The sequence below is a fragment of the Nelumbo nucifera genome, chromosome 3, assembly GCF_055504915.1.
Source record: "Nelumbo nucifera cultivar China Antique chromosome 3, China Antique-T2T, whole genome shotgun sequence".
NCBI classification, from domain to species: Eukaryota; Viridiplantae; Streptophyta; class Magnoliopsida; order Proteales; family Nelumbonaceae; genus Nelumbo; species Nelumbo nucifera.
The window spans coordinates 31,519,254-31,641,221 of NC_142651.1; the positions used below are offsets into that span (position 1 = coordinate 31,519,254).

At 38.4% G+C, this 121,968-nt stretch overlaps 5 protein-coding genes and 1 long non-coding RNA gene across 18 annotated transcripts; 3 read left to right on the plus strand and 3 right to left on the minus strand.

Moving 5' to 3' along the window:
- Positions 1 to 1,275: 1,275 nt before the first annotated feature.
- LOC104590231 (U11/U12 small nuclear ribonucleoprotein 25 kDa protein) lies at positions 1,276 to 6,931 on the minus strand. Of its 4 annotated transcripts, none has more exons than XM_010249055.3 (8): positions 6,670 to 6,931; positions 6,508 to 6,590; positions 4,251 to 4,537; positions 4,102 to 4,177; positions 3,125 to 3,403; positions 2,741 to 2,846; positions 1,803 to 1,902; positions 1,276 to 1,710 (listed from the first exon to the last, which is right to left on the minus strand). In XM_010249055.3, the coding sequence occupies exons 5-8, from the start codon at positions 3,342 to 3,344 to the stop codon at positions 1,615 to 1,617; spliced, it is 522 nt and encodes a 173-aa protein (XP_010247357.1). In that variant the 5' UTR covers positions 3,345 to 3,403; positions 4,102 to 4,177; positions 4,251 to 4,537; positions 6,508 to 6,590; positions 6,670 to 6,931; the 3' UTR covers positions 1,276 to 1,614. The 4 variants fall into 4 exon arrangements, with proteins under 4 accessions (XP_010247357.1, XP_088756017.1, XP_088756018.1 ...); XM_088899891.1 differs by having other exon boundaries at positions 4,251 to 4,561; XM_088899892.1 differs by lacking the exon at positions 4,102 to 4,177.
- A 2,909-nt stretch (positions 6,932 to 9,840) lies between these two features.
- Positions 9,841 to 18,049, minus strand: LOC104590451 (UTP--glucose-1-phosphate uridylyltransferase-like). Its single transcript, XM_010249155.3, has 21 exons — positions 17,654 to 18,049; positions 17,415 to 17,462; positions 17,160 to 17,251; positions 16,675 to 16,765; positions 16,396 to 16,456; positions 16,193 to 16,270; positions 16,062 to 16,112; positions 15,588 to 15,661; positions 15,236 to 15,308; positions 14,810 to 14,867; positions 14,615 to 14,661; positions 14,473 to 14,538; positions 13,604 to 13,636; positions 13,382 to 13,434; positions 13,182 to 13,257; positions 13,037 to 13,093; positions 12,861 to 12,944; positions 12,681 to 12,779; positions 12,497 to 12,601; positions 10,171 to 10,242; positions 9,841 to 10,062 (listed from the first exon to the last, which is right to left on the minus strand). Exons 1-21 carry the CDS (start codon positions 17,734 to 17,736, stop codon positions 10,036 to 10,038), a joined length of 1,428 nt encoding a protein of 475 aa, XP_010247457.1. The 5' UTR covers positions 17,737 to 18,049; the 3' UTR covers positions 9,841 to 10,035.
- Positions 18,050 to 18,979: 930 nt separating this feature from the next.
- Positions 18,980 to 24,104, plus strand: LOC104590522 (expansin-A13-like). Its single transcript, XM_010249257.3, has 2 exons — positions 18,980 to 19,708; positions 23,612 to 24,104. Exons 1-2 carry the CDS (start codon positions 19,212 to 19,214, stop codon positions 23,916 to 23,918), a joined length of 804 nt encoding a protein of 267 aa, XP_010247559.1. The 5' UTR covers positions 18,980 to 19,211; the 3' UTR covers positions 23,919 to 24,104.
- A 9,159-nt stretch (positions 24,105 to 33,263) lies between these two features.
- LOC148801093 (uncharacterized) lies at positions 33,264 to 55,019 on the minus strand. The gene is made up of 2 exons (XR_016083775.1): positions 53,882 to 55,019; positions 33,264 to 33,833 (listed from the first exon to the last, which is right to left on the minus strand). It is a non-coding gene; the product is annotated as an uncharacterized LOC148801093 (long non-coding RNA).
- LOC104590602 (DHHA1 domain protein) lies at positions 34,184 to 57,384 on the plus strand. Of its 4 annotated transcripts, XM_010249343.3 has the most exons (7): positions 34,191 to 34,636; positions 34,969 to 35,067; positions 35,226 to 35,592; positions 36,446 to 36,580; positions 37,821 to 37,903; positions 55,026 to 55,131; positions 55,265 to 55,937. In XM_010249343.3, exons 1-7 carry the CDS (start codon positions 34,392 to 34,394, stop codon positions 55,382 to 55,384), a joined length of 1,155 nt encoding a protein of 384 aa, XP_010247645.1. In that variant the 5' UTR covers positions 34,191 to 34,391; the 3' UTR covers positions 55,385 to 55,937. The 4 variants fall into 4 exon arrangements, with proteins under 4 accessions (XP_010247710.1, XP_010247831.1, XP_088756287.1 ...); XM_010249408.3 differs by lacking the exons at positions 55,026 to 55,131; positions 55,265 to 55,937 and adding an exon at positions 45,555 to 53,887 and having other exon boundaries at positions 34,184 to 34,636; XM_010249529.3 differs by lacking the exons at positions 55,026 to 55,131; positions 55,265 to 55,937 and adding an exon at positions 57,138 to 57,384 and having other exon boundaries at positions 34,187 to 34,636.
- A 2,458-nt stretch (positions 57,385 to 59,842) lies between these two features.
- Positions 59,843 to 120,284, plus strand: LOC104590836 (uncharacterized). 7 transcript variants are annotated; one of them, XM_088900166.1, is made up of 16 exons: positions 59,843 to 60,649; positions 60,867 to 60,946; positions 64,484 to 64,591; positions 75,223 to 75,282; positions 75,449 to 75,550; positions 95,243 to 95,326; positions 95,412 to 95,530; positions 95,654 to 95,755; positions 97,399 to 97,515; positions 108,579 to 108,647; positions 108,784 to 108,850; positions 109,171 to 109,224; positions 109,317 to 109,406; positions 112,725 to 112,763; positions 113,044 to 113,119; positions 119,873 to 120,284. In XM_088900166.1, exons 2-15 carry the CDS (start codon positions 60,929 to 60,931, stop codon positions 113,113 to 113,115), a joined length of 1,101 nt encoding a protein of 366 aa, XP_088756292.1. In that variant the 5' UTR covers positions 59,843 to 60,649; positions 60,867 to 60,928; the 3' UTR covers positions 113,116 to 113,119; positions 119,873 to 120,284. The 7 variants fall into 7 exon arrangements, with proteins under 7 accessions (XP_088756292.1, XP_088756290.1, XP_088756291.1 ...); XM_010249899.2 differs by lacking the exon at positions 113,044 to 113,119 and having other exon boundaries at positions 59,886 to 60,649; positions 75,164 to 75,282; XM_088900162.1 differs by lacking the exon at positions 113,044 to 113,119 and having other exon boundaries at positions 59,887 to 60,695.
- The last annotated feature ends 1,684 nt before the right edge of the window (positions 120,285 to 121,968 follow it).

The following is a 121,968-nucleotide window of genomic DNA, read 5'->3' on the forward strand; positions in this document are numbered from 1 at the left end:
ATATTTAGTGTTATTGATGTATTTGAGAGATTTGTAAGAATTTCCCTAATACATCTAAACATATTTATATCTTTCAACTGTATCCATGCACATCCAAAGTATACATGACAGGGCCATACCCGCATCCATTTATGGGTGAAGCCCAACTTTGGGCCCTGAAGAATGCAATTCAGCTTTGTTCATTTTGTATTTTCCTTCTGTAGGCTTTAGTATCTTAAAATAATATTTCCATTTGAATGGACCTTTTCATTAGTATCTTATTTTGTAAATTTTATAAATGTGAAGTTAACCTCTTAAACTAATACATATGCACAAAAAAGTTTTTAAGGGCTCATATTAGATCCGTTGGCCATCACGTGATGCAAAGTTTCTTAATACAGGATAAGAAATGAAAAGCTATTTAACAAAAAACCAATTCACCCTCTTATTCTCATGGATAAGGCTCTTCATTATTTTCTGGAGACTAAATCTAGTTTTCAGAGTGAGAAAACTGCTAATGCTTTTAAAGCTTGGAATCCAATCGTCTGGGTCCATCAAGTTAACTTTGATGCCTCCCATAACCTAGAGGTTTGGTGTTCCACTGCCTGTATTATTGCCATGGGTCATCTTGGTACGGCTCTTACCTCAAAGACGACTGTATTGATCTCTTATCAATTTAACTGAAACTTGGGTCATTTGGGAAATTCTCTACAGCGCCATCAACTTCAAAGACTACCATGTAATCATCGAAGGAGACTCGCAACTTGTATCAATTGCTTGAAGAAGATCGGAATAGACTGAAGAATATTATTGAGAAATGCCCTTGTGTTTATTCTTGTTTGAATGCAGGTATCATCTTTTGCCATGCATTTCGTTAATCTAATCAAGCTGCTGATTGGCTGACTTGTAATGCTCTTTTTGGAGGTGAGTATGGATTGTATGCCTTGGTCTTAAATTTTATCTGATTTTGTGATTTTTGAGGACGTGCTAACCCCCTTGTGTAGCCCCTTCTTCCAATTAGGGGTGTCAATTGGACTTGGTCCAATCCGATTCAGTCCAATGCGAGTCCATTATAAATGGACCAGGTCCAATCTAATCCAATGATTGTTTTGGAACAATTTGGACCAGTCCAATTCAATGTGTGGACCATTCAATCTGTTCAATTTCATTTTGATTTAGATTGGTTTTAACCCAAAACCCAGTCCATTGACACATATATTCTTATCTTATATCGATGAACCAAATATTTGCTTAATCCAACCCAATCCAATATAAATTTTTTAAGGACAGACCAGATCAAATCCAATCTAATAAATATTTTGGATAAATATTTTGGACTGGATTGGTCCAATCTAATATGTCTTGTTGGTCTGTCCAGTCCATCCAAATTGATTTTGGACTGGATGGGGTCCAATCCAAAACTGGTCCATTGATACCCTTACTTCCGAGTTCCGATCTATCAAAAAAAGAAAAAATTCAAAAGTGCACAACAACTCGACTCCCATGAAATTTCCAAATTCAGTCAACTTCTTACAAAAGAATCACACATCCACTAGTAAGTTTCTTCTGGCACATCTGTAGCATGTTGATCAACGCTCAATACCCAGCTTTTGACAGCAAATATGGCTTGATTAATCATGATCTTTTGCTAAGACCATGAAAGAACCGGTGCTTTCTCCTCCGGGAGTGTCTCCTAGACACCCGTGACATAACAAAGGGAACATAGTGGACCTACACAAATGTGAAGATAAAATCAAATATGGTAGACAGGCCTGAAAATAGATGGACACAAAACCACAAACACCGAAACTCGGAAGAGCTACCTGAGAGTTATTACGGATACCATAAACCTGAAGCAGGGCGTTATCATCAATGAGCTTCTCATTATGGTAGGAGAGACAAAAATTTGCCCACACATGCCTCCTGCAAAGCAAAAAGTGCATTTTTATTTTAATAGCTATATAAGATCCTAAGTACATCTGCAATGAATGTAAAATACAGATTGTTTAAAATAAAAAGAAAAAGTTTTATCCATTAATTCGTTCAACTTTGATAAAGTTATAGTATCATCCTTCTAAATGCTACATATTTTGAGAGTCGAACTTGCAACGTGACTGTACACATTCACATCATATATTGCCTAGCATAAGTTACTGCCTTTATTTCTATGAATCCAACCCCACCCTCCCAAAAAAAAAAATAATAATAATAACATCTGTGTAAGACCAAGAAAAGGGAAGGAAGACTCTCTGCATATGGTGGATCACATGACCATTGGAACAACAGATGTTGGCAAAGATGCCACAGTTAAAATTATAGATTCAAAATGTAATGTTGTGATTGCTATGGCACCATCAGTGGGCCGAAGTGAAGAATCCATCCTTGTGAGCCACTTCTTAATCTGCCTCAAACATCTTACCATGTTTGAGAAACATATGGAAACTAATGAAGGATCAACTATTATTGATCAAAGTATGAAATTTAACAACTGTAAGTCCACAATAATTTTAGTTATAGCAATGCACCAAGAAACAGCAATGCATATATGGTAGAGCAAATTTAGCACTAAAAGCTCAAGGACATATTCTTAGGCTGCATTTGGAATTTCTTATTTTAAGGACTTATCTCCTTTTTTCTGCTAAAACATAAAATGCCACTATGAACACTAAGTTTTTAACTACAAACAGGAGAAAAGTCCTTAAAGTAAGGAATGCCAAATGCAGCCTTAATGTGATCAAGGGAAGTTGACCAGATATAGTACCATGAAATGTGGCGATGTCCCATATGCGATTGCTCCATGTCATTTGTTTTTCTTTTGATAGCTGACTTCAGATCCTTAACAGTAGCAGAATTCATAACGGCAACATCTTCATTAAAAAAGACCAATTAGTGAATCAACCAAACCCAAGAAAGCAAATACATTCTTTTAGGCTCAATTACTTTGGTCAGATCACCAAACTTAACAGAATTATCTCAAGAAAATTAAGGCATCCAAGAAAGAGATGTGAACCAATATGGGTTACACCCTTTCTGAAAAGTGAATGAAAGAAATGAAAGTTATGAATCATGAAATTCAGTGTTCAATGATTTGGAAGTTGGAACAAGTTTCATAGCAATCTGATGGAGAAAAGCAAGGAGCTAATACCAAAGGTGGTACCGTCCATTTTAAGGACAGAGATTCTCATAGCGCTACCCAATTCCAAACTGATAAGCGTGTCCACATCAGTGAGAGTGGGTTTCTTCGGGATGTCAGCAAGTATGGGATCGTCTAGCAGAGCTGAAAGCGTTGACTGTAACCTTGCCTTCTTTATGCTGCTGTGGCTGTACCCTATTCCTACCTCCTCGACCTTCTTGTTGGACTCCATCTTCTCTACTAAATCATGATGGCTTCCTGACTTGCTCAATATTTCATTTACTAATATACCTGTCCAACAGACAAGGAAGAATTGAAATTTAATAGAATTAAAGACTACAGAAAAACATTGGTGGAAAAAAGTCAACTAAATGAGGAAGAATAAATACTAAGGAAATAAAATAGAATGTCTAAAATCCAAATATGAAAACAATATAAGAAGCTCAGATTCCTATAGAAACTGGAAATGGAAGGAAAAATACTAGTCATGTATAAAAATTATGGGCAAATCCTCTTAAAAATGATAAACATCACATCTTGAAATTCAATATATTTAACACTAGTTTCCTGAAAAATACAGTTGCATAGTTTATTGCAAGGCGTACTCATATAAGTTGGGTTCACACTAGAAAGATGCAAATATTGTGTATTTCAATAAGATTGTCAAGGTTTTCCATAACATACCAAGGGCCAAAGTATCTAAGAAATAATGCAATTGACGAAGAGCATGGCCACATAAGAATTAAAAAAAGAAAAGATTAATTTATAAATGCCACAAAGAAGCAAATCTTCCACAAACCAAATATCTGAATTTGGCTTACATGATTTACCTAAACTTTGACATATTATATTCCACATAAAAACAAAACCTGCAAAACTTTATTGCCACAATACATAAATGCCAACATGCCAGAAGGGAAAGGAACTAAGAAAAAATTCAATAGAAAATAATGTTATAAAGGTCAAGTTGACTTGTTAAATTCACTTACAGAAACCTAAATGTCTCAAGGTGCAAATAAACAGCAACTGCTCCTTTTTGCAATTTTATTATGAGATCCACTTTTCCTGTAATGTTCACAATTACATTTCTTTTCAATTGTAACTTTTGTATTTTAGACAAAATAGTTAAATAACATACTATGCTTTTCATCTTGCTACTGCTTTTGTAATGTCTGGCAGGATTGGGGGAGCTTCTTCTTCTTCTTCTTCTTCAATTGCCTCTGATTTTGACATCCACCCTATTATTCCTCTTCTTCTTTCCTGTTTTTTTTACATAAAACAGGGTCTCTTCCTTCCCCTTTGTTTTTTGACACCAAAATAGGAGCTCCACCTCATTCTTCTTCACTGACTCTCTTCTATTTTGGAAGACTGAACACTGCTGTGAAGTCTAACGGCACAAAACCAGCTGCTACAGTTGTGTTTTGGCTGCTCAATGCTAACTGCTAAGTACTACATTCTTCTCTGAATCAATGTTATTTGAAAGAACTAAAAAAGGATTTACAAGTGGATAATTCTTGATGTTGGATTATAATAGATGCTTGCATTGTTAATTACTTAATTTTTTAGTGCTTTCACTGGTTTCTTGTATTGTATTGGAAGGAAACAAGGAAGACCTTTTTTACTTGAAAGTTGCAAAATGCAATTTTAGTATTTTAGTGTGAATTATTATTACTTTGACATTTGAAATTAAGTTTTATTTATACTATCATGATTGCAATATCTGTTTTTATTTGAATAGGATGTTTTATTATTAGAAATTCTAACTATAATTGCAGAAAATTATATGCTTGAGACTTTGGCTTGGGAGGCTTACACCTCGTGCTCGGGAGGCTTATGCCTCCATTCTAACCTATGCGGCACACTCTTGTGTTTTAAAAAACTGGTTTATATTCCCCCCCTCCCAATTCTTTCTTCACCCTACATTAAACTTTGTCTTTACACCTAAACCTAGCTAATGAGTCTGCCATGTTGTTTGCATTTCTTGGACTTTCACCTGAATGAGCACTTGAGCAGTTCAAGTTGGAAGCCAAAACCCTGTCATGTCAAAGGAATTGTCTGCAGTCTGCCCACCACTTGGCAATCGCCTTCTGCTTGCATACCTGTCCAGCCCATTGGTCTAGAGAAGGTTAGAATAATATCTCCCCCTATCATCTTTGATCACCCCCTCCCATACCTGAAGCTCTTGGATTACCTGAACAGCACTTGTCAAAAATATGTTTTACCTTGTTCAGGAGTGCTCCGCACAGCATTGACCTGTTGTTTTCTTATTGTTTACCACTAACCAGACACTACCTACCATGCACCTTACCAAGCCATCCATAAAAGTGCTCTTGAATTCCTTGTTCGACAAAACCCAATGGCATATTGGCTGACCTTGTGCAGTGCTACATGGTTCTTTGCTTTCTTGTCTTAAGTGGGAGGTGGAACCCAAGAACCTCCGGAAAGGTGGAGAAAGTGGTTCCATTTATCAGAAGGGCCAACAATGTCCCTTATGAATCACTTTGCTTTATTTGCAACATTTGTAACATTAATGTTGAAATATGAGCTTTTATTTGTCCCATAGGCCATATTTAGTTTCTTCATATTTTAAGCTTGTTTTTATAGCTTTTTTTCCATAATGCTACACATGCATCATATGTATCAGACTTGACTAGTACTGTAGAAAAATTTTAAAATTATAGGAGGAAAAGTGACTTGAAGTCATTCTTGTGACATCCCTTTCACAGAACTGATAAGCATTGTGGAATAGAGATTGGCTAGGTTCTTCGGGCAGTACTGCTACTTGTGGTTTGGGGCCCTCAAAAGATTAAGCTAAACTGAATAAGGGTTAAGCAGGTCTGTGGATTTTATGTAGGAATTAGCATATATGATATTCATAAACCATTGTTTTAAGCTAAACTGAATAAGGGTTAAACAGGTCTGTGGATTTTATGTAGGAATTAGCATATATGATATTCATAAAACATTGTTTTTCCATGATAATTTTGGAATTTTGGTTTATCTTTTTTATAACTTTTTTTTTCATTTCTGCTATTGAATGCAAACTTGATGTTTCTTTTAATATCTTAAATGTGTGGAGCTTAATGCAGTCTTTTCCTACTCTTTTCAGAAGTATGTTCAAAATAGTTAATAAATGCTAATTTGTTTTCTTTTTAATATTTTTCTGTGCATAGTTTTCTTAGAAGCATCTATTGTTATGGATCTTGTATATAGTGGTTACATACTGGACTTTCAATTCAGTGACCTTGATTCAATCCCCAGTAGGACCTTTTGCCTCCCCCCAATAGAAAATAGATTTTTATGTAAGCCATTAACAAATTCACAATTTCCATTTCTCTTTTGTATGAAGTTCCAATATCATTATTGTAGTCCAAGATAAAAAGAGTGAAACTTACCTCCAGTAAATGAATTTGTCGGAACGACTGTCGATGTCAACTAGTGGAATTCGAAGGGGCTCCCACTCCGACGGATTTTAGATCTGAGAACGGTAGAAAATGAGGAAAAAAAAAACAAGGTAGAAAATGAGAAAAATTTACGGAAGGTCAAGGGATACTTACCCCCTGCTGGAATGGTCATCGGCGTCGACCGGCGGAACTCGAAGGGGGCAATCTCCGGCGGGTTATGGAAGGTGGAGGTTTCAGGTCTGAAATTGGAGAGAGAGGACACGAAGCCAGAATTAGGGGATGATGCCCTTTTGGGCGAGAGGAAGCTAACGGGACGGGGTGGAACTAACGGGACGAGTCTCTTTAATTCGCGTGTGGGCGGACACGCGGCGCGCTCACAACGCGTGGGATGTATTTGAGGGGCAACTCTGTGGGGACGGATGCAAATCCATTTTTTTCAGCAATCGTCATGGATTAGGTTACAAACTCGATTTGTGAAAAGAAATAGGACTGCTGTATCTTATGGAGACATACCTTCTTACTAGGTCTGATTAATTAGCTTATCAGAGAAGTAAGTTCGCTTGAGATCATGTCATAGGTTGGCTAAACAAGCATACTAAATTGAATATACTATTTTGCTGCTGAGTTAGGGCATTCTTTTTTGCTTGCTCAATTATTATTTCTTTTAGTTGATAGGTGGAGCTGGTTAGCTGTCTTCATTCTCCTTATTTGTTGGCTGCATGCTTTTTAAAAACGAACCGGAAACAGAACGGTTCCGGTTGTTGGCTGAATGGTTCGACCCATGATGTCATAAATAAATTAAAAATAAAAAATATCTATAAATAATAAAAAATAGCATAAAATTAAATAAAAAACAAAAAAATATAGAAAATAAAAAATAATACAGTACAAAATACATAAAAAATATAAAAATAAAATACAAAAAAAATCTAAAAAATACAGAAAAAAAAACACAAAAAAAATCAGAAAAAAAATAAAACAAAAAATTGCAAAAAATACAGAAAAAAAAATCTGGAATGTTAAGTCCTAAAATGCAAAAATCCTTGACCTAAAATCAAAATTGATAAAAAAAATTACACTAATTTTTACCTAGAAGTCCTGCAAACTCGCTTGGGAAGTGCTGCAAATTGCAAAAAACGTTAGTCGTTGCCGGTTGCCGTTAAACGAGGTCGGTCGGTGTGTATTGCCGTCGAAAGCCGGAGATGTTGGCCGCTGCAGGTGGTCGGTTCGGTGTGAGGGATGGCCGCCGCTACAAACTCGCCTGCCGCAAAGCCTAGAAGTGATGCAAATCGCAAAAAACGCTGGCTGCTGCTGCAAATTCACCGTCGCCGGTTACCGTTAGTCACGGTCAGTCAGTGTGTATCGCCGTTGAACGTCGGAGTTGCTGGCCACCGCAGGTGGTCGGTTGGATGTGAGGGATGACCGCCGCTGCAAAATCGCCTGCCGCAAAGCCTGGAAGTGCTGCAAATTGCAAAAAACATTGGCCGCCGCTATAAATTCGCCGTCGACGATCGCCATTAATCACCGTCGGTTAGTGTATATCGCCGTCAAACGCCGGAGGTACTGGCCGCCGTAGATGGTCGGTTGGGTGTGAGGGCTGATAGGAGGGAAGAACGAAAGGGTTAGAACGAAAATGGGATTTTAATTAATTGATTTGGGATGGGAAAATTAAAGTAATTTTATTTTTTGTTTTTTTATTTTATTTAAAACATTGAAAATAAAAAAGAGAATCCGCGAACCTCTATCTGAGTCAAATGATTTAGCAGTCCAATCACCCGAGTTAGCGGTTTTTTAACTTTTTCAACGTTTCTTAAAGATTTCCGAATTTTAGTATAATCGGACCCGGGGGCCTGACCAGTTATCGGTTTTTCTGGTCCAATCATCCGACCCGGTCCGGTTTTGAAAACCATGATTGACTGTGCTTGACTACTTTTCGGATAATGACTATAAATAATTACTGGTTTATGAATTCCTGGTGACTGGGATGCCACCAACAGATGGACTGAAGCAACAACTGATAGAGGTGAATTGAATGGAATATCTAGTGGGGAGTGATGAGTTTGTTTTTATCAAATATGGATAATCCACCTCTTTGTTTTGCATTATCTGAATACAGAAGTAGTATTCCAGCAGAAAGAAACTTTAGTTTCTATATTTCTAAAAATTCTCTACTTTTAAATGCAGTCTACTGATGAATGTGACGTGTGCAAAGGAGACACTGGCATCATTTGTTTCATTTTCTTTTCTTCTATTAAAGATTGTGTCACACCTTCTACCAGAAGTTGGGTTTTGAGATATTGAAATATAATTAATTGGTATTAGCATTTCAGATTTTTTATCAAGGTGATTGTAGCAGTTAATGAAATTTTCAAGGGATTCCCCCTCCTAATTAAACAACTTCTAGTTATTGCCTAATTAAACAAGTTCTAGTTATCTTATTTGCTTACAATTTTTTTGATAAATGAGAAATTTTATTAGGGAATATGGATAATAACAGATAACATTTACAAAAGACCCATGGAGAAGCACGTGCTGCGACCTCTCCAACCAATCGAAAACTAAAATAGATTGCAACTGTTCCCTAACTGCCCATTGCTTGGCTAAACAATCAGCCATAGCATTAGCACATCTCCCCACCCATTGTATTCTGACATACAAATTTATTATCAGCCACTTGAATTTTTTAAGTTCATTCTTAAAGCACCAAACCACAGTCTCTGGGTTCTATAGCCCCTCCACAATCACCTTGGAATCACCTGTTCCACTCGAATAAATTTATTTGATGATAATTCTTCTATAAAGAGATATCCAGGAGCTGCATTAATGTGAACGCATTGTTTATCTATAGAGAGATATCCAGGAGTTCTGATATTTTGCAATTCATATCTTGGGTAGCACTTCTTCATTCATCTTCTCAAGGACCCATCCTTGTTTTGGAATTGGAGTTTGGGTTTTTCTTTCATTTGGAAGTTTTGCTTGTTTGAGTCTTCTCTGTTGGAAGTTTTTTCTTTAGTTCTTGGCATTTTAGACTTCTCATGGCCAATTGCAGAGATCTCTTGAGGTGTCTCTCCCGGTGCTCAGTTACATTCCTTCTTATTGTTTTGTTTTATCATGCTGTTTGTTTCTTGGATTGTATGTGAGCATTAATGAAACAATTTTGACTCTTTAGGCATAAAAAACAAAGTCCTTATCCTCTGAAATCAGGATAGTATTTGGAAATTTCCATCTGGTGGAGACTACTAACCAAAATAGATCTACTAGGCCCACGGCAAGGCCATCCAAGAAATGGATGATCACGAAAGGTTCAAAACCACACCCATTGAATGGACACAAAATTTTTGGGCATTTTGTAGAGGCATACAATTCAAGCATCAGAAATATTACAACAAAATTCTCTTATTCAATACCATTACATTTCCTCAAAATTCCTACATTGTCCTTTGAAGATATAACCAGACAGCTTGTAGGCTTGTGATACTCAATACGGGTAATATGGCGATACATCACTACAGATCCTCTTCAGATGTCCTGAGGGCCATTAATCACCTGGATGTTGCAATAAAACCGTTAACACAAAATTGTCCCAAAGACTGCTGTTAAGCAAAGAAACCTAGAAAAGGAAAAGGGAAATAATTTGGGGTTTCAAATTTCTACCTTGTTCTCAAGTACAACCCCATCAGGAATTTCCAATTTCTCGCCAGGTTTTGCATCAATAGTCACATTGCCCTTCAAGCATATTCCATCAATTGTAAGATGAAAGAATAAAAGATTTAAAGGGATAACTTCAAGTTTAGTAGTAGTGAAATATATGCACTAAATAAACAAATTGTCACTTGTCAGAATTAAAATTTCCTCCATTGAATTGAAAGTGTTCTTATAGTTAGATAGGGAGCAACTTCATCTCTTCCAGTCTATGCCATAGGCATGACTGCCAAATCGCAAGTAAACAATTTGAATGGCACCCAAGGATTAAAATATCAGATCGGATCCATCTACATCCACCATCTGATATATATGTATTAATGTGTTTATTTACATGTGTTGTGTGCTTTTTTTTTTACTCCATGGGGCTACACAACTGGGGGGGGGGGGGTTAGCCCATCCCCCAACCTTGGTGCAGATTGTTCCCAAGTCTCCACAACAACCAGTTGGCACCTTTTGCATATGTGCAATAAGTATTAACCATACATGATACATGGTATTTGGATTTAACTTTTTTTATGACATACATGGAACCCAAGGCAAATACCCGCTTTATATATATAAAGTAGAGGCCATTGCTGATGGCAGTGGAGAAGAAATAGAGGTCACTGCTACCGTGAAGAAGAAGGAGAACAAACATACCTTTGCTGCTTTCTACTTGTCAGTTGGCCACTAGAAGCAATGAAATCACAGACCTCTGGTAAGTCATCTCCTTTTCTCTTTCTCCCCATTGATCCCTATCTAGGGTTTGGTATTTGATAGAAAACATAAAGGACATACCAATCTAACGGTTTAGAGTTTCTAATAAAGAAATCAAAGTTCAAACCACAACTGGATAGTTGAACTGCTGAACTGCCACCTAGGGCTAAAAACAGGTCATTCTCCAGGTCAGGTTTTCAAACACTGTTCTCTCTCTTTTTCATCCAAAGATGTACAAGTATTACAAAAGCAAACATTATAAGGTAAGTCAACTCATTACAAGATGAACACTGATTAACCCCCAACCTTGCTGATCCATCAGCTATTGCATTCAAATCCTGGAAGTCCATCTTGAAACATGTCTATTTGTACCAATGTCAGATATGAAACTTACTGGATACAAGACTAGATACTACATGGACACTTCTAGATGTCCTCTATTGCATTAACACTTTTAAAATATGTAATATGATGTCCTAACAAATTATGATATAAAAAAATTAAATTTGTCAGAATTGGGTACAAATTTTGCACCCAGTTCAGTTTTGCATCCATTTGTTTATAAATGTGATTTGCACTGCCACCTGATACAAAATTTGTACTTTTTGTTTCATTTACATTTACTAGCAGTTGAAATTTTCAACCCAAAAGCTGATGCAAAATTTACATTACCTTCCTCTTAAATCAATTCTTTCTCATTTAACATGGGAACTGCATTCTCTTGCTTCTTACCTCACTCTCAAACAAATAAGCATCCTTCTTTCATGCTATTTCATATAATGTGGGACCAAATCATTTTATTTCTCATAAACAAATAAGATAAAATTAAATCTGAAGCAAAAGTAAACTAGAAACTACACTCAATCTATTTGCACTTACACTAGTACAAATGAAATTCACACTAAACAAACTGAGCCTTATCTTCAAAAACAAGGATGTAAAAGCATGATATAAATCATATTACATGAGACATCCATACCCATAATCACGTCTATGATTTTAGCAAATCAAGAGTTTTATCCTTGTGTCCCATATTTGTATCCATGTCCATATCTGTATCTGAGTGTCATAGATTTTTGCACCATCGAATGCCAATTTTAGAGTCACCTTTGATCTGGGTCAGTTGGGGATTCCTTGCAATGGATCCCCCTGTAACAACTCCACCATTCCCAAATCCAAGATAAGGACAATAAACACAAAATGAATTGCCTCAATTCTCAAAGATTTTCATGCCTTAGTTGCCAAATTCAAAATCATCTGATGATCAGATGATCCTCATTTAATAAATGCCTCGAGGAAACTTTTCTTCACTCTCCCTCATCCATTCCTTAACCACCTTTACCGTGGTATTTTTCATCCCTTTTAAGTTTTAACAATTTGTGCCTACCCTTCCTGGTAGACTCCAAACAAACAAGAATCACCAAAATACCTAATAAATCTATGTTGTGGTGAAGAATTGTACATACTAACAGAAAAATAAACAAAAGATGTCATAGTTCATTGTAACAGAGCAGATCCCAGATGTAACAACCACATCATAAAAAGATTCATCAGTAAAGCAGAAAGCATTATTCAATACCTTGAGGGTTATATTGGCACCAAACCATACATCGCCAGTCACCTTCAAGCTATCAAGCTCAATGATGCTAGGGATGGACTTGAAGCGACTTAGGAAGTTTCCAACCTGAATGATAAAATAAAATAAATCATAGTTGTTCAAAGATGCAATCCATCAGATGGAAGACAATCCTTTAATACAATACCTTTTTAAACTCAGGCCCGAGTTCAATAGAGGGATTCGCAGGAATGCTTCTAGCATTGTTTCGGATAACAAAGCCATCAACTACTGTGTAAAGATCAGACTGTAAAAATGCATCTATGTTTTAGATTACCTAATGTCAAGGTCTTTAGAAGATAAATGACATCAAGTGTTTTAGTTTAACCTGAACAAGAAGCAAATCAGATGTTGCCTTCACTGGAAGGAACCGAGATCGCGGAACATTAATGCCAATGGCATGATCAAAGAACTGTTCCAGATAATAAGGGATTCAAAAGAAAATTCATAGATCTAAGAATACACAAACATTAGGTAACTGCAGATGTTATATTTGGAGAATACCCTAATTGCCGCACCAGCTGCTGTTTCCAACTGAAGAACTTTGACCCCATCCACTTCCTGGAAACATCATGAGTAACTTGCTAGTTGAAATTGCAATAACAAATATTAGCAAGTGTTTCATCAACTGGAAAGAAAAAGGTCCGACCTTAGGGTTTGGGATGATCTCCATTTTTAGTGCATCAGCTTCTACAAGCCTTTTAATGGCATTCAAATTCAACCACCTATGGAGAATAGGAATTAGTAATTTAATACATCTGCATTATCATGGACTGAATCACACTAGAAAAAGAAAATTTTCTTCTCACATGCATTTGCATATTCGAAGAAGAATCTCAATTCACTTACAAATTGTTTGTATTGAAGATCTTGAACTTTTCAATTGACTTGAATTCATTTACCTAAATAAATGACATGAAAGTCATACATCTTCCATCCTATATGATATCTCTCAAAAAAAAAAAAAACAAAAACAAAAGAAGTAATAAATGTAAAAGATCTGGAAAAAGTATCAATTGATGCTCACTACATTGAGAATGAGAAAATAAAAGTGAACAAGTTGTAGCTTACGTGTTCATCAGGAACCTGTGCAATTTCCAAGAGCTGCATCCAATAATAGCAAGGAAAATGTCAACAAATTTTGAGGCATGCTGAGTATAAGGGACAAGAAAACTATTTCACAAAGTTGTGACATTGAGAGCATTTTAGGCTACAATATTCAACAAATTCTTTTGATGGTAAGGTAAAAAATCATGTCAAGATGAAGCAACAAAATAACTCTGGCAAGCTATGGAACATTTTAATAAGAAAAATGCATGTAACCATAGATTGCATGTATGTTTAGTCCCTTCTTAGATCACATGTAACCATTAGGCGTTGATGTGTTGCTCCATTGCGACCCGGGTGACCAGGGTTCAAATCTTGGAAACAGCTTCTCTGTATGTGCAGAGGTAAGGCTGCATACATCTGTCCCTCCCTAGACCCTGCATTGGCAAGAGCCTTGTGCACTGCACTGCCTTTTTTTTTACATGTAATCATGGATTCTGTTTGGTTTTTAGAATGACAAAAATCATTGCACCTATATTTTGGAAATCTCAAAAGAAAAGGACAAATAGGAGAAAGCAACAAAAGATCGGAGATACACCTTGGACTGTTAAGACAAAATAGCTAGGGAACATTACATAAGAACTGAAACATGATGAAAATTCATTTGAAGCAATGCCAGGGGTAAGTTAAAAAGGCTAAAGTTTGGTATGGTTGGAATATAATGAGAATTATATTATTAGTTTCAATAGTTTCTTCATTAGTGTTCCATTTTTCAATTGATGGTCAAACACCTAAATTTTCGGCATGTTCTTCTACCATGCTTCTGGAGGAGCAAAATAAGAAAGAGATTTGATCATGAATGTTACTGACTTTTAAGTACTACTACTACACACCTGAACCTTTCCTTCGTATGAAATTAGGGTACCACCCTTTACATCTGCCAAAGTTTTAGGTGTCACCTACACAAACACAAAGATTTTATAACAATATCTGAATCTCTAAAGGCATTGTGGATTAACTTTCATCATTGAGTACCTCCATACAGTATTCATTCTTGTTCTGGATCAAATGATTTAATATTTCTATAAAATCCAATTAAGGCCACACATCCCAAATTCTTCATGATATACCAAATATTGTGATTAATAAAACAATAATGAATACTAGAAAGCAGTAGATACACTAATAAATAAGTAAAAATAGTAGATTTAAAGAGGCAATAAAGGATACTTAAGTCAACAACAGCACCCAAGTTATCCGAGTTGGCAACAAAGGCATACTCCTTACCCTGGATAACAAGCATTAAATTTTTTTGTCAATATGACAAGAATGAACCAAAAAAATAAAATAAAATGAATAATATTTGAAAGAAAACAATAAAACTATTGTTTAGAACATATTAAAGGTGGTGATTTAGGTTCCTATTAATGCTGGTATAGGGGGTAACATTACCATGTTAAAGACAAAATGTTCCCATTGAATTGACAAGGAGAACCATCTGATAAGTTTACTTCTTTAAACAGTCAACAACCAAGGGTAATTCCAGTGTTCCTAATATGGAACACCACATCTATTGCATATTCATAAAAGAAGGTGCCAACACCATTCAAATATATTAGAAATACCCATGAAGAAATAACAACTTGGCATTCTTACCCGTGATAGCAATGCATCCAGCTTGCCGCTGTTCAACAAGGATGGGAAAACATCACCATGACCAGGAGGATACCTTCACATTTTATATGGTTGAATGAGATAAACAAGGATAAAAATAAATTGTGTTTAGAATTAATCAATTACTTAAAATATATTTAGATGGTAAGAAAATGTGGTATTCAGGTTAATTAATTAATATCTACCAGGGTTATTATGTACATCCCACTGAATATGAAGATGAAAAGTGAATAAACTAGAAACCTAAATACATGAATAAGGGGGAAATATAAGTAGTAAATCCATGGTATTGCAAGAGGGATGTCAGGATACTAAAAGGAATAACATAGCATACCATCCATCCTTGCTAGTCTGTCCCTTGCATGGCAGTGGCACAAAGTCTTCGACAACCAATCGAGGGTATTGGCTCTAAAGAAAATAGATCAATTATCAGCTCCTTAGGCTCAGTTTGGAAAGAGCACAATTACACATATGTACAGTATAAATACATACAAAATACAAATATGTACTCCTAAACTGAGCCTTGGAAAGAGTATGAATACAAATATGTGCAGTGCAAATACAGGTTTAGAAATACAAAATACAAGGCTTTGTACTACACATTTGTATTTATACTCTTTCCAAATTGAGCCTTAGGCTCAGTTGAGCCTTAGGCTCAGTTGAGCCTTAGGTTCAGTTTGGAAAAGATACAAATGCAAATATGTACCATGCAAATACATAAGTTATGTTTCCACAAATATAATAAAAAATAAAAAATCAAGACGTAGGTATATATTTAAACAATTGAACATTCATTAGACTTTCAGACCTGGTTAAAAGTATGAATCTCAATGTTTGATGCTGAGTATTTCTCCACGATCTACATTAGACAAGTTTAACTTATCAGCCAAACACAGCCATAGGGAAACCACAAATCAGAAAAGCAAAAATATGACTTACCTTTAAGGTATCTTCATGTGTGTTGAATGAATTCATTAGAAGCAAGGGAACACTGCATCCGTACTTGGAGTTGAGAGACTAAAATAAATGAAAAGGATAGATTAAGCTTAAAACAACATTACTGGTTAGGTTAAGGTATAAAGCATACAATACAATATAGAGCACCAAAAGTAAAAAGTTTAAAAATAATGCAACAAATTGACCTCAATTTGTTTGACAATCAAGTCAAGAAAAGTCATTCCATTGCGAACTTCAATTACAGACCTGCATTTTACCAAGACAATAAATTTGAACTTAAGGAAAAAAAAAAAAAAAAAACTCCTTCCATTTCAAAAAGGATCAAATAAAAAGGTGATCTTGTGGTCTTAGCATCTCCTTTCAAAATAAAGAAAAGGAATAATCTAAGGACATAATGTGCAATTTCCACATTAAAATTCAGTTGCATTAATTGTGAAAGTGCAGAGTATCAAAAGATTGATTACTTGGGACCAGTACATCCCATTGTAGTTCCTAAGCCTCCATTTAGCTTTAACACGACAAGTTTATCCAAAAGATTCTTAGTTTCTGAGAGATCTGCATGCGTTAATTCATATAGTCAGAACATTGTCATGAAAAAGATGTATTCTATCAATGGTATGAAACTCATATAAGTTTCACAGGAAAAAACAAATACCTTAGATCGGAAGTTACTTACCTGGGTAAGTACATTTACCCATATTGTTTTATAATGCAATACCATTTTAGCCCTAAATATCTATTATTAAAAGGGGTATTTTTTTTGTCCCATTCAAGTGTTCAACTTTCTCAAGTACCCACCTAAGAGATGGGTATCATACCCCCTGATCCCCACGTAAATCTGAAAAAAAAAAAAAAACATAGATTTCTTGGTCAGTGGGAACCAAAATCCCATTGACCAATTTTCCCCCAGAAAGTAAAAATCAAAATTCATGAATAATTAGATCATTACCTTCATTAGGAATAGCTAAGGTTTCGTATGGAACTACCACTTCATCAGTGGGAGTATTGATCTTACTCCATTCAACGTGCTGTGCTTCACCACTTCAAATGCAGAATCCCATCCAAAATGAGAGAAGTAATAGAGAACAAAAATTTAAGAAATAAATCAATCCCAAAGTATGAAAGAAAGATTATTAATTAAGAAAATGACAATTCTATACTAAATAAATAAAAATTTAGAAAACTTTATCATCTTAAGCTCTACCTGAGATAACGAGACACAAGATTTATGAACCCAGATTTCTCATTTTCACTACAACCAAGGAAACGAAGTTAATATCAAGTGTATGTAAGATCTCCTAGTCTAACACATGTACAATTAATATCTAATAAAAATAAATGATCGGAATCTCAGAAGTAAGCTTCTTCAATAATCAGAAACAGACAGAAATGAGAAAACTTACAGATCTAATTTAGTTAAGAGAAAAGGAAGGAAGAAAGCACCTGATTTGATTGAGACCTGCAACATCAGAACGAAGCTTGGAAAGCTTTTCAGTGTCTGCAGGATTCAAAGAAGCAGTTGCCATTTAGAGATACAAAATTCTTGAGATGCAGAATAGGGTGGCGGAGTACATAAACTATGATGTGAGGTTTTGGGAATTCAATTTATATCATCAAGCGTAAGCGTTAATTAAGAAGCAGGATCGAGTTTGTGATGACTCAAAATTTGGTAATAAAAGAGAAAGAAACGGGCGTAGCCAATGCATGCATGGCAGCTGGCTGAATTTTGACACATCCTCAAGACCTCAACTGTCCAAGACAAAGTAGACAAACTATCCCGCCAAAAATGACGCCCTTGACTGATAAATGCCTCTTGTAATGCTTACCAAGTGCATCTTCAAAACTACCCATGTTCGGCTAGGTTTTAAAAAACGGACCGGATACGGAACCGTTTTTGCCACCATTTTTTAGGTCAAACGGTTCGATCATTTGGTTTTAACAGATGGTCCATTCTGATTTAAAAATTAATTAAAATAAAATTGGATAAGGAGCCGTATCATTATGGTTGTAGTAACCACTCAAAAAAGAGATATTATCTAAAACTAACCTCGAGAGAACGCCATAAGTTTTATTGTCCAAAACTCAACTTTCATTAAGATTTTGATTAGTGACAATTAATAAAAGTTATGTATATAAACATTTAAATGTTTTACATAACCAAATTACCCTTGAAAAGAGTGATGATTCACTTGACAAGTTCTCTCGAAAGCAAAAATCCTACAAACATCCTGCATGCATAGGCATCCAACTGTATGTAGGAAACATCTTCACATGAATTCAAGATACATGTACATGAAATATTCTTTATGTGCCACTGGACTCCATGCTTTCAGAGTTTTTGTTTCAGGAGATTTGGACTCCTTTTGCACTTGTTTGGGCTGAACTTATAGTGCACTTGCATTCAGTCCACCAGCCCAATTTCAAACAAGTATAATAGAAACTGACTCTGTCCAAAGTTCAAACGCACCAGTTCCTGAGTGCGCCTGGTTTGGTGAAACGTAGTACCCTTAGCCTTATTTTGGAAGGAGTATAAATTTAAATATGTAAAATGCAAAATCTTATTGTATTTATAATCTTTTTAAGTTGAACCTTACTCATACAAATATAAATATTTACAAAATAATATAAAATACAAGCATTTGCACTCTGCATTTTTTGTATTTAAACTCCTTCCAAACTGAGCCTTAATTTCAAATCCAGCCCATTAAAAATACAAATTTTGCAAGCGCAGGTACATCCGTTGGACTGGGTCTCAAAGGCTTCATCCCCATTTGGTCACTCGTTACGTCACTTCTCACTCCTCAGTCCTCACATTAAAAATGGTTGTTCGGAAAAACTAATCACTCTGCTTCTTTGTGTTTGCTGCTCTCTCTCTCTCTCTCTCTCTCCCTCGGTAGTCTCTTCCCCCACTCTCTCTCTCTCTCTCTCTCTCTCTCTCTCTCACACAAACCCCTTAACACAAAGAAAGAACAGAACCCGAGACGCACGAGAAGAGAAGGAAATGTCAATTAACCTCATTCACACCATACTACTTCTATACACGGTAGTCCTAACATGGAGAGCAGCTGGTGCTGTATATGCTTCTGCTTCTCCCCCCTCCTATTCCTCAGCAACCCCAATGACCGAGTGGAGATCCGCCAGAGCCACCTACTACGCCGCATCCGACCCTAGGGACGACGCCGGAGGGGCCTGTGGCTACGGTGACCTAGCGAAGAATGGCTACGGAATGGCCACCGTCGGGCTGAGCACTGCCCTCTTCGACCGGGGCCAGATCTGCGGTGCTTGTTTCGAGCTGAGGTGCGTCGAGGACCTGAGATGGTGCATTCCAGGGACTTCCATTATCGTCACCGTCACCAATTTCTGCGCGCCGAACTATGGCTTGCCGTCCGACGGTGGCGGCCACTGCAATCCTCCCAACAAACACTTCGTCCTACCCATCGAGGCCTTCGAAAAGATCGCCGTCTGGAAAGCTGCTAGCATGCCTGTACAGTATCGCAGGTACGCTGCACCTCTCCCCCCTCTCCATTGCTGTTTGCTAACTTGCGCTTAACGAATAACGAGCCTGGTCTTTTGCTAATATACGCTCAAGGAGTGCGTAGATTCGCTATATTGCGCACATCTTTCCTTAGTGTTGGGTTCAATTATATAAAAACTATATGATATTGGACTCCCTAATCATTTAGCAACTATGATAGCCCTATGATTTCACATATTTACTAAAAACTACTCTATGGTTTTTATATATTATTAAAACACTCATTGCAATTTATGGTCCCTTGATATTAGAAAATGTAAAAAAGGGTATGGATTCAGGGTTTTTTTATTTCAAAAATATCTCTAATAATACTCATTTATCCTTCTAGAAATAGAGTTGTTGGGTAAAAATTGAATTTTCTTCATTTTCTTTATTAAGAACAATTTCAATTTGGTCAATTGAATGTTAAGGTAAAAAAATGTCATTTCCTTTCTATTTAAGAAAAAGAAGCAATAAATAAAACTGTTGCAATGCATAAGGCATAAGGGGGTGTTTTTTATGATAAATAAACTCTGTAGTAGGTTTCTAGCAAATAAGTGAAACTATGAGGGGTGTCGGAGTAAATATCCCTTTTTAAGTTTTAATCTTCACGAGATTACTAAAATGCGCCTAAATGATTGATTTAATAATAAGATTCTTCGGGTTTCAAAAGTTTTGGCGTTGCATTGCATTGCATTGCCACTGGGTCCAGTCCAAAGTCCTGACCCCTGAGATCGAGACCCAACAACCGGGACAACCTCAAATCTGATGAGGCCTTGATTTGTATGTCCTTTGTTTTATCTAAAAAACTTTTCTTGTTTGGCGACAAAGTTAACTCTATACCTAGCTGGTGTAACAGTGTCCGGCTCCGGCCAACTCCAATTCCTCATGTGACGACAACATACATAATTGTACTCCATCGCCGGTTTTGTGGCGTCTATAGCTGCTTTTGACAAGACAGACATACCCCTGATAATAGCCTAATTTAATAAGATGTATTAAACTTTTGATGGTGCTATTCTCACTCAGCTCGCAGTGAGAATAGCACCATCTAATTCAATTTTGATACGTTTTGTCATTATATGATAATATAATGATCAAGATTAGTGCAAATGATTTGTCTTTTATAGACTTTTCTATGGAATTAGTGCATGATGGGCAAAATGGATGGTGACAGGTGAAAATCACTTAAGCTGAGAAGAGAATTTCAAAACAGTCGTAACAAGGGCAACATCGTATGAAGTAGAACGTAGGGTAGTTAAGAAACAATATATGGAAAGAAAATGAATGTAACAAAATACAAATTTTGAGATGAGTGGGTGAAAAGCAAGAAAAAGACAGGTAAAACTCATTCAAAGGAACGTAAGAATATCTCCCATGGGCAATGAGGGAAAATAAACAAAACTGATTTGGTCATGTGAAAGAAAACCATATTGGTTGAGATAATAAAAGGGACTATAAGAAGTAGGGACAAGCCGAGAATTATATGGGTTGAGGTAGTAAGAAATGATTTAAGAATTAAGAACCCATATTTTAACATTGGATATGACATTTAATAGAACAAAATGGTAAAATAGGATTCATGTAGATGATGTCATATAGTCGGGACAAGACTTAAATGATGATTATGCATTTTTATCATTATCCCTTTAGACTGTGTCTGGTTTGAAAGAAAAGGTAGGGAAAGGAAGGGTGTCAAACCAAACACAGCCTTAATTAATTGGAAAAGAAGTGATGTTAGATGGGCAAATGGTGCTTGGGTCCATAGGAAGATGTTGCTGACTTTTTGTTACATGTAACTCAAGTTTTGCTTTCCAACTTGGTAGGTCCTATTGTTTATTCTCTCTTTTCCGTTATGGGACATGCTTATTCGATTGAATTCTTCCTTATCAATATTAACATTAATAAATAAAAAATGGAAAATTACAAGGAACCCTTAAATTTTGGGGCCAAGGGTGATCATGACCCAACCGTGGGCTTAGCACCTTTAATAAAGCACATAACCAGCTCACACCCAAGGCCAGTAAGGCAGTAATATAAGCTTGGGCAAGGCCCTACATTAGGCCTGAGTTAGGTTGGAATTGCAGACTTTAACTTTTGATATATTTTATTAATTGTATAATATTATAAATTAACATATTGTACGTATAATGTTAAATTTGTTTTGGCATTGGTGTAGGTCATAAAAATTAAATTTGATTATATAATGTTAAACTTATATCTTTGTCCTTTATTTACACATGTATGTAGCCTCTCATATATTCATGTAATGTTTAACCCCCTAACAAATTGTCAATGATGAATGAGAAATTACCCAATTGCGCCTATATATTAATTTTGCACTTCAAAGCAAAAAAAAATATATATATATGAGACTAAGTGATGTTTGATGTTAGTTAATGGCAAAGAAAATAATCAAATATTTTACCTTATGAAAACTCTAGCACATTACTTACATGGCTCAAATTCATTGATCTATTTATAGATGTCACTTTGATGTTGGTTTACTTTAGCGCATCGCTTAGATGGATAAGAATGATCTATTGCTTAAAGAGAGTGAGAAACCACTTTGCTAGATTGGATTTTTGGGATGATTTGTTACATTATTTGGATGGTTTAGAACTTTAGATTGGTTGAAATTTTGGTATCACTTGGATGGTTGAAATGAATCCATTATATTGGGAAACCACTCTAATGGCTCAAATCTATTAATATTGAACATCCAATTAAAGCACAAAATAAAAAAGAAAAATCTGCCAAATAAAGTGAAATACAAAATATGTGAAAGACCTAGACCATTAAAACGGCCTCCTAGGAAAAATCAATTAATATCAGCCAGCCAAATTTTGCATGGAGATGCTGGCTAATTTAGCTCTTTCAAATGAGGTACCAAATCAATAAGTCTAAAGCCATTACAATGGTTTTCTATGATCAATGGATTGAATCAAGTATTAGTGCATCATTTGGATGGTTGCAATTGACTTATCTTGGGATGCATAACCCAAATTTCTGGTGTTATTTGGTACATCGTTTTATTTGAATCTGGATCTTTTACCCACAAGACACTAGCTGTACATTGGGGACATCTTCCCATGAATGATAACTTGACCTGTTCACGGACTGGGCTTTGGGCCTAACTTTACACTGTCTTGGACTCAGGCCTATTAGAATTTTGACAAAAGCCAAGCTCAGGCCCAGTCATGAACAGGTAATGGTAACATGTAAACACAAAATATGTTCCCAATGTACAGCTGTAAAATATCCAGTGGGTAGGTGTGGATAAGATTGTTGTGGGTAGGAGATCCAAGCTCATTTTATTTGTTTTAGATTTGTTGTTTTTTTAAAGAAAGTTTGGTGCCTTTACTTGAATGCCCAAGATTATTTGAAATTTTGGTGTATTGTTTGGATGGTCAAGATTAATTCTTTTATCTTGAGAGACCATTTTGATAGCATAATTTTTTTCTTGGTACATTGGTCGGATTGTCCAGAATTTTGACACATCACTTGGATGGTTGAGACAAGTTCACTGATCTTAAGTGACCAGTTTGATGGCCTAGATCTTTGTGTTAATTGGATACACCATTTGATGGTTTCAAAACCCAGTGGTTTGAATCACTTTACACCTATGCAAGGAAAGTACTGATCAAATTTCCATAATTTGGGGGCTTAGCCGCTTAGGTATGTGGGAGGGACCCGTGACACTGGAATACCAACAGCATATCTATAGAGGAATAGATGCTGGAAGATGTATAACCATTTAACATGCAGATTTTCTTTTGTCCTTTTAATGGGATAAGTTTGTCATTCGTTCTCTGTACTTCAGAAAAATTATGTAATAGATTGAACGGCTCTCATGTTCTCGAGTGTTTCTGATTTTGTGGGATCAGGATGAAGTGCATAAAGGAAGGAGGAATTCGGTTCAGGATCGACGGGTCGGGATTCTTCTGTTCAGTGCTGATCAGTAACGTTGCGGGTGCTGGTGACGTAGTGGCCGTGAAGATCAAGGGGTCAAGAACAGGGTGGCTTCCAATGGGAAGGAACTGGGGGCAGAACTGGCATGTCACAGCTGATTTGAAAAACCAGCCCCTCTCGTTTGAAGTCACAACTAGTGATCGGGTCACAGTTGTATCTTACAATGTTGCACCCAAAGATTGGAGCTTTGGGCAGACCTTTGTAGGCAAGCAATTTGAGTAAAAGAACCAAATTGATGCTAAACAAAAGCAGAAGATGGCAGTTATTATATGTATATTTTAGTTATCCTTTTTTTTATTTTTTCTTTTATTTCCTCCACCTCGAGCATAAATATTGGGGGGGCAAAAAGGATGTAATTGATTATTTGGTCTTTTTTTAAGGCACTTAGGCAAGTTCATTCATCATAAATTCTCAGTCAACATCAGCCTTCAAAGCAGAAACTGAGGAAATTAGGAAGAGAACCAGGTCTTGAGAGTGTTACAAGAGAGCCAACCTAGCCGGAGAGTGAGCAACCCGATTACACTGATGGGAAAATATGTAACCGAGTAACTGTGTATCACCAAGGTGTGAGAGAAGGCTCTTGCAGCAAAAAATGAGAGTTTGAACTATCAACCAACAATAGATTGATTAGGTATTAAGCATCATCTTCAATAATGGCTGAAGAAATTTCAAGAGAGGAAGCAAAGAGGATTCCTTCAACAAGAGCAGTTGCTTCTGTTACCAAGACTATACTGGCTTCAATTGGAATGGTTCATGCATAAACAAAGGAGCCTTGTGCATTTTGGATTAGCAGTCCTCCAAATTTTCCAGATGATGCAAGGGTAAAGTATTGAATGACTGAATGTCAACAAAAGCATGCATCAAAATAATAATAAATAACTAAACTAAATGATACTTGGAGAGACCATCGCCATGAATGTTTATTTCTTCCTCTCTTGCTTTCGATTTCAAGCCAAGTAGAACTTTCCCAAAAGATTAGTTGATATCTATTGAGCCTATTGCCATGAATGCTTCCTTTTTTGTCTTCGTAAATTGCTATTTTTCCTTATGGACTCTTGAATATGAGCTAATAGTTTACAGTATTTTGCAAAGGTTTCTTGTATTTTTCTCAATGGAGCTTTTTACTTAGTCTAGTACTAGATTAGAGAGGCTAGAGTTAATTCTCCTTTTGTCACTATCTCCTTTCTTCCCAAAAAGAATTTGGTGGTAAGAGTAGAACGAATGGGGGGGGGGTCCTTTTTTTTAGAAGATAGATAAAAAGGAGGGACCCTATCCACCTATTTTGTATGCAAGGTTCAAAATATCAATATAGGTAATCGGTACTGTTTTTTTCTTTTTTGAAACTGGTTTAGAGGGGCTGATTTAAAGCCGGTCTACCCCCTAAACCACTCACCGACTCGAAACACCCCCTGTAGGGGCATATCGGAAAGGCTCTGATACGATACGTATCGGCCAATATGGGTCAATACTTGTCAAAATTTTGATCCTTATTTGTAGGTAATTCTCCCCATTAAGGAACTCCCTCTATAACAACCTATTAGAATCAATCACATCCCTTATTTGTTCAACCACTCCTCACTTATCCTCCTAAATTCAATTTTAAATTTAAAATTGGATAATGATAAGTGGGGTGAGAGATTTTAGGGCCTTATAGTTTCGACTGAACCAAAATGAGAATTTTAGTAAGGAACCCCTATGACCACAACGATGAGCCATGAATTCATAAGTCCCACACTCTAACATAAAGGGCTTTGGTGATAAAGATGGACTTGAAGCTGTTTGGTTTGTTGTCGGAGTCTGAATTGGAATGGTCCATTCTCCCACCTGTTTGGTTTAGACAAGAATTTAAATCAGAATCAAAATCAAATGAGATGATTCTAATTCCGATTATAGATCTCTATTCCCATGAACCAGTTATCTGTCTTGGAATAAGGTAAGATGCAAGATTATGCGATCTCCATTTTATATGAGAAAGAACTGAGATAGGTAGAAGACCGTGCAAATTCTGCATCACTTTTTCCGATGCTAAGCCTGTATTGCCGGTGAATGCAAGAGAGACAAACAGTACAAATCATAATTACAAACAAACAAAAATGAAACTGAACCCAATACAAATTTCGTAAGCCATCAATATTTGCATTGCAACCAAACACAACCTAATGTTTTATTGGTTCCTTACTTCCATTATTGCTGTTATCGATCTTGATTGGTTCCTTCAATTGCTGTTATCGATCTTGATTGGTTCCTTCGATTGCTGTTATCGATCTTGATTTTTTGAGGAGATAATTTTGAAGTTGGAATCTTGTAATGTTAGTATAGAGGTTATACTAGAAATGAGAAGGAATGTTATGACAGAAAAGAAAAAGAGATGAATGCCTCTTGTTTTTTTTTTTCTTCCTTTACAGCGTTTTTCTGGATATTCTTACTACTTATTAGGCTCTTGGGCAATTAGAGGCTCTGTTTGTTTGCAGTGCATATCTGAATCAGAAATAAATTTTACACCCAGTTCAGATTTCATGTATTTGTTTGTAATGATGATTTGCACTTCTACTCCATTTGTCAAATTTTTACTCATTGGTGGCGCAAATTATACATCCCAAAAAATGATTAAAAATTACACCACCTTCCTCTTACCTTACTCTTACCTTAACTCTATCTCTCTCTCTAAAGTAGATTACCACATCATTTTACAAACAAAAAAAACCTCCTAACTTCATTCTCAAATAAAGCAGGAACAATACCATTCCCATTTTACTCCTAAGTAAACATAACAGAGTCAAAATTGGAACAAAAATAAACCAGAATTTACATTCAACCTATTAGCACTTCCAAACATTTACACTAATACAAAATTCCTTTGTATTACAAACAAATTAAGCAGATGGCTCCTTGTAACTGGCCCAGGAAGAATGCAAATTAGGCTGCTTCCTTTAAAAACAAGAATCAGGTTCGCTCCTGTAAATGATTCATGTGGAGATTTTGTTCACTTTGTTGTAAGGAGTTTCACGAATATATAGATTCCATCGCCTTCTTTGTAAGGGGTTGTTTGCGTTGTTCTTATGTGGAGTTACATTGGGAGAGTGATATGGGAGGAAGAGGATGTTTTGAACAGTTTGAACAACTTGGGCATATATAGAGGAGGGTTGATGTGGAGAAATACATTAAATGGGATTTTCAAGTTTCTCTTTGAATAAGAAGTAGATATTCAAACTATCATGAGTAGAGATCCATCAGCGGTGGCAAAATAGATTAAAGGGCTAAAAAAAACAGAAAAACTGGAGAATTGGATTTACAATATAATCACTACCAAAAAGTCATCCTTTCGCGACGTTTAAATAAAACGTTGCGGAAGTTCTCCTTTTCGTGATATTAATAACATTTGTGGCAAAAAAAAAAAGGAGTTTTGCAACGGTTACAAAAAATAACTGTTGCTAATGTCACCAAATGTTTACTCAAACCACTTTCTCCAAAATTGCTTTATTGTATATATGATTATTATTTAACTTTAAAACTTTTGTCAATTAGTTATGAAATGAATTAAGTTATAGTTAATTTGAAAATAATTATAAAAAATACTTATATAAATGAATATTTTAAATGCTTAAATATTTAAATTGTTTTTATTAAATGAAAAGTTTAATTATATACTTCAATGAAGATTCGAACTCGTGGGTTTCCACTTGAATATGCAATTAAGAGAATTGGTGAGAAGATCGCCCATTGAGTGGGAACTGGGAAGTGGTGTTAATGATCCATTTTTGGAGGATAAGAAAGTTTGGACGAGCCTATAAAAATTTATGGTCAAGTAGTTTAATTCTTTAAATTAGTTTTGTTGGAAAAAACTTGTTAGGTTAAAGAGATTCTTATATACTAGTAAGCATGCACATGGCAATGCTCTTGCACGTGCTTTTTCTACAATAAGTCATTATGAATTTTAGGACTATTATAATTTTCATAGCTTATTTTTCAGGAATTTCATTCCACGGTTTACTGAGAAATGAAAACATTTATATGAAAGTTTATCACATTTATGTACATTCATATCCATTTTTATACTTACCAATTCAATACATGTATCAACAAACCTATGAGATATCCGATTTCAAAATTTAAGGGGCTGATTTGATGTGTGGAGACATGTGGCAGCAACCACAAATGTTTAACATTGTTTCACAATGAAGTAAATGTGTACTATACATGATAGTGCTAATTAAGTCATTTTCAACAAAGATGGGTATATAAACTCGGCCATCCTATACAAATATTTTAGGGTTATTGATCTAATAGACAATTGATACTAAGCAAGTCAAAGGTAATTGCGTCTAAACAATACAAAAGTATGATGCTAATCCTCTGCACTATACTGGGCTGAGGAAGCACAAAGTTGAAAACCAATTTTGGGTTTATATAATTTTTTTCGAAATTTGGATCACCTAAATAGTATTTTCTTAGGCTCTGTTTGGTTTGTGGGAAGATTTGGGTGGGATGGGAAAAGATGGGATGGGAAAGTGTAAAAAATTAAGTGTAAAAACATTGTTTGGTTTTATTGGGATGGGATGGGATGGGAAAATGTAAAAAGGGTCACCTTTGTCCTCCTCTCGACCGAACAGAGTGACGACTAGGAAGAGAAGCGGTGGATTTGAACCCATCTCCGGCTTCCCTCTCCCGCTCTATCTCCCTAATTTTCTTCTCTCTTCTCCTTCTTCTTCCCCTCTTCCCCCATTTTCTCTCTCACTCCGTTGTCTTGCAGCGGCGGTAGATCTGTGTGTCCCCTCTCTAATCTCTCTTTCTTCTTCTTCTTCTTCTTCTTCTTCTTCTTCTTCTTCTTCTTCTTCTTCGTTTGTCGTCTCCACTACTCTGGTTCGCTTTGCCTGCACGTCACCGCTGCTTGGTTCGCCCTAGTGTCACGGGGCTATTCGACGAGGCCCCGTGCGGTGCTCGATGGGGTCGAAAAAGCCTATGAATGCAAGCAACAACACACAAAAGGCAACAAGAAGGCACACAAATTAGTCAAAAGGCTACTTGTATTGCATTGATTGATGGTAAGCACAAGCACACAGTTCAGTGTCGAGGGGATCTCGTGCTTAACCTTTACACGCTATTGTCTCACTCGACTACCTACCTCCCCTCAAAGAGTACGTTAAGCTTTTGGGGGAGTAACAATAAGAAACATCAAAAAGGTAAAAAATCATACTACAGAATTACAATAACGCCATTGGCAATCCCCCCATACAAAATACATGCAATGTCCCACCCAAGACACACACTTGGACACTTGGATGGCATGTTGTGGGCGTGGTGATAGTACTTGATGGCGCGGAAAAATGGTCACTTGTGACACTAGTTCGTCGTAGATCTAGTGAAGACGGGAAGAAGGTGAGAGAGAAGAGAGAAGAGGGTCGCTTCGCCTGTGCGTGACCGCTACTATCTAGTTCGCTGTAGATCTGGTAAAGACGGGAAGACAATGGTTCTTTGACTTCTTTCAATTGTAACCATGTTTTTCCAAAATTTTCCACTCTTTTCTGACATCCCACTCTTTTCTCATCACATTCCTCTCTTTCCCTCAAAACAAATGAGAAAAAAGGGAATATTTTCTGAATATTCCCTTTTTCTTATCCCCATCCCACAAACCAAACGAAGCCTTAAGGAAATTTGTTTCCTTTTAATCTGGAAACTTTATTAGATCGGAACTACTTTTGATGCTTCAAGGTATAAAGCTTTTGTTGGATTGTTTCATAATCATAAGTGGTTCATGGATTCTCAAGCATCGTACTATTGAGTATCCAGATAAAAAATGATCTTACCTATATTCAACCAAGTGGGAGGCCTGGTGCCTAATAGTGGTTAGGAGAGAATTTTCTCTCTTCATATTCTTGTATAATCTAGCCTATATCACACAATATGGCGCATTTGCTCAAGTTTATCCATATTACATGTTTAGTGATAGTAGGAAAATTGTTTGTTGAAAATAAATGAACTGCAACCATTACTATTATGCTAGAATCTTTAAGTTGCCTTGTTTGGAATAAGCTTTGGAAGATCAATTGGGTGTCTCAAAATTAACCCTTCGATCATTTCTTAGTAAATTATCACCAAGATGGTAGTCAAGACATATAAAACCTATATGGGAAGGGTGAACACATAATTATCAACCTAATAAAAATATAGCAAAATAGATTTCCAACTATTGGATAAGTTCATTATATTGGTAGCGATGGCTATCAAGATATCAAATCTTGATGCAACAACATTAGATGGCTATCAAGCTATGTCATTACCAATAACTTTAGCCAAAGACATGTGATTCAAAATCTGACAGCCTCAAGACATGTCTATTGAAACATATACACATGATTACTTTTTTGTAAAATGTGCATAAATCTAGCAATTTGTGTGGTAAGCCTTTGTTTTTCAATACAAGCCATGAATATCCCAATTGGCAGGAAGCTGATTGGGGCCAAACACCCTTTTCTGATAAGAGATAAGAGGAAATTGTGCATTTAAGTGTCATCAAGAAACCATGGGTGTTGGACACTGATGCATTCCATGTAGGAGAGTCTATGCAACATTGCTTTGAAGTTTGAACATACGAAAGTGAAAGAGTTGTAGCAAATAATTTACGTACAAACCTGGAATAATGAAGTTGGACCAAAACAAATGAATATTTTATGAAGTTTCTACACTGTTTCGTTTTCTTGAACAAAAAACAAATGAATAGATGATCAATATTGAAGAATTTTACATGAGAACTGGTACTGTAAAGGGTTATGCAATGCAAATTGAAAAGAACTGACATTGTTTGAGAAAATGTAAGAAGTGGTTGCATCACAATTCATTACTCTAAAATGACAATATGACAATATCAAATTAATGATGGTATTGGTACTGTTATTACTTAATAAATTGTGAGAGGTCTAGCAGAGCAATTGTATTGTCCTCATGCAGAGCATCCAATAGTTGTGTAATTGATATATCTTGCAATTCACATTCAGGTACAATGACCTCATCATCTAAAACCCAGAAAAAAATAAAATAAAATTGCAATCTTAAATCTAAATGTTGAGACATCATGAATTATGAAGTTGGTATTCCTGCAACAACTAATAGATCATAGAACAAAAGCAAAAGGATGTGAAACACTAGCAATCATGTGACATAATGAAGTAAAAGCATGAGTTTCCGGTTCATGCTTTGGTAAAATCAGGAGATTGGTATTACCCAAAATGAACATCAAGTGGATGAGCAAATACTCTTCACTTGATCCCAGAATGTGCATCCTAAAACAAGTAATTTTGCAACAGCTTATGTGGATTTTCAGGAATCAAAACTGGAAAACTACATTTTCATGTAAAATATTTAACTTGCTTTTATGTCCTTAAGAACTATTTAACCAAAACAGGCTATATACTTCTATATTTTTGAAGTCCTAGATGTCATTTGAGTAAATTATGTTTTGTTTAATATCAACTTCTAGTTCTTACTCAGATAAAAAAAGTTACGAATTTGTTAGTTTTTTACAGATCCTTTATTGAGTTTACCTTAGGTCCAACAATACTTTCTAAGTTTTCTAGAAATGAAAAGTTAACTCAGCTGGTTTTATCTACTTGTTTTAAGGTTGTAACTTGTAAGATGTATATACTTGTTTCAACTTTTAACTTAAAAAGAAAGAAATAAAGAAGGTAATCACCCAGATTACTTAAGCTACACCTATCAAAGTTCATATTTTCTCAATGTATTTCTGATCTAGATAAAAAAAAAGTTGTCACTTATTGAACCAGAATTAGTGAGTGTTATGATCACTATTGCATTTCAAAGAGTTGGTATTGGTTGCAAAAGATCTAGTGTATATATATATATATGGTGGGGTGTAGAGGTGATGTGAATTGGCATGATAGTGACAAGGCCAATCTAAGAGAGAAGAAATGAGATGAATTCTAGGAAGCTGAGGCCACAACATTCTATGGTGACCTGTAGATTTCCATTATCCATGAAGCTCTTTTTAAGCATAAGGTTCTAGAGCTTATTGTAGCATGTAAGATGGTTGTTTAAGTTTCAATTTGGTGTATGCATTCCTAAAGGTGGAAGTTCAGGTAAAACAGAAGGTTTGCTTTGTCAGAAAGAAATGGGGCTTTTAGATGCAAAGCATGTCAAATTTATGTAGAACAAGAAGTTGCATAGGGATATTGAGGATCTAAATAAGGAAAAGGATGTGGGAAAGGTGATAATCGGAGAGCAACATAAGCTTAGTCTTGAGCTACCTACAAATAACATCATCAAAACAAGGAGATAGTGTGCCTTTGTGAGGCAAATCAGAAGCTTGAATTTGATATGGGTAAAGCTTATTGCAGCATATAAGACCCTTGAAAGTGAAAGTTCTTCAAAGAGTATGGAGATTAAACTACTGAAAGAAAGACTTAGTGTTTGAAAAAGGCAAAATGGAAGACCTTTATTCAAACATGGAAACATTCATTCCCAACACTCATGGGAAATATTTTAAATCAAGTAAATCCCATTTCAGTTCTCATGTCATGCTTGGGTTCCTGATGCTTACTGATGGTTCTCATATGCCAACAACTAAGGTTGAAGGGATTGGTTTTATGATACTGTTTAAAGACTTGTCTTCTATCTATACAAAAGGCAGAAGAATTTGTGCATCTTTTGCAACTTAGTCTAGATGAAGGGCCATCATTGAAGGTTGAATAAAAGCTAAGAGATTGGGTATGAAATCCATGGTGGATTTTTTTGCAACTCTATTAATATTACAAAAGCAATTGTGAAAGACATGAAGGTTGATTAGTCCATGAAGAATTTTAAAGATTCCACTCTGAATCTAATTAAATCTTTTGAGTATGTACATATTAGTCATATATCTAGACTGTCAAACTCGGTTGTCCATCTACTAGCTTATAATGCTTGTAAGTTTAACGATGAAGGAACTTATGTAGGTAGTTTTGATGACTCTTATAGTATTCAGACTCATCTAATATAAAGTTCACTATCTATTTGCCCCAAAAAATAGAGAATCAAAGAAAAGACTATACATTACAATGCTATTTATGCCTTGTTCATCTTTTCAAATTGGATTTTAGTTCTCTAATTATCATTCTGAAAAAGATTTACCAAAATAAGCCTATGAAACTACTTTAAAGAATGAAGAGTGAGGACACATGTCAACCATGTATGAACTATCGATTATTTTTTTATCACCATCTTAAATTTGGACTTTAATGTCTTAATTGTCAACTTAGTATAAATTTATCGAGATAAGTTATTAGAAGTATTAATTAAATTTATTGATGAGAACTTGATAACTTTCATATTTCACAATGATGACCTAATTGGCAATGACGTAATAATGTCAATTATTTTGTTCCTGCTCTTCTGTATTACCTTTATATGCACTAAATCCCAACTTGGTAACAGTTTACCAAGATTTGAGATATTGATAAAATCCCAATTTTCCAACTGAAACCAAAACTAAACTCAACCATTTGCATATTTTGAGATAATGATTCAAAATATCATTACCAACAACCAAAACTAAACTCGATCATCTCATTCCTTTCCTTGTAATAAAAGAGAATTATAATTTTTCAATGTGAACAAGCTGAAGCATCGACTCAAAATATCATTTCAACAGTGCAGTCCTCCTTTGAATAAGGAGATTTGCATCTCTATACAATAAAAATTGCATCAACCACTGCTCTTGCTGCTTCTTTTCCACTTTTTGAAGCTACACAATAGTTGACACTTCTTTGGTGATAAGCACATCCCGTACCAACATCAATCGACACATGCCTTTAGTCAAACACCAAGAACAAAAAGGGTCTCAGTCTTTCCAACTCATCACCATTGATGTTGACGAGCTGTTGTACCCCGTTCAGTGGCAAGAACATGAAATTGATTATTCATAGTCAAACGATGATGGGTGATCTCTGGGATGACAATTATGTCATGGTTCATTAGCTTGAAATCTCCGAAAGCTCGTGTCATGGTGAGGCCAAGAAAGTTCTCGTTGGGCAGCCACAACGTTGAATGTGTGGCTCGTTCTTTAGTGCAAATATTTGGCCACTGTTCTTCTTTATTCCTTCTGCTTCTTATACATTATCACATTTAACAACCCTTTTCAATGGTGACCTGAAAAGAAAACATGGCTTTTGATGGTGATTCAAAAAGAAAATTTAATGGTGATTCAAAAAGGGTTTTTAATGGCAATACAGAGAGAGAGAGAGGGAGAGGGAGAGAGAGAGAGAATAAGGCTTTGGCTTCCATTCTCTCGTTGCAGTCTTGATGAAGCTCAAGATTCTAAACAGATTCAAAGGAGTCCTAAGTTGGAACAACTCAAAGGAGCCCTAAGCTAGAAAACAATGTTGGGTTTAAGAGAGGGTATTTAGGTCTTTTTCAATTAAAGAGTATTTTGGAATTTTGCAAAAGAAAAAGAAAAAATGACATGGAAAACCATATTGTCTTCCAAAGTCATCAACATCTACAAATTGCCTTCATGGTGTGGGAATTTGTCCATCAAATATTTCTGTTAGAGTTATTTAGGTTTTTGAAATCTGGTAGGGTTGGACTGGGATTCAGAAATCTGAAATGGGCTTATCCGTACTTTAAGGGCATACCATAGGGGTAAATTTGGAAACGAGAATACAACCGTCCCCTTGTTGCAGTGGTCTAGCTCGGCGAGGGAAAGTGATGATAACTCGGTTCTTTTGTCGCCTGATCCCGTCAAAGGACTGCTTCACAGTCCGCAGGATATCAACTGGTTGCCATTTCTGTACACAAAGCCATTTTTCCATGGAAGCTGGGAAGAAAGCTGCAGTCTTGTACCATTATCCCTGTCCGGACGGCGCGTTCGCAGCTCTGGCCGCCCACCTCTTCTTCTCCGTCACTTCCACTCCCGCCGTTTTCTTCCCCAATACTGTTTATGACCCAATCAGGTCTCTTTCCCCTCTCTCTCTCTACCCTCCCTCATTCCGTATTTCTATTGTCTCTGATGTAGCTGGAGTTGTTATAGTTCAGAAATTAGTAACGTTGATTGCTTGGTCGATGCATGTTTTTGCTAAGTGCTAGTTGTTGGTAATGCTATGTGTATGTCCCTGTTATGATATATTAGGCTTTTCAGGTTCATTTATTGATTGAATGATATGAAGAGTGTACAGTTCCTATGTGGGTTTTCATTCATTACATAATTCGTACTTGTTTGTTATTAGTTGTTGATATGGCATCAATAATCTTTTTTTTTTTTTTCTTTTTATTGTTCTTTCTTCAGGGTGGAAGATCTTCCTTTGGATGAAATTAATGATGTTTACCTCCTAGATTTCGTAGGCCCTTCTGGTTTTGTTCAAGCAATCGCTTCTAAAGTTGAAAGGTTTGTTTTTTTGGTCTGTTTTCCGTTTAAGAAATATGCGGAGTTGATGGATTTTAGGACTCAGTTGTTTCTTCATGTTATCCTTCTGCAAGGAAATCAACTTAGACATAGTTATACTCTTCTGTTGTTAATAACTCATGACGTTCTCTTTTTCCCAGGATTGTGATTTTAGATCATCACAAGACTGCACTTGAGATGCTAAATGGAAACACTTCTGTTGGCAAGAATGTGATTAAAGTAATTGACATGGAGAGAAGTGGGGCTACCATTGCTTATGATTACTTTAAGAAGAATCTCTTAGGAAGTGGTAAGATATCAAATAGCAGTAGTGGGGCAGTTGGAGTTGGGAATGAACTGTTGCCCGAGAGTTCACTCAAAGGCGTTAGTCTGCTGCAGATGTTCAAGTATATTGAAGATGCAGATCTATGGAGATGGGCTCTTCCAGATAGTAAAGCTTTTAGTAGTGGGATGAAAGATATGAATATTGAATACAATGTTAAACTAAATCCTTCTTTGTTTGAGCAGGTAAATATTCAATTTGATCTATTGGTTTGGTTGTTTTGGTGATTCTGTCAATGTGTTGATTATTCCTGTACAGAGCAATGTCAAAGCCTTAGGTTTCATGTGATGGGTATGGTTGTTAAGGCTAGATTTAAGTTTATTTTTTTTATTTTTTTTATGAAGGAAATAACAAGGATACATTTAGGAAATTGGAAGAGAAAGAGTGGAAGAAGAAGAAGAATTGGGTTGCTAGGAAAATGACAGATAAGCAGATGACGGTTACAATGAAGGTAGTGATCTATTCTGATAAAAAAAATGAAGGTAGTGATCTAGGACGCTTTGTCTGGGTTGAGCTGGGAATGACTAGGGGTAGAGGTAAGAGGGAAAATGGTAAAGAAAACTCTAAGAGGATCAACATTAGTACTCTGACGGAAGTAGGGGTGATCATGGGCTGGGCCCAATTACCTGAGGTAGATGCAAATGAAGTGGATGGAGTAAGGTAAGTCCTCTTCAAATGGCAGCACCCTCCATACTTAGAAGGTTCTCCTTAGGTACAGAACATGTTGGGTGGTCCTGGGAAGTAGCTGTAGTAGTAATAACTAGCTCATGCTCCTGGGAAGCAACATTTGACCCATGCTGTCTATATGGGTCTTCAAAGGCTTGAATGATCCCCATCGTCTCCTCTATTTTCTTCTTGGATCTTCCTTTCTTCCTATTCTCCTATTCTTAGTGTGCATCAGACTACTAATAGTTTGATTTCTACTCATACATACATGTGCATGTGTGTGTTTGTGTGTAACAGCCACTACACCACAACATTAATGTGGCAGCTGGCACCCATCGTTTCTTACTATCTGAATTTCATAAATTTGAGCAGTTACTAAAGTTGGATCTTCAGTCTGTAATCAATCAAGGCATGGGAAGCTTGTCACAAAAACAAAAACTAATTGATGAAGTTCTTGAGCAGTCTTTTGAAATTGAACTGGGTGGTGGATTATTTGGCCGTTGCCTGGTATGTTCTTGCTTGCACATTCTTTTTATTTGTTGTTTCTTCGTTGAGTAGCATTATAATGATTCTTCCAGTCTTTCTTTTGTAGAATCTGTGGGTAGACTTCTTTTTGCTCAATACTGTAGCATTTGGAAAGAGAAAAAGATATTGGTTTGATTAGAAATGTGATTTTGAAATAGTGATCCATTTGATTCTTGCTCCTCCCTTCTTCTACCAAAAAGAGAAAAGAAAAGGATGGTATTGAATTTCTACATATCCATTATGAATTCCCTGAACCCAGAAAAACTAGTTCTTAATAAAGTTCCCTATGAATTTACCTTACATGCTAAACTGAGAAGTCATAGCAGTTTTGCATGAAATGAGCATAGACTATTTTCGAAACCTCTATGAATATGTGCCATTTAAATCATGTTTTCCAAGGTGCCAATGCAATGCTTGGTGACAGGAGGCCGCCTTGTTGCCTAGGCATCACCTAAGTGATTGTTTTTTTTAACTAAAAAACATGAATTCTAGGGTAGTTACCTAGGTTAGGTTCTATAACAACTAGAAACCACCATTTATTAATAATTATCCATATATTTCATAAAGAAGTATAAATTTCATATTCAAAAATAGAAAATCAACATATTCATGAGAAGGAAAAGAAAATTCAAAAAATATAGGGCCTGAGACCCTGTTTTTGTCCTAGGAAAAGAAGAAGAAGAATGTGTTTACTGGACAAGATTTTTAAGTTCTTAGTTTTGTTTGCTCAAGTTTTTAAGTCTTTGAGGGTTTAAGACAGCATACACCAACATGTGTGTTGATTGAACCCTAACAAATTAGAAACTAATAAAAAGAAATTAGTATATAATCCCACAAAATGAATATTTTAGTTATTAATGCCTATTTTTTTATTATATTTTCAAAAAATTAAGAATATAAAAGTATTTCATAGTGCCATGTACAAATTAGCTTGGTGATTAAGCGAGGCAACCCTCCATGAGCGCCTTGTCACCTAGGCATTGCCTTGACAACTATGATTAAGTTTAAGATAGAAATTTTAGTCTGGTAGGATTCCTTTTGTTCTAGTTTTCTTATACCAATTACAATATAGGAAATATGTATTATTATATTGCATTTTATCTAATTCACTAATATGCAATACATGGATTAAATATTTTTGGTATCCCCACTTGAAATCATTTTTCAATTTTCATGTCTTACCAATCTTAAAATATGAACTTTCTAATGAGTCTTTATGCAGGCTGTTCATGGTGATTCTATTTCAGATCTAAGAAGTGAGCTTGGAAACCAGTTGGCTAACAAGAGTAATAGAGTAAAGTTGAGGTTAGATATCTCCTTTTCACAACCTGCTATATTGAAGCAATATTGGAATTTAATTTGATTAATAAATAGTTCTTGTTTTCAAATTTGATTCTGTAAACAATCCTATTCAGTTCTAGGTTCGAAGTAGAGAAGAAGAAGAGAAGAGAAAGAGAAGAAGAAGGGTTCGGCTTGTAGAGGAAAAGTCACCCCTCTAGTCGACCCACTTTGTATTTATATTGAATAAATTGAGTTACAAGAAAGATAGTATTGCCCCTTAAAGTGATGGGACACATAACTTAAACTTGAATAAAACAGACCTTTCACTTCTAATTAGATAAACCAAAAGACCAAAATACCCCTATTCTGTCGACTCTAACACCCCCATCAAGCTGGAGAGTATATGCCATATAGTTCCAGCTTGTCACATATATAATCTACTCTACCCTGAGACAACCCCTTTGTAAAGAGATCTGCCCACCGGTTTCCTGAGCTCACATGAGATGTAGTTATCAATGCACTAATCATTTTTTCTCTTACAAAGTGGCCATCGACTTCAATGTGCTTTGTTCTCTCATGGAGGACTGGATTAGAAGAGATATGTACAACAACTTTTTATCATAGTATAACCTCATGGGTTTGTCAATTAAGAACCCCATCTCTTGTAACAAGTTCTTCAACCATACTAGCTCACATGTGGTATGAGCCATAGCCTTGTACTCAGCTTCTGCATTGCTCCTTGCCACCACTATTTGGTTCTTGCTCTTCCAAGTTACCAGATTGCCACCAAGGAAGGTACAATACCCTGTAGTTGATCTCCCATCTGATACAGAACCAGTCCAATCAGCATCTGTATATCCTTCTATCTCAAGAGTTCCTCCACTTTTGTATAGCAAACCATGACTTGGAGCACCCTTCAGATACCTAACAATTCTTAGAACTGCTTCCCAATGAGGAATCCGAGGATATTGCATAAATTGACTCACCATACTTATAGCCAAGGTTCAAAATATCGATACGCCCGATATGCCGGTAGGGGCGTATTGGGCGAATCGATACTGTTTTTTTTTTTTTACTTTTTTATATTTTTTTCTGAAACCGGTTTAGGGGAGCCGATTTGGGGCTCCTCCACCCCTTGAACCGGTCAGCCGATACGAGCCGATACGTGTCGATATTTTGAACCTTGCTTACAACAAATGATATATTTGGCTGTGTAATAGTCAGATAGTTCAATTTTCCCACCAACCTCCTGTACCTTCCAGGATCATCAAACTTTTCACTTGCATCAATGCTCAACTTAGCATTTGATTCCATAGGTGTCTCGGATCACCTAACAGCCCTGTTTCTTCAAGTAGGTCAATGACATATTTCCTTTGACATAAGTTAATTCCATGCCTTAACCTTGCAACTTCTATTCCTAGCAAGTACTTCAATTTACCCAAATCCTTCGTATTGTAGTGGTCCTATAGGAAGTTCTTCAACCTATCAATCCCATTACTATCACTCCCAGTTATGACAATATCATCCACATACACCACTAGCAAGACTTTCCCATCTTTTGAGTCATGGCTGAACACAAAATGATCCACCTGACATTGTTTCATCTCAAAGTTCTTCACTATTTCACTGAATCTACCAAACCACACATGTGGAGATTGTTTCAGCCCATAAATTGCCTTTTTAAGTCTACAAACCTTACCATCCTCCCCCCGAGCAACAAACCTTGGTGGTTGCTCCATATATACCTCCTCAATTAGATCATTGTGCAAGAAGGCATTCTTGATGTCAGGTTGCAAGAGAGGCCAGTCATACCTTGTTGCTAATGAAATCAATACCCGAATTGAGCCAATCTTAGCCACAGGAGAAAATGTCTCCATATAGTCCACACCATGCAACTAAGAATAGCCCTTGGCCACTAACCTAGCCAGTGATTTAAAAGGCGCGCCTAGGCGCACAGGGTATGTGCCTCGCCTAGGTCCAAGGTGCAACCCTTTCAAAAGGCACATGCCTGGTGCGCCTAGGCACGTGCCTTTTGAAAATTTGGCGCTTTTTTGCTTTTTTTTGAACATAACGGCTGGGCCGGGGGCACCCATGCCACGCCCCTCGAGGCAAGCCCAAACAAGTCCACATTAGGTCTTAAATTCTTATTTTTCACACAAAAAATAATGATTTTATAGTTTTAATTGCTTTTTAAGAAGACATTTTATTAGGATGAATGAATGAACAACATTACCAAACTGGGTCATTTAAGACCTAATGTGGAATTGTTTGGGCTTGCCTCGAGGGGCGTGGCACAAATGCGGCTCGTAGAATCAGGAATGTAATATGTTTTACATTACATTAGCTATGTGAAGTACTGTAATTGAGTGAAAAAAGAGATTAGAGGTTTTACATGCTTGAAAATGTTTGATATGTTTGATTTTATTTTTAAATTCTCATTTGAATATGCTTTACATCTTATGTTTATGTATTTTAATTTTAGACAATAGGTTTTTTAAAACATTATTTTAAAATTTAACTTTATATTTTTTTAGTAATATTATGTTTAATATTTTTTGAATTTTTTGGCTTTTTTTTTAATTTTCTGACATTTTTTTTTATTTTTAGCTTTTTTTTGTATTTTTGCACCTTGCTTCAAAAAGGCGCGTGCCTTCCCTTGTGCCTCAGGCGCAAATTGACCCCTGCGCCTTGCGCTTTTAAAACACTGAACCTAACCTTTAATCGTTCCACACTGCCATCTAGAAGATACTTCACTATGTAGACCCACTTACACCCAAGAACATGCTTACCGGGAGGGAGAGTAGTAAGTTCCCACGTGTGATTGTGTTATAAAGCAGACAATTCCTCTTCCATTGCTTGTTACCACCCTGGAGAGGTAAGGGCTTCTTGGACAATTTTGGGAGTAGAAACCGAGGATAGCAAGGATATAAAGTGGCGGTGGGAAGCAGAAAGGTGAGCAACTAAAACATAATGTGAAATAGGATGAGATGTACAACTACGTTTACCTTTCCGCAATGCAATAGGAAGATCAAGGTCCAAGGGAGGAGGTGCAACCACTGGATTTGTCGACGATGACTGAATTGGAGGGGGGGTTGGTGCTCTTCTATGAGTATACACTTGTCGGATTGGTGGCCACTCAGTAGTAACTTGCATGGGAGAGGGATCCGTAACTGGAATAGGAACCACGGGAAGGGGGTCCTCAACAGAAACATGAAGTGGAATCACGGGGGAAGGAGAAGGGAAGTCAGTACCCGAGAAAAATGGGACTGATTCAAAGAAAGTGGCATTGGAACACACAAATAACTTATGAGAGTTAGGGTTATAGCACTTATACCCTTTTTGAGTCCTAGAGTATCCAAGGAAGATGCATTTAGTAGCACGTGCATCTAACTTGTCGAAACCAAGCCTCAAATATTGAACAAAACAAACACACCCAAAGACTCTCGGAGTAAGAGGAAATGGAGACAGAGTGGGAAACAAAACTGAGAAAGGGGATTGACTTACAAGGATGGACATGGGCATCCGATTGATGAGGAAACATGATGTTAGGACAGCATCACTCTGGAAACGCTTTGGGACATTCATATTAAGCATCATAGGCTGAGCAGTTTCAAGTAGGTGCCAATTTTTCTGTTCAGCTACACCGTTTTGTTGTGAGGTGTAGGAACAAGAAGTTTGATGAATTATCCCATGGTGCTCTAAGTATTGCTGAAATGGTGTTGAGGTGTACTCTTTTACATTATCGGAGCAAATAATTTTAATATGAACTCCAAATTAGGTACGTATTTCAACATAAAATTTTTGAAAATTTGAGAACTATTCATTGTGATCTTTCATAAGATAGAGCCATGTCATCCTTGAAAAGTCATCAACAAAAATTACTAAATACTTATAACCATTGTATGACACCACTTTATTTGGACCCCAAACATCAGAATGAACTAAAGAAAAAGGACTCAAGACACGACTATCAACTCTTGGACTAAAAGAGACTCTTTGGTGTTTCCCAAGCTAATACGATTCACAATCCAACGATGAAAGATTACTTAAGGACGAAACCAGCAACTTCAGGGCCTTGAGAGATGGATGACCAACTCTGCAGTGCCATTGAAAAGGAGTAAGAGATGAATGAAATGCTACTGGCAGGGCACCACCATCAAGGTTATACAATTCCACCTGCCTCATGCCCTCTGTTGGTTCAGCTGATTTAGTGTTTATGTTAGTCATATTTGTGTCTTAAGTCCTTAGTTATTGGGCCTAAACTTGTTTAATGTTTTATTTGTCTAGGTGTCCCATCACTAATCAGGGGCATTCTACTCCATTCATGTAACATTATTTTGTAAACATCTATATAAGATTGTAAGGCCGGCTGAAGTAGATAAGCCGCCATTCTCAAATCTTCTCTTCTTCTTCTTCTTCTTCTTCTTCTTCTTCTTCTTCTTCGGCTGTTGTGTTCCAGCAAACATGGTATCAGAGCACTAATCCGTCTGTCTGGTTACAGCCACCACTTTTCTGCTCTTCTCTATTCCTTTTTTCCTCTCTCTCTCCTATCTTGGCCGCTGTGAAGAAACCCTAGGGTTGACCGTAGAACACAACAAGGTCTGTATCTAGGGTTTCCCTTGGTTGTAGGGCCCAAGGGGAGTTTGTTCCAGAAGTCGATGCCCTACTAGACACCTTGCAGTAGGTAGTAGCCATTCGACTGCTAAGAGAGATCTGTGTGGAATAGATCTAGGTGGAAGGACTGACTTCGACATTCCTAGTATAGATTGTAAGGGTGATCACAGTCTACGACAACAGAAGTCAAAGCCTAGTCTAGTCCAGAAGTGTTTAGCACAGTACAAAGGTGAATTGTTCTTGGTTTCAGACCTGTTATGAGGGGTTCTCAGGCTTGTAACAGTTTCGGTAAGTCTGAAATAGTGTTCTTTGTACTGAGTTTTTCAGTTGTGATCATTGTAAGAGGAAGGAGATGTCTTCAATATCGGGAGAAGTGTCTTCTAGGGATAATAGAACTGGTGGGAGGTCTCCTAATCTGGAAAGTCCAAATCTGCACAACTTGTAGATCACCAGTGTATTGTTGGATGAATACAACTTCAAAGAATGGTCTGTTTCAGCCATGCTCTTCATTACTTCCCGGGAACTCATGGGTTATTTAGATGGACAGAAGAAGGAACCTGAAGTGGGTAGTGTGGAGTACGCAGTATGGCGTAAGGAAAATGCTACTGTTATGTCCTGGCTGCTTGCTTCGATGACTCCAAGAGTGGCCAGGACTGTTCAACACTTTTCCACCGCTGCTAAGATTTGGGAGAAAGTTTCTAAAACTTATGGACAGAGAAAGAACAATGCCAGAATTTATAGGCTAAAACCAAGACATTGCTGCATTGAGACAAGGGGATATAACAGTTGCGACGTATTTTGCAACCCTAGAAGGACTATGGGAAGAACTTGATCATCGTCTTATTCTTGATTGGGAGAATGCAAAAGACAAGGAGAGGCATGATAAACAAATTGAAGAGGGTACAGCCTTTAAGTTCTTAGCTGGTTTAGATCCAATGTATGAGAGCATAAGGTCTCAAATTTTGGGAAGGGATGAAATGCCAGATTTACATGATGTCTATTATCTAGTAAGGAATGAAGAGGTTAGGAGGAAAGAGATGCAAGTTGACACTCAAATGCAGCCAGTTGAACATTCAGCCCTGATTTCTTCAAACCAAAAGGGGAACAAGCATTCAGACACTCATTGTGGAGGTGAAAGGCATGTAAAAGAGACTTGTTGAGTTCTTTATCCTCATCTGAAACCAGCTGTGTTAAGAAAAGACAAGAAGCACCAGAGGAATCAAACAACAAGTGGGAACCTTGTTACTAGTCACAGTGGTGATAGCTCGAAGAACACATCTACAGTTGCATCTTCTCCCATGGGACAGACTGCTAATTCCTCCGCATCCAGGTCCTTGGGTTTCACTGCTGATGAGGTAAAGGTCCTTAGTCGGGCCTTAACCCGTCTAAGGACTAATTCCTTTGCTTCCACCTCCCTTGCCAGATCAGGTATTGTCTCTGCTTATAGTGCAACTAGTTCTATTGACTCTACTTCTTGGATTATTGATTCCGGTGCAACTGACCACATGACACACATGCCCTCTTTATTTTCTTCTTATCATTTGATGTCTGGCCAAAATAAGATGAGAGTTGCTGACGGTTCTCTCTCCACCATATCTGGGAAGGGGGGGTTGACCTAAGCAAGGACCTCTCTCTTAAATCTGTTCTACATGTTCCCAATCTTACTTCCAATCTCTTATCTGTTTCAAAGCTTACCAAGAATTTAAACTGTAGCATAACTTTCTTTCCTACTCATTGTGTCTTTCAGGACAGATTGACGAAGAGAACGATTGGGAGCGGCCATGAGTGTGGAGGTCTCTACTATTTTGATGCAGACATCAGTTCGGCCTTACAAACATCTGCTGCCAGTAGTCAGAATAATGAGGAGTCAATAGCTAGGTTACACTTGTGGCATGCTAGGCTAGGTCATTTACCTTTTTCATCATTGCAAGGGCTGTTTCCTGAATTATTCAAGGGTATTTCAAGTCAAAGTTAGTTTGTGAAGTGTGTCAGTTGTCAAAACAATGTAAAACTCTTTATCAAATTTCTAGTAATGAAATTCAAGCTCCTTTTGATTTGGTCCATTCTGATGTTTGGGGCCCTTCACCTCTTGTTTCTGTAGATGGTTTTCATTACTTTATCATTTTTATTGATCGCTACTCACGATGCACATGGATCTACTTGTTAAAAGAACGTGATGAAGTGCCATGGATAACCATGGCATTTTGTAAAATGGTTGAAACTCAATTTGACAAGATTAAGCAATTCCCTTTAGACAATGCTGCTAAATATTTTGAAAGATCCTTGAACCTGTTCATGGAGGATGCTGGCATGCTACATCAGTCATCTTGTGCTAGTACCCCTCAATAGAATGGGGTTGCTGAGTGCAAAAATAAACACTTATTGGAGACCGCTCGAGCAAAAATAAACACTTGTTGGGTATGAAAACTCCTTTCTCTGTCCTTTGTCCTAATCTTCCAGACTTTCCTCTTCCACCTAGAGTCCTCGGTTGTGCATGTTTTATACATGTAAAGGATCCAAAGAAGATCAAGTTGGATCCTAGGGCTACGAAAGGAATCTTTCTATAGTACTCTCCTACACAGAAGGGTTACAAGTGTTATGATCCCGTCACCAAGAAGAAATACGTCACAAAAGATGTGGTATTTTTTGAGTCTCAATCCTATTTTCATTCTTCCCAGAATCCTCTTCAGTGGGAGACTAGTGGTAGCATCTTGGGTGAACCTAGTGAGGTTCCCATTGCACCTGTTACCACTCTTGATGTTGCAGATGTAACTGGGGACTCCAGTAAGCAACAAAAAGATATAATAATCACCTACAACAGAAGGAAAAAAGACCCTCTAACTCATGGCAGCAACCAATCGGACTCGGATCAATCTGTCTCAGCAACTCCAGGTAATCTTATCACTCATACTTCTGATTTGGATCTCCTTATTGCTCTTTGTAAGTCTACCCGTTCTTGTACTATCCAACACCCCATTGCTGAATTTGTTTCTTACTCACGTTTATCTCCTCATTATTATTCCTTTGTGTCTGATCTCTCATCCGTGCATGTCTCTACTAGGTACTCAGAGCCAGTGTCTGACCCAAGATGGAGAGAGGCTATGAATGAAGAAATGAAAGCAAGGACTTGAGAATTAGTAGATCTACCAGAAGGGAAGAGCACTGTGGGATGCAAGTGGGTGTTCACTGTAAAGCATAGGGAGGACGGGTCCATTGAAAGATACAAGGCCAGACTTGTGGCAAAGGGGTTTATTCAAAAGGAAGGGATTGACTACAAAGAGACCTTTGCACCAGTCGCGAAGCTCAACACAATCCGGGTTTTATTGTCATTAGCTGCAAACTTCTCATGGGAGCTACATCAGTTGGATGTGAAGAACGCTTTCCTAAATGGCGATCTACGTGAAGAGGTATTCATGGATCCTCCACCAGGTTATGGTTTTGATGGGAAAGTGTGTAGACTGAGGAAAGCATTATATGGTCTTAAGCAGTCTCCTTGGGCTTGGTTTGAGAAGTTTTGTGGGGCCATGAAGAGAGTGGGATACACTCAAAAGTGGTGCTGATCATACCTTGTTCATAAGCAAACAGAATAATAAACTTACGGCACTCATCGTCTATGTGGACGATATGGTGATTACTGGGGATGATCTGGAAGAGATAAAAAGATTAATGGAGTTCTTGGCTTCTGAGTTTGAGATCAAAGACTTGGGCCATCTGAGGTATTTCCTTGGGATTGAAGTTGCTAGGTCACAAGAGGGCATCTATATATGTCAACGGAAGTATGTCCTTGATCTTCTAGAGGAGACAGGTATGGTGGGGTGTAGACCAGCAGATACTCCAATAGAACAGAACCATGGTCTATAGGAATCAGTAGGTGAGGACTACCTTGATAAAGAGAGATACCAAAAACTGGTAAGGAAGTTGATATATCTGTCTCTCACTCGACCAGATATTGCTTATGCTGTACATGTTGTCAGCCAGTTCATGCACTCTCCAAAGATTCCTCATATGAGAGCAGCGGAAAGGATTCTTAGGTACTTGAAGACTTGCCAAGAAAAGGAATTATGTTCAAAAAACACAATAAAATTGAAATTGAAGCATATACTAATGCAGATTGGGTCGGTTCTGTTGGAGACAAGAAGTCTACTTCTGGGTATTGCACGTTTGTTGGAGGGAATCTGGTTACATGGCGAAGTAAAAAGCAGAATGTGGTTGCTAGATCAAGTGCAGAGGCTGAATATCAAGCTATGGCTCATGGTGTTGTTGAACTACTGTGGCTTAAGACCCTTCTTGGTGAGCTCGGGATAAAGGTCGAGTGTCCTCTCAGGTTGTATTGTGACAACAAAGCTGCCATCAACATTGCAAATAATCCAGTGCAACATGATAGGATGAAGCATATTGAGATTGACCGACACTTCGTTAGAGAAAGAATAGTCTTAGGGGAACTCTGCATTCCTTATACTCCTTCCGAGATGCAGATTGTAGATGTGCTAACAAAAGGACTAGCTTCAACGAAATTCTTAGACTTACTTGGCAAGCTAAACATGACCGACATCCATGCTTAGCTTGAGGGGGAGTGTTGGTTCGGCTGATTTAGTGTTTGTGTTAGTCATATTTGTGTCTTAAGTCCTTAGTTATTGGGCCTAAACTTGTTTAATGTTTTATTTGTCTAGGTGTCCCATCACTAATCAGGGGCATTCTAGTCCATTCATGTAACATTATTTTGTAAACATCTATATAAGATTGTAGGGCTGGCTGAAGTAGATAAGCCGCCATTCTCAAATCTTCTTCTCTTCTTCTTCTTCTTCTTCTTCTTCTTCTTCTTCTTCTTCTTCTTCTTCTTATTTGGCTGCTGTGTTTCAGCAAACACCCTCCACCAATCTTCATCCCTGTCTTGAGATCCTGAAACACACAAGAAGAGGGATAAAAGGTAATGGAACAATTAAGTGACTTGGTTAATTTACTAACAAACATAAGGTTAAAAGGGAACTTGGGAACATATAAAACAAATGATAAAGATAAAGAGGAAATATCAACATCACCAACGCCACAAATGGAAGATGTAGAACCATTAGCAAGGGTAATTGTTTGGGATGTGGACAACGGAGAAAGTGAGGAAAATACATTTGGAGTCCCAGATATATGATCCGAGGCTCTAGAGTCAATGATCCAGTGTGAAGGTTTGGAAGCCAAGCAAGCCATACCTGAATGGGCAAGAGTAGTTGTGTTCTGCTGAGAGGATGTCTGAAGGAATTTCACATATACCTCACGTGGTACACTCACCATCTCCTTCCCAGAAGCACTAATAGATGTGGAGGGAGTCTGATCAGTTTGCTGATTTTCACTAACTATACCATTGCCACTAATCACAGCATGGTTAGCCCAAGTGTTGGGTGGATCATGTAAATCATAGCAGAAATTAACAGTGTGCCCCTCTAATCCACAGTATGTACACTTTTTAGGTACATTACTCCTTCCTTTACCACGACCTCCCCTCGAGTCTCAACCTCCACTCTGGCCACTAGCACGATTAAACATAGGAGCACCTCGGTTTCCTGGAAATCCACGGCCACTACCTCCACCACCTCTATTTCCACGACCTCCTCCTCTAGTCACCACAAAACTAGATCTGTCCGAGAGAGAAGAAGACTCTATAGACTCAATAGATATCCTCCTAAGGCGGGCAAGCACTTCTTCAAGTGAGGGGAGAGCAGACCCCCCAGTATTTGTGCTCGAATAGGTTCATAGTCATCCTTTAGACCCACCAGAAACCATGTCACATCAAGTTGCTTTCGCTGTTGTTGCTGAACCCGAACATCCGGTGTCAGAGGATGATATACATTAAGCTCATTTCGGATATTTCTCATGCTTGCATAGTATTCCTCCAAGCTTTGGTTACTTTGCTTCAGATTAAAGTACTCTTGGTACAACTGATATACTCTAGTAGTATTATCTTGGCCGGAATAAAGTTTCTTAGCATGGTCGCAGTTTTCTTTAGCTGTATCTAGGAACATAAAATTCACATTGATTTTAGGTTCCATGCTATTCCACAACCAGGTCATGATTTGAGCATCCTCTTGTTCCCAATCACAGAACCCTATAGAATCAGAAGAGGGTTTTTTCTCTCTCACATGCTTTACCTTTTTCTTGGCCTTTAAGAACACCTCCACCGACTTGGCCCACGGCACATAGTTCCCACCATTCAACTTAATAGATGTCATTTGAACATTTAAGTAATCTGGAGAAATCATAATACTTGTTTTATTGTCACTCCCATCTCCGGTTGACGTCATCTTAACTAATTCTCGTCACTTCACAAAGGAATCACTATTATAGACAAGGTATTCTCCTTTGACTATTCAGCACCACACCACACACTACTCAACAGAATATAATTATCACCACACTACTGCTGTCATGAACTCAGCAATCGAAAGACCTACTTTCAATGCACATATCCAGGTATAAACAGAATGAAAAGAGGCTGATATGCATACCTATCAATTCACACCACCACAGAAATGTATTCTAGACCAAAAGAAAGCAGCCGCAGTCCACTACTGGGCTAAAATAAAAGATTCTGTTCATACCTGTCCACAAACAGTCCTCTTCGCATCACCGAATAGAGGATATCTAGTACACCACCTCAATGACCACCACTACAGCAACCAGAGGCATATTCACCTCCAAAACAAAAAACACCACTCCTTTTTGGCCTCCTGTCGAACTTCCAATCATTCTAGGAGAAAAATAAAGAAAACTGATATGGCTGGCGGCGAACTCAGGAAGAAGAAAGGGTGATGAGAAAAGAAGGAAAAAAGAAAAAACTGGTGACTTATTGCTCTGATACCACGTAAATAATCCTATTCAGTTCTAGGTTCGAAGTAGAGAAGAAGAAGAAGGGTTCGGCCTGTAGAGGAAAAGTCACCCCTCTAGTCGACCCACTTTGTATTTATATTGAATAAATTGAGTTACAAGAAAGACAGTATTGTCCCTTACAAGTGATGGGACACAACTTAAACTTGAAGAAAACAGACCTTTCACTTCTAATTAGATAAACCAAAAGACCAAAATACCCTGTTCTGTTGACTCTAACCGATTCGATCAATTATGGCTAAACATTTGTAGCCATCAATAAAGCTGCATATAATGCCTTAGATACAACCTTTAGGTTGCCCCTTTTGTTGATCAGTAACTGTAAAATTCATTAATATTCGAAATGAAGCTCAAGAGTACAATAAAGATACAAAAGCAGAAAGAGATAAACCCTCTTATCTCTCCCCAAAAAACTTTTCTTCTTTTTACAACTGTGCCCAAAACAACTGATCTCTATCTGCCCCTTGTTTAGCAAGAGCATTAGGAAAGGAATTTGCACTCCTTTTGACTTTTGACCCATTGGACTCATAGTTTTTATTAGCAATATGAAAATCAGAATTTCATTAAAGATTAAAAAGAACAGAATACAACAAGATGTGAGAAACTAGCAAACCCATTACAGGATTAGCCCCCCCCCCATTATATTACAGTTGTGCCCAGTACATATGTTGTCTTTGAACCCCTTGCTTGGCTAAACTATCTGCCAAATGTTAGCAGATCTTTAACCTATCTTATTTGAACATTCATATCTTTTGAAATCCATTTGAAGCATCTAAACTCATTTCTAAGCTGCCTTTGAACCACCTTCAATGATCAAACTACCAACTCCCAATTCTTTGGCTTTCTTAACCCCGAAAACTACTGCCAGGAATTCTTCTTTTGACCCATCAGACTCTTTATTCCATTTGTGTGAACCATTTGAATTTCCTCTTTTTGTTGTTTTAACTCCACAGTTTTGCCTCCTTGCTTAGTAGCCATCCCACAACCAATTTGTAATCCAGAATCCCCTTTAATAACTAATTTAACAATGTTCAAAGATCTTTCCCTCTTTACTCCTTCAATTAATGCCAAAATTTCAGCTCTTAGGAAATCTCCTTCAATTGGGCCAGAATAAAATGCAGTATTTTTCCCTCTTCATCCCTAAACACTCCTATTGTGTGTGGGTTACCCAAACTGCTTCCATCAAAGTTGATCTTAACAAATCCTCTTTTTGGCGGAGACCAAGTAGGAATACTGATATTCTTAATTGGGGCAGAATTTTCCACCCTTCCAGTTTGAAATGATGTCATTCGTTGAGACAGTAGAAAAGGAGTCCAAAAGATTGCAGCCAATGGGCCTAAGTGTAATAGTCTCTATGATAGCTTCTTTGCTTCTCTCCTCATACATGAAGATTCTTGCATTCCTTTCTTCCCAAGTAGTCCAACAAATAGCAGCCCTTGTACACCTCCACATACTCCTTTTCTTTTGCCCACCGAAGAGGAGTCAAATAAACTTCATACATCAGCTGGGGGATTCCACCTACACCCAAACAAGGAAAAGAACCATTCCCAAAAGCATAAAACAAAAGGGCAGGAGATTAGTAAGTAATAGCAAGTCTCACCATTGGCTTTGCACAATACACACCAGTGGGGAGATAGCACCAATTAGTTTTCTGTCTCTGAGCAGGTCACAGGTATTAATTCTTCCACGATAGCTTCCCGGAAAAAAAAAAAAAAACTCCAATCTTTGGTGGAGTAGGCTACCTTTAGGTTGTCCTTTCAGGCATATCATTGCATTAACACATCCCAAGTGCTTGTTAAATAAACATATTTTATTATCTTTCATTTTTTTCTCTTTTGGTACCTTGAGAACCAAAGAATTGAACCAGAATGGTAGTGAACTAAAGCAGGCACCAACCCCAACCTTTACTGATTCAATATCTTTTAAAGTCTATACCACGACTTGTTGGTAGAGAGGGCTAGTGTAAGACCCCACAGGAGACTAGTGTTTTGGTACCTTGAAATCCAAAGAATTGAACCGGAATGGTAGTGAACTAAAGCAGGTACCTACCCCACCAACCTTTTCTGATTCAATATCTTTTAAAAGTCTACACCACAACTTGTTGGTAGAGGGCTAGTGTAAGACCCCATAGGAGACTAGTGTTAGTAGAAGAATCGGAAACCCTAGTAAATCTGGACTGGTTATAGACACTTTACTGGTTACTCTACTTGTACCTATGTTTATGATTAAAAAATATATGATGCAAAAAAAATAATAATAAATATGAAGCTTGAGGGGGGGGGGAGCAGATTTGACAGCTGGCCCATTCCACATAAATTCAAATTTTAAGTTGTTCTGGTTATGGGGGGGGGATTTAAGCAACCACCCCACGTATGAAGAGTGGGGAGGTTGCTCTAACCTCCCTACCCCATAACTGTCTACCTCTATATCAGGGAGAGAGGAGAAGAAAATTGGGAGGCAGATAGAGAGAAGGGAGAAGAGAAAGAGATAAGAAAGAAAGAAAAAAAAGAGAGAAGAGAGAGGAAGAGAAGAAATAGAGGAGATTTGAAGTTCGGCTGATTGAGGTGTAAGGATAGGCTTACACAAGTATAAATCTTATCCTTTCTTTCTATCTCTTTAACATTTTATCTATTTCAATCCTTATCCTCTCTCTCTCTCCAAAGTTCTGTTAGAACTCAAAAGCTTATTTCAAATTATATATATGTATACCTGGCGGATCCCATCCACCTCAAAGATAACAAAAAATAATAATAATAATAATAATACTGGGGAGCCTCTGATATGTCGGTGGATTCTATCCACCCCAAAGAATTTCAATAGGCTAACCCAGTGCTGTCAATACACATAAAATGGGACAGGTGTGCTGACCTGTAACAACGCTTTGCCACCTGTTGCAACACTGTTGCAAACCTGAAAAGGGGGACACATGTTACTGTGGCAGCTTATATTGCCACTTGTAAATGACAGACCCCTAGGACCCACTGTTTCAGTTTGTTGCCAATTGTTACAAAGGGACCCACTGTCATATGAGGTGGATCTTATCCACTTTAAGAAGATAAATTACATTACCCACATTACCCCTTGAATTAGTTAAGGTTCAATCAGTGGATTCTATCCACCTCAGTTATAAAAAATATATATCTAAATAGATAAATAAAATATAATCTAAATTCCCACTATAAAATCAAACTAATGGGTTCCACTTGTTAGCGGGGCCCACTATCAAAATATTTAAGTTTAAAATCTTAAAGTGGGCCATGCCCAGTAACAAATAAACCTAGTGGGTCCCACCTGTTAGTAGGGCCCGCTATCAAAATATTTAAGTTTAAAACATTAAAGTAAGTCATGCCCACTATCAAATCAAACTAGTGGGAATATTTAAGTTCAAAACATTAAAGTGGGCCATGCCCACTATCAAATCAAACTAGTGGGTCCCACCTGTCAGCATGGCTCACTGTCAAAATATTAAGGTGGGTCATGCCCACCACCAAATCAGTATAGTGGGTCCCACTTTTTACCAATTAACGGGACTCACTGTTAAGATGTACAAGTTTAAATACATAAGTACCCAATGGTGTATGGGTCATGACCTATCTACCAATTGTGGGGCCCTCTCATGGGTATAACCCGCTAAGAGTCCAAGCTGATGGGACTGCTTATACCTGTTATTGGGTTTAACCCTTACAAAGTAGCTCTTTCACATAAAATCAAAATCAAAGGGTATTTCCTTAAAGGAATATAATTAAGGGGTTTTAGCAGACATAGTGCATACTTGTACACCCTGAATAGGGAAACCCTAATTCTACTCAAGTTCTTTTTTTATGAATTATGATCAAAACAACCTAGAATGACTGAAAGTAGGCCAGCGGTTGAATAGAGACCATATAGAAGAATCAGACTTTGATTATGAAGCTGAAGGAATGGCCTATAACCTAACCAAGAAAAAGAGGTGAACCCCTTTGTGCCTTTAAAGAAGAGCTTGAGTAGCCAAGAAATGGACTGTTCTCAGCTCCTCAATGCCATAGAACAAATGAGCCTACATAGATCAACAAATTAATAGTCTTGGCCTAAAATCAGGCACAAGCTGAGTTAAACTCAATTTTGGTGTATGCTGTCTTGAACCCTTGAAGAATTCAAAACCCGAACTGAGATACAAGGAAGAAAAAAATGATTGCTGTTTGCTATGGAACCTAGGGAAGTACCCTAAGATTTAGGCTAATTTATACTTGTTCATTTTCTTCCACCTTGCCCCCAGCTGTTAGGAGAATCTCAACTGAATTTTCCCATACAGTATAGTTCTATTCAACTTGAGGTCATTTGGATGTGGCTTAAAATCAGTTGGCAGCTACTAAAAAAAATCAGTTGGCAGCACAATTGAGGACTTTGGACTTCATATCCTTTCTCAACAAAAATAACAGAAACCAGAATTAAGAACACCTTCTTCACAACTACCACATGATCACAATTCACAATCATTAATTACACCATTATTGCAACATAGAATATATGTTCAACCTGGTGAGATGTCACAATGACTCCATAAGTCACAGCTCGCACAAACTGAATTGCTACCCTTCATTCATCTATGATCTGCACTTTTCACTGCAACTTGTCACTCCTTTATATGGAACAAATAGAGGGAGAAAACACAACTTCTCTGATGCTGCTTATCATGTAGAAATATTGTATTTGGTGCTCAGAAGAAAAGAACTTGCCAATTGGTAAGAAAATCTACTTTCCCAAAGTCTGGGTTACTATTTATACGAGTAACTCAAATCTGAATGTGTAAATAATGATGAATTACAATTTTAATCCTGTTTAGTGTTTGATAGTAAAACAGAATTTCCTAAAACCATCCCACTTTAATTTTATAATTTTAATCCTGTTTAGTGTTTGATAGTAAAATAGAATTTCCTAAAACCATCCCACTTTAATTTACAAGTGTAAAAGGCCAATAACATCCCCCTATCACAGGCGTGAACAGGAAAGAAATAAAACAGAAACTAAATATAAATACTACTCTCCTAACAGTTCTTAAGGCAACAGTCAGCTTCAAACTACAGAATTGTTCAAAGGGAATGTCCTTTAATGCCAAAGGCAACCTCCATCCAGAAGTTAGGTAAAAATGACCCACTTTTTCTTTTCTTTTCTTTTTTCTTTTTTTTTCTGTAAAAAGGACCCTCTATTTGGGACATGGTTTCTGCTTAGAAAATGGGCCCATAAGGCTGAAGAAGGAAAGGAAGCATGGAAAAATCAAACATCAACTTTGGAATTCCCTTTTATTTAAAAGTTTTAAGGCTCATCAGTCCTCAATTTCCTATGCAAGAACACTTGGCCTAATAAGGCTAGCCTCCATGACCTTTGTCCTTCAAATCTCTCATCCTTATCCATTCTAAAAATACTTTAAGTTGCTTTATGTGGAACTTCCCATGCCACAAATCAAGCCAACAACTCAACCTCAAAGATGACTAAGTACTGAAGGAACCTCCTTGTTATTTAGGTTGAATTACAGATTCAGAAATCCACATTAATTTCCTGCTGAAATCAGAGGTGTACACCATTTTCTTCTGCATTTTAGTACAAATATCATAACAGTGTCCTTGTTCTGGTTACAAGTTGATATGATCCCTCTCCTATGTGTCTTTCTTGGGCCCTCTAGGGGTATTGGAGCTGTTGTTTATAGAGTTCCTGAGCTACAAAATGATCAATTGCTGAAAATAAGTCTGAGGAGTTTGGGTTCAGAAGACACAACCCCCATATCACAGGTTATGTTCTTTTCCTTTCTATCTACTTTATGGAATATACTTCCTATTGGGTTTATGGAAATGCTTTCCTGACACTAACAGATGAGATAATTATAACTCTGGGATGAAATTAAAGGTGGTGATTGAAATGCAGAAATATGGAGGTGGTGGACATAGAAACGCTAGCTCATTCATGTTAAGTTCAGATGTATTTGACCAGTGGAAGGTAGGAGCATCCCATGAAGCCCAAGACTCCCAGAGTAAATCAGTTTGATCATACCAGTTGAGCAAGAAGATAAAAGCACTGAGCTGGAGCTGAAACAAAAATGGAGTTAACCTTATTAGGTGATGTAGCTGATTAGCTCATGTCAAAACAGCAGTTGCCTGTTGTTAATTAACCAGGTTGACCTCTGATCTGGTTTTTGATGCATCAGTTTTGAGTGAAGCTAACACAGGGAAGTAAAGGCCTTCTTTGAATTATTCAAATCTTCAAGAGTTCTAGTAATATTCTTATCATTCTTTTAACCATCTAGCAGCATTTAATCGGTAGGTTCTCTAGAGGGATTAGGCTTTTACGCCCCCCTCATAGGCCTTTTTTTGCTGGATTTCTTAATAAAATTTCAGTGGCCGTGCCTCCATCAGGAGTAAAGTTTGGGAATTAAAAAAAATGGTAGGATCATATATGGCCCGTTACAGAACCTCTTTTGTATTTTTTTATTTTTTGGCTTATGTTATTTGAAATACTTAAGGGTTCTTAGGAGATTACCTGAATGTATTGCTTTGTGAGCGACTTTAATCTTTGGCAGCAGGAAGCTTAATGGCAATGTTGAAAGGTGAGATGTAGGTCAGGCGAGGTTTAAATCTGTGTAAGGCAGAGGTTGGTATTGAAGAGGTGTGATCACTGTGATGTAGGACTCAAGGCATTTTGAGACAAAAGCCTCAAAAAGTTCGTATGCAATTTTCTTGTGCTTTTTTGAACTTTTCTCCTATATTTTATTTTATATTAGTTAAAACAATTAGTATACCTTCCCCATTTGATTAATATACTTTAATTTATTTTTAAAAGAAAAAATAATAAAAATTCTTTACAAATAATTTTTGTTGCAACTTTTGAATATACTTAAATAGGTGGGTATTGTTATGATACCGCATATTTAATTATTTATTTAGATGGTGTAGCTTATTGGATAATGCTTATCTTTATATCTTTGCTATTTTGTGGGTAACGCACATTAAAATTGAAGTCCAACATGTTATTTCCTTTTACATTTTGAAATATTATTTTTAGCTTCTAAAAAAAGAACTGTTATTTAGCTAAATTATAGATTTATTTTTCCTTTGCTCAACATTTTATATAATTTGATACTATATTTTCTATTAAGTGCCAAGTATTAACTTATAAGGATATGCATTATATGCTTTGGATGTGTTTGGATATGGTAAAATGATATAGATACACTCACTTGGATACATTTGACAAACTCTTACAAATCTCACAAATATATTAATAACATTAAATCTAAGGTTGAAATAACTATGAAAGTATAAATACATAAAATATGCACTTTTCGTGGTACTTCCTTAAATGTCACAAAAACAAATATGATTTAAAAACTATTCTATAACTGTTACAGAAAATTTGAAGCATGACCTAAATTTGTAAGCCCATTTCCTAAAAAGGTTTGCTTTCCTAAAATCATGAGAATATCTAATGATATTCAGGCCTTTGAATCTTAATGCAATTTTGTGATCTTTACATGCTGCCAGGCTGCCAGCATTTCCGTTACATTGATTGAACACGAGCAACGGAGCAAATGTCATTGCACACAAAAAACACAATCTCTCCATTTTCATCTCTTGTAATTAATTAAACCAATAGCACATTTTCCATCTCTTCATTTGGAGGCATCAAAATAAAACGTACATTTTAATAGTTTTTATGGGAATATACATTACAATTAACAATATTGAGAATGCTTGGTTAAGTTCTTAACAGAGTAATAACCTGTATTGTATGTTTATTACAGTCTACAGAGGGAATTGCTTGGTTAAGTTCGCCTTTCCTCTTGCCGTGTCGTTGCAACTTAACATCGCTTGCTGCTCACTTGAAAAAGCTTGATTAGGGTTTGTGTTTGGTATCATTTCAGTTTCTTCATGAATCATTTTGGGGATTGATCATTGCTGTTTAGAGTTGAAACTTGAAACATCAAATTTGATGTTTCAAATAACAACAGCAATTTGTATTTGTATTGATTAACGCAAAACATTTTTGATTGTGACATGACGACTCTAAACGTTTCAAGAAGAAACAACAATGGTATCAAACACAACCTAAAATAGCAAAGTACTTCAAAAAACCAATGAAACCACCTTTCATTTTAAGCAGTTGTGACTTGTGAATAACCTGACGAGGCCATGACAGGTTTAAGCAAGTTACCCTTGCAAAAGCTTACATTGCTGACATGATTCTTTAAGCTTAAAGATCCCGAGTGTGTACTAATTGACTAACCTGAGTGCATCACATTTTAGTGTGGGTTGGGCTCGGATTGAATAGTTCGGACTTGACCTTGATCTCAAGCTTTAGGCCCAATTCTTAGGGTTGGGCTTGAGTTGAGCTGAAACCCAGCGCAGCCTGCCCTGACTTGCACCCTACAAGATGATGTGGTTCCACTTTATACAAAAGAGAATTGATGTAAGAGGAAGGTGGTGCAAATTTTGCATTGCCAATGACATTTTACACTAGGTAAGAGTAAAAAAGATAGGATCCATTTGAGAACTCCGTTTGAGCAGAGTGTAAATACAAATATATTCAGTAGAGATACAGAAATGAACCAAATGCAAAATTAAACCATAAGCTCAGTTTGAGAATAGTGAAAATACAAATATATACAGTGCAAGTAAATAAATGCAAAAGTGAATCACATGAAAATTTTTTTATCTGGTTCATCTTTACACCGAAGAAAACAAGGCCTAAAAGAATTTGGAGACAGAATTTCGAGAAAAAAATTGTATAAATATGACATCCAGCTCTATATGGTAAATATTTTCCCATAAACTCTCTCAAAAAAATATTTCCCCATAAATTTAATATTCAAAGTACAGAAGATATTCCGAATGTGAAGGCTAGATGCCTGCTCAAAATTTTGGCTAACATGTTATGTTATGCAGGGAAAGCTCAATTGACGCCTAGGGGTTGTCTACTGTGGACAGCCACCGTAGATCCTTCATAAGATCAAACCCAATTGACACTTAGAGGAGAGCTGGATGCCGTGCTGTAAGGTGGGGCTGTCAATGGATCAGGCCTGACCGATGGATCCAAACTGATTGGGTCAGTTCTGTTTTGAGGAAGTGGAATCGATGGGCCATCTTTAGTTCCTGATATATTGTCCGGATTATTATTGGTTTATAACTGGTTCTACCCAATCCCAAACTGATTTGGACTCAACCCGAGTTATATATCAGTAGGTTTGTTATAATCGGGTCCACCAGGTCAAACCCAATTGTGATTGAGAAGCCATCAGTTTGGCTATGGGTCTAAAATTACAGACCTGATCGGTTCTGGGTCCTTGACATTTCTTAATGGATCAATTCTGTTTCTACCTGCACCCAACCCAAGCCCAACATCTTGACAACCCTATTGTAAGGGTGTTTAGTTTTAAGGTAAAAGATACCCTTGAAATTCTCAAAACTACTTGTAGCCTTAAAACTCCTCTATAGCTTAGTACTCATGTCATAAGTTTATCATCTCCTTGGCCCATGGTTTTAAAAATTGATCTGCAAATGGAACCATTTTGATCACCGGTCCCCAGGTCATTCTAACTGTGTAGTCTAACCCAAGTTAAACGGTTTTAGGGTCCAAAACTGGACTTGGAAGCCATGACCAGTTCTTAGGTCAAATGGTCTGACCTTTCGATTCCGTCCAATTTTCAAAACCATGCCTTGGCCAACTTTGACAATAGTGCTGAAGTTGGAATCAAATCTAGGTCTTCTCTCCATAAATGATGACATGTAAAGATGTCCCCAACGTACAGGTGCAGTGTCCTATGGGTACGTGCAGATAGGAGATCCAACCTCAGTTGAAATCACCTACCAGCAACATAAGTTCCAACGCCTTCCCAACATGATCCGACACCACACATCTCATACATGTTGGGTCCGGACTCCCTTCAAAACCCTTATATATTAGTATCTTTTTTTCACATTCCAGAGCTCTTCTACACCGTAAAATTGCCGGAACTTCTCCCATCACTTTATTGTCGATGTGTCCTGAAAGCTGAAACTAAAATGAAAACCAATTCCACGATTTCATATATCATCGGTACAGTTACAGTTCTTGTTAGTACCTTTTTTGTCCAAAAAAAAAAAACAGAAAAGCAATTTCCTCATGAACAGCTAATTCATCTCCATGGGCTCTGTTTGGGAAGAGTGCAAATACAGATATGTTCGGTGCAAACATAAATACGCATAGGCTACATCTGTGTGTCCTGAACATATTTGAATTTGCACTCTTTCTAAACCAGCCAATTCTATGACAGACGGAAGGAAAATGACAAGGGTGTCAAAATTATAATTAATGTAAACTAAATTCAAATCCAAAAGGGTTTATGAGTGTTTCAGATTACGATACAATTGTACAAAGGAATGTGATCATGTGAATAAACAAACAAAAGAATACAACAAACACAAAGGATGGAAAACAAAAACATAGGAAAACAGGATTTATCTGTTGGGTTTCATAATTAAAATTAAATTTCAGAGTAGAAGCTACAAGACTACCAACAATGAATGACTATATATTACCACTGGATGAAGGTAAGCTGATTATAATAGCACAAGAAGCAACATTAAAGTTTAAACTGGAAAACCACTGTAGCCATAGTAATACAGATGTATAATCTTGACAACCAGTGTAATTCTTCATAAGACCAGACCAGAAAAAAACAAGTCTGACAAAACAAAACTAATAAATAAGATACAAAAGATTAAGCACAAGTAGAACAGAGAAATCAAGCTTGCAGATGCCCATGGAAGACGATGAGAAAGACGGGGATAATTTTGTCTCAAAAAAACTTTTTTCTTCTCTAAACTCACTGGTTTGGGGTTTGGACAATATTTTCATTAAAAGTCCTTTAAGTTTATACAAGGAGGGCTAATTACAATCAGCGAAAAGTTTGGCTGTTTGTAAAAGGCAGTCTGAGCTGTGTAGGAGCTTTCGAAGAGCCAAGTTTTTCCAGAGCCCAGACTGTTTTTCCAAACAGGCAAGCTACACACGCCTTCTAAATCGCCTTACTCTGCATAGACGTGTATGCATTATATCGCAAATGCTGCTGTGAGATCTCTCCTCTCGCCCCACGACGTGTGTGCATCCCTCCTCTCGCCCCACGATGTTACTTTTCTCGCCCTACGACGTTGCTTCTCTTCGCGTGGTCCAGATTCTCTTTCTCTCTCTCTAGCAGACTAGTAGCTTCTGACTTCCACTGTTCAAGCTGAAGTTGCTTGGTTAGTCCACAATCCACAACTGGGTTCTTGTCAAGGATAAGTTACAACCCTCTCTCTCTCATTATCAATGTTTGCTTGTCAGTAAGGTTGAAGCTTGAACATTAATATCCTTCTTTTTGATTGTTCTGTTGTTTTTGTTCCACCCCTTTCTTTATTTCTTTCTTTATTTATTTTTTGTTTTTTTAATCTTCCTTGCTTTTGGGCCGTCTTTCTTTTACTTCTTAAATTTTATTCATTTTCTTCTACATTGTTCACAGATTCCTTGAGATGGAAAATAGCTGTTCTTCGTATCATTAGCTGATTCTTAGTTTCATGGAAGATGAAGATATCAAATTACGTAAGGTTCCTTGTAATTGTGCTTGGATAAGTTTATATTTACTTGACTTTTTTGTTGAAGTACACTGGATGGTGAAGAAATTTACTGGTTTAATAGTGCTTACTGCAAATTTTTATTTGATTGAGTCAAATAATGACTATTAAATGCAAAGAATTTATTTGAATTTAGTCACAATGGCGATGTGGATTAACTAAATGTTCGTTAATGTTTCCCAAAATGTCTTTCCTTTTATTCTTCTTTTTACTCTAACAATATCCCTCTTTTTTTACTGCTAAGAAGTGCAAGGTAGTTGATTGAAAAATTAAATTAAGTAAAAATCTGGATAGTTCAAAATAACGAACAAGCATTTGAAGGGCAACCACTGGCGCCTTAAATAAGCTTGTTTTAGTTTTGTTTGTTTATTTATTTTTTCATTTGCTTTCGGGATCAGCTCATTAGCCAAGAAGAGAGGAAAACGGATGGCCCTGTGTCTTGACTCTAGCTGATCCACCTTTTTTATTATGTTAAGACAGAGGGCAAACTTAAATATTTTTTTTTTCCTTTTCTTTCATAGGGTGGGTTATGGTTCTCATACACACCAGGAAACTACAGTTTATCTTGGCTCCAACCCTGTATAACTGTTTCTAAGATAACTAGGCCTGCCAATTGGGTTGGGTGGGTCGGGTTCAGGTTGGGTCAAGACACTTCAGGTTGATTTGGGTCGGGTTGAATTTCGGGTTGGGTTGTCAAATGCTAGACCCTAACCCTAAATGTTCAAGTTAGGGTTGACCAATGGGTCAATTTGGGTCATAAAAAAAAGACTGAAATTTAAAAAAATAATGAAAAAATACATGAAAAATGCCAAAATTAAAGGAATTAACCTTGAAATTCAAAATATAAAATAAGAAAACTTGAACATTTAACAATTCAAAGAGTAAAGACTAAATAGTAAAATTAAAGACTAACAATGCATAAATAATTCCAATTAGACCCGACAATCGGGTCAGCGGGTTGACCCATGACCCAACCCAGTTTTTTCTTGGTTGGATCAGGTCGGGTCATCCTCACACTCATGTAGCTAAATATGAGACCCTAACCCTGTTTTTTTTCGGGTTGGTTGGGTCGGGTTCATGGGCTGGGTCAATTTTTTGCCAGGTCTAAAGATAACTATCAGAAAAAGAGGTAGATACTTTCTTATGATATTATTTTGATAGTAAAGAATAAATTCTATTAAAAGAGAATAAATGGTAAAAGCTCAGGTGATAAGACATCAACAAGAGAAGAACAATATACGGGATAAAACAAAAATAGCCCGCCAAACCAAAAACCACCCAAACAGGAGCCTGGATCTCCTGAAAGCAAAATTCTGAGAACACGGAATCCAGCCTAACATTGGGAATATCTCCTGTACATGCATCTTAAATTCATGAGGAGATGTTTCCAATGTGCAGCTAGATGCCCATGCTTGCAGAGTATGTGCAGGGGTTTTGTTTTCAGGAGATCCTGACCCCAAACAGCCATCCCTCCACCATTATATCACCTTCATTTACTATATCAAAATATCCATGTAAAACTAAAAAAATGGAAATACCCCACCTCAACCCTTCTCTTGATCATCTTACTTGCCTTACCAACAAAAATTCCATCCACCCTCCTAAGATGGCATCATAATCCACCCCCCAAAACCTTCAGTACCATTTACTTTTCACTGAATTAAATCCCCATATCAATATCCACTCCTTTGTCTTAACTGCCATATCACCACCCTTACGTTCTCCACCTACCACCCTCAAAAACTTCTCAAAACCTCAGCCCTCACTCTCCTAGCTTCTTTTGTGTACTCTCACCGGATTTAGAAGTTTTAATTATCTCTTCTAGTTGCTTCTTCCCCTCCTAAAAGGAACAATCCCCATTTCTTGCCAAACTCAGCTTCTCTTTCAACCAAAGTGTGCTACCTTCTTAACCTTAAAACCTTATCAACTGATACAATATCTTCTTGACCGTCATTATCTATATATGCTCCTAAATGTTATTCACGTGCACCGTTCATCTTATTGGATTATTATCAATTCTGGTTCAATTTTTTTATTGGTAATTATGGTTCAACAATAAAAGTTTGAGGGCAGAAATTCCAGCACTAAGAAAAGGGTTGAGGATTGCAAAACAACTAGGCTTGTGAGAAATTTGAGGTGGAACGTGACTCTAAGCGGGTTGTAGACTGGATGAGAATGTGGGAGGTATGACACCTAGCGAAAAAAAAGGAGTCAGATTCCAATGGGTTTGAAGAACAGCAAATGGCTTGGCTGATGCACTAGCCAAGCAATAGAGAAACATATCTGAGCTGTTTTAGCCTTATTTGAAATTTAAATGTTACATTGTAGGGCTGTTTTGCATGCTTTAACATGTAACCACATTTATTTGCTATTGAATAAAATTTATAGTTTCCAATAAAAAATCCTTGATTGTTACTAATACGAAAAAAAGACCATATAAATTTTCCTATTGGTCAATGTAGATCCTAGATCAGCAGTGGATGATCTAAGGGGATGGTCTGCAGTGGCAAATTCTTCAACTAGACGGTTTGTGTTTCAGTCTTATTGGACACCTGCAGCACAACAAAGGGTAAAATTAAACTTTGATGGAAGCTCCTTGGGTAATCCAGGACCCTCTAGAGCTGGGGGAGTCTTCAGGGATGGGGAGGGCAGACTGGTGGCACTATATTCTGGTTCCATAGGTGTGGGAGACTCTCTGAGAGCTGAAATTATGGCTTTACTACAAGGCCTGAGATTGGCCAAGCAATGGGGATTTCAAAACTTTGAGGTGGAGGGAGATTCTAAGCTGTTAATAGGATGGCTGCAGACAAAAAAGGCTGAGTATATGGACTTTTAGACAACAAATAAGGGAAATACTTTTCTTAGCAAGGGATTTTGGAGTAATATTCAAATGGGTAAGGAGGTCAGCCAACTCTGTGGTTGATAGTTTAGCAAAGCAGGGGACCTTCAGGGTAAACTTCTTTGGGGCTGTATTGGAACTTTTGAAATTGATTGGGGTCAACACTCATATTCTGAGTGGTTGACTGTGTATGATGATTAATTGCTATTTTTAGTGAAAATTACTGTTTCCAATTAAAAAAAATGTAGATCCTAGATCACAAGATTCAGTGTCATCTTCAGTTCTTTGTCTTCTTGAGAAGTTCTTCAATTGTTGTCCCACTTGACTATCTCATATTGGAATTGAAGTGAGGGGAACGGGTAATCATGAATCAACATTGATCAGCTTACTGGAACGGTTATAAATGTTTTACCTAATTCATGTGGCACCTCTCATCTTGTTTTTTGGTTTTGGCCAAGCAGATCCACAGCTGAAACTTAAACCCTTTTTCCTTGCCACTGAAATATATCTATGCAAGCACTTCAGTTGGAATTTCATAGTTTCTTTTCATCTTTAAATCCAGGAATCTAAAATGGCATTTTAGTTTTGATACTCGTGGAAGCAAAATGTTATGCTTATCCACAGATGCAACCATGTTTGTTTTATTTTACCGTCTTCCTTTCTCAGGTTTCTCTACTGGTGGATCCAAAAAGTAGATCATGTCTCTGTGGAGCTGCTTTGATTTGTGTAGCCCTCTTGATTGGGAGTGCATTCACAGCCAGAAACTACAAAGATGTATACATCATTTTAAACCTGTGGTTGATTTTTTTTTTCTTTTATCATTATTATGCAGATATTCTTAATTTGATAAATAGCATAGAAGCATATCTTGCAGTTTGGAGTGTTTGTTTTTTGAGGTTAATTACAAGAACAGAACTGGGTTGAGGGTTAAGGCATGGTTGGTCACTTATTTATTCTTTAGTCTTTATAAAAGCCCCTTCCCAGGAAAGAGAAAATTTTGAATGTGTTATGTAAGCATTCCATATTAGTGTTAGGTTCCTCCAAATACAGGTTTACTAAGAAGATTCTTAGAATCCTTCTAGATAGTAAATATGAATAGCTTGTAAAGAAAAAAAATAGAGTAATTTATAAATAACAAAAGTTGATTTTTCAAAGACAACCAAATTAGGGACTAGGGTAATTTGTAATCTCCTAAACTATGATACCCAGTTACAGATGCCAAATCGAATACAGCTAGGGAAACAAGGATACGGCTTTCTATTTCCTAAACTCATGGCATCTTGGTGGGTGGAAAGTTAAGGAGGGTGCAAAGTTGAAAGAGAGACTAGTGGTACTGGAAGCATGTCTGGTTGGTCTTTTCCATATCCAACCCTGATGAAAGGCAAGTGGAGTCATGGATTGCAAAGGAATAAATACCAAAATGGCCTGTTCAACATGATAACAGGGGGAGGATTCTTTTTATCTTCTCAGGCAAAGAAAATAGCAGAGAGGATCTTAGAGTGGGAGCCACTTCAATGCAGGTATACTGAACTGGGGATTGATTGCAGATTGCTGATTGCTGATTGCTGATTGCTGGTTCAAATGGGGTCTATTGGAATCTGGGTTTTGGAAGGGGCTTCAGGGAAAATGAATGTGACTCTTTAGTTCAGTTGCTGGATCTAATAGGACAAGTTCACTTGGACCCATCCTTGGAAGATTCCAAAATATGGAAAGGCCCTTCAGATGGCTTCTTCTCGTGTTCTTCCTTTTTTAGTGTTCTTGCTTCACCTAGCATCCCATTTGGGGATTTCCCTGTGAAAGAAATTTAGAGTAAGCCTATCCCCCCAAAAATTTAAGCTTTTTGTTGGGAAATTTTCCTTGGCAAGGTAAATACTTGTGATATGCTGCAGAGAAGAAGACCTTTTGCTTGCCTTTCTCCTTACATGTGCTCCCTTTGTAAGGAAAGTGGTGAGTCCTTGGCACATCTATCATTATTTTGTTCCTTTGTGCATTACATTTGGGAATTTTTTTGTACTCTCTTTGGTTGCAGGTGGGTTTCCCCTCAAGATGTGGCAAGACTTTTCAACTGAGACTTTTTGAGCTAACCGAAGAAAAGAGGGAAGGTTATGTGGAAAGCTACAAGGCAACTATTTGTTGGGTGATTTGGGAAGAAAGGAATAACAGAATATTCTTGGAGAAGAGTAGAACAATGGAGGAGGTAATCAACACCATTAAATTTAAAGTAGTTCATTGGGTAAAATCTTTGCATATCTTTCAAGACTTCTCAATCACAAACATTCTAAGATCTTGGATGGAAGTAGCACAATCCTCAAGAGTGAAAGAGAAAGGATGGAATGGAAACCTCCAAATGGTAATAGGATTAAATTGAATTTTGATGGAAGCTCTCTTGGAAATCCGAGACTGTTAGGTATCGGAAGAGTAATAAGAAATTCTAAAAGGAGAATATTAGCTTTGTTCTTTGGACCGATTGGAATTGACAACTCTCTAAAAGATGAGTTAATGACATTGCTACAAGGACTGAAGATAGCTAAGCAGCTAGGACTGAGGCATATTGAGGTTGAAGGGGATTCCAAGCTGATCATCTCTTGGGCTAAAAACAATAGAAATACTCCGTGGACTTTCAAACAAGTGATAAGGGAAGTGGAAAAGGTTGCAAAGGTGGTAGAGGCTGAATTCAAATGGGTTAGAAGGAGTGCAAATGGGCTAGCTAATTATCTTGCTAAACAAGGGGCTTTGAGGCAACAATTGTTTTGGGCTACAATGTAAAGTGGGACAGAAATATGTACTAGTGTGGGAGCATTAATCCCATACACAAAGCTATAAAACTTTAATCTAACCCTAAATTCAAATAAAGTTCTCTTTTGCTGATAAAAAAAAGAAGTGTTGCCAAGAACAGAAGAAGGAAGATAGTTGATCAAATACACAACTGTACTAGCTGCTTCTACCCAAAATGAAGTCGGAGCGTGGGATTCTTGTAGTAATGTCCGCACAACACTGAGGATATGTCTTCTTCCGTTCAGCTACACCATTCTGTTGAGGAGTGTCTGGACAGCTACGCGGAGATTGAATTTCATAACTCCTCAAGTAGGCTTGAAAGTCTCCATCTCTATATTCTCCCCCTGAATCTGAATGGAGGATATTCATATTACACTTGAAACGAGTTTGCACCATAGTATGAAATAATTTAAATGTCGCAAAGACCTTTGATTTGTGCTGTAGAAAATAAATCCAAGTGTATCTGGTACAATCATCTATAAACAATACAAAGTATTTGTATCCCAATAGTGAAGTAATAGAAGCAGACCAAATATCACTATGTATTATTTCAAAAGGTTTAGTGGCATACTCAAAAGTGTGAAGAAAAGGTAAAACATGACTTTTACTCAAACAACAAGCAGTGTAAGAAACATCAATAGTATGAACAGGAGGAATTTTATTCTTAGTTAAACCAGAGTCAAACAAAAACTTCAATTTTTGAGAATATGGATGACCCAATTGTTTATTCCATAAATCCCAAACATTATTTCTATAACTCAACAGAGAAGCTCTTGATTGAGACTTCTCGAACTCTAGTGCAAACAAACGCCCCAGCCTACGCCCCCTCCCTTTCACCTTTCCATTGTATGTCCTATATCAAGCAATCATCATGAGAAAAGGTGAGAGCATTTCCTTCATCAACAAGTTGACTAACAGAAATTAGATTAGTAGTAAGGTTGGGTACTAAGAGGGTTTTTGAGAGAGGGAAGGACATAGTGGGTGATAGTTTAGGGGATAAATCATTACTACCAATAATGTCTAACTTTTCACCATTGGCAGTAACAATGTGTTTATGGTGAGTCTTAGAAGATGAATTTAGTTGATTGGTGGCACTTGAATCTATAATCCAAGCATGTGAAGGAGAAGAGCAATATGTAGAGAACTTACTAGACAAGCCAATAGTAGAAAAAGCCTTACACTCATAACACTGGGTTTTCACCGAAGAATCACCCTTAGTGGACACAATGTCAGTTGCCTGTCCATTTGTTACCTGATAGGCCCGAGGTTGAGTCTTTTTCTGAGAACCCTTAGCTGGTCAGATTGGACAATCTGGAATGATGTGATCATGTTGCTTGCAATAGGTGCAGACATTCTTCTTCTTACAGTGAGAGGCAATATGCCCAAAACCCTTACACTCATAACACTGGGTTTTGGAGAAGTCTTTGGAGGTTGAATTCTTACCTCCATGAGCAATAAAAGTTGTTTCAGACCCAATTTTAGTCATCTTTCCATCAAATCCGGCAATAGTGAGAAGCCTAATCTCTTCCCTTAGTAGCTCCCCTAAAATAGAATCTAGATATGGAAGTGTTCCCCTACTCAGAATATTGGACCTGATTATCTCATATTCATGTCTAAGCCTCATCAAAAATTGAGTTACCTTCCTCTTCCCAAAGAGCCCCTTTTATATTAAAAGATATGTATTGTTACAAGAATGCCCTTATAGGGCTGAAAGATAAAAAAGAACAAATAAAATAATAAGAGTACTGTACAACAAGGGTTATACTAATAATGTACATCAAGATATATCTTCACAATACTGCTCTCTTTGATTAGCTCCCTCAATTAAGGAGGGTGTAGTTTGCACAACATCAGTAGCCAACGTTTCAGCCTTCCTGCCTGTCTCGATCTCGCCCCCAACAGTTGAATCTCCCTCCAGGAAATCCCCTTTAACCTGCAACTCAACACTACCTATGTTATCTGCGTCCTCCGTGTCTGAATCTTCACTGTATTCCTCGTCTAACCAGTCCCCATCTCCTAAGAAAGTCAAATCCTTCCTTTTTGCGCACCTAGGATTTCGTCTTTCAGGTGAAATCTTGCTTTGTTTCTTCACAGGAATCCATTGTAGCAAGCTTTGTCCAGTCGATTTCGTTCCTGAGGAGCGGCAACCAGCAGAAGGTCGTGAATAGGACGATGATAAACACATCATCCCGTCTAGAAGAGGCCCCCCTGTTCAACCACGTGAGTTTTAAGTGACTCACGTGGTCCCCCTAACTCTTTTTTTCAAATGGGCTGTCATGAGCTCCTTTTGAACCTTTGAGTGTTGACCCTAACTTCTTGATGGGCTTTTGCTGATTACCTAGCCCACAATTACAACCTGTGATGCCACGTGACTTTTGAGGGGCCACATGCGTTCAATCCTTTGTCTGGTTTAGAGTCACCAAACCTGGGTTCGGTTCTCCTTGAACCAATGCCTTCTCCTTGTTTAAATCGTTAGTATTGGTGCCAGCTACAACCTGTGCAAAAGTCCGGCTGCCCTGCAACCTATTTTCTTCTTCTTTACGCATAAGACCTTCCCTCTATTTACTACCTTTTTGTCTCTCCAAAAGGTATTTTTCCATTTTAGTGTAAGTGTTATTCTTGTTTGAACCAGCCAATCACTTACTTCCACGCAGCTCTTCTTCTTCAACCTTCTCATCTCCCTCCCTGCGAGCCTCTTTCCATAGCAGAGCTTCAATGGATGAAGCCAACCAAATTGAATAGAGTATAAACCATAGCGGACTGATCAGAAATGAGATTCTTCATCATTACATCCCTCCTGCACTCCTCTCCTGATACAAAGGCATATGCTTGGGAGAGAGTCACACTGTCCCTGGAAAGAAGATGTTGTCGTGCAATGTCATACTCAGGGTTAAGGCCAGCAAGGAATTCAAACACCCTATACTTCTCTAAGTGTCTTTGATAGGTAGCTTCATCCTTGGTGGTTTCCCAAGCAAAAGTCTCTAGATGGTCGATCTCCTGTCACAGGGTCTTAAGGACTGAAAAATAGGCTGCAACAGATCTATCTCCCTGCCTTGTAGCAATAATCTGATTTCTCAGTTGATAAGCCCTAGCAACATTCTTCCTTTGTGAATAGGTTTCTACAACCCCATCCCATATCTCCTTAGCAGTATTTGCCCATAAAAAACATTTACTTATGTGTGGCAACATGGAATTACACAACCATGTCATTACCATATAATTTTCCTGCACCCACCAGGAGTTGCCAGTTTCAGGTTTCACCTCTTCACCAGTAATATACCCCAATTTTCCACGAGTCCCAATGGCCATCTTTGCAGATTGGGACCATTCCAAGTAGTTTGTACCATCCAACCTAATTGTAGTAATGGTCCCAACTCCGAAGGGGTCTCCAGCATCTCCTCCCACAGGTCCCATTTCATTCCCGGGCTTATATTCAACTCTGTGTCCCTCCATGCTTCTCAAAAGTGTATAGAAAACAAATAAAAAAGCAGCAAGAACAAACAAAACACCTTCTGGAACCAACGACACTCCTTTGGTGTCCTGGACTTTCTTCCCACGAAAGATTCATTTTCTGTGGGATGGGAGAAGAGAGAGAAAAAGCAACCGCCCTCTCTAGAAGCCTCCAAACCACGTGGGACTTGAATCGCCCCTTATAAAAAACTCCAAGGAACCCTAAAAAATTAGGGCACCACTACCTAGGTCAAAATTGAAGAGTCCAACAAAAACAGGACTCTTCCCCTTTCTCCAGTTTTTCCTGATTCTGATGAGAAACCCTAGACCAGCTACAGGGCATACAGATCCATCAAGAAAATCCAAAAACTGGGCTTACCTGAGAGCTTCAATCAGCCCCTTAAATCTCCATGCAGTCGGCCGATCTAGGGCTGCATGAGAGAATCACTTCCAGAACCTTCAACCTGCTCTGATACCAAGTAGAAACCACTATCTGATGATTCGGTCAAGCTTCTTGTGAAAGGAAGAGGAGAAAGTTGTAGATTTCAGCAATAGAAAGAGAAAAGGGAAGGAAGGAGAAGAAGGTCAACTAGGATTGTGTATCATAACCCTAGCCGCCAGCCCCTCATTCTATTTATATTTAACTTAAATATGAGATATTACAAAGATGCCCTTAGTAGGGCGGCAACTCAAACTAAAATGGTTACAACCCTTTTAAAATAAAAACTAATGGGCCCAAGGCCCAACAACTTCTTAATTTAAAAGAAAATAAACTAAACACAAATTGGCCCACTCAACAACACAAATCGGTGGCCCCACTCAACCAATAGAACTGTCCTTTGACTCTCACCTCTATCTTCCGTGGTATCTCCTCTGGCTTTACTCCATTTAGTAGAATAGCAGCCGAGTAGAGGTCTCTCCAGAATACACCACCAAGTGATCCTCCACACATCAATGCAATGGCTTCAGCAGTTTCTTGCTTCCACAGATGAAAAGGCAGGCCTAGTATTCGAACCAACACCCCATCTTCAATAAAGACGTCTCTGGCATTTGACCCTGGACACCATCTTGAGATTGTGAAGTTCCCAAGTTTAGCTTCGATGTTTAAGGCCTCAACTTCTACTTTGTTCTCAAGTAAATCCAGCAGTGCCTTTCCTTTTTCAAAGGGAGTTAAGATGAACATTTTCTGCAACTTCAATCTTGTTGTTAACAACTCTGAAACTTTCGTCTAGTCTTCAACACAGGTTGATGTTTTAACTATCAATTTGTTTCCCCAGTCTTCTCCCTTTAGATTTGCTCCCATTCTGTGTTTTCCTGCCCCAATTGTTACTATTAGAGCCTCTTGCTTATTATCCTCAACCTGGTTATTAGTACTATTTGACTTCCCTTTTACTGTTGAATTTTCGTCTCTTTTATCACCCAACCATTGCAGCAGTTCACTTAATACCCCAAGAACTTCCTTCCAACCCTGACCTTTCCTTCCCTCTGGGAAGAAAACAGTTTGTTTCCTACCCTTTCCAAAGTATTCTGTCAAGGTTATGATAGACCCTTTAGAATTTCTCTTGCACTCTACTACATATTTTCTTCCTGCTTCTGAAAGAAACTCCTTACAGCTGATTTGTTTACCCTTGTTACTTGCACCTTCCAAAAATTCCTTGAAACCTTCAATCACCCCCATACCTTCTACCAGTACCACTCCTCTCCTTGCTTCCCTGATTTTCAGACTCAAATGCCCCTTTAGTGTCAGTTCTTCAAAAAGAAGCTCCTTAGCTTTAATCTTCAATGTTTTTCTCCAGTGCCCTATCTCCATGAATCCTCCCATGTTCATCTGTGACTTCCTAGCACAACGTTGTAGGTTACAACAAGAGACCTCTTGATAGGTAGATATAGAAATATAAAACTCAAACCTATTAAGTTGCAAGAGTTTTCTCTTAAGATGCTCAACTCAATGAGATCCACAATAGATGGGTGAGATTGTACAAGCTCAAAGGTCTTAGTTTTTTTTTTTTTTTTTCACCTCTGAAATTATTGAAGCAATAGAATCTCCTCGACACAAATGACTCTTGCTAACTTGCTTTTTCTCTTGCACTCTACTACATATTTTCTTCCTGCTTCTGAAAGAAACTCCTTACAGCTGATTTGTTTACCCTTGTTACTTGCACCTTCCAAAAATTCCTTGAAACCTTCAATCACCCCCATACCTTCTACCAGTACCACTCCTCTCCTTGCTTCCCTGATTTTCAGACTCAAATGCCCCTTTAGTGTCAGTTCTTCAAAAAGAAGCTCCTTAGCTTTAATCTTCAATGTTTTTCTCCAGTGCCCTATCTCCATGAATCCTCCCATGTTCATCTGTGACTTCCTAGCACAACGTTGTAGGTTACAACAAGAGACCTCTTGATAGGTAGATATAGAAATATAAAACTCAAACCTATTAAGTTGCAAGAGTTTTCTCTTAAGATGCTCAACTCAATGAGATCCACAATAGATGGGTGAGATTGTACAAGCTCAAAGGTCTTAGTTTTTTTTTTTTTTTTTCACCTCTGAAATTATTGAAGCAATAGAATCTCCTCGACACAAATGACTCTTGCTAACTTGCTTTTTCTCTTGCACTCTACTACATATTTTCTTCCTGCTTCTGAAAGAAACTCCTTACAGCTGATTTGTTTACCCTTGTTACTTGCACCTTCCAAAAATTCCTTGAAACCTTCAATCACCCCCATACCTTCTACCAGTACCACTCCTCTCCTTGCCTCCCTGATTTTCAGACTCAAATGCCCCTTTAGTGTCAGTTCTTCAAAAAGAAGCTCCTTAGCTTTAATCTTCAATGTTTTTCTCCAGTGCCCTATCTCCATGAATCCTCCCATGTTCATCTGTGACTTCCTAGCACAACGTTGTAGGTTACAACAAGAGACCTCTTGATAGGTAGATATAGAAATATAAAACTCAAACCTATTAAGTTGCAAGAGTTTTCTCTTAAGATGCTCAACTCAATGAGATCCACAATAGATGGGTGAGATTGTACAAGCTCAAAGGCTTCTTAGTTTTTTTTTTTCACCTCTGAAATTATTGAAGCAATAGAATCTCCTCGACACAAATGACTCTTGCTAACTTGCTTTCTCTAAAAGAAACTATACACTATTTAGAATGATAGCATTTTTTTTTCTCTTGCTTGCTTTGAATCAAGCTAGCCATCTATATTTATAGAGGATTTGAGAGCAAGTGACCATTTTCTAGTTGTTGGAGGGTTTGTACCATTCTTAATAATGACTCAAATTTGCTCCAACATGGTAGAAGGCTTACCAAAGATAGCAATGCGTGTTTAAGCCTTTAAATGGTCAAATTTATTTTAAGTAGTCGACTACCAAATTTTGGTAGCCATCTACTAGACGAAGGGAGGAATCTTTTTTCTCCTCCAGTCAACTACTTCCTATTATTAGTTGACTAATATCAACTTGAACTTGTCTGTTTCAGTTAGTTGACTATGCTTTTTTGGGTAGTCGACTACTTCTCTCACAGTCTTGGTAAATCATGCCTCGGCTACCGCAGTTGGTCCATTATACATTTCTAGTGGTTGACTATGTCTCTCACTCAAGAAAATCATGCCTCGACTGTCACAGTTAGTCAACTGTACATTTCTGAGTAGTCAACTATACTACAAAGCCTTCACAATCTTGCCTTATAGACAGCCCAACACTTAGAAACCTTGGAAATATCCATCCAAAGGTTTGGTACTTCCTTCCTTTAAGCTTTCAAAATAGACTTTTAAGATTGTAATCACTTGTTTAAGTCTAGGAAATCCTAGGAACCAAACCTATTCTAGCCAATGGTCTCTAAGGTTGCCTAAACTGAGTTTGGTCTTGTTGAGCATCATAGAGAGTGCATCTTACACAAATGATCACATTAAGATCCTAAAGACTGACATTTTTAAGTACAACTTGATGTAGTCTTCCTCCTTGTTGAGTTGATGTAGCAGTTAACCTCTTGATAAGCTTCAAATCTTTTGAGTTCTTGAAGTAGCCTTGTCGTGCTTGAATTCACTTGGAGCTTCCTCAGTGGAGATACTTGGAGATGGTAATGCGAACATGAAGCACAAGCAGCTGATCAAGTAAAACTTCCACTTCTTCATCTTTGGTAGCAAACTTGCTTTAATACAATTGAGGCTCAGAGAAGCTTATTTAAGATAGATGCATACTTAATCACACTATTAGTATTCTCAATGAGTTTGTTATCATCAAAAAACGTAGGGTCACCAAAGTTGAGCAGAAAATGGAGGTAGTTTTTCCATTTTATTGGGGGAAGTGCCCATATTACTATCTGTTTTAGATAAGTGAAGCATAAAGATCAACAAATTGTGTGAGGAACTGAGAATAGATTTTTGTTGATGGTGTGGATGGAGGATTATGTGAGAGGGAGCTTATTTAGGCAGTATTTTCTGATTAGAATGAGATGGTGGTGAGGATGGGAATTCAAATGAAAGGGCAGATTAAGGGATGGTGGAGTGGAGCCTCATCTTCTTCGTGGCTGAAAAAATAGTTCCATCGGCTATATTAAATTAAACAGACCAGTGGACTTTCATCAAGGTGAAAAACCAAGATTTTAACCACTGAAGAATGCATTGCTTTTAGGGGATAACTTCCATTTTCTATTAATTTGTCTCTATGCAGCAACAAGCCCTACATGACATGGTGGAAGGCTCATCTCTGAACCTTTTTTCTTGTAGTTTTTAACTCCAAAACTAAGTAACTAACTACCAATCAGAGTGGCAGGATTGTGACTCAGAACATGAGCCTTTATAGATCAATATACAACATGTGATCTCTTTCTATTTAGTTTTAATTTTGGTAGTTTTCATGTTTTTATCTCTATCAGTTGGGCCATGACCCAACCAGTTCTACCAATTGACAATCTAGCTCACAAAACTAAACTTTGTTTAGTTTATAGTTGCATTCTAGGAAGTGTATTTTTTTTTCACTTTGTTTATAGAACTTTCTTGTATCACAATCTTTTCCTGCAAACCAAACACAGCCTTAAAGTTTGTGTCATACTGCAGCACTTGCATCATTGTTTTCTCTGTTTATTGTATTCTTTTCATTTTTTTTTCTTTCTTTGTTTCTACATCAGAGCTGTTCTTCAAATGCATTTCGGCGTATAGTGAATGGATTTTTGGATTGAATATGCAGAAATTCTCAAGATGGGGAGCTGTTGATACCCAGAAGAATAGGCCATCTCATGCATGCAAGGTTATTACTTTTATATATTTTAGTTTATTTTCTTTTTAGCTGACCCCAAATGATTGGGATTAATGGTGAGTTGAGTTTTCTTTGTCTTTCTTATTGTCTGTTCTGTTCTACAAATTTCACATAGATGATTAAATACTTTATGATATGTATTGTTTTTATTTCTTAGAATCAATGCCAGCCTTATGGGAGTGAAGCATTGCCAAAAGGTATCCTTTCCACAACAGCCGACTTGGAAATGCGACCATTATGGGGCACACCAATGAAAATGGTATTTCAAACTATGTATTGAAATCTCAATTAGTGATAGAAGACAATATTATTTTCTTAAGGCATAAATTGTTATGTCCTACACATATTTTTTAAGTGCATATGAACTGGAAGAAAGTTCTTAGTGTTACTAAAAGATCATGATTCAGACTCTTCTTTAACCTATTTGTGAATCATGAACTAGTATCAACAAATAAGGGTATCTTATATTTTGCAAGGCACTTTTGGTATTGATCAAGATTCTTGTGCATTTTGAAATGTTATCGGACCAGTGATTTAAAAGGCACACCTAGGTGCACAAGCAAGGCACATTTTAGGGTATGCACCTTGCCTAGGTCCTAGGCGCAGCCCTTTCAAAAGGCGCACTAGCACGCCTAGTGCGCCTAGGCGTGTGCCTGGTGCACCTTGCGCCTCAGCCCAGGTGTGCTCCTTTTTAAAATTTTATGCTTTTCTGCTTTTTTTGAACCTAGCGGCTGGGCCGAGGGCTCCATCCCTGGACCTCCATACCACACCCCTCGAGGGGCATGCCAGTGTGGCACAAAGGCGGCTTGTAGAATCAGTAATGCAATATGTTTTGCCTCACATTAGCTACTTGAAGTAATGCAATTGAGGAAAAAAAAGAGGTTGTGGGTTTTACATGCTTGAAAATATTTTATATGTTTGATTTTATTTTTAAATTTTCATTTGAATATGCTTTACATGTTATGTTTATGTATTTTAATTTTAGATAGAAGGTTTTTTAAAACATTTATTTTAAAATTTAAGTTTATATTTTTTACTAATATATGTTTAATATTTTTTTGCATTTTTTTGAATTTTTTTTTTAGCATTTTTGTGCCTTGCTTCAAAAAGGCGTGCGCCTTGCCTTGCGCCTCGGGCGCAAATTGCCCCTTGTGCTTTTAAAACACTATATTGGACCCAAGTTTACTAGATTTTGAAATTTATGCAATCATTTGTGAGATGCCTAGTGCTCATTGACTTATTTTCAGTGTGGTATGTGAAGTTGCTCCTATAAATACTAATCCACTGTCAAATGTTGTGAATGACAATATTCTTAACTCCTGTATAATGTAACTGGATAAATGTGTATCCCGCAGTATCACTCTATTTTTCATCATTGACACAGGAAAGGAAGACTTATTACCTGCGGTGGATATTGAGATGGTTCAGCTAAGCCTGGCATAGCCATTAACAATGTCGATCCCAGTTATCTGAGGTCCTAGGAAGGGTGAACTGACCTAACCTTTGGCCTTTCTTTTTTCTCAAATAGCATCCATTCTCAGACTTGAACCTTCTTTCTCATGCTTCATGCCCGAGATTTTACTATTTCACCAAGCAGTGGCTCCTAGCTAAATCCAAGATGATTTTGTCCTTTTTTTAATGAATGGGAATACTTAAACCTCCGTTGTGTTTTCTGACAAGTACTTAAAAGACAAAATAGATATTACAACCTAATGTAAGATGGCCCCTAGCTAGGTCTTCTTTGCATAGGACCAAATCATCATAGTCTACATTCCCCCATTTTAAAACCTATTGGAGCTTCTCCTAGGTTTCTTTGAATGAGTTCATTTCTGACTCTCTCTTTCTAGTTTTTCCACTTATTCATCTCAACATTTGCATTTCTACTACACATTTTTTTGGACATGTTGTTTCTTGATTACCCAACATCTGCATGGGATTCTGCATGCACCCCTCCATTTTGCCCATCTTGTTCTAATTCTTTGGGTGATGTCATCCACAATCTCTCCCTTGTTGTTCTTTGGACATGTTGTTTCTTGATTACCCAACATCCGCATGGGATTCTGCATGCACCCCTCCATTTTGCCCATCTTGTTCTAATTCTTTGGGTGATGTCATCCACAATCTCTCCCTTGTTATGAACTATATCATACCAAGGTAATGAAAGAGATCACTGTGAGTTATCTCTTGATCTCCAATTGTAAATGTACCCTGATTTTTGTTTTTTGATCAATAACTTAATCAATTCATTTAGATGATAAAAACTATAAAATACAAAGAAGAAAACAAGGAGAGATAAACATAAACTCTCTTAGCTCTCCCAAAAAGAAGAAAGGTTACAACATTGCCAAAGAAAAACTGATTTCTTCCCACCCCTTGTTTAGCTAGACAATCAGAAAAGGAGTTAGCATCTCTTTTAACCCAATGTAGTATGACCTCCATGTTTTGTAACAAATTCCTAATTCTCCTATGCTCATGGATGAAACCCCACCACCCAATGTCCCCCTATTATTGCAGCCAATTAATTAATAACCAACTTGGAGTCTCCTTCAATTACCAATTTACAAATAGACAACTCCTTGGCTTTTTGCACACCTTCCAATACAGCCATTATTTCAGCCCTCAAAGAGTAAATGTACTCTAAATCGTATTCCTATTATTATTAAATTTATATATCAATTTTGTTTTTGTTTAATCAATTATTATTACTATTGTCATAAGCAAATAACAAACATCATGGGACCTCCTCCTGAATATGTTTAGTTAATTCATCCATGAGTAATGCAAATAAATAAGGATAAAGTGTTGAGCCACGTTGAAGCCCACTATAATTGTATAATTTGATGTCTCTCCAAACCAATGTTCTTACATTGGTTATTGCACCTTCACACGTATCCTTAATTAGGTTCATATTACCTATTTGGTGCTCCTTTATTTTCCAAAACCTGCAATTTTATCTCTAGGATCTCTATCATATGCTTTCTCCTAATCAATGAGTACCATATGAAGATCTCTTCTCTTCTCTCTAAACTTTTCTGTCAATCAGTTCAAAGTTTCATAGCATGGTTCATGAGTAAATCACATGATAATTATTACAACTTTTTTTTATTGGAAACGGTAACTTCATTAAAGAGTTTTCAAAATACAAACATCAACCCCTAGTGCTCTTTGTTATTACAACTTTGATATTGCCTTTGTTTTTAAGTATAGGTACCACAGTGCTCTTTCTTCATTCACCCACTATCTTCTTCGCTTTCATCATCTTATTATATAGTTTAGTTAGCCATAATATGTTTACATCTTTCATACCTTTCCACAGTTCTATTGGGATATCATCAGGTCTTAATGTCTCTCCCTTCTTCAACTTATTTAATGTCTCCTTCATTTAAGAAATTTTAATTTTATTATGGTACATGCTGTTTTTAGTACTATTATACCTACTAGTCCCTCTTGCATTAGCATACTTTATATGTCCTTCATTTAATAATTTTTCAAAATAAATTTTCCATCTTTCTTTAATTTTCTCATCTTTTATTAAGATCCTTTGATCTTCCTCTTTGATGCATATAACATGATTTACATCTTGGCTTTTACTTTCTTTAATTTTTGCTTGCCTATAAATTCTACTCTCTCTCTAGTTCCTAATTTATGATGAAGTTTATCATATGCCTTAAATTTAGTTTCACTTACTTTTTTTCAACTTTTTTTTGATGAATGAAGAAATTTATTAATTCAGAAAAAACACCACTGAAGAGGCACAAGCTGTTTCCTCTTCAGAAAAGTATTACATCAAAATAAAAGAGAATTAACCATAAATAAAATTACAAAGCAGCCCAAAATAGCTGCTCCCTTGTAGTCCCCTGCTTAGCTAACCCATCCGCTAAGGTGTTTGCTGATCTTCCCACCCATAGAGAGGTAACAGTCATATTTCTTGTAAGCCAGTTTACTCTCCTTAATAAATCTGTGTTGCCACTTGGCTGAAGTTGGGTCTTTCAACCATCCCACCACAATTTGAGAGTCTCCTTCAACTACCAAGTGCTGAACCCCTAATTGTTCTGCAATCTGAATACCTTGTACCGCCGCTAAAATCTCAGCTCTATTAGAGTCTCCTATTCCCACAGGGCCTGAGAACAAGGCTAATATGTTGCTCTCCATGTCTCTCAGCACCCCTCCTATCCCCGATGGGCCTGGGTTTCCTTGGCTACTGCCATCAAAGTTCAGCTTTACCCATCCTTCAGGCGGAGGGGTCCACACTACAGATTCCCTGTCCTTCCTTGTGAGGCTGTTAGCCACCACTACCCAGTTTCTCCAAATATCATCAAAGGAAAAGGTATGAAAGAATTCCAAAGTTCTCAACCAGTGAATGACCCTAGTCAAGATACAATCCTCAACGGCCTGAATGCTTCTTTCTTTTTCTTTGAAAATCCTTGCATTCCCTTCTTCCCAAATTGTCCACAATGCAGCTGCTCTAATACATCTCCACATCAATTTTCCTTTTTTTGTAGGCCACACAAAAAAGGAGGGATCGAACAGTTGGCTTAAGTCTGTGGACAGATTCCACCTACACCCAAAAAAAAGAGAAAATCCAACTCCAAATAGCTCTAGAAAAGGAACAAGATACAAGTAGGTGGGAGCAATCCTCACCACTAGCCCTGCAAAGTACACACCAGTTAGGGGATAAACACATGAAAGGCCTTTTCCTTTGCAAGAAATCCAAGGTATTAATCTTTCTATAAAACACCTCCCAGCAGAAAATAACAATTTTAGGTGGAACAGGTCTAGACCAAATCTCCTTAGTTGGAAAACCCCATTGACTCAAGAAAGAGCAAAGAGCCTTAAAAAAGGAAGCACAAGAAAAGTAACCTTTTGGAGGAAATTAGCTTTGTGGAAGAAGAAGATCCTCATGGAGAATCGAGAGACGGAGAAATTTATTCAGGCGGCAAAATGGAAAAGAGTATTTCAGCTGGAGAAGAAGAAGATCCTCATGGAGGAGATAACAAATAGGGGGATGAAGAGTCTGAAAATAAGGGAAGACCAACGAGCAACGATCCTAATGGACTCAGAAGTGGTCGACTGGTTTAAAGGTTTTGTAGATGGTTTACTACTTGTAGAAAGAATACAGGGATGGAGAAATGAAATGACAAACAAGGGAAAAAGATTTATAATAGAAAATAGAAGGAACATAAATGGAGGTTTTCTTGTATTAACAGAGTTCTTTGGCAAAGGGAGGAAACAATTAGTATGCCTACCGGAGGGACAAGCTAAATAGGGGTGGAAGAAGGTCGCAGGTGCTCTTGAGGAGTTCAACCAGGGAAAATGGGTGACCTTAAATACTGAAGAGCAAGCTCAGAGGGAAGAACAAAAATCGGTGGAGGCAAATGGGAGCTTAACTAGAAGAGGTAAGGTCATGTGGAGATGTGTCAGGGCAGCCACTCTGTGGACTCTTTGGGAGGAAAGGAATGCAAGAATTTTTTTAGAGAAGGAAAGAGGGTTAGATGAAATGAAGGATTGTATCCTAACAAGAGCATTCCATTGGCTGAAAACTGTGGATATCTTTGATGATTTGTTGAGAAATTGGCTAGTAATAGCCAACACTTCAACAAAGAAGGATAGAATTCTGTCAGAATGGGTTCCGCCTTTGGAAAGTGTCATTAAGCTAAACTTTGATGGAAGCAGCCAAGGCAATCTCGGGCCTTCAGGTATAGGGGGTATCCTGAGAAATAAGGACAGCAACATAATTTCCCTATTCTTAGGACCGGTGGGAGTGGGGGATTCCACAAGGGCAGAAATACTTGCTGCAGTACAAGGAATTCAGATCGCCAACCAGCTTGGGGTGGAGCATCTCCTAGTTGAAGGGGACTCTCAGGTGGTAACCAGGTGGCTCCTAAACTTGGATACCACCATTTGGGGCTACAAAGATCTCATCAAAAAAGTAAAGTGGTTAACCAGCAATATGAGAGTGGAGGTAAAATGGGTTAGTAGGTCTGCTAATTCTTTGGCTGATGCTCTAGCCAAACAGGGGGTATATAGGGAAGATCTTTTTTGTGCTTCTATGTAAGTTATTATTAATTCGGAAATTTGTACTTAACTAGCCTGGAGAGGCTGCAACTCGTACCTTTCCATGAGGACTTTGTACTATTTTATTGCTGATTTATAAAATCATTTCAATTATTAAAAAAAAAATGGGAGCTTAATTGGAAAAACAAGCTAGTTAAAACAAAATAAAGTGACTACTCCCATAACAGTACTCTCAACAAATACTTGTCCGAAAATATTGTGGGACGGAAGGAATGTGGATTGGAACAGGAGGAAGGTAGTGAAGGTAAAAAAAGAAGTTGAGAGTTGGGAAGAAGTTCAGCAAATCTTGAGGGAGAAGTTTCAGCCAAAGGAGAAACTCACCCTTGTCCCTTTTGAGAGATGTAAAGCAATACTTGACATGGCCGAACTTCAGTTTGAAAACAGAATCCCTGAAACAAAACATGGCCAGATTGCAGTTGAAAACTGGTCGCCTTCCTGTAATGAATTAAACATCTCTCAGAAGACCGTAGTCATCAAGATTCCGGGGTTACCCTTTAACCTCTGGCAGAACACTTTTTCCACAAAATAGCAGTGGCTTGTGGTGGTGTATTGGAAGGGTTCTGCGTGGAAAATCTTCAAGCGGCAAAAATCAAAGTGGCAGGAGTAAAATTTGAAAAAATCCCAAGGAGTATGGATATCTTTGCAGTTGACTGTTGGAGAACGGTGTGGTTGGCGTCGGAAGTCGAAGCAAATCTCTGGAACAATTCGGAGGAAGAAGATGTTGACATGGACTCTTGGAGGCCATGTGGTAAGAGTTGGGTGGACCGCCCGAAAGGTCAAGTTGACCAGGGAATTATGGAAACTTAAAAGTCGGGGGATAGCCTTAAGAAGCACTCCTTGCCATTTATAGGAGATTTTTCGAAAAAAATTGAATGGGATCCAACGGTCCAAGGAAAATCCTACTCTGAGGTGCTGAGATCGAGAAGCGGGCCTTCTCGCGCCCATTACACAAAGGAAATTGGGTTTTTTGGGCCAGGGTTACATAACCCGACCCAAGCTTTTAAACCGGTTGCAAAGAGTTTAGTTGGGGTCACGTAACCCTCTTATTTCTCACGCGCAAAGGTTCTGTACGCAGTTGGGGGACGATAGGTGCGATCTATCATTCGTCCCCATCTACCTCCCCTTCAACCTTTCAGGACTTGCATGCCTGTGCGCCTACGGGAATGTCAAACAGAGCTTTCTTCCCCTCTCTTTCTCAGGTTGTAGGCGCCTCTTCTGCACAAGGAAAGACTCTTCAATGGAGGACGGCTACTGAAGAGAACTCCACAACGCCTGAAAAGCCGAACCCTTGATACAATAGGGACTCGCAAGGGAACTCTGAAGATGACTCCGATTGGGAGGACTTGAGAGATGTGGGCGATGAAGAAGTGGATCAGCCGTCAAATATGGGCAGCCCCGTCTCAACAAAGGTCTGTAATTTTACAGACCTGGAGGACTATGGAACGAAACTCCTTTTTATTGAAGAAGCTAGTAGGGAAGTTCTGGAGCTACAGGATTCGGGGGTTGGTGACTCTTCCGTGGAGAGTGGGAGGCCTCTTGATGATTCTCAGAGAGAGAAGAATGTAAAAACAAAGCAAGAACAAAGGCAGGGTAACGGGCTTGAGGAGTTGGGTTCCCACTGCAAACCAAACATGGAACCACTTGAGGAACAGATCCCCCCAGTTGCACAGGTGGCTACTGAACCTGAACTTGAACCATCAGGGATTGTCTTTGGAGTGGTTGGCGGAAACCAGATTCAGGATCAGGGAGTTCCTTTCCCCCTTTCCCTTACTCCAATCCTCTCCTCCTCCCCTTTTTACTCTCAATTCTCAGAGAGAGAAGAATGTAAAAACAAAGCAAGAACAAAGGCAGGGTAACGGGCTTGAGGAGTTGGGTTCCCACTGCAAACCAAACATGGAACCACTTGAGGAACAGATCCCCCCAGCTGCACAGGTGGCTACTGAACCTGAACTTGAACCATCAGGGATTGTCTTTGGAGTGGTTGGTGGAAACTAGATTCAGGATTAGGGAGTTCCTTTCCCCCTTTCCCTTACTCCCATCCTCTCCTCCTCACCTTTTTACTCTCAAAATTCAATTGATATTATTCCTAGTAGTAATCCTCAACTTTTGGTTTTTGCAGATCCAGCCGTAGAAACTTCACTGGTGGCAAAAAATGACCCCTATGAGGAAGGAGAAGAAGTTGGGAGAGGAGATAAAGATAGGGAGGAGGGAGGAGGGAGGAATCCTGGCAGTGAATCGTGAGAAGCAATTAGAGAAGAAAGAGGGGCAAATTGGAACTGTTGTCGGTACAGAAGAAAAAGGGAAGGTACTTAGTGGGTTTGGTGGGGAAAATGATGAATGCAGAAGACCACCTAAATTAAAAGGGCATGAACAAAAGGAAGCTAGAGGAAAGTTTACCAAAGGGAAGGTCTACCTTAGAAAGGAGATAGGAGATGACAAAAAAAAGAAAAAGAAGAATGAATGGGGTGGAAAAACTAATCTGTGGAGTATCCTATGAGAAATCTGTAAATAGGAAGAGGGAGAAAAAAAGAGGAGACTGGGACTGGGCAATAGGGAATGGGTTAGACAAAAAGTGGAATGAAGATTCTTTGTTGGAATGTAAGAGGATTAGGGAGTGCAAAGAAAATGAGAATAATCAGGAATGTGATAAGAAAAGAGAGACCGGTAGTGGTCATGCTCTAAGAAACAAAACTCTCGGATTTGGATGGAGGATGGATAAGTATCTGGAGTAGCAGGGGTTTAAGTTGGTTCTTTGCCCCATCTTGGGGTGCCTTGGGTGGTATCCTCATAATCTGGAAGAATGAGGAAGTGGACTGTCAGGAGGAGTTGATAGGACAATACTCAGTATCAATAAAAGCCAAGAGGATGAGTGATGGAAGGATGTGGGTGTTGACTAATGTGTATGGCCCGAACTCATATAGAGAGAGGGATACATTCTGGGGAGAGGTAGCCACAATTAGGGGCCTATGGGTTGGTCCCTAGTGTTTGGGTGGGGATTTCAATGTGATAAGGTACACAAGTGAGACAAACAATCCCAATCAGACCATAACAACAAGTATGAGACATTTCAACTCCTCGATTGAATCCCTAGAATTGAGAGAACCTACCTTGTTGCAAGCCTCCTTCACATGGTCAAATTTTCAGGAAAGTCAAGTCTACTCAAAACTGGACAGATTTCTTTTCTCTTTTGATTGGGAGGAGTTGTGGAGAAACTTAACACTAAAAGCCCTCCCTAGAGTAACCTCGGACCATTGCCCTCTAAGCCTCTACCAAGAAAACCTTATTGGAGGCCCCACACCCTTTAGATTTGAGAATATGTGGCTCGAAGTTCCAAATTTTTTGCAAAAGGTAAAAGATTGGTGGTCAGAAAGTGGAATAGGGGCTAGAGAGAAGGTGGTGAGATTCACCAAGAAGTTGAAAAGATTGAAGGAAAAGATCAAGGAGCAGAACAAAGAGGAATTTGGAAATCTTGAGGTATTAAAGGAGGATTTAGCTAGGAAAATAGAGGAGTTGGATCAAAAGGAAGCCAATAAAGAATGTGGGCCAGAGGATAGAGCCGAAAGATGGAATTTAAAAGTGCAACTAGAGGAGATCCTAAGGAAAGAAGAAATTTCTTGGAGACAAAAATCAAGATACAAATGGCTTCTGGAGGGGGATGGAAACACTAGATTTTTCCACTCCCTAGCAAATGGGCGAAGAAGGAAAAACCAAATCTCCAGTATAGAGGTGGAGGGAAGAGAAATCAACTCAAAGGAGGAAATTGAAAGGTGCTTTGTGGATCATTTTAAGTCAATCCTGGGTTCCTCTATTGAAAGCAATTTGGAGTTGGGAGAATTACAGTGGGATAGAGTGCCAGAAACCGAAGCTGCTACCTTAGAAAGAGCCTTCAGTGTAGAGGAGGTTCATGAAGCAATCTTCTCGATGGACAGATCAAAAGCTTCGGGGCCGGATGGTTTTTCAATGGCTTTCTATCAAGATTGTTGGGAAATCCTGAAGGATGATTTAATGGATGTCTTTGTTGAGTTCTATCAAAAGGGGAAACTCTCTCCAAGAGCAAATGCAACATTTATCGCTCTAGTGCCAAAAAAGAAAGAGGCCAAAACCCCTAAGGATTACAGACCGATAAGTCTTGTGGGTAGCATGTACAATATCATTGCTAAAGTTCTGGCTGGTCGGTTGAAAACAGTTTTGCCATTTGTTATTTCACAGAACCAAGGAGCTTTTGTAGAAGGGAGACAAATAGTGGATCAAATCTTAGTGGCAAATGAATGTGTGGCAGCTAAGAAAAAACAAGGTGGCAAAGGTTTGGTTTGTAAATTGGATCTAGAAAAAGCTTATGATATGGTGGATTGGTCCTTCTTGTTGAATCTCATGAAAAAGATGGGTTTAGGTGAAAGATGGAGAATGTGGATCAAAGAATGTATTAGCTCAACACACTTCTCTATTCTCCTAAATGGGGTAGCAAAGGATTTCTTCCCAGCTAAAAGAGGGCTGAGACAGGGTGATCCCTTATCCCCATTCTTATTTACTATTGTGGTTGAGGTTCTGAGTAGACAAATCATCGAGGCTGACCAAGAAAATCAGTTTAAAGGCTAGAGGATTGGTAGTTCAGAAGTGGTGGTGTCTCACTTGCAATTTGCAAATGATACAATCATTTTCTATGAGAGTTGTGATGAATTCAGTTTGAAGAATCTGAAAATTTTGGTGGACAAGTTTCAATAGGCCTCCAAACTAAAAGTAAATTGGGGAAAAGGTTGTGTAGCTGGAATAAACATAGGGGAGGGTGACATCCAAGCCATGGAAAATTTGCTAGGTTGTGAAGTGAAAAGCTGGCCCTTAGAATACCTAGGTTTGCCATTGGGGGGAAACCCGAAAACTGAAAGTTTTTGGAAGCCAATTTTAGAGAGATTCACAAAGAAGTTGGCAGTGTGGAAGAGAAATTACATTTCCTTGGGGGGTAGAATCACCTTGATAAAATCCACCCTAGCAAACCTGCCTACCTATTTCCTTTCCACCTTTAAAATCCCGGTGAAAATAGCAAGGAAGTTGGAGAAGATAATGAGAGATTTCTTGTGGGAACCTGGTGATGAAAAGAAGGATCATTTAGTGAAGTGGGAGCAAGTCTGTAAACCTAAGGAGCAAGGTGGCCTAGGTATTGGGAATATCTTACAGAAAACAAGGCCCTTCTAGGGAAATGGCTATGGAGATTCCCTTGTGAAGAAGATAGGTTGTGGCACAGGGTCATTAAGTGCATTCATGGTGAAGCAGAAAACGGCTGGGATGCAAAATTAGCCTCCAATGCAGCTCCGAACTCCCCCTGGAAGGCAATCTTTGAGGTACTACCAACTTTTCTTCAATTTATTCGTCTTGATGTTGGGTGTGGCAATAAAGTTTAATTCTGGGAAGACCTTTGGGTTGGGGATTTGCCTTTTAAGGATAATTTTCCGGACCTCTACTCTTTATCAAACCTTAGAAACAAACCTGTTGCTAGGGTTGGCATACTTTCAGATTTGGGTATCTCTTGAGACTGGCTTCAAAAAGGGGCTAAGGGAAAATGAATGTGAATCCCTATTGCTTTTGCTTTCAACCCTTGAGAAGGTCTATTTAGACCAAACTACAACTGATAGTAGAGTATGGTCCTCAACTCCTAATGGTTTATTTTCTTGTGCCTCTTTCTTTGGTCTGCTCACTCATTCTAATCCTTTGGGGATGAACTTTCCAGTGAGAGAAATCTGGTGTAAACCAATCCCTCCTAAAGTGCAAGCCTTTTATTGGGAAGTGTTCCTAGGGAAGGTTAATACTTGTGATGTGCTACAGAAAAGAAGGTCAAATAAATGCCTCTCTCCTCATGTGTGTGTCCTTTATATGGATTGTGGTGAAACCCTACCCCACTTACTCTTATCCTGCTCTTTTGTTTCTTGTATTTGGGAAATTGTTTGTTCTCTCTTTGGATGCAGATGGGCTCCCCCACAGGATGTGGTAAGTCTATTCAATCCCTCCCTCCTGAGGCAACCGAAGAAAAGAGGAAAGTGCTTATGGAAGGCAGCAAGAGCTTCTGTGGTTTGGACTATATGGGAGGAAAGAAACCAAAGATTTTCTCTGGAAAAAGTAAATCAAAGGAGGAAGTCATTGAAACCATAAAAATCAGAACTGCACATTGGGTGATGACCATGGATCTATTCAAAAACTTCTCTACGAATGAGATTCTAAGAAGCTGGACTGAAGTAGCACAGATAGATGTTCCCAAAGAAGTTGTGAGAGCAGAGTGGAAGCCACCTGCACTGAACAAATTAAAAATAAACTTGGATGGGAGTTCCTTTGGCATCTCAGGAAGGGCAGGTATAGGAGGTGTTATTAGAAATCATCTAGTTGAAGTTGTGGCACTCTTCTCGGGACCAATAGGTATTGGTGATGAGTTCCTTTGGCATCTCAGGAAGGGCAGGTATAGGAGGTGTTATTAGAAATCATCTAGTTGAAGTTGTGGCACTCTTCTCGGGACCAATAGGTATTGGTGATTCAATACAGGCGGAATCGTTGGCTCTACTTCAAGGATTAAAGATGGCTGAGCAGATTGGTACAACAGACTTAGAAATAGAAGGAGACTCACTGCTGGTCATTCCTTGGGCTAAAAACATTACATCAGCACCTTGGAAGCTCAAATTTATATACAGAGAAATTAACATAATTGCAAGGAAGTTCAACACTCAGTTTGGCTGGATCAAAAGGACTGCAAATGGGTTGGCAGACACTCTAGCAAAACAGGGGGCAAATAGATCTACTTGTACTGGGCAGAACTTTAAATGCTTTGTAGTGTTTGCAGATTGGGTTAATGCTTTCTGCAACCAATATCTATTGTATTTCAATATTTCTCTGTTATTAATAAAATCCTTTTGCTGATAAAAAAAAAAAAGTAACCTTTTGGATGAGGGGACCATAATCTCACATCCACACTAAGAGGGTCCAAAAATACATTGCCAAGCAGAGACAACAGGTCTGAAACACTATTAAGTTCATCATCCCTCAACCCTCTCCGAAAGCCAAGGTCCCAACTTAAGGGCGAGGGTGAAAAAGGAGAAGGGAGAAAATGAGAGATAGCTTTTTCCTTGTAAAGGGAAATAGAATAAAGGGACGGAAATTGGTCCTTTAAAGCAACTGAACCCACCCAAGTGTCTTCCCAGAATAAAACAGAGTTACCAGAGTTGACATCATACCTGACAAGGTTGAGAAATTGAGGGAGGATACTTTGGATTGCTTTCCAAGGAGATGCCAACGTTGGTTGCCGTGATACACCCGCATCCCATCCATTTTCCAGTCTGCCATGTATACTCGCTATCACTTCATGCCACAACCTCTCCCTTTCTCTAGGCCATCTCCACAACCATTTTCCTAAGAGGGTTTTATTCTTGAGAGTTAACCTTCCTAACCCCAGTCCACCTTCCTCTTTGCTCCTACATACTATTTCCCATTTAATCAAATGATCTTTCTTTTCCTCCCCTGGCTCCCAAAGAAAATTTCTCATTAATCTCTCCAACTTGTTAGCCTCCCTATTAGGAATCCTAAAAACAGATAAGAAATAGATCGGTAGGTTCGCTAGGGTGGCTCTCAATAAAGTCGCTCTACCCCCTATAGAGATATAGTTCCTTTTCCAAGCAGCTAATATTTTCTCAAACTTTTCCAAAACTGGGTTCCAAAAACTACTCTCTTTTGGGTTAGCCCCTAGAGGGAGACCTAGGTACTGCAAGGGCCACGAAGAGACAGAACAACCTAGACAATCTGCCACAGACTGAATACTCTCCTCATCCATATTGACTCCTACCACACAACTCTTATCCATATTTATCTTCAAATTGGAAGCCTTCTCAAACTATTGTAACAATGCTCTAAGGTTCCTCACTTTTTGCCTGTCACCCCCTTCACAAAATATTATGATGTCATCAGCAAACTGTAGTGGGTTATCCGGACATTGTTCCTTCCTATCCTCCAACCACTCACCTCCTCTTCCCTATCTGCCTTAAAGATTAATCTACTGAAAGCATCTGCCACTAAGGTGAAAAGAAATGGGGAGAGTGGGTCACCTTGTCTAAGGCCTCTACAAGCTGGGAAAAAATCTGACCATCCCATTGACCAAGACTGAGTAATGGCAAGAACTAATACATCCCTTTACCCAGTTGCACCATCTATCTCCAAAGCCACAACACCCAAGGATCTCTAGTAAAAAACTCCAATCCACAAGATCATAAGCCTTCTCTAAGTCTAGCTTACACGCAAAACCTTGGTTCCCCGACTTTCTCATGTCCTCCACACACTCATTTGCTATTAGGATCTGATCTGTTATTTGCCTTCCTTGCACGAATGCACCTTGTGCTTGACTAATGATGGATGGTAGTACTATTCGGATTCTCATGGACAACACTTTGGTCAAGATTTTATAGATGCTTGTCACCATACTAATCGGCCTATAATCCTTAGGGTGCTTTGCATCTATTTTCTTTGGGATAAGGGCTAAGATGGTTGCATTAACTCCAGGGCTTACCTTCTTTTTATCTGCATATTCCTGAAATACCCCAACAAGATCTTCTTTAACCACATCCCAACAATCCTGATAAAAAGCCATTGTGAAGCCATCTGGACCAGGTGCTTTGGATCTATCCATTGAAAACACTGCATGTCTGATCTCTTCTTCACTGAAATCCCTTTCTAACCAATTTGCTTGTTCTTCTGTTATCCTAGTCCAATCCAAATCTTCCAATGTTGGCCTATCATTCAAAGGTTTCCTATAGATTGATTTGAAGTGATCCACAAACAACCTTGCTATCTCATCTTGATTTTTTCTTCTCCTCCCATTGGCCAGTGCATGGAAATATTTTGTGTTCCCATCCCCTTCCTTAATCCATTTATGTCTTGACTTTTGCCTCCATGAAATTTCCTCTCTTAAAATGACCTCTTCCAAATCCTTCTTTAGGTTTCTTCTTAACACCCTTTCTTGCTCACTCATCATCCTTTGGGCTTCTTTGGAATCTAATTCCTCAATCCTAGACAATAAACTAATTTTTTGCTCCTCTACTCTTCCAAAATGTTCCCTGTTCCACTCCTTAATTTTAGATCTCAACCTCTTCAGCTTTTTGTGGAATCTCACTCCCTTCCATTTCACCCCTCTTAACTCTTCTCTCCACCACTCCCCAATCAGATGCACAAAGTCCGAGTGAGTCAGCCACATATTCTCAAATCTAAAAGGCCATGGACCAGAGGTTATTGTTTCAGGGCTTAGCTGAATAGGGCAGTGATCAGAAGTGACTCTAGGTAATGCTCTAGCCATCAAGTTTCTCCAATGACTCTCCCAATCTTCATTAAAGAGGAATCTATCTAATTTCGAGCAAAGTGGGTTTTCTTGGAAACTAGACCAAGTAAAGTTGGCTTGTAAGAAAGGTAATTCCTTTAGGTCACAGTCACTAATAAATTCATTGAACTTTCTCATTCTGGTAGTAACTGTTCTTTGGGAGTTATTAGTTTCATTACTGAACCTAATTACATTGAAATCCCCCCCAAGGCACCAAGGACCCTCCCATAAGCCTCGTATTCCATACAACTCTTCCCACATCTCATTCCTCTCTCTATAAGTGTTTGGCCCATAGACACTGGTTAGAACCCAAGTAAATCCATCCCCCACATTCCTGACCTTTACAGACACAGAGAATCTCCCTATTAGCTCCTCCACTAATTCTACCACATCTTCCCTCCATAATGTTACTAGACCTCCAGAGGCTCCCTAGGAAGGGGCCAATGTCCAACAAACTCCTCTTGATCTCCATACACTTCTCACCCACCTTTTATCCATTTCTGCCAACTTGGTCTCCTGTATCAACACTATGTCCAGTTTCTCTCTTCTTAGTAAGTCTTTGATGGCCCTTCTTTTTCTTTCACTTCCTAGTCCTCTCACATTCCAGTTGATGATTTTCATTGAACACTTCTTTTCAAAAAACCCTTCCCAAAAAATTCCACCTTACAGCAGAATCTTTCTTCTTTCCCCTCTCCCACTAAATTCAATGTCACCCTCAATATTTGAAATCAATGTCTCCACTTTTGATCTCTTTTTCAACTTCCTTTCTTATGGTTTTATATTTTTCCAAGTCTTTTACATTTTCGGTCTTCTGCCAATATTTATGACATGCTATATTACTTTGGTTATATTTTGAACTTTTTCATTCTAGCACCAAGTTTCTTTAGCATTTTGCCATTTCCCTTTAGATTCTCCTAAAATATCTTGTGTTACATTCTGATGCAAATATGAAAGCAAAGGAAGAAATGGAAGTCAAGGTTGAATGGTAACTTGCAGATAGAGGTGTAAATTGGGCCATGCTGGGCCAGCACGGCATGGCCCGCATGCGGTCCCTACAAAGTGTGGGTTGTGCTTCCCTCCCCTGGGATATTTTGGGGGGTAGGCATGGCACGACCCACGACTCGAGCCCACACAGTAGGGGTGAGGATTCAGTTTTTTCGGTTCAAAACCAAACTGAAAAAACTGAAATTTCAAAAACCGAATCAGCTAAATGACAAACTGAACCGAAACCAAAATAATGGAAAACCGAATAAACTGAATCGGATTTTTTTTTTGGTTATTTCGGTTCTAACCGAAATATTTTTCGTATTTCGGAATGCTGGGACTTTGGACTTCTGGAGAAGAAGAAGAAGAAATACTTGTTGGCTGTTGTAAGCCTGTAAACTGGCGGTGAGGGAGTGCCTGAGTGCAAAGTGCTTGCCTGAACAGTGGCAGACGAAGAACTCTGTTTGGGAGGATTCTCGAATCTCGATCTCTACCTCTCTGGAATGGTGGAGTCTAGTCTTCTCTTGGCTCTTGCTATGGAGTCAACTGGAACAGCCGAACAGATGATGAGGAAGACGAAGTGTCGAACTGGAAACTGGAGTGGAAAGTCTGGACTTTGGAATGGAACTATGGTCTATGGAAGTCTCAACTCTCAGGTCTGTATTTTGGAACTGGTCCACTGGAAGCGCCGCAGTGAGGAAGACGAAGAGACAAAGTCTCTCTCTTTCTATTTTTGAATTGCTTGTTTTGGAATTTGCCAATTTTGACTTTACATGATAAGTAATAACGTGAACGTGTCTAATACGCTAATGTAATGTATGTGGAATTGCCTACTTTTTATGCTAATTCGATTAATGGTCGATCTTTCATTCCATATATAACTATATAAGTATATGTATTAATTAATTAATATTAATTCCATATATAATTAATTCGGTTTTTTTGGTTAACCAAATTGGAAAATATGGTAACCGAAACCGAAAACCAAAATGAACAAAAACCGAATAGAATAATCGAGCCCGACCGAAAAACCGAATAGGCCGAACCAATTAAACCGAAACTGAAATTTTGGTTCGGTTTTTCAGTTTTAACCGAATTATGCTCACCCCTACCACACAGACCTGTGCCACATTGTGTCGTGTCGTGGGCCGGGCTGGTCCGCAGGTCGAGCCTTGGGCCAAGCCGGGCCATAGACCAAGCCAAGCCATGTTTTTTTTTATTTTTGAAAAAATAAAAAATTAACATAAATTAAAAAATATATACAAAAAATTAAAAAAGAAGATTTTAAAATTTTATTTTATATGAATTTTGATGTATACAATTGTTTATGTATGCAATAATAAAATGAAATAATATAATAAATTGAAAATAAAAGTATACACACACACACACATTTCTGATTTTAATACAATATACTATACCTTACCTTTCTCATATAAATATAATAATAACACTTATTTCTTCACTTCCCCATTGTCAATCATGCCCAACTTTCCAGTGTATATTGTAGTTGTCTTGAACCCACTGTTGATCGGTCTTCACAAAAGGAATGCAAACATCATCAAGAACAGCTTTCTCTCGTGTAAAGCATCTATCCACCTCAATGTGCTTGGTTCTATCAGATTGTACAGGGTTATATGCAATATTTATTGTTGCCTTATTATCACAATATAGTAATAGTAGCATTTGAATAACTTATACCCAACTCCAACAAGGACCTCAACCAGAGGACCTTAGATAAACCATGTATCATTGCACAATACTCAGCCTTGGCATTGGAACTTGCAACCACATTTTGTTTTACCTTTCCAAAGCACCATGTCCCCCCCCCCCCCAATAAATGTGAAATATCCTGAGGTAGATTTCCTATTGTCTAGAGATCCAAGCCAATCTACATTAATATAAACCTCGAACTTTGGATGGTTATTCTTCCTGTATAAGATCCTTTTACCTGGACTCCCCTTCAAATAAGGAAGGATTCTATCAACTACAGCCATATGAGATGTATGAGGAGCATGCAATTATTGACTCACCACACTAACAGCATAAGAAATATTTGGCCCAGTCATGCATAGATAGAGTAGTCTCTCCACAAGCCTTTGATACATTGCATGGTCCTTTAAAGGCTCCCTCGCAATAGCACAGATCTTATTTCCAAGATCATCATGTTTGTCTGCAGGCGTCAGTCCTAGCTTCCCCATATCTTTAAGTCCAATACATACTTTCTTTGTGAAATATAAATACCATGCTTTGATTTGGTGATCTCAATATGATGAAAATACTTCTACTCCTCGAGGTCCTTAATCTCAAATACTAAGGCCAAAAACTATTTCAGATATGCAATACCCTTTGTGTCAATGCCTGTTACTACAATATCTTCAACATATACAATAAGAATGGTAATCAGTTGGCCATTCTTCTTCCTGAATAGAGTATGATTTGATAGGGACTGCTCAAAGCCAAATCTCTGAAAACGTCTCTTGAATCTATCAAACCAAGCACGCTGCTACTGCTTCAAGCCATACAATGCCTTCTTGAGTTTGCAAGCCATGCTTTCTTTATCCTTTGTGTAAAAACCTAGGGGTAACACCATATACACCTCCTCATTAAGATCCCCATTCAAAAACACATTCTTTACATCAAAATATCAAATTGCAAGAGTGGCCAATCAAAATGAACTTCCAAATATAACAAAATACAAAAGAGGACATCTTTGCAACTCCTAATCTACTCTGTAAGTCTAAGTCTATCCATTTGCTTCTGATCTGGCCTTCTACCTTTCAATACTCCCATCCGACCTTTAGTTAACTATAAATAACCACTTGCAACCAACTGGAGTCTTTCTCCCTTGGTAATTCAACTATCTCCCATGTCTTATTTCTTAGCAAAGCATTCATTTCATTCTCCATTGTTTCCCTCTACTCAGGTATTTGCATAGCTTCAGTCACTGACTTGCGAATGGTAACAGAAGAAATAGAAGCCAAGAAGGAAAAATATCCAGGAGAGAAATGAACATAGGAGAGGTAAGAAAACAAATTGTCAGCAGTAGAAGAAGATGATGCATGTCTATTCCCTTTCCTAAGTGCTATAGGGAGGTCAAAGCAGAAAAACGAGCAGTAACAACCTCAGGAGTAGTAATAACAACATCAGAAGCAGAAGTGGTACTAATACTTACTTATGTTGCCAGTAGTAGGACTGACTTGAGGAGGCTGTAATGATGCAGCCCTTCAATCTTTATTATATACTAATAATGTGAAAATTACAAAAGACAACTCTATGACATATTCGGCATTTTCAACATTAATGAACCAGTGGGTCTGTAATTTCTACATTCTTTTGATTTTAACTTCAATTGAAGCCAAAAGATGAACCACACAATGAAATCAAAAATATAAAATTCTTTTCTATTAATGCTGGTAGATATAGAGAAAGCAATGGTTTTATTTACTTCGCATTTTGCGTAACCTTACACATTTGCTTATATATGCTTCTTGCTTTAATTCCTTCTATGAGGTAATGTTACAATGAGTATTATTTGAAATTTGTTTGAATCAGGCAAATGTGAAGCCTTCAATGAACTTATTAGCCATTTCTGTTGGAATAAAGCAAAAGGAAGTTGTCAATCAAATGGTTAAGAAGGTGATAACCCAAACTGTTATCCTTTCCTGCTTGCAATCTTAACTGTTCATCTCTGGTTAATTCTTTCTCATGTTCAATTTTGCAGTTTCTTTCAAGTAACTTTGTTATAATGCTTTTTCATTATGATGGTGTTGTGGATGAATGGAGGGACTTAGAATGGAGTGATCGTGCTGTTCATGTTTCTGCAATTAATCAAACTAAATGGTGATGATGTCTGATACATACAAAAACATTGACCCATAATTATCAACTAAGGACATTAGTATTTGCATGATTAGTTGTATATTGGTAATTATCTGACATTTCTGCATCTTGTGATTGAAATAGGTGGTTTGCCAAGCGTTTTCTACACCCAGACATAGTTGCTGGATATGATTACATTTTTGTTTGGGATGAGGATATTGGGGTTGAAAATTTCCACCCAGGACGGTATGTATTGGGTATTGTTCTTGATTGGTAAATGAGCTTGTTTATAAATGGTAAACATTGTATAGATTTGGGAAAACGATCCGAGGAAGAAGCTACCTCAGAAGTGGGATCTGTTCACAACAAAAATTGTACCAACATGATCTGTGTCCACACATCTCACCACGAGGCTGGGACCCACCATCTCTGCGATGTGTGGACACAGATCATGTTGGAACGTGTTGGAACATTTTTCTATTATGAGCAGATCCGGATGAACCTTGAATATCCTTAGCAAGAGTCTGCCATCTTTTCTGTTCCTGTTAACTTGGCAGTGATGTAGGGGCCAAGTGGTCAGCTATTGGTCATGTCATTATTTAATTGTGCTTGAACTTCTATTGCTTTTAATAAATTAGTTTAGGAGTTAGCTTTCTTTGGTTTAAAGGAAGCTAGTTGTAAATTTATAATTTTGAGTTTCCTAGTTCTAGTCTAATCCTAAGTAGGGCTGGCTGAGCCTAGGTTTATGCGGTATGCATATATAGAATAATTCTAAGTGCCTATTAAAATGATATCAGGTTTTTTTCTTTTGTCTCATCTCTTTCATTTTCTTTTATCCAACTTTATAAACAGAAGTTACAGCTATCATTATCCATCAGATGTTGGGGGAAAAGCATTGCTATATCAATTCTTTAGGGCATACCATCCCATATTCGTTCTTTTGTTCCTCTCTTCCAATATAATCCAAAACTGCTTTCTTACTATACCACACTACATGATCTTTCATTCTTGGTAATGTGAAGGAGCTTTTGAATATAGTTTCTGCATCAATTGGAGAATTCTACTTAAACTCAAAAAGGAAAAGAACCACTTCCAAGTAGTAACAAAAAATGGATAGGGCATCCATAGCACCCTATTGCTTTCACGGTTAAGGATCTTGAAATAATTGCTTTCAGGAGTAACAAGATTCACTACAAATCACTCTCTTAACTTTTGAAAATAGACAACTTAACCCCTTACATTGAACTTATCTTTTAACATGTTCAGAAAAGTGCTTAGAAAATTTTACATGTTGTGATTGTTTTGACTGAATTTCTAAAGAATTTGAGCCCCTATCAAGCATCCAAGCTCTCAATATGGTTTTACATGGAAAATTGGCAATAGGTTTTCACCTGAAGCATGAGCCCCTATCAACTCCCCAACTAAGTGCCACATGAAACTGGGTGTATGTGTGTGAATTGGCTCATGTGCCAAGGGAAGTGTAAAGTGGTATTTTTATAAAACTAACAAGATGGTGTTTTGTATTCTGCTGTTGTTTTACCCCTCAAAGTAATTAGTTCGTGAATCTTAACTCTTAAAGGTACTAATAAGGCAATGTTCACCCTACAACATTTTTTAATATAATCACACCCTTTTTAGTAATTTTTCCTTTAAAAATGCACAAGTGGGACGATAATTTATTTGATGAAAAAATGGTTATAAATTTGAGATTCTGCAAGACAGCTATGAACCATTTCTTCTTTTTTTCTTTTTGCCTCTAAGGATTTCTTCCCTGTTTCTTCAGTCTTCTATAATAGGGCTTTATACCTTTTTCATTCTCTTCTAATCAATTGTTCAGCTATTGATAAAACAATAAAATGAAATTGTTATTTTTTCAATGTGTTCTTTAGCTATTTATCAATCATTAAAGATGAAGGACTGGAGATATCACAGCCAGCACTTGATCCCACTAAATCAGAGGTGCATCATCAAATTACTGTTCGTGGGAGGAAATCAAAAGTGCACAGGTTATTTTATTATATTTTTCAGGACAAATATCTTCTGAATCAGTAAAATCTATGATATCAGTACTATGGATAGTAATTACCATCTATGAAATATGATTATTCAATTACTTGTCTCCTGTTACAGACTGTATAATTAAAATAGGAAGATGTTACAGACTGTATAATTAAAATAGGAAGTAAATACTAGGGAGATGTGATGTTATAGACTGTATAACTAAAATAGGAAGTAAATACTAGGGAGATATGATTTACCTTGATTGTAGGACAGATTTGTAGGAATTTGATTAGTCTTCTTTCCTAATATATTCTTTCCTAACATAGAATTTGTAACTTGTATATATACATACGAGATTGATGAATAATACAACAAATTCTTCTTCTTCCTCTGTTTACTCTTATTTTACATGGTATCAGAGCATCTAGTCTCTGCCTGCCCTTTTGTTTTAAGTAAACAGTAGGTAGAGGAAAATTTCTGGGTGTTTCGGGTCACCTCCTTGGAGCAGTCAGAGCATCTAGTCTCTGCAAAGTCCGGCAGTCAGCAGCCCTGCGCGTGTGTTTCACACACCGCCTGAAGATTCTGCCACAATCACACGCGCCGGCACATCTGTCGCCAGAAAATTTTTTTCAGTCGTTGTCTTTTGGCTCACCTCGTCCTGTATAGCACATATTTGTGCTTTGTTGCGTGCATATCCATTCCGGTGTTTTCAACAGGTATGCTCTGTTGATTTTCGGTGTTCAAAATATTCTGTTTATTTGAATTTTGAGATTATGGCAGACAAGAAATTAGTAGTTATGTCGGATGTTATTCCAGTGATGTCAAAAATAACTGAGCATAAGTTTAATGGCTCTAATTATCTGGATTGGAGTAAAACTGTTCAACTATATTTGCTGAGTATTGCTATGGATAACCATTTGACTGATGACCCTCCTAATGATGACTCGAGAAAGTCTTGGTTGAGGGAGGATGCCCGTTTGTTCTTGCAGATACGCAACTCCATTGAAAGTGAGGTGGTTGGTTTAGTCACTCACTGTGGATTTGTTAAGGAATTAATGAACTATCTAGAGTTCTTGTACTCCGGAAAGGGGAATATTTCCCGCATTTATGATGTGTGCAAAGCCTTTTACAGGGCAGACAAAGGCGATAGATCTCTTACAAGCTATTTCATGGATTTCAAGAAAACATATGAAGAACTTAATATGTTGCTTCCGTTTAGTACTGATGTGACTGTTCAACAAGCTCAGCGAGAAAAGATGGTTGTTATGAGTTTTTTAGCTGGCCTACCTTCTGAATTTGAGACTGCTAAATCTCAGATTCTTTCCAGTTCAGAGATCTCTTCTCTACAAGATGCTTTCAATAGGGTCCTTCGTACAGAATGTTCTCCACCTATTCAGCCTAGTAGTGCCCTTGTCAGCCGCAATAATGCATCTGAATCAGGGAGACAACAATACAGGAGTGGTAGTGGTAGGTCAAGTAACTATGACAGGAATACTAATACTCGTGGACAGGAGTTAGGAGAGATAGTGTGTCATTACTGTCATAAGCCAGGACATATGAAGCGGGATTGCAAGAAGTTGCAGAATAAGAAAACTCAGTCAGCCCATATTGCATCCACCACGGATACTTCTGAGAAGTCTGTTATGATATCTGCAGGTGAATATGCCAAATTTGCTCAGTACCAAGAATCATTGAAACCTCAATCTACTCCTGTTATTGCCATCGTCGAGTCAGGTAAACCCAATACATGTCTTGTTTCCTCCTCTTCCAAATGGGTCATTGATTCTGGAGCTACAGATCATATGACAGGTAATTCAAGTCTGTTTTCTACCTTTCAGTCACATAAATCTACCTCTCCTGTTACTTTAGCAGATGGGTCAACATCTTGTGTTATTGGGTCTGGCACAATTAGTCCAACACCATCACTTCCTTTGCCATATGTTCTTAGTTTACCTCAGTTATCATTTAATTTAATTTCTGTTAGCAAACTCACTCGTACCCTTAATTGCTATGTCTCATTTTTTCCTGATTATTGTTTATTTCAGGATCTTACGACGAAGAAGATTATTGGTAAGGGACATGAGTCTGGAGGTCTTTATATCCTTGATACACAAGTTCCAAGATCCATAGCCTGTTCTGGAGTTGTAACCCCTTTTGAAGCACATTGTCGGTTGGGCCACCCCTCTCTCCATGTGTTAAAGCAAATTTGTCCTCAATTTCAGAATTTGTCGTCATTAAATTGTGAATCTTGTCAGTTTGCTAAACACCATCGTCTTAGTTCGAGTCCTAGAGTCAATAAACGAGCTAATGCTCCTTTTGAATTAGTCCATTCAGATGTTTGGGGTCTGTGTCCAGTTGAGTCCAAAACTAGGTTTAAGTATTTTGTTACTTTTGTTGATGATTACTCTCGTATGACATGGTTATATTTAATGAAAAATCGTTCTGAGGTGTTTTCTCATTTTTCTGCTTTTTGTGCTGAAGTTAAAACTCAATTTAATGTTTATGTACAAATATTGAGAAGTGATAATGCTAAGGAGTACTTGTCAGAATCCTTTCAAACTTACATGCTTCAGCATGGCATTCTTCATCAAACTTCTTATGTAGATACACCATCTCAAAATGGGGTTGCTGAACGGAAAAATAGACACCTTCTTGAAATTGCAAGAGCTTTGTTATTTCAAATGAAGGTTCCTAAACCTTTCTTGGCTGATGTAGTTTCCACAGCATGTTTTTTGATTAACCGTATGTCTTCATCTATCCTTCAGGGTAAGACTCCTTATCATGTTCTGTTTCCAAATAAAACACTGTTTCCTATTGAGCCTAGGGTATTTGGGTGTACATGCTTTGTTCAGGATGTTCGTCCTCAGGTTACCAAACTAGATCCAAAATCTTTGAAGTGTGTTTTCTTGGGTATTCTCGTGTTCAAAAAGGGTATAGATGTTATTGTCCTACTCTTCATAGATATCTTGTGTCAGGTGATGTTAATTTCCTAGAAGATGCACCTTTCTTTCCATCTACTTCTCATTCAAGTCAGGAGGAGGATGATGATTTGTTAATCTATACTGTCACATCATCTGGTTCACATCCTATTGAATCTGCTCCTGCCAGGCCTAAGCCACCTACAGTACAGGTTTATTCTCGGCAACCAACCCCTCCGGACCCATGTCCTGCACCAGCTCCTTCGTCGGCAGATCCAGTCTCAACTGATCTTGTTCCTTCGTCATCAGAATCAGTCTCTAATGATGATCTTCCTATTGCTCTTCGTAAAGGTAAGCGTAAGTGTACTTATCCAGTATCTTCATTTGTGTCTTATAATCATTTGTCGTCCTCTTCTTGTTCTTTTATTGCATCTCTTGATTCTATCTCTGTTCCTAAGACTGTTAAAGAAGCCCTTTCTCACCCTGGATGGCGTAATGCTATGATTGAGGAGATGAATGCTTTAGAGGACAATGGTACTTGGACCTTGGTAAATTTACCTGCAAATAAGAAGGCTATTGGGTGTAAATGGGTGTTTACAGTTAAAGTCAATCCTGATGGGTCCATTGCCCGATTGAAAGTCCGTCTTGTTGCTAAAGGATATGCTCAGACTTATGGAGTGGATTATTCTGATACCTTTTCTCCTGTTGCTAAACTTACTTCTGTCAGGTTGTTTATTTCTATGGCAGCTACTTATAATTGGCCCCTTCATCAATTAGACATCAAGAATGCTTTTCTTCATGGGGATCTTCAAGAAGAAGTTTATATGGAACAACCGCCTGGCTTTGTTGCTCAGGGGGAGTATGGGAAAGTTTGCTATCTTCATAAGTCTCTGTACGGGTTGAAGCAGAGTCCTCGCGCCTGGTTTGGAAAGTTTAGTCAGGCAGTCGAGAATTTTGGTATGAAGAAAAGTAAGTCTGATCATTCTGTTTTCTTCAAGCACTCTGCTGCTGACATCATTTTGTTAGTTGTGTATGTGGATGATATTGTCATTACAGGGAGTGATACTACAGGGATTTCATCCCTTAAATCCTTTCTCTACACTCAGTTTCATACCAAAGATTTGGGAATGTTGAAATACTTCTTGGGTGTTGAGGCAACAAGAAGCAAGAAGGGAATATTCTTATCTCAAAGGAAATATGTACTTGACTTGTTGTCTGAGACGGGAAAGTTGGGAGCTAAGCCATGTAGCACCCAATGATTCCTAACTTGCAGCTCACAAAAGATGGTGAATTATTTGAAGATCCTGAGAGATATAGAAGATTGGTTGGAAAGTTGAATTATCTTACTGTAACTCATCCAGATATTGCGTATTCAGTTAGTGTGGTGAGTCAATACATGTCCTCTCCAATAGTTAATCACTGGACAGCTGTAGAACAAATTTTGTGCTACTTAAAAGGAGCACCTGGGCGAGGAATTTTGTATGGCAATCATGGTTGTTGAAGTTTGACCTGCCATAGAATTCTGTCTTGTTCGTTGACTGTAGAGTAAAGTAGACAGCAAGAAGTAGGAGAGGAAAGAAGAAAAGAGAGAAGAGATAAAAGAGAGAAAGGCTGGTTCGAATTAGGGAAAAAAAGTTAATCCCTTGATTCGGCCAGACCTATTATTATATTATTGACTTATTGAAAAAGACTTGAGTGCCCTTCTTTAAGTAAGAGGCACTCGAACTAACATAACAGTACACATCAGCATTCTCAACAAGTACAAAGACTGAAATACCCCTTCACTAACACCACTAACACTCCCCCTCAAGCTGGTGAGTATATATCATATAATCCCAGCTTGTTACATATGTAGTCCACTCTCCCCCGACTCAAGCCTTTTGTAAACAAGTCTGCCCACTGGTTTCCCGTACTAACATATGCAGTTTCTATCACCCCATTCAGCACCTTCTCTCTCACAAAATGACAGTCAACTTCGATGTGCTTGGTTCTTTCATGAAACACTGGATTGGAAGAGATATGAACCGCTGCCTGATTGTCACAGTAGAGCTTCATTGGAGTACTGATGTCATATCCTATCTCCTGTAGAAGGTTCCTCAGCCACACTAGTTCACAAGCAGTATGTGCCATGGCCCTATATTCCGCTTCTGCACTGCTTCTTGCCACAACTGTTTGCTTCTTACTTTTCCATGTTACCAGGTTACCCCCCAGAAAGGTGCAATAGCCTGTGGTAGATCGTCTATCAGACATAGAACCTGCCCAATCAGCATCGGTGTATCCTTCTACTACCAGTTTTCCACCACTTCTGTACAGCAAACCACGACCAGGAGCTCCTTTCAGATACCTCACAATCCTTAGCACTGCATTCCAATGTGGGACCAAAGGTTTCTGCATGAACTGACTCACCACACTAACCGCAAATGAAATATCTGGCCGAGTAATGGTTAGATAGTTTAGTTTGCCTACAAGTCGTCGGTATCTTCCAGGCTCTTCAAACACTTCACCTATATCACTGCTCAGCCTCGTATTTGTTTCCATAGGTGTCTCAGCCGGTTTAGTACCCAACAATCCTGTTTCTTCCAGTAAATCAAGCACATATTTCCTCTGGCACAAATTAATGCCATGCTTAGATCTTGCTACCTCTATGCCCAAAAAGTATTTCAACTTGCCAAGGTCCTTTGTCTGAAAGTGTTCCTGTAGGAATGCCTTCAATCTGTCAATGCCCATTTTATCATTCCCAGTCACAACGATATCATCCACATACACCACCAATATTATTTTACCTGCCGAAGAGTCAAGACTGAAGACAGAGTGATCAACTTGGCACTGTTTCAGACCAAACTTCTTGACCACCTCACTGAACCTACCAAACCATGCTCGAGGGGACTGTTTAAGTCCATAAATAGCCTTCTTAAGTCTACATACCTTACCATCCTCCCCCTGAGCAACAAACCCAGGTGGTTGCTCCATGTAGACCTCCTCGAGCAAATCCCCATGCAAAAAGGCATTTTTGATATCGAGCTGATGGAGAGGCCAACCAGACATAGCTGCAAGAGAGATGACGACACGAACTGACCCTATCTTAGCAACCGGGGAGAACGTCTCCGTGTAGTCAATGCCATAGGTTTGGGAGTACCCTTTGGCAACCAGCTGCGCCTTCAGGCGCTCAACACGACCATCTGGAAAGTACTTAACACTATACACCCACTTACAACCGACAGCCTGCTTCCCAGGAGGAAGAGCGGTGAGATCCCAAGTGTGATTATGATGCAAAGCAGAGAGCTCTTCTTCCATAGCACGGCACCACTCTGGAGAGGTAAGGGCTTCCTGGACATCCTTAGGAACAACCACGGAGGATAACAAAGATATGAACTGGCGATGGGAAGCGGAGAGGTGGGTAAGTGAAACAAAATTGGAAATAGGGTGAAGGGTGCAAGTACGCTTACCTTTCCGTAAGGCAATAGGAAGATCTAGGTCGGAGGCTGGTGTCGAAGCTGGAGCTGGATCTGTCGACGGTGATGAAGCTGGAGGAGCTGCAGCCGATACACGTGGGCGATGTGTATACACGTGACGGATGGGTGGACGGTCAACCAATGGTGGCACCGGAGGCAAGGACGTAGGCATGACTGGAACCAAAGGAGGTGGATCAGCCACAGGAAGAGGAAGAGGAGGTGGTGATGTGGGGGAAGCAGCAGCACCGGACCCCACGAAGAACGGAGTAGACTCAAAGAATGTAACATCAGCACATACCAAGGAACGACGAGAACTAGGATGATAACACTTGTACCCTTTCTGAGTTCGGGAATAACCAAGGAAGATACACTTCATGGAACGTGCATCTAACTTGTCAGTCCCGGGACTCAGATTATGAACGAAGCAGACACACCCAAATACCCGAGGAGAAAGCGGAAACGGAGACATGTTGGGGAATAAGACACTAAAAGGAGAACGACCATCAAGGATAGATGTGGGCATCCGATTAATTAAGAAACAAGAGGTGAGCATTGCATCGCTCCAAAAAGTTTTGGGAACATTCATGTGGTGCATGAGGGAGCGTGCCGTTTCTACAAGATGGCGGTTCTTTCTCTCAGCAACCCCATTTTGTTGCGGAGTATAGGTACATGAAGTTTGGTGTATAATGCCATGTTGGTCCAAGTATTCTCGAAAAGATGAAGACAAGTATTCACGACCATTATCAGAACGGAAAATTTTGATGTGAACACCAAATTGATTACGGATCTCAGCATAAAATTTCTGGAAGATGGAAAATAATTCACTTCTTTCTTTCATTAAATAGAGCCACGTCATTCTTGAACAGTCATCAACAAAAATAACAAAATATCGGTATCCATTATATGACATCACTTTATAAGGACCCCAAACATCTGAATGAATTAAAGAAAAAAGACTCGACACACGGTTATCGACCCTAGAACGAAAGGGAACACGATGGTGTTTCCCAAATTGACAAGACTCACAATCTAAAACAGAAAGTTGACTCAATGAAGGGACTAAGGACTGCAACACTTTCAGCGAAGGATGACCAAATCTACAGTGCCACTGGAGAGGAGAAATGGATGACTGAAGAGCCGTTGACGTTCGTCCACCACCATCAAGATAATACAGTCCACCGGCTTCATGCCCTCCACCAATCTTCATCCCCGTCTTGAGATCCTGAAAAACACACATAGAAGGGTAAAAAGTGATGGAGCACTTAAGTGACTTGGTCAGCTTACTAACAGACATAAGATTAAATGGAAGCTTAGGTACATATAAAACAGAGGATAGGGATACAGGGTCTAGGTCAACATTACCAACACCACAGATAGATGACGTGGAGCCATTAGCAAGGGTAACAGATTGTGATGTTGAGCAATGAGTGAGAGATGAAAACACACCTGGAGTTCCCGTCATGTGATCGGAGGCTCCAGAGTCAATAATCCAGGGGTTGGGTGTGGATGCCAAACAAGCCATACCTGAGTGTGCAAAGGAAGCTGTGTTCTGCTGCGACTTGGATTGAACAAACCTCTCATACTCATCACGAGGAACACTCACCATCTCCTTGCCTGGACCATCTGAGGGAGTAGAAGGCATCGGGTCAGCTGACCGTTTCTCCTGTGTAGGGCTGAAACTGGTGTCACTAGTCATGGCATGGTTGGCCCACGTCGAGGGAGGACCATGTAAGTCATAGCAGTAGTTAATGGTATGTCCATCCAAACCACAGTGAGTACACTTCCGTGGACCCGAGCCACGTCCTCTACCACGAGCTCCCCCTGAATCTCTGCCTCCAGTACGACCACCACCACGGATATGTGTAGATCCACCACTACCACTCCTGCCAGGCTGGGTTCCTCGAGTCCCACTTCTGCCACCTCGGCCTCTTGACACTGCAAATGCTGATTTATCGGAGACATTAGAGTCCATAGATCCAATGGAAGCCCTCCGAAGACGAGCAAACACCTCCTCTAAAGATGGAAGAGCAGATCCCCCTAGTATCTGGGCTCGTACTGGTTCATACTCAGACTTCAGCCCCACCAGAAACCGTGTTACATCAAGCTGCTCTCGCTGTTGCTGTTGAACTTTGACATCTGAAGTGAGAGGATGATAGACATTTAACTCATTACGGATATTCCTCACATTGGCATAGTACTCCTCAAGGCTCTGATTTCCCTGTTGCAGATTGAAGTATTCCTGATACAGTTGATATACCCTAGTGGTATTATCCTGACCTGAATGCAGTTTCTTGGCATGATCCCACACCTCTTTGGCTGTGTCAAGAAACATGAAGTTCACACTGATTTTGGGTTCCATACTGTTCCACAACCATGTAATGATCTGTGCATCTTCCTGTTCCCAGTCTTCATACTCCTGAGAATTAGCGGGGGGTTTCTCCTCTCTTATATGCTTCACTTTCTTCTTCGCCTTCAGAAAAACCTCTACAGACTTGGCCCAAGGGACATAATTCTCTCCATTCAGTTTAATGGAGGTCATTTGGACATTCAGGTAGTCAGTAGATATCATGGCACTAGGTTTACTATCACTGTTATCTGCCATTGCCGAACTCCCTTAATTCTGAGCACTGAATTAGGAGCACTACACACTGCACACTACACACAGACACTTCATCGAAATCTGCACACTGATTTCAACAGCTGAGAACTGCAACACCACAAACCCTACTCACCGAAGTCTGTACACTGATTTCAGCAGTATTAAATGTTGAAAACTACAACACCACAACCCCTACTCACCGAGGTCTACACACTGATTTCAGCGATATCAAAAGCTGAAAACCACACTTGTAACACCACCAACATTAATCCACAACTATAGGAAGCTTCACCATTAAGTAGACACTATTGCCATTCGAATCACACACAAACCAGAATAAACCCTAGCATAAACCCTAGCATACTGCAATCTGAAAACCCATCATGCGAACTGTACTACACCTCTCATGTATTCCATAACAAAAAAAATATATAAAAAAAACTTTACCTCATCGCCTGAAGGCCAACCATACGAAGGGCTGAGACACCACTGCACCACACGTACCAGCCCTAACTAGGGCTTAGAAACCACAGCAACCAATCACCAACGACACAATCGGAGGCATAGAGACCTCCTAGGGAAGAGGGCGATCACTCCTTTTCAGCCCTTTTCCCAGTCTCCAACTCACAACTGAGAACCCCAAGTGAAACCCTAATTCGAATGCGCAGAAGGCAGAATTCTAGCAAGTCTGATTTGGTGAACCTAGCTCTGATACCATGTTGAAGTTTGACCTGCCATAGAATTCTGTCTTGTTCGTTGACTGTAGAGTAAAGTAGACAGCAAGAAGTAGGAGAGGTAATCCCTTGATTCGGCCAGACCTATTATTATATTATTGACTTATTGAAAAAGACTTGAGTGCCCTTCTTTAAGTAAGAGGCACTCGAACTAACATAACAGTACACATCAGCATTCTCAACAAGTACAAAGACTGAAATACCCCTTCACTAACACCACTAACAATGGTCATACTAGAATTGAATGTTTTTCAGATGCTGACTGGGCAGGATCCAAGGAAGATCGAAGGTCTACTTCAGGCTATTGTGTATTTGTTGGAGGGAATCTAGTTTCATGGAAAAGCAAGAAGCAGAATGTTGTCTCACGTTCGAGTGCAGAATCGGAATATAGAGCTATGGCCAAGTCTGTGTGTGAAATAATGTGGATATATCAGCTTTTGACTGAAGTAGGTCTTAAAACTTCAGTACCAGCCAAGTTGTGGTGTGATAACCAAGCTGCTCTTCACATTGCATCTAATCTTGTTTTTCATGAACGAACTAAGCATATCGAGATTGATTGCCATTTCGTTCGTGAAAAGATTCAACAAGGTTTGATTTCCAGAGGTTATGTGAAAACAGGAGAACAACTGGGAGATATCTTCACGAAGGCTCTTAATGGGGTTAGGGTTGATTATCTTTGTAACAAGCTGGGCATGATTAATATCTATGCTCCAGCTTGAGGGGGAGTGTTACAAACTGTATAATTAAAATAAGAAGATGTTACAGACTATATAATTAAAATAGGAAGTAAATACTAGGGAGATGTGATGTTACAGACTGTATAACTAAAATAGGAAGTAAATACTAGGGAGATATGATTTACCTTGATTGTAGGACAGATTTGTAGGAATTTGATTAGTCTTCTTTCCTAATATATTCTTTCCTAACATAGAATTTGTAACTTGTATATATACATACGAGATTGATGAATAATACAACAAATTCTTCTTCTTCCTCTGTTTACTCTTATTTTACATCTCCAAATTGGAAGACCAATGCCAATAGCTAGGGAGGTAGTTGTTTTCATGACCTTGAACTTTGTTTTGAATGGTCAAAAGCGTTTTGAAGAAACCTCCATAGAAAAGGTCTCAGGATTTAATAGTTAGGACTAGTCAATGAGAGTGGCTTTTCAATCATGACCTCTTAGCTGGTACATGTTGCCATGTTGGTTCTTGGATCATTGGGCTTGTTTAAGTGTCCTGAAATGCTGTTTACTCTGGCAATTCTATTTTTGGCACAGGCTTTTAGTTTAGATTTGTGTTTAACTGTATGTTACTTCAACTATGCCCTAATTTGTTATGAACATTTGGTACTTTGCATCAACAGAAGGATTTACAAGTTAAAAGGCAAAGGGAAGAGGTGTGATAACAATAGTACAGCTCCTCCATGCATAGGGTAAAAATGTCAAATCACATGGTGCTGTTATGAACATTTAACTAATTTATTGATGTCCTTGTTAATTTTGACTACTTACCATCATAAAAGATGCATTTCCTTTATTTATATGACTTGAATTTATACAATGATGCAGTTGGGTAGAAATGATGGCACCAGTTTTTTCAAGGGCAGCCTGGCGTTGTACATGGTATATGATCCAGGTGTGGGGGTGTAGCACCTCAATTATCCTAGTAAAAGTAGTTGGTTGCACAATAGAATGTATGATGTTAATGAGCTTCTAGTCATTACCTAGTTTTACTCCCAGTTATCTAGGGAGGGATGGACTGGATAAGGACCTAAGGTTCAGCATTTTCATGTAGTGGCTGCTCATAGACATAATGAAGTCTCTATAAGGAAAATTGACAATATAGATATTTCCCTTTTAAGGTTTTTCTCTCAATTGCTTGTAGCGTAGCTTTCTAAATTATATGGCACAGCCAAACAACATTTATTATACTTCTTTTTTTTATTCATTTTGTAGAATGACTTAATCCATGCATGGGGCCTGGATATGCAACTTGGTTACTGTGCTCAGGCAAGTATATTATCCTTAATTGTATAAATATATGCATACGTCTTGCCTACATTGGATCATTCTTTTTCAATTATTTTTCTTTTATTGGACAGGGTGATAGAACCAAAAATGTTGGGGTGGTGGACTCAGAGTATATAGTTCATTTGGGCCTCCCTACACTTGGAGTTGTAGATGAGAACAAGGTAAAAGTCTTGTTTTAAACTTGCTATGGAACTAAACTACTTCAATGTCTCAGTGCCACTTGAAACATAGAACTGGTATGTTTCCACCAGAAAATATGTTTTGTATATTTGGTTCAGTTACGAGCTGTTTGATAACAGCTGTATCGGTTGACTCACTGCTCCCATCTTTAGTTATTAAATCTGTAATGACTCAAGGGGTGTTGGCTTTGTTACATACTGCTAAATATTTTAGGGTAAAAGACTTAAACCTCCCTTGACATTTCTCATAAATACAGAAACCTCCCCTCTCTTACCAAATTGATCCAAGACCTCCCTTGTTAAAGCTATGTCTAACAGAATCATCAAAAAGTCTCTTTTACCCTTGCTAATTCTTCAAATTTTTTAAACAGTGGAATCTTTCTTGCCAGAGCTTAGTGATCGCAGATATGAATACATACAGAAGAGTTTCAGATATCTAGAGTTCTAGACTTCCCTGCATCTTGAGACCTGATGCAGGAGCTGAAGAGTCAAAATTGGAATTTTTTGATATTTTATGTATTTCTGTATTTTTTGACAGTAGGGGTATTTTTGTCATTTTGCAATTTTCTGTGGGGGTCCAATGATAGGGTTTTAATTGTCTAGTTATAGTTTGTTTATGTTTGAAATTTCAGAGTCATTGCATAAGTAGGATTAGAGTTATTGAGTCTTCTTTGAATTGAAGTAGGATATGACAACTTAGTTTGAGTCCTACCAGGATTATTGAGTCTAACAGTTTGACTCCTAAGACTATTATGAGTCTAACAGTTTGACTCGTAGGATTATTATGAGTTTAGAGTCTATAAATATGTATGGACGTTTTACACAAAGGCAATGAATCATATTGAGTTTTCTTCAGCTTATGCTAGCTATGGTGAGTGATTCCCATGCCCTAGAGTGATTCTAGGTATTTTCTTCTTTCTCTCCCTATTTTCTCTTTTATTCCTTCAAGAAGCCATTACAGCCATCAAAAGCCATAAAACTTTGATCAAGAAGACCATTCAACATTCTCTAAGGACTAGAACTGAGCTGGTCCTACATCAAGACCATAAAATCTGAACCCATGTTGGCAAATACATAAACAACAAGATAAAAGAAACAACAGCAAGAATCTATGTCTATCATTACCTCAGATTTCTGAAATCAAAACAACCAAAATAAATAGAAAACCAAGGAAGTTATGTCTATCATCACCTCAGAAGGTTAGAACCAAGTTTCAAAGTATTGATACGATACGCCCTATATGGGAGGACTATGGGCGTATACGGAGCATATTGTATCATATGGTGATGGGGTTTCGATACACCTGTTTAAAGGTATTTTCAGGAAATCATTATGTTTTATTTATTAAATAATATAAAAAGGTCTATAAAAATGTAGTTTTGAAAAAAAAAACTACAAAAAATAAAACACGCATGGTTTAAAGTACTGATAAACCCTTGCTGATACATTTGGGTGTATTGATACTTTAAACCATGGTTAGAACATGGAGTTACCAAAAAAATAGGATTCATATGCATCTAAAGGAATGCCAGAAGTGCTGCAAAGCTAATGCAAGGAATGATGGTACTTGGTAGTAGCAGAAAAGTTCCTCCCTTGCCAGTAGTCTGCAGCAGCAAGGCGCAGAAGATCTAAGTTTAAGAGGTTCATCACTAGTACAATGGCTCAGAAGAGTTGCATGTAGTCACTCCAAGTATGAAGCACAGAAAGAAACTTCACTTTGAGAATGGCATTGATGAAATCCCTTTGCAGGTGAATAATATCTCTCTTGCTTCCCAGAATTGCAGGATTTTTTTTTGAGAGAAAAGGTAAAATATTTCATTAAGAAAGCTGAGCATGTATACAAACCTTGCCCAGTAAGGCACTGGACAAGGCAGGAAAATTTTCGTACATTCCAAAAAAAACACTTCCAAAAAAATCATACAAAAAGAAAGTCATGCTCATAAAAAGAGCTATAAGGACAATTCTTGAATAATTTATGTGTCACCACCCATGAGTATAACCTTCCCCAAATGCCCCCACCCAAAAAATCATACAAAAAGAATTGCAGGAAAATTGTCGGGTCAATAAAATCTGAAGTCCACCATGGAAAAGGGTAAAAGAGATTGCATGAACGTCAGATTGAGGATGATGGCCTTTTGATTGCAGCTATTATTAAAACCAAGGATTCCAGCCCCCTCCACCAAGGAATCTACTTTGAAGAAGGCCTCTAACTCAAAGGGGAATTGCAAGTTGTTTTCATGAAGTCCTGGTAAGGGTGGAAAGCACTTCAAAAGGATGGTAAGTGATCATCCTTGGGGGCTACATCTCTGCTGTTATGGTTGATTGATTCTGGTGTGTTGTGTTTGTAAATGACATAATCCAGTACCAGACCCCAAAGGATAATTAGTGGTTAAAAATGACTGGATTTTGAGGGACAGTATACTCTGTAAGTGCTGCAGTTTCTGCGTCTGGGTTCAAGGTTCATGCTGGTTTCAAGTTGTACAGACCATTCATAAATCCTTTTATGGAGTCCAGAAAGTCATTCACCCTATGCCATCTTGAGGTTTGGTCTTCAGAATACAAGTCCAGGAAAGGTGGTAGGCAAGCAATGCATGCTGATGGATCAGCTCTCTATCATGTTTCTCTGCACAGTCGGTATTGCCCGAACTGCACATGTTGGATTTGTAGGAATATGGTCAATGCAAAAGAGGCCTCAGATTCCTTTCTTGTACCAAAATGTTCACCGTGCCAGTGTAAATATCATGAAGCATGATACATGGTTTGTGGAGGATCCTGTCAAGAGGTTTATGCTAGTCTTCATTCCCATGTTGGTGTGTCAAACCATACCAAGGATGGATTTTTTTGGACCCTTCTGAAGACACATACAGTGATCAATTAAAAACTTTGAGTTTTCTTGAAGGGGCAAAACTGGGTTTTTAAAAGAATCCCATGGATGATGTCATGCACAAATGGATCCTGGTGAATTGTTAAGGGAAGGTCTTTGTCTGATGACATCACCTGACAGGGGAGGTCTTAGTCCATTTTGAAATGAGAGGGGATGTTTCAGTATTTACAAGAAACATCAAAGGAGGTTTAAGTCTTTTACCCACTAAAGGACAAAGAAATAAGTCAATCAGTTCAGCCACTTCAGCTGATATCGAATGGCCCCTTAGGGCCTTAGTCATTTCTATTTAATGGTCATGTATGGAGTCAAATTCTAAAGCACTCACTAGGCCATAACTTATCAAGACAGCATGTCAAACTTGAGAACCAATATCATTTTCTGCTCATCCAAACTGATATGTCATTTTTGACTTGCAGGCACCATTTGACTCCCATGTAATTGACGGTAGATCATCAGTGAGTCTCCAACTGAAATTTATAATTAGAAAAACAATCAATTTGAAGCTTCTGTTTTTTTTTTTCTTTTTTGATTCATCAATTGTGAAGTCCCATAGACTTTGCTATGGGACACTATCTCAGTGTCTTTTTTTGTCTTTCTGCTATTCAATTATTCATATAATAAGTATGGGTTTATAATATATACATTTTTATAATTGTTAAAAATGCATAGTTGCTGTTTTGAGGGCAGTTTGTTTTTTATATTCTGGTAAATCCAAATGGATTTGTGCTTGACCAGGTGGTATTGCCCAAACAAAATTATCTGATCATAATCAGGCATCTATTTAGGATATTCAATGGCTCGAATTGATCTGGTATGCTTTACCTTGTCCCACCTCCACTGCTATGGCGAGGACACATTGGTCAAGATGGAATTAGTTGTTGTTTTGAGGACAGTCTGTTTTTGATATTCTGGTCAATCCAAATGGATTTGCACTTGACCAGGTGGTATTGCCCAAACAAAATTAGTTGATCATAATCAGGCATCTATTGTATATTCAAGGGCTCAAATTGATCTGGTTTGCTTTACCTTTGTAGGTTTTCAAGACTGCTATTCAGTCTTGACCACTAAGAGATTTCAGGTTCGATGAGAAGAGAAAGTGAAGAAGTAGAAGAAAGAGTGGTGAAAGAGCAATAGAACACAGTTTTTGAGGAGAAGAACAGAATGTCAATATTCTGCCGCCGCCACTTTAAGTTAATATATATAGGTTATGCTAGTTACATGAAAGGACATATCTGCCCTTGGTGTTTACATCATAACTGCTAACAAATAACAAACAATATAGAACTGAAACTAGAAATAACAGAATAGTAAAATAACCACAGCTGTGACTAGATACATTCTACCCTACGGACAGAGTGGAACCACAGCTGTGGGGCCCAGATCAATGTTCTCTACACTCCCCCTCAAGTTGGGAGTATATGTTCATCATTCCCAACTTGGATAGATCCGCCTCTAGCTTCTTTCTTGATACGGCTTTAGTAAGGTTGTCTGCTAGTTGCATACTGGATGTGATGTAAGGGAGGCATACTTCTTGAGATGAGACCCTCTCTCGCACAAAATGGCGGTCAACTTCAATGTGTTTGGTTCTGTCATGCTGTACTGGATTATGTGCTATATTAATGGCGGCTTGATTATCACAGTACAGCATCAGGGGCTTCTCATACTCAATACCCAACTCCTCAAGTAGAGATCTTAGCCATAGGATTTCAGCCACTCCATTGGCCATGGACCTGTATTCTGCTTCAGCACTTGACCGGGAGACAACACTTTGTTTCTTACTTCTCTAGGAGATAAGGTTTCCTCCCACAAGAGCACAATATCCTGAGGTAGACCTTCTATCATCAACACTCCCAGCCCAATCTGCATCAGTATAGACCTCCACCTTCATGTGATTGTTGTTCTTGAAAAATATACCCCTACCTAGGCATCTCTTCAAGTAGGCTAAGATTCTTTCTGCCGCAAGAAGATGTGTGGTTCTAGGAGAATGCATGTACTGGCTGACAACACTAACAGCATAAGTAATATCTGGCCGAGTGAGGCAGAGATATAGGAGCTTTCCTACCAGTTGCTGGAACATAACTTTGACTTCAAGAAGCTCCCCACTCTCGGCACTAATCCTGTGATTCAGTTCAATTGGTGTATCTGTAGGCTTGACACCTAACTTTCTAGTTTCTGCCAACAAGTCCAAGACATATTTCCTCTGAGATATAAAGATCCCCTGTTTGGATCTAGCAACCTCAATACCCAAAAAATACCGGAGTATACCAAGGTCTTTCACCTCAAATTCTTGGTGAAGAAGTTGTTTAAGAGACTCAATCTCATGGCTATCATTCCCTGTGACCACAATATCATCAACATATACTGCCAATAGTGTCAAAGAGGACTCCACCCTCTTGATGAATAGGGTATGATCTGACTGAGCCTGTACATATCCAAACTTCACAAGTGCTAGTCTGAATCTATCGAACCAAGCCCTAGGTGACTGTTTCAAACCATACAAAGCCTTGTTGAGCCAGCAGACCTTCTTACCTATTTCTGCATCATAGAATCCAGGAGGCAAACGCATGTAAACTTCTTCCTGCAGATCTCCATTCAGAAAGGCATTTTTCACGTCCATTTGGCATAAAGGCCAAGTGTGACTTGCTACAAGGGACAATAGAACTCGAATAGTAGTCATCTTGGCTACCGGTGCAAATGTCTCCAAGTAATCTATGCCATAAGTCTGTGTAAACCCTCTTGCAACTAACCGAGCTTTATACCTCTCAATAGATCCATCTGCATTATGCTTCACCGTAAATACCCATCTGCATCCAACTGGTTTCTTTCCTTTTGGCAAATCAACTACCTCCCAAGTGTTGTTTTTCAACAGAGCATCAATCTCAACTTGCATTGCATCTTTCCATTCAGGGACGGATAGGGCTTCTTGCACTATTCTTGGAATAGGGACATTAGAAATGGAGCTAAGGTAGGACCTATAGGTAGGAGATAGGCGATCATAGGATAAAAAATGGGAAATACAATGGGCTGTGGATGTGGTACAATGTCGTTTCCCTTTACGGACTGCAATTGGAAGGTCAAGATCATCTGTAGGGGAAGTCCCTGTGGGCTCTGGGACTGAAGTATCTGGACCTGGAGCTGCAGATGAGATTGGAGCTGGTCTGGACTACTGATGATCAGGATCAACCTGCCTGCACCGCCTGTGATAAACCCTCAACTCCTTATCCCTCTGACCCCCCTCACCATTGCAGCTTCCCCTCAACTCCTGATCCCTCTGACCACCCTCACCATTGCAGCTCTCATCACCCAATGGAATAGGTAAAGGAACTGCCCCACTCTCACTGCTCTCCCCCTGAAGACAAGAACTCAAACCCCCACTCTCACTACTCTCCCCCTGAGGGGAAACTCAAGGATAATAGGGTGTCCCCCTCAAAGAAAGTGACATCCATGGAGACAAACTTCCTCCCGGAGACAGGATCATAACAGCAATAACCCTTTTGAGTTTGTGCATAACCAAGGAAGATGCGTTTGGAGGCTTTGGGTTCGAACTTGGAGGGATGGGGTCCGAGAAGCTGAACAAAGCAAGTGCAACCGAATGTCTTAAGGGGAATAGAAAACAAGTCCTCACGTGGGTGTAGAAGCGAAAAAGGAGATCGCATATCAAGGACCCTGGAAGGGACCCGATTAATAAGGTATACCGTTGTGAGGATAGCATCCCCCCAGAAGCGAATAGGGACATTGGAAGTAAACATGAGGCTTCTAGCCACTTCCAAAATGTGCCTATTCTTCCTCTCGGCAACTCCATTCTGCTGAGGTGTATGAGGGCAAGAGCTCTGGTGGATAACCCCATGATGAAGAAGATAAGATGTCAATGATTTAGCAAAGTATTCCTTTGCGTTATCAGATCGGAGAACTTTGATCTTGGCATCAAACTGGGTTAGGATCATTTGGTGAAAATTTTGGATCAGGGAAGGTACCTCATCTCGTGAACGCATGAGATAAACCCAAGAAAAACGGGTATGGTCATCAACAAATAACAAAAAGTATCTGTACCCACCCATGGAAAGGATATGATAAGGCCCCCAAACGTCAGTATGCACAATATCAAAAGAATTATCATTCCTTTTATTACTCAATAAATAAGGCTTTCTACAATGCTTAGCAAACTCACAACTTTCACACTGTAGCTGAGACAACTCAATAGACTCAAATAAAGTAGGAAACAGACTCTATAAAGATCGAAAAGACAAATGACCTAATCGGTTATGCTTTGGCATAACCGGACTCACACTCTGAGAAACAAAAGACAACTTCTCTACTGACTCTCCCTGACGGAACCGCTCCCCGAGCAGATAGATCCCATTCGTCTCACGGCCAGTCCCAATCACCTTCTGCGTCTCCAAGTCCTGAAAAACACATCGGTCAGGGAAGAAGGTTACTGAGCAGTTCATATGCTTGGTAATACTACTAACTGAAAAAATGTTAGTATCAAGCTTAGGAACATGCAAAACAGATGATAGGGAGATAGTATCTGAAAGCTTGATGTCACCCTTCCCAGAAATAGGAACCAGGGAGCCATCAGCAATAGATACCTTATCCCTACCAGAAGACAAATGGTAAGTAGTAAACAATGAAGGCAAGCTAGTCATGTGATCAGATGCACCTGGGTCTATTACCCAACAAGGTTCAGTAGTACCTGGAGCTGAAGCATGATAGGCTGAAGCTTGAGTACCTGAATGGGCGAAGGCAGATGTGACAGGGGCTGATGGAGGCTGTGGTGGCTGAGCTGAATTTCCAACCTCCTTTTCTAGCTGTATTAAGGCAGCCCGAACTGCAGCTAAGGTCTCCAAAGATGTTCCTTTTGTGCCAGATGAAGATGTTGAATCAGTGTTCATGGCTACATGAGCAGTGCCCTTCTTGTTTCTTAACTTCGCAGGAACCAAGTGGGGATGCAGTTTCCAACATGTCTCTTTTGTATGTTTGGGCTTCTTACAATGTTCACATACTACATCCTTCTTGTCTTCCTTCCTCCTGTCCTTCTCTGAATCACCCCCTGATTTGGGTGTAGCCGCTACAAAGGCTGATGTGGGTTGCATTATAACCTTCCTTCTGGTCTCTTCACTGTGTACAAATGAGTAAGCCTGAGAGAGAGTCACACTATCTCTAGTCAAAATTTGCTGCCTCACAATATCATATTCTGAGTTCAGTCCCGCCAAGAACTCAAACACTCTGTTTGTCTCGATGTGTTTTCTATGGGTCTAAGCATCTCTGGGACTCTCCCACTCAAGAGTCTCTAAGTGATCAATCTCACGCCACAGGGACTGCAAGGTAGAGAAATATATTGAAACCGGTCTCTCTCCTTGTCTAAGATTTTTCACTTCACATTTCAATTCATATGCTCTGACAACATTAAGGGGTTGGGAATAAGTTTCTTTCATAACATCCCATATCTCCTTAGCTGTCTTTGCCCACAAATAATTCCGGCTAATATGAGGCTGCATAGAATTACACAGCCATGTCATAACCAAGTAGTTTTCTTGCATCCACTTGGTATATGCCGGGTCTCCCTTGGAAGGTTCTTTCATATCTCCCAGGAGGTACCCTAATTTACTTCTTCCACCAATAGCCATCATGGCTGATTGGGCCCATTCCAAATAGTTTGATCCATCAAACTTTACGGTCGTAATTTGACCACCCATCTCAGAAATACCACCATAACTGATGTTCCCAAGACTGCCTTCTTCCTGAATTTTAGACTCCATTTCTGTCAAGTCTCAAAACAGCACTTGAAGCACCAATCACAATCAAAACAGTATAGGCCTGATCTGTATTCTCAGTGTATGTGCACAAAACCGAAATAATTCTGATATGAAACCAACTAGCCAACACAGCAGTAGCTGTCCGTAGATCTCTAACCCCCTTAGAACTCTGAGAACACCTTTAAAAAAAAAAACTGATATGCTAGGGAAAGTTGGGGTTTTAATCAGTCCTGAAAGGAAGCAATTCAGTCACACAGTCCAAACTATATAGATGAGCTTGCAGTAGGGTTTTAATCAGTCCTGAAATGAAGCAATTCAGTCGCACAGTTCAAACTGTATAGATGAGCTTGCAGTAGGGTTAATAAGAAACCCTAGAATCTGATCGGACCTACCAATCAACTTAAGAGTAGCTCTAGGTGGATCACAGGGTTCAGTCAAACACTAGGGCTTGCCGCAGATCACTTTCAAACCCTAGAGTAGAGAGAAACACAGTTCGGTCCAGGGTTTGCTGTAAAACCCTAGTGAATCGAAGAGAGAAAGAGCTAGAATGGTTCGGTCTTCCCCTCCAGATAGGTCCAACCTATCTTCTTTGAAAGAACTTCTCTTAAAAAGTAAACAACTTACAAGGAAAAATAGTTCGCTGCCTTCTAGGGTTACCTGAACCCTAGTCTTCTCTGATCCATCCTGACCACCAACACTCTGCAACCCTAGCAAGTTTCCAACAGCTGCTAGCACCTCTGGCGATCTCCAAGAATCAGTCTGCGAACTCCTCCTTTTCAGCTTTCAGTCCTAGGAGATTCTCATGTGGTCGGCTGGTATTAGACTCACATGAAAAACCCTAACTTCGCTCTGATACCATGTAGGTTTTCAAGACTGCTATTCAGTCTTGACCACTAAGAGATTTCAGGTTCGATGAGAAGAGAAAGTGAAGAAGAAGTAGAAGAAAGAGTGGTGAAAGAGCAATAGAACACAGTTGTTGAGGAGAAGAACAGAATGTCAATATTCTGCTGCCGCCACTTTAAGTTAATATATATAGGTTATGCTAGTTACATGAAAGGACATATCTGCCCTTGGTGTTTACATCATAACTGCTAACAAATAACAAACAATATAGAACTGAAACTAGAAATAACAGAATAGTAAAATAACCACAGCTGTGACTAGATACATTCTACCCTACGGACAGAGTGGGACCACAGCTGTGGGGCCCACATCAATGTTCTCTACAACCTTGTCCCACCTCCCCTGCTATGGGGGGGGGGGGGGGGGGGGCATACTGACATTGATCAAGATGGAACTAGTCGTATTAAAACAAAAGTAGCATTTCATTTTTTTATCACATCGATTGCCCATTGCCTACCTGCCCATTTATGAAGAATGTAAACCCACAGTTGAATGGATCTCTACTTAAACTATGATTATTAAAAAAAAATCCACCCAATAAGTTTTTAACCTTCTAATTTGGCCATTATTTGCATAGCTATTTTTCAACTTCAAGATGAACTCTTATCCACCATCAAACTAGATGCAGCAAAATCAGATGGTTATTTCTTTCATTCATCCCCATTTTTTGGCCCAGCTGATCTTCTAGGTAGATTGCACCTTACTCGGTAGAAAAATCAGGAAATTTTCTATTTGAGATACAATCCAATAGTCTTAATTTTATTGGCTACTCAACTCAAGTTTAAAACCTCAAGAAAATTTTCAATTGACTAGATGACATTCTAATAAGTTTTATCTAGTATTTCACTTGTTTCTTTCTATGATTGGGAAGTTCCATTAACATTATTTGTTTTATATTTATTCAGGTTAGAAGACAGTCCTACACTGAATTGGAAATCTTCAGAAGTAGATGGGAAAAGGCAGTAGAGGGTGACAAATGTTGGATTGATCCATATAAAAAACCAGCAAAACAGAGCAGCCGTTAGTGTATGTAAAAGCTGTTATTACCTTACAGAGACTGGCTGTTAGTAATATTCAAAAGCATGTTGTATGTTCGTTCACACCGAACTAGATGGATCCATCAGATGGCCGGAACAATTCCATTCCAGCCAATAGTTATATCTTAGATTGGTCAACAGCATATGTGGATTATTTGTATGCAAATATGGAAATGCTAATTGGGATTTGTCTTCCCTGAGTGCTGATATAGATTGTATCACTTTTTTTATGATATGATACTAATTCTAATCAGATGAACCACAAAATATGTAATTGTCATGATACTAGGACTTGATAACCTTTTCTTGGGAGGTAACTTGGAGTGTGAAAAGGCACTTTTGGATGATTATTCTTTATTCATAGTACCTCGAGGTGGATTTGAAGCAAGATATTTGTGAATCATTTGAGCTCAGCTTGCGAAAAGCTCAATTCAGTTCAGTCCAAATTGAGTTTCGAGCTAAGCTCAAGCCCAATATATAGGTTCTATGCTAATCAAGCTGAGCTCAAATGGTATGAAACTCGGCTAATGAAGTTCACCAAAATAATCAAGCTATGTCTCTTTTTAGATTGATGAGAGCTGGCAATTTGATGTATTTTTGTAGTTTTTAAATGTTAAACAAGCAGGACAAATATTGAGTTGAAGCTCTAATTTGAGCTTGAGTAGGCTTGGCTCACTATCGAGCTCAAACATATAAACTTTTGAGTCAAGTTGAATTTGAGCTACTTCTACTGATACCTTTTGAAGTAATTGCAATTTTTAGTACTGACCTCATAACCCTGTCTTGGTTAAAATAAAAGCCAAGCAAAATAAATTACCCCAGTGCAAAGTTCAAAGTATCGACACGAACCCATTATTTTATCGTATCATATCAGCATGGTGCCAATATGCCTTTTTTAATGTTAACACCCAAACCCATTATTTTATATGTTAATCTATGTTTAAACCTACCCCTCAAACCTGCTATTGAAAAAATAAATAAAAAAATAAAAAGCATGTAGTACAAATACCGATACACCCCTTTCATCATATCAGGGTGTATCGATACCTTAAACCGTGCTCTAGTGATAAAATGGAGCTTCACTTTTACAGACTAGCTTTACATGGTCTAGCCTTCAAAGCAACTCCATTTGTTCAAACTAGACAGATTTTCTTTTTCCTCAGTGATTTGGCAAGAGCACTAGGATGGATTAGCTTTTGGAGCTTTACCTAGGCTGGAAAAACGTTGGCTGTTGGAGGCCAACAGCCTATGCTGTTGAGAATATTTTTGGAAATGCCACACATTATCATGAGAGTGGGGTTAAAATAGTAATTCCCCTTATTTCCTTTTGACAAAAAACATAGACATGGGTGCGAATTGGTGAATCATGAATGTGTCCAGTCCAAAAATGCTCTCAACAGCATAGGCCAAAAAATTAACTCACCTAGGCTTACCTTATATCAATGGCCAATTTGCTCAAGTCGAGAGAGAGGAGAGAGGAGAGAGGAGGGGAAGGTTCAACTCCATTTAGATTATGTGGCTCATTTATCCAAGTTTTGTAAATAAAAGAATGGTGAGAGGAATAAGTAACTACAGTAAAATGGAAGGAGGTTAAGGTGAAGTTATGCTAAAAAAGAGAATTGGAATCTGCACCAAACAAAATCTGTCCCAACACAATTCCAACATGATCTATGTAGCACATCATGAGACTGGAACCCACCATGTTTGAGATAGTGGACACAAATCATATAGGAACGTTTAGGAATGGTTTTTGGTTGGGAGCAAATCCAGCCTCACAAAATTATGCAGGCACCGAAAGTAAAGATCAAGAAAACATTGACAAAGCATATCAAATTATTGGACATTAACCAGAAGAGCAAGAAACAAGAAAAATTCTAACCGTTCAAGAATTAACAAATTAAGGATTTCAAAACTTCTATGGGTGGATGGGGGGAGGTCTCAAACTAAGGTAAAGAGGTCTCAAA

Bases quoted from the DNA above. Each gene is read 5' to 3' on its own strand.
- LOC104590231 (XM_088899892.1), bottom strand. From the start codon at position 3,344: ATGGAGTCCAACAAGAAGGTCGAGGAGGTAGGAATAGGGTACAGCCAC. The intron at 2,847-3,124 runs GTATTAGCTCCT...TTTTTAATGAAG, and splicing joins AATGGACGGTACCACCTTTG to ATGTTGCCGTTATGAATTCT. The intron at 1,711-1,802 runs GTAGCTCTTCCG...ACATTTGTGTAG, and splicing joins GTATCCGTAATAACTCTCAG to GTCCACTATGTTCCCTTTGT.
- LOC104590451 (XM_010249155.3), bottom strand. From the start codon at position 17,736: ATGGCAACTGCTTCTTTGAATCCTGCAGACACTGAAAAGCTTTCCAAG. The intron at 17,463-17,653 runs GTGCTTTCTTCC...CCTTGGTTGTAG, and splicing joins GCAGGTCTCAATCAAATCAG to TGAAAATGAGAAATCTGGGT. The intron at 16,457-16,674 runs GTAATCAATCTT...GGTAAAATGCAG, and splicing joins ATGGGATGTACTGGTCCCAA to GTCTGTAATTGAAGTTCGCA.
- LOC104590522 (XM_010249257.3), top strand. From the start codon at position 19,212: ATGTCAATTAACCTCATTCACACCATACTACTTCTATACACGGTAGTC. The intron at 19,709-23,611 runs GTACGCTGCACC...TTGTGGGATCAG, and splicing joins ATGCCTGTACAGTATCGCAG to GATGAAGTGCATAAAGGAAG.
- LOC104590602 (XM_010249343.3), top strand. From the start codon at position 34,392: ATGATAACTCGGTTCTTTTGTCGCCTGATCCCGTCAAAGGACTGCTTC. The intron at 35,593-36,445 runs GTAAATATTCAA...AAATTTGAGCAG, and splicing joins ATCCTTCTTTGTTTGAGCAG to TTACTAAAGTTGGATCTTCA. The intron at 37,904-55,025 runs GTTAGATATCTC...TGGGCCCTCTAG, and splicing joins AGTAATAGAGTAAAGTTGAG to GGGTATTGGAGCTGTTGTTT.
- LOC104590836 (XM_088900162.1), top strand. The intron at 97,516-108,578 runs GTTATTTTATTA...TTGCATCAACAG, and splicing joins AGGAAATCAAAAGTGCACAG to AAGGATTTACAAGTTAAAAG. The intron at 108,851-109,170 runs GTGTGGGGGTGT...TTCATTTTGTAG, and splicing joins GTACATGGTATATGATCCAG to AATGACTTAATCCATGCATG.